At 38.3% G+C, this 144,179-nt stretch overlaps 1 protein-coding gene across 6 annotated transcripts; it reads right to left on the reverse strand.

Annotated features, from left to right (window-relative positions):
* Positions 1-18,394: 18,394 nt before the first annotated feature.
* HFM1 (helicase for meiosis 1) lies at positions 18,395-114,507 on the reverse strand. 6 transcript variants are annotated; one of them, XM_058660890.1, is made up of 39 exons: positions 114,458-114,507; positions 109,495-109,589; positions 103,976-104,088; positions 102,468-102,774; positions 99,248-99,456; positions 98,881-98,928; positions 94,464-94,534; positions 93,503-93,635; positions 92,740-92,891; positions 92,108-92,185; positions 91,739-91,897; positions 87,033-87,233; positions 86,857-86,945; positions 79,233-79,276; positions 79,030-79,131; positions 77,504-77,649; positions 75,795-75,889; positions 75,024-75,157; positions 73,749-73,796; positions 70,216-70,296; positions 68,446-68,537; positions 64,719-64,825; positions 64,576-64,623; positions 61,038-61,135; positions 60,822-60,953; positions 56,685-56,770; positions 56,366-56,449; positions 56,099-56,256; positions 53,572-53,675; positions 52,580-52,726; positions 41,519-41,599; positions 41,172-41,281; positions 39,226-39,308; positions 33,575-33,678; positions 28,428-28,673; positions 25,491-25,581; positions 20,425-20,533; positions 20,204-20,337; positions 18,395-18,509 (listed from the first exon to the last, which is right to left on the reverse strand). In XM_058660890.1, exons 2-39 carry the CDS (start codon positions 109,560-109,562, stop codon positions 18,446-18,448), a joined length of 4,356 nt encoding a protein of 1,451 aa, XP_058516873.1. In that variant the 5' UTR covers positions 109,563-109,589; positions 114,458-114,507; the 3' UTR covers positions 18,395-18,445. The 6 variants fall into 6 exon arrangements, with proteins under 6 accessions (XP_058516873.1, XP_058516874.1, XP_058516876.1 ...); XM_058660891.1 differs by having other exon boundaries at positions 103,976-104,029; positions 114,458-114,490; XM_058660893.1 differs by lacking the exon at positions 114,458-114,507 and adding an exon at positions 113,076-113,181 and having other exon boundaries at positions 28,428-28,541.
* Between the last annotated feature and the right edge of the window lie 29,672 nt (positions 114,508-144,179).

Below are 144,179 nucleotides of genomic sequence, written 5' to 3' on the forward strand. Positions count from 1 at the left end.
GGGGGAGGGTGGGGGGGGAGAATCCCAGATTCTATGTAATTACAACACAATGTAATTAATGAATAAATTTAATAAAAAAATTTAAAAAAATGTGTATGTGTATCAAGGAATTTATTCATCCAAGAAGTGTTAATGCATAGGTTTTAATACTACACTGAGAATTAGTTACATGTCTTAGTTGATAAAGGATAATTCAATGGCCAAATTTGAAATTAGTATGAATAGAATCTATTGATGAAAAGAAATAAGATACCAGTTTTGTAAGAGAAAACCTAAAATGATTACTTTAGTACTCACTAATTATGGGAAAACTTTCCCCAGAGGAGCTGAGGACTGCCTGGGAGAGTGAAGGCAGTGGGATAGAACACTAGGCCTGCCCTAGTGTTGGAAGATGGCAGATTCTCTCTCTCTCCCCTCTGCCTTTGAAATAAATGGAAAAGTAGAAGAAGAAATGAGAGGGTTGGCCAGTTGGGTATCTCAAGCCACAGGCCGTGAAGCAAGAAAACAGTGGTGGGCATTTGGCAAACTGGTGGAAATTTCTAGGCTATCAAATTTCCCCTCTAATGCTTGAGTCAGGCTATTGAGAATTTGCTAGAATGAAGAAGCTTCGGCTTCCTTTGCCCTTCAAGGAGAGGCTGAGCCTGCAGTGGAGAGAGTGAAGTCAGAGAAAGCAAGGTAGCTGCTCCCTGGGGGCACCTGCACACAGCTCTCTGTGTATAGCTGGAAAGGAAACCAAACTGGTAGCTTCACCTGTCACAGAGCCCATGCATTTGTAGAGCATTTAGCTTGTTGACCTAAATGTTCTCATCTTTAGAAAAAAAAGTAGTCTAATTAATTCATGATAAAAAAAATCCTCCATTTCTTGGAGGATGAGACTAATACAACCCTAACAGAACCGAATGTGTGATACAATGCAGTCATCAGCATGCAGCAGCCTTAAAAATTACAATATCTGACCTTAATATGTGTGAATCTATCAGGATTCCATTGTCGACATGTATATTTTTCAATATTCTTCTCTGAGCTGAAATCATGTCATTTATATGCAAATGACCACATCTTCAGCAGCAGCTGCTTCTCCGTTGAAGCCCAGGGACTTATTTGCACTTAATAAAGCCTCATAAATAGGTTCTGCCTCTAAATAGGTGGGGGTGCAGAAAACCCAGTGTAGCCTTTTACAGTTACAAGCTGCTTTTTGTTTTGAAAGCAAGAGTGGACACCTCTAACAGGATGGTTGTCAGTTGTTAAAGAAACAGGGGTCCTCATCCAGCCACTCTCCTTCTAGATAAAAGAACAGCTCTTTTTCTTGCCAGAGCCTCCCTGGCCATTGCAGCTCCAGGTGTACTGCGATTGCCGGTGTGCGTTATGATTTAATCCAGGCTTGAACACAAAGGCTCATCTTGGCGTAGTCTCCTGCTGGGTGGTCAGGGCAAGTGTCCAGCTGGGAAGGGCCCCTCCAGCTTCCCTCAGGCTGTCCTAACTGAAGGGGAGAGTGGAGTGGAATACTCGTGGGCAAGTGGAGAAGGAATTACTTTTCCTTTTGTAAGTAACACATTCCCCTTTTTAAAGAATCCCATAAAGAGGAGAACCAGTGGATTGGGACTGTTTGTTCACCCTGGTTGCCTGATCCAACCGCAGTAAGAGCATTACAAACTTGCCTCAGTTCTTGCGATGATCACATACTCCTTCCCCTTCGCCCCCACTCCCAACCCATCTCCACTTTCCAGCTGGTCATTCTTGCTCAACAGAAATGCATAGAAAACAAAAGCATTAAATGCCCTTGGCATATGTCTAACCTGAATCCCACCCATTTCCTATTGATGGTCCTTTACGACCACCCATGTGTCTACTTCAGTGTCAGTAGACATATCCCATTTACCATTTAAAGTCATTTAAGATATATTTGGAAAATGTAGGAAAGGATGATAGGGTAATTGTCTCCTGCTGTTAGATGCAAGACAAACTGGAGGCACTTATGAAAAATAAATAACGCTGGGAAGCCAGCTCATTTCCTTCTGGAGTACTGGATGCCGATTTGCTAATAATGACCCATTAGCCTTGTCAGACGAACAAGCTGTGTCTGAAAGTCCCTTTCTGGTGCATGAACAACTGGCACAGTGGAGAGGATTGTAGTCTCTGATACGCGTGTATAATCACTGGCTGACATTAAATTGTCATCAGCCTGGCCGAGAGACAAACATCCTTACCATGATAACTGATCAGAAGTATTTATAACCGCACAACATCCAGGCACAACATTAATCCTGAAACCTGAAAACTCACACACCCCTCTGTGGGCAGACACTAAGAAGAACATGCTGCTAGGGACCATTTGGGAAGGAAGGGCAGCTGGTGGTCCCACAGGTCAGGTTGTAGGGTCTGGTCTCCCCTTTCCAGGCCTAAAAAGAGATCATGTCTGGCCTGTCCATGTCACACTACCATGACTATTAAAAAAATTTATACGATCTTCAAAATGTTTAGCACTAACAGATTCTCACATAAAACTACACTTGTTACATGTATGATTTTACGTAGGCTTCTTTTGTAAATTTTGAAATATACATAATAGAAAATGCACTTGCTATACCACCATTATCACCTTCATTCAGCAAAATTCCTTTTGGGTCTTGTAAAACTAAAACTTTATATCAACCAGTAACTCTTCTTGCCCCTTCCTCCCCACCCACTATCTACTTCATGCCTCTGTGTGTTTGACTTCTTCAAGAATCTCAGAAAGTAGAACCACATCCTTGGTGGTACTTTGAAAGGTTCATGGAAATTGTGCATTATGTTTTAATCCCATTTTCCATGAATGTTCTGAAGGAATGGAGTTGGACTTGCATTTTTGTGATTGGTATATTTCACTTGGTATAATGTCCTCAAGTTTCTCTCATGTTGCAATGTGTTACAGTTTTCCTTCTTTGTAAAAGCCAAATGATATTAGGGCCCATATTCATACACATTTTGTGTACCTGCTTACCTGCCGCCAGGACCTTGTGTTACACCCTCATTCTATCTAGTATGAGCATTGCTGCTGTGGACACAGGTGCACAAATATCTCTTCAGGATTCTACCTTCCATTCCTTTATTTTTGCTTTCATTGGAAAGGCAGTTTACACACAGAGAGAGAGATAGAAAGATGCTCCATCCACTGATTTACTCACTCCCCAAACGGCCACAACAGCTGCAGCAGAGCCGATCTGAAGCCAGGAGCCAGGACCCTTCTCCAGGTCTCCTGTGTGGGTGCAGGGTCCCAAGCCTTTGGGTCATCCTCCTCTTTTTCCCAGACCACAAACAGAGAATTGGTTTGGATGTGGAGCAGCTAGGACACGAAATGGTGCCAATATGGGATGCTAGCACTTGGAGGTACAAGATTAGCCAGTTGAGCCAACACACCAGCTGTCTGCCTTCCATTCTTCTGAGGAAGTGCCCCAAAGCAAAATCATCAGATCATGTGAAAATTCTATTGTTCCACGGTACTGTACCATTCCACATTCTTATCTTTATTTAATTCTGTCTTGTTGTTTTTCTTTTTAATATTTAGTTGTTATTATTTTCCCTGATACAGTTTTGTAGATACAGGGATTGCCCCCTTGCCTTCCTTTTTCTCCCTCCCCATTTTTTCCTTCCATTATTTCTCCTCCACATTACAGTAGTGTAGTCCTTCAGTAACGGCTACTAGCTTAACATTCTGCTATTTAAATGCATCATGGCATTGTAGATTTAAACAAATGTTTAAAATCTAGTATCACATTGTCAAGGTATATTTAGCTGCTTCATTGGGAGTCCTCCTTTTACTCAGTAGTAGCAATGTACATTGCAACATGTCTTCACTTCCAGATATGCTAGTCTCCCTTATACAGTTCATCTATGACAATATAGGCATATACGTGTTCAACCATACATCATGTCGTATGCCATTATACAACAATCCTGCAAGAAACAAGGCTGAAGGGCAGGAACTGAACGGCAGAAATAGAAGATTTAATTAAAATTAATAGCAGGGAACTGGGTGACTCAACATACTCTCAGGCAAGCAAGTGAGTGAGTCACTCTCAACACGGATTTTATTAAGCTTCTTTCCAAATGTCATTACAAAGACTTGAGGGTCTTGTTTAAAAAAATAAAAGGAAAAGGAAAGATTGTAGAGATACCATAATATAACTAACAGTCTTGTTGTTTATCCTAGTGATTGCACGGATTACAGGTGCTTCACCTTCCCCTATCCTCAGATTAGCCATCAATCTACCGCAATGGCTGCTCTGACAAGCCGGCACAGGCACAATTCTTCCATACATTCATCACCACCTTCCCCAGGGGGGTGGCCAGTTCAGAGCTTGGGAGTTCCCATGCATTTGGTAAGGCTCCAGGGGCAGCCCTGTGAGAAAAGGGTGCCCAGACTCAGGAAGAAGCCTCACAGCTGCTCTCTGCTTGCTGCGGCTTGTTTAATTCCTAGGCCTAAGCATACCAAACTACAAAGAATTCGCAAGAATTTCTGTTTGTTTTATATTTTGCATGATACTATGGTAGTCATCCTGATGGTTTTGAGGTGGTATATATTTCTTTTCCATACACTGATATAAAGAAACTCTAACACTATGAAAGTTTCCACATTTGAGATAACTTTTGTTTTTCTAACTATAGCTAATATCTTAATCTTCCAAGTTAATTTCTAACTACAGTAAAGAATGATTTCGGAGCCTTTCCATCTGTCCTCTACAATGTCTCCATATAGTTTATCTTAATAATGACAAGAGCTATCACTTAGTATTTTCTAGGTTCTAGGCTTAATATTCTTCATTCCTAAATGGCTGCCAAAAATTAACTCGTTAACAAGTATTTGTTGAAATATATACTCCAGGGATTAGAGATGCAGCCAAGTGCATATCCTCATTCCCATATAGTAGTTGTGCCAAATGAGACTTAGGGGATTGAAGGAACAATCTAAGATCCTATAATACATGAGTATGAGCAAACCCAGGGTCTAATGGCTCAACAGCTTGACTCAGAGCCTCCTTTCAGGCTGCTCCAGCAATAGCGCTGGAACTGTTCTCTGATTTGGTTACTGTGTTTGAAAATCCATTCATCTATTTTGGACAAACAAGGTGCCAATGAAATCTGAAACTCTAAGAAAAATTAAAAGACACTTTAGTAATGAAGTTGAAAAATAGAAAATTCACACTCAGGTTTCACCATTAACAACTAAGGAATTGAAACTTTTTTCAGGCTTGAAGATTTGTTTTTAATTTTAAATAGACTTAGCGATTGGTTTGAAAGGCAGAGTGATATATGCCAAAATACATTAGCTGTGATTATCATCAAGTATTGAGATTAAGGTGGATTTCAAGGTTTTTATACAATTCTTTAATATCTGAAATGTACTCTTTTATTCTCTCTTATATCCATTTCTCAGCAATATCTTCCAATTATGCACCTGAAACACCCATTAACTGATAACTATTCTAACACATTCTATGTAAATCTTATAGTTTGTATGTATTCTTACTGTGATAGTTAATTATAAATGCCATTTTAATAGACTCTGTCCCTCTGGAAAATGCTAATGTAATTATAAAGTGTATTTTTGTTTCTTACATAGATATTTTAAATTTACTTAGGTAGCAATGTATCTGGCTTCTTATATTTTTCACCTAGTACTGTTTTTGTATTTATGCATATATACATTGTATATATATACATATATATAATTTGAGAGTATTTTTAAAGGCATAAGTATTATAAATAACCATGTACTACTTTCATAAGAAAAAATACAGTTGTATTTATTATTAAAAAAGAATCTTGTCACTTAAAAGCATACATGAAGTCATAACTTACACAATTTTGTCAATAGAACTATACAAGTTCCATCAAGTGGGAAAGTATTTTATTACACTACTAGGGAAAGTATTTTATTACACTACTATGTTTAAAAGATATATGGAATATGAAACTTTTTTGTACAAATGCAGAAAATTCAAAGAGGAAAGAGAATATTTCTGTGTAGATTCTAAAGTGCTTGACTTACTTTAGAAGGTAAAAATTTCAAAGGATAAAGTTATTTTGAGAATGAAAAGTAGTGAAATGAACTTATTACACTGTGTTCTCACTATATATTAAAAATGAAATTAAAATCACTTAAAATAAAAGAAATATGACACTGTAATACAAACAGAAATTAAGGAAAATCCCAGAACGATAGGAAACTGTTGGTTGATGGACAGCACAGGAAAATGAAAAGACAGAGGAAGCAATAAAGCCTGTTGGGGAAAACTTGAAATTTATATATTGAAAGTTCATAATTTTTAACATAAAAATTTAATAATAACTGCTAATCCCTTTCATTTCTTTAAACTTTAATTTAAGGATAAAAATAGGACTTCAAGAGTATCTTCATTGTGTCCTATTTTTATAAGATGGTTATCAAATTCTTTTAGTAAAGATTTGTGTTTAACATTGAACCTTTTCTTCAAAACAATATCATACTCCCAGGTGAGTTGTGTAAAAAAGTCAGACAGGACTGTATGTTATGGAGTTGGGGGAAATGATAAATCTCTTTTGTGTGTGCATGAATTTAGCAATCTTAATTTACGAATACTCTGCAAGTTAATTAAAACAAGCTCTTTCTAACTTTTGCCACACAGACATATAATATGTACACACATAACACAACATACATTACAGGACAACAAAAGGGTTTTAGTACTAACTTCTTAAAATTTTTAAATGTTTTGAAAATTACCAGTCATCTAGAAATACATCTTGCTCTGAGTAACCTGAATTAGCCATGCTTTCTCCATTGGAGAATGTATTGAACAAAAAAAGAACTTGGAAGAAGAAAAAGTCATACTTAGAATTACAAAGCTAATTGAACAACAGGAGGCATCTGATTACTCTCTACAGTTTTTTAGAAACCACCTATAGGATTTTATAAACACTTGTACTCTTTAGGCCTTAGAGCATTTTCTATTAAGAAAACAACAAGATCATTAGATTTTGTAATTCTTGGACATTTGTATCAGCAGCATTTATAATACTGTAACTTAAAACTTAGCACCACTTTGCATCTTGACAATATCTGTACTAGAATCTAAATAGCCCGATTAGTTGCTGCCTCTACAGATAGGAAACATATCCTTTGATATCTCCTGGGGACCCCAGATGGGAAATAGCACAGTATTCGGAACTTTTGAGTTTCTGAATGCCTGACAAGGATGCCAACATCAGGTAAACAAAACATGGATCAGATTTTTTCATTGATACAAAGTTACTTATAAAACAAATGCAAATTTAAACAGTCTTATCTGTTTTTAAACAATGAGAACTTACTGAGACGGAAAACAAAGATTACCTCAATAGGATACAAAAACCATGTCTCTGGTTTGTCACCAAAATGAAAATAAAAGCCTTGAATAAGAGCACACAGAATTATCCCAAAGTTGGAACAATTTTACAGAGTCAGAACACCTCCTGACTAGCAAACAAAGGCACTAATTTATGTTAGCAACTTTGAAAATATGTCAAAGACCCATGTAACTACGTGAATTGACAGACATTTGGATTAACATAATTTTCTGAAACAATTTGTATTCATTCACTTTGGTAGAATAACATAAAAGCATGTATATACAAAACCTCCTCCTGTGTATATAACAGCTCCAGGTAAAAAACAATGACAGTAGTATACATATATTTGGCATAATTTTGTAAGCTCACAATGTACTTTGCATGATATAACTCAAAAGACTGTTATCTCATTCAAGTTAAGTCTCATTGTTTAAGAATTCCAGAGATCCAACTGGAAATTCAAAAATCAGGAGACTTGATTTAGAACTTTGAAGAATTATCAGAGGTCCAAATCACTTGGTCAAAATCAAATACATTTAACCGTGCATTTTAACAAACACTATGGGCCAGATCTCATTCACAGTAACAGTAAAACGCACAAAAATTCTCAAGACACATGAAAACACTGACTCTTTAAATCAGTTACAATAGCACAGAAGAACCTTGATGCTGCACGTGAGCCCATTCTTTCTGACAGCTACATCCTGAGACAAAGAAGTAGAGAATCCTATACTCCTACAGTCAAGAGCCAAAGGCAAGTGCAAGCATCAGCTGCAGAGAGGGAAAAGGTTCACGAGGAGGATTAGCTCCCATCTCCTGCTAGACATACCTGACAGTCCTGCATGGGTGAGGCAGAGACTTGGGCTGAAAGCAAGACAGAACAGGGAAAGGCCAAAGTTTATCACAGAATGGCTATGTGCAGTCCTCACAGAGGTAGGGCTGGCTCAGCAGCTAAGTCCATACAATCATTAGCTATGCAAAGAAAGTCCATTTAGGCTGACTCTCTCCAACCTCTGGCTTGTAAGCAGCCCATGCTGTGGTGCAGAAAGAGAGCGGGAATCTTTTCTTTAAACTCTGGAGGGTCAGAGGAATCTCCCATGTCTAAGGTTGCATCCCCCAAAAATGTCTAATGTAGACAGACTGTCTCTCATCTAGATGAGGGAATAAAAACAGAAGCGTCTCTCCTGAGTCTGAGGGTCTCTGAAAACTCTCTAACTGCCCATGGAGTGCAGACAAGCACTGCAGCCCACAGGGAAGGAAAGAAGGTGAGGGTGGAGTTACCAGAAAATCTCAGTGGTTCTTTCCTCAGCTTAGTACAGAAATAAAAAGCTGGGAATCGGTTGCAGAAGACAAACTTTACTTGTGAAGTGATCAGGTAAATGCAGAAAGAAGAGGAAAGGGGAAAGCACCTCCAGGGAGAGAATTGGGAGGTGGGGTGCCTCATGAAAGGAGAGAGGGAGAGAAATGAAAGGTTTGAGGAAGGGTCTTGGGTTTTTAAGCATTCTCTGATCCCTCCTTGTTGGATGGGAGCCTGCAGGTAAAACGTTTCCCATTGGTGGTCCCTCAACCACTTAGGAAAGCGCTGGGCAATTCTTGTGCCACCTACTTGAAGGTGTGACCAAGATTTTAGCGGGCCTGGATAGCCTTAGGATATATATTTGTCAAAACAGTATGTGCAGGGAGTGATCAGTTCTATTTACCAGTGGCATGCTAGAACTGGGCCTCTTCCTGGTCAAATACATATGATCACTCTGTACCTGAAGGGAAATGCTTGTTCTAACCTTGAGTTGACAACGAGCCTGATTCCAACAATAAGCCTTCCCAGCAAGTCTTAGCAAAGGTGTTGGGAGCTAGAGTTTGGAGAGAAGATGCCATCCTGACTACTGCTTAGGTAGTGACTAGGCAGGTGTAGGGATAAAGAAGTTTGGTGAGAATAAAAATTCTCCCCAGTATGCTTCCTTTGAGACATAGGTGCATGGAAAAGACCTGACAAAGGAGACCCAGAAACACATTTAAGAAAGAAGGAAAATGGATACTAGAGATCTTGCTGGAGTACCTGTCTCCAAAGATGAGGCAGTGTGAGGATCTTACCTAATGAGGAGCCTAGATGCAAAGCCCGCCTGTCTGCAAAAAGCTCCAACACAGAACGCACGAGAAAGCTAGCAAATGCTGCTTAGTGGGGCCAGGAATCGGAATTTGTAAAAACTGAGTTTTTGGCAGTGTAAAGAGAGAATTTAGAGGAGTAACAAGTAGAGAAAGAAATGCAGGACTTGTCGGGGTCTGGGGACAAATCAAGGATTCACTGAGGCAGCATCACAGAACTCATGGCTTTGCCCTGAACTGTGCCCTGTCTCATCGACAAATTGATCTCTATGGAAGGGAGAGGAGAATGCAGATTTCAGCTTGACACCCTCCTGGGACGTCGGAGCCCTCTGAAAGATGCAAGACTGTATCCCTGGCCTGAATTTCAGAATTGCTCCAAGACCTTGCCCAGTCTCATGTAACAGGCCTACTCCACGAAAGGAAATGCTGTTCGACAAAACCAACATTCCCAGAGCTGAGAGGAAAAGTAATCTCCGCTCTAGGGGATGATTCTAGCCTTGTCAGCAAGCCTGGCAACCACCTTTAAATGACTGACAGGAAGCTGGGGTTTCTGAGAGCAAGTGACTAATGGAAGAGAACCAGGGTCTCTGAAAAGCAGAAGTTACAGGGCCCAGCACGGTAGGCTAGTGGCTGAAGTCCTCTCCTTAAATGCATGGGGATCCCACACGGGCACCAATTCTAATCCCGGTGGCCCTGCTTCCCATCCAGCTCCCTGCTTGCGGCATGAGAAAGCAGTCGAGGATGGCCCAAGGCCTTGAGACCCTGCACCCGCGTGGGAGACCCAGAAGATGCTCCTGGCTCCTGGCTTCAGATTGGCTCAGCTCCATCCATTGTAGCCATTTGGGGAGTGAATTATCAGATGGAAGATCTTCCTCTCTGTCTCTCCTCTTCTCTGTATATCTGACTTTGCAATAAAATAATTTTTTTTTTTAAAAAAAGCAGAATTTAGACCAGTCCAGTCTGCTTGCTCACCATCCGATGAGATGATCCAATCTGATGCTGACTGGAGTCGAATTTGAGCTGGATCCGAGTAGTGCTGGAGTTCAACCTGAGTCACAGCACCAAGACTGGGTGCATGGTCCCAAGACGTTGGGCCATTCTCTGCTGTTTTCTCAGGTCGTAAGCAGGCAGCTGGATCTGAAGTGGAGCATTCAGGACACAAGCTGGTACTTATTTGGGATATCTGTACCACAGACAGAAGCTTAGCCTACTATGCCACGAGGCCGCCCCTCCCCAAATCTTACAATTTATTTTTAAAAAGTAATTTCATAATGTTACCTGACTTTTAAGGTATTTAGACTTCAGGGATTTTGATTTTGGGGGAATGCCAACATTTGGAATTGCAGCACTCAGATGATTGTGTCTTTTGGGATTATATTTGGGTCTCCTTACGTTGGACACTAGCTTCTGTGACTTCAGGGAAAGTGAGGAAATGAACACGGGCACTTAAGGCCCTACCCCATCCCTCTACTCTCCCCAGGCTAATGGCAAAATCATCCTGCTCCTGCCCATGTTCTGCCGAGGCACAGAGGGACTCTCACGGGTATTTCAGCACCCCCGGTGAAGCCTAACATACTACCTTGCCCTCTCTGTGTCTTCAGCACAGGATGAACTCTGGGACTGTCCCCACCTTCTCACACCAAATAGGGAAAGTGACATTCTTTTTGCTCTTGAGTCACCAAGAGGAGAGTGTTGTAGTATTCCTCAAACCTATCTCCTACCTTAACTTCAGAATAAAAACAGAAGAAACCTGGGCATAGACTTAGGCATAAAAACTTAAGCTATTTTTTCTGACATTTTTCCTTTTCCCCCAATATAGAGAATCTTTAGTGTCAAAGACAGAAAAATGTGACTTTGACATATCAGCAATTTTTTTCAATTCTTTTGTCTCAAGTTTAGCCCATATTTTTAAATAAATTAAAAACGAAAAACAAGGATATGACAATTCTTTCTTGATGAATATTTCCTAGTTCCCAGGAAAATGAAAACAAAAAACAATAAACAATATTAGTTAATATATCAAAGTATATTCCAGTATAAATGGGCTGTCTATTTTTGTTTGTTTTCCATATAAAACTACATTTTAAATACATGTAAGAAATAGTTTAATTTTCCATAATGGATGATCTTCTAACTAAAATATTTCTTCTGGTTAAAAACATGAATTACTTCCTATGCCATTGATAAGTGCTTGGTTTTAAATAACCTTTCAGCACAATTTGTATGTAAATATCAACTATGTAATTAACTTCTTATTCCTTTCTACATTTACTCCATTCTCCAACCTCATTGCTTTCATAACCCAATATTCAAAAGAATCGCGCAGCTTTTCTTTTGGTAAAGTTTGACAACATCTATATGTTGTCCATTAAGAAGTCCAGAAACTAGGGCCCGGCGGCGTGGCCTAGTGGCTAAAGTCCTCGCCTTGAAAGCCCCGGGATCCCATATGGGCGCCGGTTCTAATCCCGGCAGCTCCACTTCCCATCCAGCTCTCTGCTTGTGGCCTGGGAAAGCAGTCGAGGACGGCCCAAAGCTTTGGGGCCCTGCACTCACGTGGGAGACCTGGAAGAGGTTCCAGGTTCCCGGCTTCGGATCGGCGCTTACCGGCCCGTTGCGGCTCACTTGGGGAGTCAGTCATCGGACGGAAGATCTTCCTCTCTGTCTCTCCTCCTCTCTGTATATCTGGCTGTAATAAAATGAATAAATCTTTAAAAAAAAAAAAAAAGAAGTCCAGAAACTAAATCTTACGTAGATTAGGTCCTACTCAGTGAGAATGGCTTACATCCAGAAATCAACAATTTCCGGTGACAAAAAAGGTGTCCTACTCCATTGCTGATGGAATTATAAATAAAACAGACATTGGCTATATAATTTGATGGCTATAATATTAATTTTTGAAGCATTTGGTAATCCTAAAGGCCCATGCAGTTTTAGTGTATTTTTATCACTGTTAACATGGATTATCTATGAGCCCCTTAAAATATGACCTAATCCTATTCATCTTTCATGTTCATGATACAATGGGTACATTTAGCAGCTATTCAATCACTATTGAATGAAGGAACAGTAAGGTAGTTGGCTGTTTTAAGACAGTAATGCATAGTTATTCTGATCTATACAATCCCATATATGCCCCATATGGCAATATATGTCTGCAGCATTTCAAAAGCAGAAAGTAACAGCAACTAGGAGACAAACTGTTTTTAGAGCTGAGGTATTATTATTCATAGCTAGGAAAGATTATTAATACACTGGAGAAAGGAAAAAAGTATTAAATACACTTTCCATTTCTTAATAAAAGATAAAAATTTAATAAAAGTGAATGCTGAGGTATAAAACTAGAGGAACTGGAATAGAAAAAGTAGGGAACCAACCTGGATTCCAGTCATGGCTCTACCAAGTATTTGCTGAGAAATTATGGGCAAGTAATAAAATATTTCAGGGTGAGGAGCTCAGTTTTAAGATGAAGTTCTGAATTAGAATCTGTAAGGTTCTTTCACTGCATAATTAGATTTCCCTCCCATCTTAAAAATATATATCAAGCTAATCCTCTGCCTGCAAGTGTCAGCATCCCTTATGGGTACTGGCTCAAGTCGGGGGTACTCCAGTTCCAAACCAGCTCCCTGCTTGTGGCCTGGGAAAGCAGCAAAGGATGGTTCAAGTGTTTAGGTTCTGTGCCCATAGGGTAGACCTGAAAAAAACTCCTGGCTTCAGTTGAGCCCAGCTTCGGCTGTTGTGGCCATCTGAAGAATGAGCCAGTGGGCAGAAGGTTCTCTCTCTCTGCCTCTCCTCCTTTCTCTTTAAATGTGCTTTCCAATGACAAGAAATAATACATCTTTAATATAGAGAGATAGATAGACAGATAGATAGCAACAATATACTTCTGTGGTGTCATGGCTTAAGCTGCACTCGGGACACGTGTAACCTTATGAAGTGCCTGGACTTGAGTCCTACCTCAGATTCCAGTACACCTTCTTGCAAATGTGTGCCCTGAGCTGCAGCAGATGCATCCTGGTCTCCACCCACATGGAGACCAGGATGGAGTCCTCAGCTCCTGGCTTCTGACCCAGTCCCAGTTGTTGCTGGCATCTGGGGAATGAAACAGTAGATATCACTCTGCCTTCTTTACAGATAAAAAAGAAAGAAAAAAACTTTAGGAGTAAATGATGCTTGTAATTTCCAATGGTAAAAGTTTTAAGTTTCAAGGCCTGAGCTGTGGTAGAGGGTTAAACCACTGCCTGTGATACTAGCATCCCATATCAGCACCTCTTCTGATTCAGCTCCCTGCCAGTGCACCTGGGAAAGCAGTGGAAGATGAGCCAAGTACTTGGATCCCTACCACCTATGAGACCTGGGTGGAATTCTAGGCTCTTGCCTTCAGTCTGGCACCTGTAGCCATTTCAGGAGCAAATGAGCAGATGGAAGCTCTCTTTCTTTATCCCTCTCTAACTCTGCTTTTCAAATGATTTTTTTTTTAAATCTTTGTTTAAAGTCCTAAGTTTCTGAACTGATCAATACAGAAATTTCTTTAAAGATGGCTTTATTATGTGGATTACATGTACAGCTCCCAAAGGAGTGAATCCATCTATTGCCATAAAGAAGTACTTCAGGAAAAATGCTAATGTCAGCTTAACCTTAATTACTTTTTAAAAAAATTATAGATACAACATGTAAATATGTAAGTGCAGGCTGATGTACTTTTTTTCTAAATCTTTCAGAATAGAATACTATGAAGGGTTTTTGTTACTGTTTATTTGGTTTTGTTTATAAGACTTTTTAAGGCATGCTAGTTTATGGAAAGGTTTCCAAATTGGAAAAAAAGATTGCTCTTTTTGAATTATCTGCTTTTATTATGTTAATTAAAACAAAACTCTACAGAGTCTAAGTGCCTCTCAAGCTACATAAACAAGATCCAGTTGATACATGAGACTTATAAAGATAATTTACACAGTTGGTGAAGAAAACAACCTATACTGAAAGGCAATTAAACAAGAGCTATATCACCATACTGTATTTTAAATAGGAAATACATGTGCAGAAAACCAAGTAATCATCATTACTCTTACAAACTTGTCTTCTGGAATGGATTCCCTTAAAATTCTGATATAGTCTCCTTTCTTTGCCACTTGAAAGAAATGTGTTTCATACTTGATGTGTGTGTCAGCATCTGGGGGTCTTGTTGAAATGCAGATTCTGCTTCAGAGGGCCCAGGTGAGGCCTCAGACACTGAGCTTCTAACCAGCTCCCAGGAGTTTCCTATATTATGTCTTACAATCAAACTTTGAGTAGCCAGGAATTAAAATGACAAATAATAAGAAATGCTAAGTTTAGCTGAGCCTCAACTTTCTTCTCACCGATACCTTATCAATTCCTATAAAAGTTCTTACATACAGACACCTGTTATTATCTAGGATAAACGTTATCCACATGACTCTCAGGCAAGAGGTTTTCAAAGAGCACTTCAAAGGTCCCTCTGCTGAGCTTGATGAGGATGTTTTCTAGAAACTGGCTTATGCTAAGAGACTCTGCATGATTCTAACAAGAATAAGACGGTGCATTTATAAATGGATTTAGAAGATAAAACCCACAAAAGATTTATTTTCTAATTACGTTTTACTTAAAGTCATAATATTATGCATATACTTCTCTGATCATACACCAACAAATAGTTTATTTGTTGATAGATAAGATTGTTAATAGAGGTGATAGAGTAGGAAGATCTGCTGAAAGCATGAGAAAGCATTACAGGAGGGAGATCTTGCATAAACCTTTGTGGTTGATGATGATGTATGTAGAAGGTTAGCAGTTTGTCAAGTGCTTTTGCAACTCAGATAATACAAATGAACACTGTATTACTTCTCCCCTTTTCAATGGGTCATTTAAAATGCACATAAGCATTTCTTTCTGGTACAAATGGCTACCACCTATTGAAACATGTTATGCATCCATCCTTAACTAAAATCTTTCTATACATCAGCTCATTAAATTTCACTATCTACAAGTGAGATGTTATAAAGCCAAGAAAACAAGAAGCCTACTAAGGAACTTTTTAAGAAAATTTTTAAACTAAGTTAACTCAACACAGATTTCTGTGAAAAGTTCTGTTGTATGACTTCGTCTATATGAACCAATAAATCCAATATATTTAAAAACTTAAAAACAGGAAAACTCAGTTATTCACACTTTGAAAGGAATAACCAGCAATTGGACTCTTTTAAGCGGCTATTATATAAAACATCAGGCTTTTGGTTATACTTATTGAATGTACATAGCATTTTCCAGGTAGACATTTGGTCAAAATGAGGCATGTTTATGACAACTCTATCAGTTGCCATTTATTTTGATTACTCAGGAAGTGAATCTATTATCTACTCAAGTGTTTCGCCAATTGACATGATCAAAAGAACTACCAGAATATTTGCTGTAACTACCAAATTTCTAAGGCTCCTCCATTAGTGGTACTCAATCAAAAGATGTCAGATGAACTCCACGTATTCATATATTTAATGTAATTATCCATATTTTTCTTATAACCAAGCAAGTTTGGGAAATACTAGTTTAGAAAATACTCCTTATGTTTCTAAGCTTAGCGCCAGAAGCTTCCCAAGGTTTGGCCTTGAGAAACATTTCAAACAGCTATAATATTAACCTGTTTAAAGGAATTTTGATTATTCCACAAGTAGATGCCCTTGGGCCTTTGTTCAGACTGTTCTTTCCGTTTTTTTTCCCACATCTCTGTCTCCATAATCACATTCATCTTTCAAGATTCAGCTCATATTTTAACTTCTCATAAAGGCTTCACTGATCTTCCTGGCTAAAATTATATTTTCCCCCTTTAAACCTCTGTTGCAGTGACAGTCGAAGTGTGGTCTCTCAGCCAGCATTATCTGAGAACCTGTTAGAAATGCAAATTCTTTAGGTCCACTCCAGACCTACCAAGCAGAACCTCTAGGTATAGCATCAAACAACTTGCTTTTAAACAAATCCTTCATGTGACTCCAGTGTATCCTGAGACTTGAGGTACACTGCTCCAATGTACTCTATTATAACTGGAATAACTTCATGTTTTTTGTGCTTTGCAGGTACAAGGGTACTTGACAAATTCCATGGAAAATGTAGATTGTGAAAAACTGTGCTTGGTTGTAGAGAAATTTTTGCATTGAAGTAAATCTAACTTTTAATTCCATTTTCTCATAAACTTTCTGAAGTACCCACTTGTTGCAGCTTTACAAATTGAAGGTTTGTGACAATGCTGCATGGAGTACATGTACTGGCTCCATGTTTCCAACAGCTCACATGACTGTTAATGCCATTTGCAGCTTTTAATTAGAATTTACTCTTTAAAAAAACAGATATAATGCTATTGCATATATAATACCAGTATAGGGTAAATGTAATATTTATATACATTGATCAACAAAAAAGTCTTGACTTCATGCAATATTTGCTATATTATAATTGCCTGAAACCTGCACTTTCTTCAAGGCATGGCTGCACTTCATTATACATGTTAAGGAGCTCCACAAGAACAGAAACAGTGTTTACAACCTTTGCCGTACCATACTTGGTGCTTTTCACTTGGCAGATCTCAGTAAGTCATCTTGAACTAAATTGCTATTTCTTCAGTGTCAAAGACGGTGTACGCAAGATGAGTACATTGTAATGCATCAAATCTGCATTTTAATGATATTTAAGAACATTTAAAGGTTGTAGTATGATTGATTCCAACGCGGCGACATAGTAATGGTAAAGAGGATTAAATTAAGGAACTGGTTGTAGGGCCCGGCACAATAGCGTAGTGGTTAAAGTCCTCGCATTGCATGTGCCCGGGATCCCATATGGGCACCAGTTCTAATCCCGGCAGCTCCACTTCCCATCCAGCTTCCTGCCTGTGGCCTGGGAAAGCAGTTGAGGACGGCCCAAAAACTTGGGACCCTGCACCCACGTGGGAGACCCGGAAGAAGCTCCTGGCTCCTGACTTTGTTTGGCTCAGCTCCAGCTGTTGCAGCCACTTGGGGAGTGAACTATTGGATGGAAGATCTTCCTTTCTCTCTCTCCTCTCTGTATATCTGCCTTTCCAGTAAAAATACATAAATTTTTTAAAAAAGGAACTGGTTGTAACTGATTTTCCTTACTTTTCACCACAGAGACAAAACCTCTTATCTATACTCTAAGCTTTTTATATAAGTTTAACAAATGTGATACCTCAAAAATGTTTACTATGATCTATTTTTGAAGTTTCTCTTCTCATACTCTAAGGCCTTTATGCTTAAAGAAAACAATATTTTCTGAAATTTCTCGAACAGGCATCAAGTTCATATGGAACCCATACAGCAAAATAAATTAGAAATCAACACTGCTTAGGGTGCCTATATACTACCTGTCAAGAAGTCAATATGAGACGTAATTCATCAGAAAATAAGATAAAACAGCTCCAATAAAAGCTAACAATTTTAGTATCCATAACATTGAAAGACAAGCTAAATGAAAGTAATCCACATTGATTAATGTTCCATTTATTGTTGCTCCAAATTGGATAACGGTGGGTTCAAATAGTCATTGGATTCTTTAAATATCAAATACGGTAAATAATATAACAAAATCCTCAATGATAATACTGGTGAACAATTCATATAATACATTCACTGACTCAACATTACTTTACCTTCAGAGAATACCAAATACAAAATACAAAAATAAAAATTTAAATTAATCACTGCCAAAATCCAATGAAAATCAAATTAATTAACTAAGCAATTATTACTAAGTGAAACTTCATTATCATGTTATTGAAACAAAGCTACTATAGAAGCTACTTTCAAGAAGTCATAAGGGGAAAATAAATCCATCTGTATATTTTATTGCTAAAGCCAACAAACATTAAATTCAAAAAAAATCTGAAAAATTATAAGCTACTTTTTAAAAATAGAAAGTATGTTTTGTGATTATTTGTATTTATACTCTGTCTTATCAAGAAGTATTTTTTTAATTTGTTCTAGAAAATACCATCAAATATTCCCAGGAAACACTTCATTTCATCAGCTTCATCATTGGAATAACTAGTGAAAGAAAAAGCAGATGGAAAAATCACTATTTTTGTAACAATTTATTTTAAATACACAATTCTTTTGATATAATCATCATCATCATGGCAGTCGGTTAAGCAGACAGAAGATGGGTTGAGACAGCCACATCCCTTAACAGAGTGCCATGGTTAGAGCCCTGACTCTGCTTCTGATACAGCTTCCTGTTGATGCGCATCCACGGGACAAATAGTGATGGCTGAAGAGCTTGGATCCTTGTCACCCAAATGGGACACCCAGATTGAGTTCCAGGCTCCTAGTTTCAGCCTGGCTCAGCTGTTGAGGGTGCATTTCTCAAATGCTTTGAGGCCAGCTTGGTGGTATATCAGACTAAACCTCTGCCTCAAGCAACAGCATCCCATATGGGTGGTGATTTGTGTTCCATCTGCTCCACTTCCAATAGAACTCTCTGTTTATAGCCTGGGAAAGTAGTGAAAGATCATCCAAGGCCCTGGGACTCTACACCCATGTGGGAGACCCAGAAGCAGCCCCTGATTCCCAGCTTCAGATCAGTTCTGCTCTGGGCATTCTGACCATTTGGGAAGTGAACCAGTGGATGGAAGACCTCTCTGTCTCTCCTAAGTCTATAAAATACACCTTTCAAATAAACTTATCTTTAAAAAAACCCCAAATTTTGGATAACAAAAATTCTTTAACATTTTTTTAAATTAAAAAAAATGTTTTTCGAAAGGAATGTTGCTTATGATTAAAACACACCACTTATGTAACATAAAATACATTTGAAGATCATTGTGAGATTAATGTACCAAATAAACTTTAATCTGCATAACCTTAGGAAGTCTGTGTGGGGAAAAATGAACCCAAAGGTAGGATCAAGTCTCTTTTATGTATTTCTTTAAGCATACTGGAAGGTAATATTTTAAAAAACTGTGAAGAGGTATCTAATCTTCAAGGACAGAGAAAGTACTATAGTTTTCCTTCTAAAAGTGTGAAATAATCCAGTGGTTGAAATACAACTTGAAATTTTTGTAAAACTGCTGATATAATTTGTAGTTTTCAAGTGACTTTATATTTTGCATAATCAATATATTATTCTAAAATCAGTAAAAATAAATATATCTTCTCAATATAATATTTTATAATAAATTAGTAGCACTGATGTATAAGTTTTCAAAAAATCGAACTAGCTAATGCTGTGAAAACTTTAAGGAGCTTAGCTCATGAGTGGTTTAATATTTCAATGGTTGGAAAGTTAGGCTGCGTTCTTTAAAACGAACCAAAGAAAAAAGAATGCTGAATTTCTTTGTACCAAGTTTTTTGTTGTTGTTGTTGTTTTGTCTTTCTAGATTTTTAAAACCTATTTATTTATTTTTTATTGGAAAGTCAGAATTACAGAAAGAAGGATATCCCATCCACTAGTTCACTAAGTGGCCACAATGGCCGGAGATGAGTCGATTAGAAGCCAGGAACCAGAAGCTTCTTTCAGGTCTTCCACATGGGCGCAGGGTCCCAAGGTTTTGGGCCATCTTCTACTGCTTCCCAGTCCACAAACAGGGAACTGGAAGGGAAGTGGAGCAGCTGAGACACGAATTGGCACCCATATAGGATCCTGGCACATGCAAGACAAGGACTTTCAGCCACTAGGCTAATGTGCCGAGCCCAGTTAACAATTTTTTGTTGGTGTAATTGTATCTTTAAGGAACTCTTACCTGAAATCAGTTCCCTTTTTATATTCATTTTCTCTAAAGAAAATTTCCACATTCTTAGAAATTGATTTTTGGTGGGAGTTAATGATCTTGATCTCTGGTGACAGTGCTTGTTGTTTTCCTTCTTGTAAATGAACCTATATTTTGATGCAAATAGGAACACTCATTGAAAGCTTAGTAGTCAGGCAAAATGTGAAAGAAAACAATGAAAGACTTCCGCTTACCATGTTTCCATTTCCAGCTTTTTGAGGTGATTGCATCAAGCAGGACGCACCAAACTTGGACATAGAATTTGATAAATAAATATCTGCCTTCTCGTGTGATGAAACAACACTGAAAATGAAAATTATGTGTTATATGTAACAAACCAGAAAAGCAAGCCATTCTAAGTTGTATCAACAGTGATTTTGGAGGGAATATAATCAAAGTGAACTATACTTAGCTCAAAAAATTAATGTAGCTTTTTTATATACATGAAGAACTTGGTATACTTCCTTTTTAGCTCAAATTGCAAGTTATGTATTCTAAATTAGATTAAGAGTACATTTTTTTAAATTCATTAATTACATTGTATTACATGACACAATTTCATAGGTACTGGGATTCCCCCCCTTCACCCCAAACCCTTCCCCCATGGTGAATTCCTTCACTATGATGCATAACCACAGCTCAGGTTCCGTTGGGATTCCCTAATTACAGGCTCACACCATACAGAGTCCAGCATCCCACTGTCCGGTCAAGTTCAAAGGCCTCTTAGGGAGGCCCTCTCAGGTTTGAAGGCAGAGCCAGCAGAGCATCACCTCTATCAATTAGAAGCTCCAACATATCATCAGCAACAGTCCAGGTACGATGAGGCTGGTGCAGAGTCCACTGATTGACATAGTCTATCTTAGAGTTTCCCCTTGTCCAGTTTTCCGCTGGAAGCATATAGCTGAGGTGGTTGATTGATCTACCCCATCTTCCATACAAAACACAAAATGCCAAGGCGAAATGGCCTGTGCCAGTAGGGAATGCAGCACCCAACCAGCACACCTCCCACTGGTTTAGGTGAGGGACTAGTGTGTGATGGGCAGAGCCGGGGAGAGCTGCAATACTCATTGGTTCCAATGGAGGTCGGGGCTCAGAATAGATCCAACCCAGGGGTTACAACCACCAGCTGATCGGAGTGATGGACTGTGGCGGGCACTGTGCTTACTAGTAGTACATGTAGGAGCCTGGACTGGGAATGCCTCAAAGTTTCTTTGGGGATTCCCCTGAACAAAATGGAGGAATCAAAACATTAACTAAGAGTACATTTTTAAAGAGATCACATAATCATGTAATAATTTTTAATTAAAATTGAGGTTTAAGCTTAATTGTCTGTTAACTAGAATTTTATAAATCCTTTTTAAAGAGATTCATTTGTCTGAAAGAAAGAGTTAGAGAAAAAGAGAGAATCTTCCATTTGCTGGTTCATTGTCCAAATGGCCTTAACTAAGGCTAGACAAGGAGGAAGCCAGGAACCAGAAACTTCATGGGTCTCCGATGTGGGTGCAGATCCCTAGGGGTTTAGACCACCTTCTGTTTTCCCAGGTGAATTAGCAAGGAGCTGGATTGTAACTGGAACAGCCAGGACCTGAACCAGCACCCACATAGCATGCTGGTATCACAGGCAGCAGGCTGACTCATAGACCACAATGTTGGCCCAAAAGGCGTTTTCAAACTTCAACTCACTTAACTTTTAATTTCCTTTCCCAATTTTATAATCACCAAACACATCTAATTATCTCGTAACTAACTGTATACAAGAATTTGTCCTTAACCCTTTGTATTAAATGCATTCAATAAGACTTAATTATAATCTCACTACCATATGCCAGCTGCCATGCTAGGAACTGGGTATAAAGTGACAAAAAATCCTCATCCACTAGAGGAATATACAATGAATAACAATAAATATAAACATAATTATAGATCCTGAAGTTATATGAAGAGAGTAAGCTACATAGCATCATAGAAACAATAGCACGGAGGCATGCAGGCCTTTTGAATTCCTTCCTGAAGGGGTGACAGTTAGAAGGCTAAAACGGAGGAGCCATATAATGAGCAATGAGCAGTGAGATGTGTGTAGAGGAGAATCACATCAAGTGATGGAATTGGGTCTTTCTTTCTTTGATTAATATGCATACATGGAAGGGATTAAAATAGTAAAAAGATACAAGTAGAAAAGCAAATCTTCTTTCCACCCCAGATCTTTGGATCTCTTAGACCTTCTTTAAGAGGCCTCTAGTTAGAATCTTTTAAAATACATTTATCTTTTTTTAAAAAGATTTATTTTATTTTTATTCCAAAGTCAGATATACAGAGAGAAGGAGAGACAGAGAGAAATGTCTTCCGTCCGATGATTGACTCCCCAAGTGACTGCAACGGCCGATACTGCGCCGATCCAAAGGTAGGAGCCAGGATCTCTTCTGGGTCTCCCATGCTGGTGCAGGATCCCAAGGCTTTGGGTTGTCCTCGACTGTTTTCCCAGGCCACAGCAAGGAGCTGGATGGGAAGCGGGGCTGCCAGGATTAGAACTAGTGACCATATGGGATCCCGGCGCGTTCAAGGCGAGGACTTTAGCTGCTAGTCCACCACGCGGGGCCCCAAAATACATTTATCTTTATTAAGCACTTTGAAATTTTTCCAAAATCATTTGTGGCTTTTAAAGTATGTCGTGCACAAGGCTGTCTGTGTGCTTTACTGTCTTCCTCCTTGTAACTTATCTGCTGTTTGCTTCTTTGTATCCGCAGGTTTATTCCAACTGATGCTAATCTGTTTATTCTGTGTGACTCAGAATTAGAATCAATGGAGGGAAGTGATTTTAAAAAAATGACAAATTTTAGGCCAGTGCCCCGGGGTAACAGCTTAGTGGCTAAATCCTCGCCTTGTATAGGCCAGGATCCCATGTGGGTGCCAGTTCGTATTCCAGCTGCTCCACTTCCCATCCAACTGCCTGCTGTGGACTGGGAAAGCAGTAGACAACAGCCCAAAGTTTTGGGATCCTGAACCCATGCAAGAGACCCAGAAGAAGCTCCTGGCTCCTGGCTTCGGCCTGGCTCAGTCCTGGCCATTGTGACCATTTGAGGAGTGAACCAGCAGATGGAAGATCTTTCTCTCTGCATCTTCTTCTCTCTGTTTATCTGCCAATATTAAAAAACAAACAAACAAACAAAAAAACAACATTGTGTTATCTGAGAGATCCAAAGAGGGAGCAGGTGGTTTGGAAGTGAATGGGCGTCTGTCACTGGAGCTGTTTTGGTGGAGATGGCATGACTACTGTAAGCGATACTGAAGGAAAAGTCAAGAATCCTGTGCCAGGGTGATGAAAGACACTTAAATCCTCTTATCTCTGAAATCTATGACTCTCTGAAGCTGATGCTAAGGATCAATAAAGTAACTGATGCAAAAATTTCAAAATATAGCTCAGATTTAGAACTTTTTTTTTTTTTAGCAGAGAAACACAATTAATCTTTAGTAGAAAATTGAACCTTGAATAACAAGTTGTTAGTATTTATTCTGACTGGGAAAGTTTTGACTTTGGCCATAATTTCGTTCCCTTAATTTCTAACAAAATCCAGTATTTCCAAATGTGTCTTCCTTTTCTGCAAAGATACTTCACATTGAACATTTCTTTTTTTATTAGATTTTTATTTTTTTACTATTGTTTCATTAACTTTTGACAATCTTTACATAGTTAATTAGAACACATACATTGAGCATTTCTACAGCAGTATTTCTCTTTCCAAATCTCTTATACTTCCTATATTCTCAGATAACATCTCTGTCTACCAAGTTGACATTTATTCTTTCTTCTATCTCCATTGTTATATACTATCAATTGACAAACAATGTGTTTTATCTGTAAGAGTCCAACCCTTTTGTTTCTAGCACCTCTGTTAGTCCTACCCTCTACAATTCATTCCACATGATGCTGCTAAATTTTTTTTAAATTAAATTGTTTTTTGGTGCTGAAATACTATGGATAGTTCTTCATTACCTACCAGAGAAAAAAAATTTTTTTAAATTATGTGTTGAAAGTTGAAAATCATGTGACATCACACAAAAACTTATATAGAATCAGAACATCTGACCAACACTATACTCACATTTCCTGATTGCTTCCTTCAGGTGAGCACTCCATAGTTGGTCTTGGCCCATCATTTTATTAACGCATTTGAGTTTGTGACCCTGTCCTACTGAATAAGGTAAGATATCTAATCATGGCATTCAGATCCCTTAAAATCAGTTCTTGATAATGTCAGCATTATGCCAGGCCTACATACCACACTTTGCTAATCCTTGACCATAGGAAATCTTTTCAAGCCTTTTTTTCTTTGTATACAGTTCTTTATACTTGGAATGCCTATCTACTGTTTTTTTAACATGTTATACTCCTATTCAGGAAGGGGTCTTGTGCTAAAGTAGACTGAGAAGTAAACTTGGGAGTCCTGGCTACTCTGCTTCCAATCCGACTTCCTGTTGATGTGCATCCTAGCAGGCAGCAGATGATGGCTGGAGTACTTGACCAGCCATGTTGGGGACCAAGATTGAATTCCAGGCACTTTGCTTTGGCCTGGACCAATTCCAGCAGATGGAAGCTTGCCCGTGATCACTCTTTCACTGAAGAAAAATGAATAAAAATAATAAACAATAAAAAAATTTAAAACTCCTTCAGTTTTCATGGCTTATGAAAAACAAAGATTCAAGGGTTCCAGTCCCAGAGACCATGATTCTTTAATGTGGAATTCAGAAAGTACAATCCATTTATTTATTTATTTTGAAAATTAGAATCACAGAGACAGAGAAGGAAACAGATCTTGCATCTGCTAGTTCATTTCCCCAGGTGGCTGCAACAGTCAGTACTGGCTGTGCCAAATCTGGAAGCCCAGAGCTGCTTCTGGGTCTCCCATGTGGGTAAAATACACCCAAGTACTTGGGACAGCTTCCACTGCTTTTCTCAGGCCATTCCTGGGAACTGGATTGAAAGTGGAGCAGCTGGGACGCAAACTGGTGCCCAAAAGGGATGTCAGCATTGTAGGCAGCAGCTTTACCTGCTATGCCACAATGACAACCCACAAAATGTAAATTTTTAATATGCAACCATGGGTCATGTTGGTGCAGGAGTTTGACAATAGCCTCTAAGAAATATCTCTGAGATTAAGAAGGGTTCAATTAACTAATATCTTATAGTTACTGATACCTCATGACTTCATTCCCATTTCCAATTATGTGTCTAGATGATATAAACCAAAGTTCCCAAACTTGCCTGTTTGATGCTTCTCTTTGGAATTTTCTCTTTGAGTCTTGGAGAGGTAGCTTATATCCCCCAGTACTTGAACTCAGAATGTTTCCAAATCCTATGTAAAGAAACAATATTTTGAAATAAAATGCCAGGAAACAGCTAAATGAAGCATTCACAAGTTTTATAAGGAAGAGAGGAATCATTCTCAATATTCAAATTTATATAAACAAACAAGGGTAAAAAGCTTGAGGAGTAAAACAGTAAAACATGTAAATTAGAATAACAGTAACTATGTTCAAAGATTCTCAAACCACAGTTTATGTATATTGATTTTAATTCATGTAAAGGATCAAGTTAAAACTGATTCAATATTTTCAATGTTATGCAGGTAATTAAATGCTTTATACTTGAGGCAAAGAAATATTTGTTGAGACTAATTTTCCTAGTGACAAATTAATGACTATCTCCTCATAAGTTTAGGCCACCCTAAAAGAACAGTACATAGTAAAACACAATACAACACATAGTGATACTTAATTCTGAAGTAGTGATCAACAGTTGCTTGATGATATAGAATTTGCGCCTATTGTCTGTGTCTTGGAGATTTTCCCAGCCTATTTTTTGAGGTGTCAAATCCTTATCTTCTTGAGAAAAGCACTAGCTCTTGTGGCAGACATCTGATACAGAAGTTAACAAACCACTTAAAATCTCCCCATTGCATACCAATGTAGCTAGGTGCAAGCCCCAGCTCCATTCCCAATTCCTGGCTCTTGCTAGTGCACACCCTGGGAGTCAGCAGGTAATAGCTCAAGCACTTGGGTCTTGTTATCCATGTGAGAGACCCATATTGAGTTACAGGACCCTGCCTTCAGATCAGCCCAACCCAGCTTTGACTGTTTTAGGTCTCTGAGGAGTGAATCAGTTGATGGGATATCTCTTTCCTTATTTCTCCTTCAAATACACACACATTTTATTTTTAATCACTACACTGTTCTCAGGCCCCTAATACAATATTGTTTCAACTTTTGCTTCCCATGGAAAGACTTTTAAAGGATTTATTTATTTATTTGAAAGCAGAGTTAGAGAGAGAGAGAGAGAGAGAGAGATATTTCCCAATAAGTGGTTTACTCCCTAAATGGTCGCAATGGTAAAGAATGTACCAGGCCAAAGCCAGGAGTCAAAAATCTTAAGTTGTGTCTCCCTCATGGGTGGCAGGAGCCCAAACACTTTACTTTTCCTTGGTCATTAGTAGGGAACTGGATCAAAAGTAGAGAAGCTTAACATGACCCAGCATTGATATAGAATGCTGGCATTGAGAGCAGTGGCTTTACCCATCCTGACAAAACACCGGCCCCAGCAAGATTTTTTCAATGTTTACTTATTGATTTAATTATTTGAAAGGCAAAGTTGCAGACAGAGGAGGAGAGACACAAAGGGAAATCTTCCACCCACTAGTTTATTTCTCAAATGGCTGCAAAGGCCGGGGCTGACACAGGCTGAAGCCAAGGGCCTGGAGCTTCTTCTGGGGCTCCCATGTGAATGTGCAGGTCCATGCACTCAGGCAGTTTTCCATTGCTTTCCCAATTGCATTAGCAGAAGCTGATTCAGAAGTAGAGGAGACACTTCCAATGTCACCCATATGGGATGACAGCATCACAGACAAAGGCTTAAACAAGTATGCTACAATGCTGGCCCCAATAAGAGTATTTTTTTTAAAGAGCATGTAGTGGGGTATGTTAAGAGGCAGCTATATTTTGGGGGCCAAGAGCCTATACTGAGAATACCTAGGGACTAATTTCCTTTTATTAGCTTTCATGGAGCTATCTTATTACCCACTTCTGAAGATTTTCATATCTCTGTTTTAAGGAAATGGAACAAACCTGTCTTTAACTCACAGAGCCAATTCACATTATTTTTAGGCTTTACATGACTTAAATATGATTTCTAATATAGGAGAAATGAATTCTTTCTTTTACATTATTTGTACCTGGAAAGACAATATTTTGACCAGAACTAGTTGCAAGCAGATGAATATTTTTTGTGAAATGGAATACTATTGTGTGGTCTTAGAAATGAAAAGCTAGAGGCAGAGGGCCCACACTGCGGCTTGGCACAGTGGGTTAAGCCATTGCTTATGACTCTCACATCCCATATTAAACTGCTGGTTTCACTCATTCTGCTTGCCATCCAGCTTACTGCTAATACATCTAGGTAAGGTAGCAGGAAATGGTCCCAAAATCTGGGTCCCTAACACTCAAGTGGGACACTACAATGGAGTTCCTGGATCCTGGTTCTTGGCTTTCACCTGGCCCAGCCTTGACTATTTTGTCCATTTGAAGTAAAATCAGCAGATGGTAGATATCTCTTTTTCTGTTACTCTGCCTTTTGAATAAATATTTTTTAAAACAAAAAAAGAACAAGATGGTCTGTTTTGTGAAGAAAAATTCAGGAAGCAATCTGAATTTGAATAGAATCCTTGATAAGAACACACTAGGAAAACCTTCCTTGTTATATCATCATGCAACGTTCTGTTCTTAGGGCGAGAAATGCACTTTGTGAAAGGGTCATATTTTCAGTTTTGCTAAACATTATGATTTTTAAAAAAGATTTATTTATTTGAAAGAGAGTGAGAGATTTTGCACCTGCTGTTTCACTCCTCAAGTGATCACAACAGCCAGGACTGAGCCAGGTTGAAGCCAGGAGCTTCACCTGAGTCTCCTGCATGGGTGGCAGGAGCCCAGGCACTTGGACCATTCTCTGCTCTTTTTTCCAGGGAGCAGAATCTGAAGTGGAGCAGCAGATAACAAACCGGTACCCATCTGCTACGCCAGAATACTGATCCTTTAACATTATAATCTTAACAAATAGACTTTAATTAAACAAGCACACACAGAACATGAACCCAAAACGAAAAATATTCAAAGAATTTCTAAGTTATTTCATGCTGAGATAAATATTTACCTGATACTTCAGTCTTCTCTTCACCAGCTGGAAAGCTAGTAACTTCTATTAAGTTTTCATCATCAAAATCATCCCAAGCATCATTTCCCAATTCAAAGTTCACATTCAAAACTTCTGAAAATGTAGAATTGCTTTTATCTGCATCTGTCACATTTTGGTTACCAGACTTACTAAGATTTCTATTGAACAGCACTGTTTGAGGAACTTTTTCATTTGAAGTTGTCAAATACTTCTGTCTTGAAAAATCTGTTATATGTTTATATAGAAGAGTATAAGCACTTCTTAAACTATAAGAGTAATTTTATATTGATACATCAAACACATCTTTCAACTACTAAACAGTTTTCAGCAGTAATTTTCAAAAGCACTGTGTCAAGAATTGTTGAATATTGTGTTCAGCCAATTCTATTTTCTGTGTAACATATACTGATAGTCACACTAAATTTAATTTTCAATCGATTCTTTCAGAGAGAATTGAATTGTCTCTTAATCTCTATTTGAGGATAATTCCGCTCAAAGATTGGGTTACAAGAGTTTGTAAAATGGTATTCATACTCCAGCTCATCTTCAACAATTTTGAATAATGCTTAAACTTTTTGTCCAAAACATACTTGTATTTTCTCCTTCTAAAAGATCCTCAGTGTAACTGATTGTCTATAACTTAAATTTAGAACCGGCTACCTGAGTGAAAGCACTTCAAACATCCTGATTCTAATTTTTTCCTCTGAAAAATGGGATACTAATAATACTTATTTCAAAACACTGCTATGGGGACAAAAAGACTCAGTTTGTACAGCAGTATACTAACAAATGTCTAATAACTGCCTTGCTAAATTAAATGCATATGAATACATGCATACATTTTAAATTACAATGTACTGACAAGGAATATCAGCAGCACACAATTTTCAAATAATGTATACAACATGCTCAACTGTAAATTCCATTTAGTTAACTGCTTCTCACTGAGTGTTTTCATTGAGTTTATCATTCTATATAGTCAACCTCTGGTTGCAATTAATAAATGAATTTAGTTTTTCCATGAATATTAGTTGACATTTTGTTGACATTAACATGTAAGAAGAAAGTCTTCTCAAGGAACTTTCTTAAGCTATAATTAACAGGTTTTAAACACTAGAAGAATATTCCCCTCAACTTTCTCTGTTAGCTCACTCCCCAAAAAGGTTGTAATGATCAGGGCTGGGCCACACTAAAGCCAGAAGCTTAGGAGCTTATTTTGGTTTCCCATGTGAATTCAAGGAGGGATTGGAAGTGGCTAGCAGGAATGTCAGAACTACAGGTGGAGGGCTTAACTGATTATTCCACTATTCTACTATTTCTACACTGTTTAATTAGAAGTGTATATTCAGGGTCTGGCATGATGGTTCAGGGGCTAAAATCCTTGCCTTGTATGCACTGGGATCCCATATGGGTGCTAGTTTGTAACCTAGCTGCTCCACTTCCCATCTAGCTCCTTGCTTGTGGCCGGGGAAAGCAGCAGAGAGAGGATGGTCCAAAGTCTTGGAACCCTGCACCCATGTAGGAGACTGGGAAGAAGCTCCTGAAGGTCACATTGGCTCACCTCTGGCTCATTTAGGGAGTGAACCAGTAGACAGATCTTTGTCTCCCCTTCTCTCTGTAAGTCTGGTTTTCCAATAAAATAAACTAAATCTTTTTAAAAAATAAGTATATATTCAAAAATGTCATAGCTAGCTAGATAGGGACATGGAACTAAGGAAATAAGACCTGAATATATGTACAGGCTAACAAGAAAGAATGATTGGGCCTGGCATGATAGCCTAGTGACTAAAGTCCTCTCCTTGCAAGTGCCAGAATCCCATTTGAGCACCGGTTCATGTCCTGGTGGCCCTATTTCCTATCCAGCTTCTGTCTTGTGGCCTGGGAAAGCAGTGGAGGACGATCCAAGACCTTGGGATTCTGCACCTGCGTGCGAGACCCGGAAGAAGTTTCTGGCTTCAGATCAGCTCAGCTCCGGCTGCTGAGGCCACTTGGGGAGTGAATCAGTGGATGGAAGATCTTCCTCTCTGTCTCTCTTCCTCTCCGTATATCTCACTTTCCAATAAGTCAATAACTAACTAACTAACTAAATAACCAACTAAATATATCTTTTTTAAAAAAGAAAACAAAATGAAAATATAGGAAGAGGAGAGGACTAACTGGTTACTTAAAATTCAAGAGAAGGAAGAATTGGAAAGGGTTAAGATTATAGTTGGGGAGATAAACCTTAAATAGAATAAAAGGTATTCTTTCAAGACAAATAGAGGGTTATGGGTGAGTCTGAAGACATTGAACTATATGGTGTGTAAAGGAAGTGTGAAGAGTTGAAAGAGTTCATATACTAACAGCTTGACTTTCAATTCTCCACTGATAATTAAAAATCAGTTTTGTCTTAAAAGAGATGGCACTGGACTAGAAATCATGACATATACTGTTCCTGTTATTGATTTTGGTTTATGGCTTTTCATTTAAGGGGAAATATAGTAACTATGTAATAGAAACTATCATAACCAGCTGTTAAGATGCAATGCAGTATACATCTCTACTTCCAAACCAAAGATGAACTCCCAAAGAAACTGTTAAATATGTCTTGGCAATAGGACGTTGGACTCTGCCATTGTCCACACGTACACTGTAAAGTTACACTTCAAATAGCAGAATAATGGACATGTGACTGTTTATGAAGGACTACACTACTGCAGTAATATGGGGGAAATCAGTGAGGGGAAGAGACTTAGGGAGAGGGAAGGGGAAACCGCACAGTCTATGGAATTGCATTGCAAAAAAAAAAAAAAAAAAAAAAAAAAAAAAGGAAAGAAAAGAAACAACACTGGACTAGGAATCAAAAGATATACAATCTATTCCAGGTCCCATTATTAGTTATATATGTGATTTTGGGCAAGCAATTTAATCTCTGTCTTGAGTTCTTTCACTATAAAATCAGAAATTGCACAAAAGTCCCTTTCAATTTAAATTTTATGATTCAATATGCTTTCACATATTATTTTGACACATTTCCTTCTTTTTTGAAATTGGAATGCAGATGATAAAAAATGAACATTTCTTAAAATACTCAAAAGTGGTATTTGAAGTATTTTTTGCCAACAAAGACTAACGCATGAAAAATGTATTAAACATACTCAGCTACTACCGATAACACCAGATAACATGCTATGAGCTTTATATGAACTATCTAGTTTAATACTAAGATCTGTAAAATACAGCCATAGAGGGAACTGAGAAAAAAGTGGTTAAACATACTATGAAGGGTTCTACTAAATGGCAGAGTGAGGACATGGACCCAGACTATTCAAAGATCCTGTGAGCTTAACTATTATACTATATGGCTACTCCTAAAAAAACCAAACTGGCTCATTCAGTAAAACAATAATACCATTATTATTGAAGGGCTGAATTATCTATTCCTCATACTATCTTTAAAATAAAATCACTGGGCCCGGCGGCGTGGCCTAGCAGCTAAAGTCCTCGCTTTGAATGCGCCAGGATCTCATATGGGCGCAGGTTCTAATCCCAGCAGCTCCACTTCCCATCCAACTCCCTGCTTGTGGCCTGGGAAAGCAGTCAAGCATCGCCGCCCTGCAGCGACACTAAAATGATGAGGAATCTCGAGGGCCTGGAAAAAACACGAACCGCCACCGCAACCGGCACACACACACCGAACGAACACACACACACACACACACACACACACACACACGAACGAACGAAAAGCCGAACCAAAAAGAAGGCAAACGAAAAAGAGAGAGACGAATGAAAAGATTTATTGCCGAAAGCCGGCTGCTTATATACTCCACCAATCACTTCTCCCCGTGGTCCACTGGGCGCTATTTGATAGGCCAGCAATCGCAGTAGTGGAACATTAGCCTATCCTTGTGACTTCCTGTTTGCCTACTGGCCCTCGGTCAGCCGCCATCTTGTGACCACCTAACATGTACGTGGGGTCAGCTGCTCCCCAAAGTCGAGGACGGCCCAAAGCTTTGGGACCCTGCACCCGCGTGGGAGACCCAGAAGAGGTTCCTGGTTCCCTGCTTCGGATCGGCATAGCACCGGTCTTTGTGGTCACTTGGGGAGTGAATCATCAGATGGAAGATCTTCCTCTCTGTCTCTCCTCCTCTCTGTATATCTGACTTTGTAGTAAAAATAAATAAATCTTAGAAAAAAAAAGAAAGAAAAAAGAAAAAAATAAAATCACTAACCCTATGTAGAGAAGTTTTTATTGTAAATGTATCAGACAATACCATGATAGAAAAATCCAAATTCTGAGATTGGCTCAATAACCCTAGTGAAAAGTGTTGCTGTTAATAATCTTAACAATTTCACAGCTTGGATTCACATATATCTTACTAGGTAGACATAAAGATTAGTTACTCCTCACCAAGGTATTGAAGATTTCTCTGCACGCCCCTCCTAAAACTATCCTGCGCCTCAACTGTTGACATATGCCTTGTTAGAGTTATAAGTCAGTTTGGACTACCCTAAAATTCGCCAAGTTCAGTAAAAATTATGCTTCAACACTATAAACTGCTAAATATAAAAATGAAAATAGACATGAGACAGCCATTTTAGGCATATAGCAGCCGGTCGTGTATAAACTAAAATTGAAGTGTCAATGAAGTAGTCACAGGATGTAGCTAAGAACTTTCATTTTCTAACATTGGTCACTCAATACCATGTCAATTAACTCCATAATGTTGTAAGTTACTGTTGATGTTTTGCTGTGGATTTTCATTGGACAGATGATATTCTGCCAGCTCTGCTTTCAGACCAGAGATGGTCTCCCCAAGAAACTGCTGAATTTATCTGGACAATAAGATGCTGGATGCTATGCATGGTACATGCTTACAATGTAAGAAGCATGACTGGATTTGAACTGTAATACTGCAACAAGGTACAGGAATCTACCATGGGGGGAGGGTATGGGGAGGGGTTTGGGGAATCCCAGAGCCTATGAAACTCTGTCATAAAATGAAATGAAATTTTAAAAAATACAAATAAAAATAATTATAAAAAAATCTTAACAATTTCAGATACTGTTTTTCAAAAACCTTGCCTGTCAATCTGAAGTATAAGACATATTTCCTCTCAAGTCAATAGTAAAAGTAATTTACCTTTTTCTTGATACTCCGATGGTCCTTGTTGAATTCTTCTGCAAGTCTTAGGCTGATCCCATTGTTCCATTTTAGTGAATTCAGGTACATTTAATATTTCTGATCTTTGTAAAGATAATAAAATAAAAATAAAAAATGTTAAAATATAACAAATCTGGCTTACTCATATATTTTTATATATATATATATATATTTTAAATGTGGCTTATCTACTCAAAACCTCTATGATAAACTATACCCAACCTGGGAAGTGACTGGTATCTGGTACCTTTATATGCCCTGAGTAGGTAATTGCTATCTGTATATCTTATTGCTATCTGTATATCTTTTAAAATCTATTTCTAATGTTTTTAGTAAAATAAAAAAATCTCACATTTTGAGAATTCATACTGGTATCCCATATTCTGATGGCTTAGTCTTTATTCTGTAATGGTTGTCAGAAAAATATTGAATGTTCTGTATATCAATGGAATTCCCTCACTAGAATGGGAAATCATTCATACACTGGACTAGGGATCATGATACAGCAAAGGAATGCTGAGTTATAATCGAATCCTCTGCTGCCTAACAAGGAAGATGAGTTTCTGCTTTCTTATCTATAAAGTGAGATAAAAATACTTTTTTAATGAACTAGTTTATAAACAAAGGTGTACTTTAAAAATTATAAAGTATTAAAAAATCTTAAGTATTAATACAGAGTGATCATCTTAATGAAAAAGTTAGACTTTATACACTAACATGATTTACATTTAAAAAAAACTATTATTTAAATGTGCATTCTTTTATCGCTTTTTCTTTTTTTTAAAGACTCATTTATTTTTATTGGAAAGTCAGATTTACAGACAGAAGGAGAGAGAGAAAGATCTTCTGTCCACTGATTAAATCCCCAAATGGCCGCAATGGAGAGAGCTGAGCAAATCCAAAGCCAGGAGCCAGGAGCTTCTTCGGGTGTCCCATGTGGGTGTGGGGTCCCAAGGCCTACCATCATCCTCTACTGCTTTCTTAGGCCACAAGCAGGAAGTGGATGGGAAGTGGAGCTGCCGGGACATTAACCAATGCCCATATGAGATCCTGACACATGCAAGGTGAGGAGTTAAGCCACTAAGCCATTGCGCCAGGCTGATGATCCCCCCCCTTTTTTTTGTCTTTTTAAAACATTTTTGGGCCCGGCGGCGTGGTCTAGTGGCTAAAGTCCTCGCCTTGAAAGCCCCGGGATCCCATATGGGCACCAGTTCTAATCCCGGCAGCTCCACTTCCCATCCAGCTCCCTGCTTGTGGCCTGGGAAAGCAGTTGAGGACGGCCCAATGCATTGGGACACTGCACCCGCGTGGGAGACCCGGAAGAGGTTCCTGGTCCCGGCATCGGATCGGCGCGTACTGGCCCGTTGCGGCTCACTTGGGGAGTGAATCATCGGACGGAAGATCTTCCTCTCTGTCTCTCCTCCTCTGTGTATATCTGGCTGTAATAAAATGAATAAATCTTTAAAAAAAATTTTTTTTATTTTTTATTTTTTTACATAGTTTATTAGGGTGCAAAGTGTTAAGGGCTAGAGCAAAGTGGGTGATACCATTGTTTCCACATTCTCTTTATTTCCTTCCTGTATGTGGAAGGAGGGGGGATAAGGAGAGAAGCCACACCCAGCCTCAAACTAACTCTGTACCCTGGAATGGGTGACAGCAACCTGATGCCATCCTAGGGTCTCTGATGTGTGGCATGCTCCAAGGGTCCTGCTCAAGTGGTTTTGATAGTTCAACAGTTCTGAATTAAGGTCCATCTTGCCACTCCAAGCATGATGAAATCTCTCCAAAATCCACTGGCTGACCTAGTCTACCTTAGAGTCTTCGTTTGCCGATATTTGCTGCCAAGCTTGGCTGGGGCAGTTGATCAATTTATTCTGTCCTCCATCTTCTGTTATGGCACCAGGTGTCTTCTGCAGTCTCCAAAGTACTGCCATACCCTCTAATGTGCATCTGGATATGCTGTCCACTGCTCCATCTAAGCCACTGAGAAGGCTCAGCACTGACATATGCACTCCAGAAACAAACACAGAACCTGCAATTCTCTCCATGTTTGGGGTTCTGAGTCCAGTGGTTTAGTTGGCGGGGGGGCCCCAAAGAAACCACATCTGAGGTGGTCCCATACCTTTCTCCTGTGTGTTTGCCAATACAGGGTTTCAGAACACTCTATCACCCAAATCAGCCTATGTACATGCTGGTGGTTGCAATTGCAAGGTCATTTCTATCTCAAGCCCTGTTTTCTACACAAACCAATAGGTGTTGGAGCCCAGACCATTCCTGCCCACCACACACTCGGCCTTCACATGAACCAGTGAGAACCGCAGCCTAGTCAGAATGACCCAAAACCCCCACCAGGCCTGCCCCCGGCACTGGTTCCTATACTTGCCAGTATGTACAGTAGACTGGTCCAGTATGTCCCACACCCCATTCAGCTCTCATACATGTCCATGGGCACTGAAGCCTAGTTCAACCCAACCAGCCTCACTATCCAGTCCACACTGGTGCCAGCAGGTGACACTCTCTAGCCATGCCTGCTCCTAGCCCTATTTCTCATGCTCACCAGTGGGAGTGGCAACTCAGAGGGAGGTGCCCACTAGTTCCCTTCTGGGCCCATTCCCACTCCTGGATTTTGCAGTCTCCAGGTAGTTCTGCAGTTTAAGTTGACAGAACTTGCCCCCAGTACCAGCCTTTGCCAGCTGATGCTGTGGCAAAGAACAACCAACCCACACCCACTGTGACTTACACACGCACCAGTAGGAACAGTCAGCCCAGCCTGGCTTTCCCCCAATCCAGCTCACATGCAGGCAAACAAGTGTTATACCCCTGCCCGGCCTGGTCTGCCCCCATCCAGCTCTCACGCACACCAATAGGAGTAGTGATCCAGCAAGGGATCCCCTTACAGCCCCCCTACCGGGTTCGTCCCCTCCCCTCTGCATCTCATGTGTGTTAGTTGGGTGATGCTACCAAGTCTGGCATGTCCTGCCTCACCATGGCATTTTCCAGTGGGTGCTGTAGCCTGGCCGAGACTGGCCCATCCCGAGTTCCAGCTCATGCTGGTAGGGGCTACAACTTAGCTCAGCCCAACTGGCCCCCAGCTCTGACCCTAATGTGAACTAGCTGATACTGTGTCCAACCCAACCGGACCCACACTCCATTCTGGTTCTCAGATCTACAAGCAGGTGGTATGAACTGGCTCACTCTGGCATGTCACAGACCTGAACCAAAGGCAAGCCCACAGGTAGTGTAACCTGGCCTGCTCTGGGCTGCTCCCCATCTTGATCTTGTGCTCACCTGCAGGGACTATGTCCCAACAGAGGAGTTCCCAAGCTCCTCCATCATAACCTCTCCCAATGCCAGATCTCGCGCACACTGGTGGGTCTATGGCCCAGCCCTACTTAGTCCACCTCTGTCCTAGCTGAAACACTGTCCTTTCCTGACTAGCCCTCACCCATTCTGGTTATTACTGTTGGGTGCTATAGCTCAGCCACACCTGGCCCACACCCACAGCTCTTGCATGGCTCAGCATAGGCAGACACCTAGCCCAGCCTGTCCTATACCCATCCTGTTTCTCACAAGCACCAGTGGGTATTGGAGTTTAGCCCAGTCTGACACTCCCCAGACCCAGTCCACACACATGCCAAGGGATACTGCAGATCAGATCGTAGTCCCTACTCTGGCCCTTGCTCTCACCAGTGGCAACCACAACCCAGCCACGGTGTCCCCTTACCTCCCCAACCAGGTCTGTTCCCAGCTATAGATCTTGCACATGGCAGTTGTTGCTCTGACCTAGCTTAGCATAGTCTCTCATCTGTCTTGGCCTTTGCCTTTGGATGCTGTAGCATGGCCTGACCTGGCCTTCCCCCAGTCCCAACTCTTGCTGGCGGGTGCTGGAACCTGGCCCTGCTACATCTTCTCCCAACCCTGGCTCATGCAAACTGGCAGATATGACAGCCTAGCCTGGCACGACCTGTGCTCCAGCCTGTTTTCTGCACTTGCCAGTGAGCTAAGGCTTGCTCGGCCCTGCCTAGTTCAGCCTCTTCTAAAACCAACCCACACATTTGACAAGAGTTGTAGCTACCTTTCCTAGCTTGTCTGAACCCCAGGCCTGGCTCATGTGCCTACCAGCAGGATCTATGACCCACTAGGGTAGTTTCCCAAGTTCCCCCACTCGATCCACTCCCAGACCCAGATCTCATGCATGACAGTGGGTGCTAGACTCTTACCCAGCATAGCCTACTCCCTCTATCCCAGCCTTTATATGAACTGCTGGATGCTGCAGCTGGCCAGCCCCACACCTTGTTTTAGGATGAACATGCGGGTGCTGCAGCCTGAACCTGCCCAACCTGTTCCCAGCCCCAGTACCCATGAGTGTTGGCGGGTTCCATGGTCAGGCTTAGCTCAGCCCATCACCATCTCAACTCTTATGCTAACCAGTGGGACTTGTAATTCCACAGGGTTAGGCCCACACATCCCCCACGTTCTCTTGCATGCTGGTTAGTGTCATGGCCCAGCCTAATGTGACCTGTCCCCTTGTTCTGATATACACTGTCAGACACTGGGATCTAGCCCTGCCAGAAAGGACCCCAGCCCTAGCTTCATGTGGGCTGGTGTGTGGTAGTCAGCAGTGTTCCGTGCTAACATGCCTACCTTAGGTCTCCCATGTGTTCTGGTCCATTGGTCTGACCCAAAAAGGTCTTCTAGCCTCTCCTCTCAAAACCATCAGGTTCTGTCACTTACCTGCAAGTACAGTGGCCTTGTCATTGGGAGTTCCACAGGAGTCATTCCTCACCTGCAACATACTCTTATGGTGCCCCTCTCTACCCCGTATCCCCTTTCTCCTTTTCCTAATCAATTCACAATCCCTGTGCCAGAAGCGCTGGGGTTCTCCAGCCAAGCCTTTGAAAGCCCAGTGGGTAGTGTGCTCGTTGGGAGATTTTTCTACCCACCAGAGTCCCAAGCTCCTGGTACATGAGCTGGCCTGGTGCTTTGCCCCTCCACACGCCTAAGAACCAGACCCACTGAAGTTCACCAGAGCAGCGTGCTGACCCGGGGCTCTCCCCTCTGCTTGCCTCACCTCACACAGCATCAAGTACATGGGGAAATTCCCAGGTTCACTCCACCTGCCTAGAGGTGAGCTCCCAGTTCCCCACATGCCCCACCAGTTATGCTCCTAGCCCTCCCTCGATCCAAACCCGTCGTGCCCATGGGTTGGCACAGGAATGGTGGCAGTCACTGTTCCTCTGGCCAGCTTGGATGATTTCCCTTTTTGTTTATTTATTTATTTTTATTTTCCTTTTTAAAATACAGTAAATACACTCTCGTCACTTAGTTTAGAAGGAAGAGAGATCCTGAGGTGGTGGTATAAAGCATAAGTTCCCCAGGAAGGAGATGATTTAATGATTGCTAACTGTAGATGATTCAATGAATGCTTATGTATTTCATAACTCTACAGTTCTAAACAAATACAGGTAAGAAAGATTAGGAAATCCTGATTTCACTGCTTCATTGTGAAACTAAATGGTTATAGTGACAAGCTGTGCATGGACAATGACTGCCTTTCCCTGAAAAAGTGGTTATCACACAGAACAGACTTCAAAATGAGTATTTTACCTTAGACATTAATATATTTTTACCTTGATATACTGGATAGACAAGGTTTTGGAGTAAATCCAAATTCTGTAAGGTCCACACTTTGTGATTTATTATTCATCTGCATCTATTAATGAAAAATATATAAGTTCAACTATCGATTTCATTTGAATCCAACATACCATGAGCATATTCCTGCTAGTACATAAAGTTCAGAAGCCAATAAATTAGGAGAAACTAAGAATTGTTCTGCAATTTGTCTCTTTCTCAGGCCCTTTATAACAACTGGCATTCTTCATTAGGCCACCTTCTTTGCATACTCTATACTCTCAAATCTATGTACACCTAAGACTTCTGCAAGTGAATGATTCTCAGATCTGTATTTCTAGATTAGTTCTCTCTGCTGATTTTCAGTTATATCCCTCTGTCTGTAGGACATCTTTACATAGACATTTGCAGGCCTCTAAACTCAGAATTTACAGAACTGTATTTATCCTGAATCTACTTCTCTAAATTTGCATTCCTTTCAGCATTTTTAACCATAGAAAAGCTCAGCTTTTCTCCTAGTTCCTCAAGTGAAAAAGCTGGGCATCAGTTTGACTACATGTCAACTTTACCGCTCAAGTACTAAGGTGGTTGATTCCAGCTCTGAAAGATATTTTAAGTCCAGCTGTATCTCCCCTTTGCTACTGACTTCCTACTCCACTTTGCTTAGATTATTGCAAAATATCCCCTAATGAGTCCCTCCGTTCTTATTTTATCATCCTCTAATCCCTTCTCTACACTGCAACCAGAGTGAACTTTACAAAATGCAATTCTAATTCATGTCACTGATTAAAGCCCTTCAGTGGCTTCCCAATACTTTCAGGATCAAGGATAAATGCCTGAAATAGCAAAAAGGTTTGCATGATCTAGCTCTTCCTTCCCTCTTCAGCTTCATCTCTGTATATTCTTCTGTTTATAACCGAACTGAAAACACAACTTATTACTTGTTCCTTTAAAAATCTCTTATCTTTCCTCCAAGCCCTGGGATTTTACATATTCATTACGCTGGAATATCTGTCCCTCCACATCACCATTCTAGCACCTGACCCTTTCATACTTAGCCTGAATTCTCAATTCTCAGGAATCCTTTTTGACCTCTCAAATTTGAACTGAAGGCACTTTCGATCAAAACTCAGGCATCTTATATTTCTGCCACAAACTCACATCAAACTATACTGCAAAGACCTGTTATTTGTATCCTTCACCCAACTATAAATTCTATGAGGATTGGAAATAAAACGATTTAATCACCATATTTTAACACCCTGACATATTCTTGGTGCTCACTGAATATAAAAGGAAAGAAGGAAGAATATGGGGTGGAGGGAAAGAGGGAGGAAGCAAGAAAGGAAACAGTGAAGGAAGAGAAGAAAATAATGAAGCAAAGTAAAATATAGGTTATTTTCAAAGAAGGTGATGTCCATTTCAAGCCTCATATAGCTCCCTTATATTTTCCTACATTCCCCTTGTTTTAGCTTTATACTTAAGAATCTTCACCCTCATAAAAGTCTTAGAAAAGGACTTTTCTGGGATACAATGACTTAGGCTTAAGTTAAGTCTGTTAGCAATAAACCGCCAAGCAATAAAATTCATTCCATCACTATAAAGGCTCCTGTTCAGTCTGCATTTAGGTGCAAGAATCACAATCAACTTCATTTTCCAGCCAGGAAAGTACAGCAGTGCCCAGTTTTAGCTGCCAACTATCTTCTCATTTTCTCCATTCTTGGATTAAAATAAATAAATAAAATGTTTATAAGGAAGTAGCTAAATAAATATATTGCAAATGTAGATCTAAGACTGATTATAAATAATGGTCGCTTTCCTAATCAATCCACGAGTAATTAATTCTAAATTACACTGCAGGTATTTACCTACTTGTTACCCTGAACAAAGAACTTATATACTTTTATATAGAGAACACAGGAATAAATGTACTAAATGTAACCTTGAGCCTTTTAACTGGAGGAAGAGATGAAGTCCTGTTTCTTAAATCAGATAAATATGAAGAAATTGTTGACTCTTTAATTTCTGATTTCTGTGCAACTCCAGTTTTACCTATGAAAATAAATTTCAGATTCTTCAGATTAAAATTCAGGTATTGTTCATATAAAGCCAAATTTCTTAAAATTTTCAAATCTAATGCTTACTTTTAAAAATGATGCCCACAAAAAAAAAGTTTTTGACAGTTGAAGCTGCATAAGTATCATATATAGATAATTAGAATGTCACTACTATTCATCAAACATCCTTCAGTTTCTCTTGATTGAAATAAACTTATTTAATGGAACTCACAGCAGTCGTGTCCACACATTTGTTTATTTTTGCAGGGATGATTGCATTCTCGGTTCCCAGGCTTTTTGCAAGTAGTCATTCCTAAATTAAGAAAAACAACTTATTTATTATTATGAGTTTAATAGAGTTTTATCTAGTCTGTTTTCTTTAAACAGTACAAAAAGATTGATTTTATTTACTCAAATGTTAACCCATAAAGTTTAAAAAATATATTTCTGATAATATTTAGTACCTATACCACTGTTAACCATCATCCCCAGTTAACAACAAAGATCTAGCTTCCTATTTTCTCCTCTCAACCTCTCTTCTTTAAATAGAGCTAAATACAGCAGAACATTAGGAGCTTTTGCCATGAATGGGGCAAGAAGGAGAGTGGAGTTCTAAAATTTTTAATTTATATTTAAGCCCCAGAATCCTTAAAGAAGCAAGTTACATGACACCTCAATGGCACAACTAATAACAGTCATTAGCTACAATATCATATATATTATTAAATTAAGAAAATTCCAAGATACACTTTCATAGTCTCAGAGATTTCCCTTTCAATCCCCCAACTCCCCTCAACCCACACTGATTTCCTTTATATTGTTACAATAGTATAGTCCTTCAACAACAGGTCTATCATTCGGGTATTTAAGTGTATCATCACATTGTAGGTATAGTCAATGGTAGAAAGTACAGCAAACTATTGTCAAAATACATTTAACAATTTCATTAGGATTCCTCCTTTCATTCCGGAGTAGACATGTATACTACAATGTATCTTTACTTCCTGGTTTGCTAGTCTCTGTTATACAATTCTTCTAGGTGGAACTGTATAATGTTTGTATTCACCTATGAATATGTAAATATGTATATACATGTTTATCTATACATCTATTGATCTTGTATTTTGCATCAGGATTGCCTTCTATCAGAAAGAGTACATGATATTTATTCCTCTGGGATTGGCCTGTTTCAGTAAGCATAATGATCTCCAGTTGGAATCATTTTGTTGCCAACAGTGGAATTTCATTCTTTTTAATGTCTGAGTAGGATGCACCACAGTAGTATTTACCATGAAATAGATGTACCACAGTTTCTTTTTCCATTCCTCTTTTGACGGGCATCTGGATTTCTTCCATGTCTTCACTAAAGTAGATTGTGCTGCTGTTAATACAAGATTACAGGTCACCTTCTCATATGCAGCTATCATTTCCTTTGGATATATTCCCAGGAGTGGGATAGCTGGGTCATACAGTAGATCAATTTTCAGTTGTCTTAACACTCTCCACATTGACTTCTATAGTCGCTCTACATCCCAATAATAGTGAAACTTTTTCTCCCTACATTCATGCTATTAGGTATTGTTAAGTAGAGTTCTAAATGTAAGCCAATTCCATTGGAGTTAGGCAGAACCTCAATGTGGTTTTTATTTGTATTTCCCTAATAGCTAGAAAGACTGAGCATTTTTCATGTCTATTAGCCATCTGAATTTGTTCTTATGAAAAATATCTGCTCATTTCCTTTGCCCATTTCTTTACAGGGTTGTTTGTTTTGCTGTTGCTGAGTTTCTGAAGCTCTGTGTAAATCTTGGAAATTAGTCCCCTATCATTAATATGCAAAGGTTTTCTCCCATTCTGTTGGTTGTTTCTTCATTTTGTTGATCATTTCATTTGCTGTACAGAAGTTTCCTAGTTTGGTGTCGTCCTATTTGCTTATTTTGGCTTATTTTGGCTTTGACTGCCTGTGTTTTTGGTGACTTTTATAAGTCTTTACCAATGCCTATATCTTGGAGAGTGCTTCCTATGCTTTCCTCTAATAGTTCGGTGGATTCTAGCTACAGTTTAAGTCCTTGATCCATTTAGAGTTTATTTTAATATAAGGTGAACGTGGGGGGTTCTTGCTTCTTACTTCTGCAAGCTGCTATCCAATTGTCCCAATAGTACTTGTCGGTAAGACCAACATTTTTCCCTTGGTTACTTCCATTTCTCTTGTTGAATATTACTTGGCTGTACATGTGAGGGCTATTGACCTCCTTCTTTATTTGTACCAGTACCAGACCACTGTTTTGCAGTATGTCTTAAGGTCTGGAATTGTGATTCCTCCAGCTTGATTTCTGTTCTTCAAAACAGTGGGGTTTTTTTTGTTCTTCAAAAGAGACCATAACTATTTATGGTCTCTTGTGTTTCCAGATGAATTTATGTGTCTTTTCCATTTCTGAGAAGAATGTTGAGGTTTTGATTGGGGTTGTATTTGAATCTATATATTACGTTCGGTAATATGGATCTATAATCAAGACAGAGATAGAATCAGTAATTAAATCTCTCCCCACAAAGAAAGGCCTTGGACTGGTGGGCTTCACTAATGAATTCTATTAAGGTTTCAAGAAGAATTTACCCCAGTTTTCACAAACTATTAAAAAACAATAAAAAGAGAAGCAATTCTTCCAAACTCTTTCTATGAAGCAAACATCACCTTAATACCAAAGCCAGATAGAGATACAATGAGAAAGAGTACAGACTAATATACCTGATGAACATGGGTGCATACATATTTAATAGATGTTAGAAGTCAATGCCTGGGTCTGGCCTAGTACCCTGGTGGCTAAATCCTTACCTTGCATCTACCAGAATCCCCAGTGGATGCCGGACTGAGTCCCAGCTGCCCCACTTTCAATCCAGTTCCCTGTTTGTGGCCTGGGAAAGCAGCCAAGTACTGCCCAAGGTCTTGGGACTCTGCATCCGCAAGGGAGACCCAGAAGAAGCTCCTGGCTCTTGGCTTTGGATTGGCTCAGCTCAGGCTGTTGTGGACACTTGGGGAATGAACCAGCAGATAGAAGGTCCTTCTCTGTCTCCCCTTCTCTTTGTAAATCTGACTTTCAAATAAAAATAAATAAATCCTTAAAAAAACATATTATAGAAGTCAATGCCTTAGGAATACAGAAATTTGGTAATGAAATCAAAGAAAGATCTCTTCCAACTTGATTATCTCCATCTAAAATTAATACATCCAAATATATATATTTTTCTATTATATTTTAACTAGTTTTTTCTCTAGTTCTTGTTAGAAACAATGGAAAAAGGAGAGATTTGAACTGGTCCCTGAAGGACAGACGGGTTCTAGATTCAAAAGGGGATCAGAAAAAGATGAGGACATAATACTAAAAGAAAGTGAACCACAGACTATAGTAACCAAACTGGCTTATTTTTGCTGGTGCGTAGATTCGATGTAAACTAGAAGTGCTGGAAGTAGTGGAGAGCTTTGAAAATCCAGACAGCCTGTCTTGGTCCTTCACTCATTTCCAGTTCCAGTCTTTAGTCAACCTTTCCAAGTCATGACACATCTAGGCAATGGATAACTGCAGCCTGAGGCAAATGTACAAGGTGATGAATTTATTAGGCAACAGCCAGGTCACTTCGAAGGCTGAGAAGATGAACGTATCAGATATCAATAGAGTATAAAAAAGTCTCTGGCAGATGGAGTTATCCAAACCACAGTGCTACAGTGCTTCCAGTTGAATATCTTCTTTTTTAAAGACTATAAAAATTGCTCAAACAAGGCCACTCTGTGTTAACAGTAGCAGAGGTAAGAAGACTATGTAGTTATTTTTCAAACTATAGATAATACCCCAAATAGATGACACCACAAAAAATAATGAAACATCCCCCTCTTCTGGCTAACACAGATGAGTACTAGTTTTTAAACCTTCCTGCCACAAAACAAAATCTAGCAAAATATTCCATACCTTGTTTTATGATAGCACTCAATCTAACACTGAACTCTACATCTCATAAGCCCTAGAGAATCACCCAGAAAAAGCTGAAATTCTATAATATGCTCCTCCCAACTCGCTGAGGTGATCTATTATTTTGTTTGCTTTCATTTGCTTCATCAAACAAGTCCATCTTTCCTCAAATAAAGGTGTCTTCCTAATGGTCTCTAGCTGAAAGGCTTTAACTCTCATCAGATTATTTGCCAACTAAGAAAGGTTAAGTAATTCCTAAAATTGCCATAGGGCAGTTGCTCATTGTCTCCCTGATCCCAAAGGCATGAAGCACTGTCCGTTTCAAGTATAGCTGCAGGCTATCAAATTGTCTAGCGGTAGGCTAGTTTACTCTTCAAAAGCAAAGCAACCCACTACTCATACTGTTATCTGGCCCCTCTAGTTCAGTGCTACTCTGTGGGATTAGAGATGTGAACAGTTGATATCAACTTGATCTTGCTTTTCTGTCTAGGTAAGTATTAAACTGTCTAAATCCATTTTGGTGTCTTGTGTGATTTACAAAAATAAAGCAAGACCACATAGTAGCTGCCATCATCAACACTCATAAGTCCATCATTCTGCTGTCTAAGTGTATCCTGACATTGTGGGCTTGGACAATGGCAGAGTCCAGCAACCTATTGTCAAGATACAGTAAACAGTTTCATTGGGAGTCCATCTTTGTCTGGAAGTAGAGATGCATAGTGCATGGTATCCTCACATCTGGATATGATAGTCTCCATCACACAGTCACTATACATCCCCTTAAATGAAAAGCCACAAAACAAAATCAACAACAGGAAGAAAAACAAATTTACAATGCCATGAAGTTAAATAGCATGTTACTGAATGACTAATTTGTTGCTGATGAAATGAAAATCAAGAACTGTCTTGAAAAAAATGCTGCTACTGTATGACTTTAGAGTCAGTGAAAGATTTACTATCACAAAAAACTGTTTTGAAGACCTGAAAATAAAAACAAGAACATCAAAATCCATGAGATGCAGTTTTCGCTGCTCTTTGTTGGTAAAACGTGTCTCCAGAATGCAACAAATAGATGGGTTTCAGTTTTTGATCCAGTCCACTAATCTATAACATTTGATTGATGAGTTTAAGCCACTTACATTCAGCGTTAATATGGATATGTGGTAAATTGGTCCTGTCATTTTAGCAATGGGTTGTTCATTGTTTGATTTAGTCCTCTGCTGTCATTTTACTTGGATGTTCTTCACATTTGCCTTTGGTACTATTCCTTTTCTCTATCAAGAGTGTATGCCATACCAGCACCCTGGATCGATACTGGGTTTTCCATTCCCCATCTGGGGCAGGTAGGAAGCTGAGTGTGGCTTCTCCTCTTGACTCCTCCCTTCCCCCAGATACAGAAAAATGAAATAGAAACCTGGAAACAATGATCACACCCACTTTTCTCTTACCTTTGATCCTTCCCACCCTGATCAACTATGTAAGAATCATTTAAAATAAATAAATTAATTAGTTAAAAAACAAAAAGAAGTGGAAAAGCCAGGACATGAATTGGTACCCACACAGAATGTTATTCTCACAGGCAGCGGCTTTATGCACTCTGCCAGAACAATGGCCCTGCCAAATCAGTTTTTACTTCCCTATGCTTCTTCTTCTTTCTTATGGCATCCTATTCCGTTTTACGGTTGCAATTTAATTTTTAATTAAGGTTTTATGTTGCTTCACATTTCTAAATTATTCTGTTACTTTACATGTACTTTCTGTTTGTTTATTTTGGACTTTCACATAATCCACACTGATCTCAAATATCTGGTCACTCTTGGTCATTTGTCTATTATAAAGTATGACTACTGTGTCTCCATTTTACATGTGAGAAACTAAATTGTCCCAGAAGTTAAATAACAGGCTCAAAACTGTACTGTTAATAACTAGCAAATTGATTCGAGCTCACCAGGAATGACTCCAGAGCCTTATCTCTCAACCATTCTGACTTCCTAGTTACACCCACTGCTTTAGTTTTCCAAAGGTTTTATTTATTTAAAAAAGGAACTAATTGTTTAGTGGAATGAGACTACTAGCAGGAAATGCCTTTCAAGTTGTTTTGCAATAAGGGATATGGAGCTCTTTAATCTCTCTTAATCCAAGGATTTCTATAAAAGGATGTATTTCTAAACATTGCCACAAGATGGTGCATAATGATTATCTGAATATATTTGCTCCTGGTACTGAAAATTAACCAGGATCTGGAAGTTTAATAAGACTCTGAGAGCTCTTTGAAATTTTAAAATATAATTGGCACATTTTGCCAGGAAAAAGAACTGTATATAAGTTTGTATAGAATCTAACATATGAATATTACAAAAGCACCAAAAACTTTTTGATGTATTTCTATAATTAGAAGTGCTCCCCTAATCCCACCCTTTGCATCCTGAGAATTGTTTGATTTTTGTCTTATTAACAAATGTATGCTTACAAAGATTGAAACTTAAAAAAATAAGATTCTCAAGGAAAATTAGCCCAAGATAGATTCTTAGGTATATCTAAAGTTAGCAGTTTTCATATTCTACCTCTATCATAATTTAAGATGTAAATAAATTTCATAATTTTGTCATGTTATATGTTTTTAAAGCCCCCAGTTACAGATATTTAAAGTAAACTTATTAACGAATCAGAGAGTATGAAAAAAGAATTCAGGATAGCAACTAAAGTTGTCATACTTAGACTCACAATGCAATTATAAAGGCAAATAATTTGGTGTGTGAAAACTAGAAATGAATATTTCTAAAAGAAATTGCTATGACTTCTGTAGCTCTTGATTTATGCTAATCATGGCTTTACCCTTTTTAAATGATATTCTTTTCATTCGGTTTATTAATCATACTGGTGGAGTCCTTGATTTTGCAACTTAATGTACAAGTACAACAAAGAATATAAAGAAGACTAAATTTTGAGTAGTATTTAAATATGCCACTTTCCAAAGTGCCCAACAATAGTTTTATCCTTGCATTCAATTTAGTGCATATTTTTCATATTCAGAATGTCACAGCAAACACAAATTAATGTATTAGTGACAAATCAATTTTCTTCAAATTAAAGAAAACCCATGCTTCTCATAATGTGTTTAAAGGATAAGAAGTCTCAATGACTAGGTTTCATATTCTAAGAATTAGCCTGAAAAAAACATTCTAATTTTTGTTTCTACAACTAAAATTTTCTCACTGTTAAAGATAACACAAAATATTTCTTCTCAAATTCTATGAAAATGTATCTCTTTAAACCTTAACCCTACATGAATATTCAAGAGACCACCTACCACTAAATAATGTTTTCAAAACTCTGTAGGAAAGGGCAGGCATTTCTTTGCTTTAGGTCCAGCCTCCTGTTAATGCATTCTGGGAAAGCAACAGATGATAATCCAAGCCTTTGGTCTCAGCCACTCAGGTGGGAGACCTAGACGGAGTTCTGGGCTCCTAACTTTGGCCTGGCCCAGATTGGCTGTTGTAAGCATTTAGGGAGCAAACATGGGGATGGAAGATCGAGTTCTCTCTTTTCTTTTCTCTCTCTTTCAAGTAAATGAAAAAAAAGACATGTTTTTAAAAGTTGTAGTAAGTATGAAAAAATTTCTAATTATGCTATGCTCACTAATATGCATATGTCTATTCTTACATAGAGTCCTATCATTCAATAGTATACAATATTAAAACTTCTGTTGTACTTGCAAACACATTTAGAAGCAACCTGGACTTAAGATACTCCAACTCGATGGATTTTTGTTTTCACTTTATTGTGTTCAGAAAGCATTATACATTCAATAGAAACTAAATGAAAGCTTTGATTTCCCAGGCTAGTGATATGTGGTGCCATCACTTTCTTGTGATGCTAGGAAATGGCAGCATGTACTGCTTCTAGTCAACCACATGATTAGGAATGCAAGCAGTGGATACCCTACAGTGTGCCGTGCAGCTAATCCCTAATGCTCAGAAGGAGAGGTGTAACTAAAAGTGCGTTTTAGACTAACACAGGTTTCAAGGTACATCTGTATCAGCTTGTATCATTTAGTAACATGGTCTAACAAGAGATACAAATACCTGAAATTTGGAGTTTTTTGTAAAGACCAAATTTGTTACAACTCTAACAGGGCAAATCTATGGTCTCTTCTTTGTTTCAGTTACTGAGAAAGAAAATGAACACAGGTACCACTTTTTTCATAATATGCAATTGCATCAACTTTCTGAAAACTCTTCATATGCATAGGTTTTGAAATTTTTGCACCAAAAATACACTTATTTTTAAACTCTATTTCTATACATTTTTGAAGCACCTTTTTTGTTACAACTGATAAAACTATCTGTTTTTGCATATAAAAATCAGATTACTAAATCCAAATGTGCATAAATTCCTATGACACGGGATAGGTGTTTACACAGATTAAAAATATGTGTTTGATAAACATTATATTTGTCCGATACAAAATATATTTCACCTGCTTTTCACAGGGCTGTGCAAAATGTCAGGGGAATTTTTGCCCTTACACAACGTTCATGCTAGTAGGAAGAATAGGAAGGATTACTGAGATCAGGACAGAAACCCTTTTTTCTATTTCACAGAAATACATACACCATGAGTTTTTTTTCCACTAAGAAAAAAGGGAAACACTTCTGTCAAAAGAGAAAGATAATACAGAATCAATACTGTCAACATTTAGAAAGTACTTTATTTGATTATTAACAAGCATTTAAATAGGTATTTCTCTAAATTCATTTAACAGACAACACTTACTGAAGGCCTCTAATGTAATACATTCAATATATAATTTGGACCCAGAATGAAGCGAAATGCTGATCTATTAGACATGGAGTTAAGGGAAAGGGAATAATCAAGAATTACTGCTAGTTTGGGGATGAGCAACTTCATGTGTAAAGAACCAGTACTACTCATTGAAATGAAAGTCAGAAGAGAAATTAATGTGGTGGATGAAGAACAGAGACAGAAAGGGAGAGAACCTGAAAGTTCAGATGTTGAAATGTTCAGTTTTGTAGCCTAAGAAACAAGTAAAGGGCTCTAGTAGATCTTTTAATATAGAAGTTGAGCTCAAAGACGACTGAGCAGAAGCTGTAAATCTGGATGTGATTAGCATTAAAAGTGACATTTATATATATGTATATATATTTTTTATATTTATAAAAATGAACAAGACCATCTAGGAAAACAATGTACAAGATAAAATAGGAGGTCTGGATAACACCAACATTTAGAAGATAGAAAGAAAGGCAAGGAAAAGATTATGAAAATTAGTTGCCTTTGAGAAAGAAGGTAACAGAGGAAAAAGTGTATAGAAATGTTTTCTCACAATCATTTAAGCAAGCATTATTCTCAAGCACAAGCTTTTGCTTGAAGAAGTGAAAAGCAATGTTGAACACTAGTAAGAATTTTTCAGATTTGGAAATTAAAACCCAGAAAAACAAATTTGCAAAAATCACCAACAGGTAGCGTGCATGAGAGGGAAGGTCAAAATCCACATTTCTTTAACTCAAATCCTGTGTTTCTTTTTGTCTTTATAAATAACATAAAATTATTATGTATATTATATTATATAGCATATAGTATAATCTCCTTACTATGCATGTCGGTGATCCAGGCTCCTAACTTGAGCTTGGCCCAGCTCTGATTATTACAGCCATGTAAAGAGGAACAAGAAAATGCAAGTGTTTCTCTCTCTCACACATACATACACATCACCTCTTTCAAATAAATAAAAGCAAACACTTAAAAAAAGAAAAAAATCTTTCCCAACCCCAGTAGAATTCCATTGGGTCAACATAACACAATTTACTTATCTACCAAACCACTGAGGCACTATGGCTGGTTTTCAGTTTAGGACTGATATGACAGTAGTACTACAGAATATGATTTTGGTGAGCAAATATGCAGCCTTCCATCTGGCATGCACCCACAAGGGGAGCTGCTTTTTTTTCCTTTTAAAAAATATGTATTTATTTGAGAAAGAGAGAGACAGAGAATCTTTCATCTGCTGGTTCACTCCCCAAATGGCAGAAGCCAGGTGCTACATTCAAGCTTCCCACAGGGATGTCAGAGGCTCAAACACTAAGCCTTCTGCTGCTTTTCCTAGGTCAATAATCAGGAAGCTGATCGCAAATACAACAGTAAGTATTTGACTGGTGCCCATATGGGATACCAGCCTGACAGGCATTGCAGGTAGCAGTCCTAACTGCTAGGCCTCAACATCAGCCCCAGAGAACTGCTTTATGGGCCTGGAACTTTGGGCCAGTGGCTAAATCCTCACCTTGCATCCACTGGGATCCCATATTGGCATCAGTTCATGTCTAGGCTGCTCTGCTTTCCATCCAGCTCCCTGCTTGTGGCCTAGGAAAGGAGTAGAGGATGGCCCAAAGCCTTGGGACCTTTCACCTGCCCAGGAAGCCTAGAAGCTCCTGGCTCCTGGCTTCAGATCGGCTCAGTTCCGCCATTATAGCCACTTGGGGAGTGAAACAGCAGATGGAAGATCTTCCTGTCTCTCCTTCACCCTGTAAATATTACTTTCCAATGAAAATAAAATAAATCTTAAAAAAAAGGTGTGGAAGGGGAAATTCAAAAGTGCAGATAAAACAATGTCAACCACATACTGATCACTGAGAAAGGTGGATAATGAATACCTGAGGATTCAGTATACATGCCTTTTGGTGTATGTTTAAAAATTCCTATAATAAAAAAAGTCCTTTTAATCTTGGTTTGCTTCATCAAATCTGTATATTTTTGTATTTCATTTTGTCTCCGCCACTGACAACGGCTGTGAGAATAGAGTGTTAATGAAAAAGGGAAAATGAGGTGTGGGAAAAGCATCAAAAGATGGCTCAAGTACCTGGATCCCTGCCTCCCATGTGGGAGACGTGATAGTAGCTCCAGGCTCAGGCCTCAGTCTGACCAGCCCTGGCCACTGCTGCCATCCGGAGAGTGAACCAGTGGATCGAAAATCTCTTTCTGTCTCTCCCTCTCTCTGTATAATTCTGACTTTCAAACAAATGTCTTTTTTTAAGGGAAAATACATATGATAATACATATCAAAAGAGTAATGTCTAGTGAAAATAAATATAATATGTATCAAGAGTAAAGAAATCATTTATGTTCCAAGTATCACTGCAATTGAATAAATACTATGACAGAAGTCTTACTGTACATTATTAATGTAATTAGTATAAAGCCTAACTATCTAATTCCATAGTATCCACAATCTGAGTGAAACAGTATTATAGCACTAGTTATCCTTGCTAGCTACACTGGTGCTTTAATACAAAACCGGAATTAACAGCACTATTTACCTTTATTGGGTCCTGCTACAATAGATTTCGCAGAATGTTTAGAATAGGAAATATCTGTTTCTGATGTTCTCTCCATAATTATTTGATTTTCAAAGCTCTTGGATTTTAAGTAAAGGACTGAGAATTTCTGCTGAATATCAAGTCCAACTAGGAAAATAAAAAGCATACAAATGTTTACATGAAACCATTTATTTATCTCTTTAATTATTATAGCTTCTACAGTTAAATCATTCAGAAAATTAAAATGGCTTTATAAGGGCTAAGAAATGTGACAAATGAAAATCTATAAATCATTATCATAAAACCAAAAATGGGACCAGTGTTGTGATGCAGCAGGTTAAGCCATTATCTGTACTGTCAGCACCCCATATGGTGCTGGTTCTAGTTCTGGCTCCTCTACCCCTGATGCAGCTCCCTGCCAATGCACCTGGGAGTGCAGCAGAGGAAGCATTAAGTTCTGGCCCTGCCAGCCCACGGGAAACTCAAATGACACTTCTGGGTTCAGGTTTTGGCCTGATCTTATCTGCTGCAGCCATCTGGGGAAGGAACCAACAGATGGAAGCTTCCATCTCTCTCCCTCGCTTTTTCTGTGTGTGTGTGTGTGTCTAATTTTGGTTTTCAAATAAATAATTAAAAATTTTTAAAATAGTGATGAATAAACAACTGAAAATACTCAAATTTAATGTTTATATTAATCAATTATTTAATATGATTAATTATATTAATTAATACATATTAATAAATAATAAATGTAAATAACTGAAATGTAACTATTTCAGAAAACTAAAATATGTATAAATGAACTGATGAAATTACTATTATAGTGTCCTGTTACAGTCCATCAATTATATATTCAAATATACATCTAAAGTTTAATATAATCACATATATTATTTTATATAAGTTTCATTATTTTCCTGCATCAGCATAAAGAAATTTTAAGTGCTATTACACACTTCACATTCATGTCCTCATTATTTTCATTAACTTACCAAAATCAGTACTAATTAAATTTACGCTAAGATCTCCAGATCTAAGAGCTCTCTTCACATCAATCTTTTTAGTCCAATTTCCAGATTTTAGCAAAACAGAATCCCTGAAAAATATGTAATATGTAGTTTAGTGAACCAAGGATTAAAATAATATATTTCTAATTATTCCCAAGATAGGTCTTTTCTCATAATGAAATGAGATCTACTCTTGAAAACTATTTCATCAAACTTTGAGGAGGGAAATGTCCTGATTACAGTTTTCATTACTAGAGGGAACTTCAAAAGTATGTGGTGATGTGGGCAGTGTGGTGCAGTGCGTTAAGCAGCTGTCTGGGATGCCCATCTAACATGTCAGAGTGCTGATTCAGGTCTTTGTTACTCTGCGTACAATCCAGCTTCCTGCTAGTGCACCTTAGGAGGTAAGAGACGAAAGTTCAAGTGCTTGGGACCTTGCCATCTAGATGGGTTAGGGTTGGGGTTCTTGGCTTCAGACTGGCCCAGTTCTTACTGTTTATGTATTTGAGGGAGTGAATCAGAGTTCTATCTCTTTGTTCTATTTTTCAAATGTAGGAAAACAGATAATTTTTCTTTAAAAGCTCATGGAAGTATAGAATTAAAAGACAAATTTATTTTAGTAAAAATTTTAATACATGAAGAGTCTTTTCATAATAGCATTTCCTACATTCTGAAGATCATTCATGCAGTTGATTCAAGGTTGCACTGACTCCAGTCCACCTTGTATATGTATTTGCCATTAAAAAACCACATGAGCATGCTCAAAAGTTCACTACCACTGCAAGCTAGCGACACACAAGTTACAATGACTGGGGAGAACTATTTCAGTAGTATCTTCTACATTGATTTGAAATTATTTTTATTAAAAAAATCACAAACTAGCAACAAATTTTATGACTGAATTTGTTTAGCCACATTGGCAGTCACAGAGACCAAACATCCAAACACTGCAGATTCTCTATAAATGTACCTTAGCTAATTAGAAGAGTACAGTTACTAGTGAACATGATATCCCATTAATCACTGCAGTAACTTTAAGAGACTTGCATGAAGGTATCCTCTAGTACACTGACAACAATAAAACATTTCCATTTCAGAGTCACTGTTATTCCTCAATTTGTCAGCACAGGTCCCTAAAGTTGAAATGCTGATTCAACTATACACTTTGCTATTAACTAGCCACATGACTGGGGCCAAAGAACTAAAGCTCTCTTTTTCTGTTTCCTCCTCTACAATGTATAGATGATGATAGCATAAGTGTCAAGTAAATATTAAATAATTCAATATTTGTACCTACTAAGTGGTCAAAACGATAGCAATTCGTAGAATTTGCCTACGACAGCTTAGGAGAAAATCATAGAAAATTTATTAAGATTTATTTTATTTTTATTTGAAAGGAAAAGTCAGAGAGAGAGAGAAGTATCTTTTATCTGTTGGTTCACTTCCCAAATGGCCAAAATGGCCGGAGCTGAGTAGATCTGAAGCCAAGAATCAGGAACTACCTTTGGGTTCCCATATGGGTGCAGGGTCCCAAGGCTTTGGGGCATCGTCGACTGCTTTCTCAGCCCACAAGCAGAGAGCTGGATGGGAAGTGGAGCAGCTGGGACAAGAACTGGCACCCAAATGGGATGTTGGTGAAACAGGAAAAGGCTTAGTCTACTCCATCATGGTGCCTGCTCTGCAGAAAATAGTATTTGAAAAAATGTTTAAATAAAAATTACAAAAAGGCATGCTAGGAAACAAGGTATAAAGGAGAATACTTTATTTATCTATATGATCTAGCTACATGGATCCTACAATGAAGCTGTGGTAGTTTGTTGGATTTAACTTGTAAATACACATCAAACCGAATACAAGAAGAGTGCCCAAAGAGTAATAAAGTCATGAGTGACTGGAGAACATCAGCAAAAAAGTCTCTAAATCGTTATTTATTCACTCATTTCAGATTTTGGGAACACACTTTATTTTTAACTCATTCGACATTAACATAACAATCGAAACAACAGAGCCCAGCATGGTAGCTGAGTGGCTAAAGTCCTTGCCTTGAATGAGCCAGGATCCCATATGCGCACTGGTTCTAATCCTGGCAGCCTCACTTCCCATCCAGCTCCCTGCTTGTGGCCTGGGAAAGCAGTTGAGGATGGCCCAAAGCCCTGGGACTCTGCACCCGCATGGGAGACCCAGAAGAGGATACTGGCTCCTGGTTTCTGATTGGTGCAGCTCCAGCCACTGCAACTGCTTGGGAGTGATTCATCGAACGGAAGATCTTCCTCTCTGTCTCTCCTCCTATCTGTATATCTGCCTTTCCAATAAAAAAAAAAAAAATCTTAAAAAAAGACAATGAAAACAACAGACCCAATGTTAATGCTTTTGTTAATATAGAGAAATTATCCAAATATTGTTTAATTATCCCATCGTGATTTTTATTACTCTTTTCTTCAGTGGAAGCTTTCTTTTACAGTATATGCTTATAAATAAAGTAAAATAAAAGTATCATCACTTCCATACTTACATAATTTTGTGCTTAAAAACTACTTGATTATCTGCATCACCAATGATTAAGGTAATACAGTGAGAATCTGGTGCTGTTCTTTTAGTCTGTAGTTGTTCAAAATTTCTTAATGTAATGGTCACTAGTATTTCCGCCATTGTATCACCATATCTTGCAATCTTCAAAAAAGACAGGAAAAACAAGTGTTTAAAAATAACCTTAACATCTACTCAGCTCTAATGTTACTTATGAAGACACCCATAGTATTTAGGAAACAAAAATATTTACCTGTTTCACTTCAAGTTCATACTTTGGTAGATGTGTCACAGTTTCCTTTATCTGGGTTCCAAATGGAGGATGTCTACTTAAAACCTAAACACATTTACATAATTATTTTTATATTACAACACTGAGAATTATTTTAATAATACATTTTTAAAATACCTTTAATATAATACTTATTACTTAGAATTTTGGTAGGCTAAAATACTGATAATTATAAAAAAGGGAAATAATTTTAATAGAAGTAAATATAATATTGAGAGCTCAGAATTCAGAGAGAAGCCAGGTTGCTACCTGACTTCAGGAATAATTAAATATTAAATACCAGCTCAAGTTCTCTTGCATCTGTTTCTTCTATTCTTTTAAACGAGGTCAAACCTGCATTTACCATGGCATTTGACAATGTTACACCTATGGAAAGTTAAACAATAGCTTTTAAAATAATCCATGTTTAAAGAAATCACTAGTTATTCAATAACACTAATTTAAAAATAGTAAGTATCAATTAAATAACTCCTTTGGTTTGGATACAGTTTGAATGTGTTCCCCAAATGTTTGTGTACCAGAGGCCTGATACCCAGTGTACTCTTGTTGATGTGATGGAACATTTCAGAGGTAGGGCCTAGTGGAAGGTAATGAAGTCACTGGGGATCACCCTAGAAATGGATTAATACTAGTCTTGAGAAATAGGTTGGTCTGGCAATAGTAGGTTAGTTTCCAAGAGAATGGGTTAAAGAACAAACCAAATCTCTATCTAGTCTCTTGTTTCCTTTCTTGTCAAGAAAACTCTTTTATCATTGTCATGCCATTGCTGTAAGGCACAAACCAGACACAGTAGACACTGATGCTATGCTCTTAAACCTCCATAACTGTGTGTGAAATCAACTTTGCTTTATGAAGTACTCAGTATTAAGTATATTAGTTCAGCAAAACAAACAGACTTATTTGGCTTGTGACATCATTCAACTATAACCAATTTAGTTTCTTCAAATTTAAATAAAATAAACATTTTATAAGAACTCTGGTCCACTTGATGGCTCAATCCTTAGTTTTACTATCAGAAAATTTTAAAAACGTCATGGAAAATGATATTAAATATAACTGTTTTTATACTAAAAAAACCTTTTGAAATGCATGCATTTTCATAATAATACAGTTCTTATAAATTTTGAAGATTCTTTGTATGCATGGATTTGAAACCTTTTGCAGCTAAATAAACATTTTTAAATTATTATTTGAGATTCAAGTAGAGAAAGAGAGAGCAAGAAATGCTTGGATCTACTGGTTCACTATCTTAATGCCTATACCTGCCAGAATTGGACTACGGCCAAACCGGGGAGCTGGCCACCCAATGCAGTCCCCTTACACCGGGCAGGACATCACCACTGAGGCCATCACTACCACTTGGCAGGGTCTCTGTATTAGAGGAAGCTAGAATCAGGAGCTGAAGCTCAGCTATGAACCCAGATGCTGTGACAGGGGACTGTCAGGGTGTCTGACTGGGATTTTAACCACTAGGCCAAACCCCACCTGCCCGCCCCCACTGCCAAAGACTTATTTTCTAGTATCATTTTTTAAAATACACAAACGAAGTTGTTTAAATACGTTATCCAAAGGGCTAGTATCAAAAGGCATGTACTTTTATATTTATGTTTGAGAGAAAGGCAACATAATTCAGAGATGAAAATATTATTTCATGAAGCTATGATTGTGTCTTTGTAGTTTCATTTCTGGACCTAAATTAATTTTATTTCTGTTTCCTAAAAGTTTCAATACTTTTCCATTGCATTTAGAGGAAGGTGGCACTTTCAATACTACAGATAAACTTCCTTGTCTATATGACTTTTCTACAGCCTACCTCTTCCAACTAATTTCCTACTACCTTTGTCTGTTGATTACTTCAGCCTCATTGACTTTTATACTGTTCTTTAAAGTTCATTTTCATCTTTGGACCTCTTCTGTTTTCTTTATGCTTTCAGAAGGTGGAACAGTAAATTTCTATACTCTAAAAAATGAATTTATCCAAATCCTGCAATAGAACATATCTGTCAAGATTACACCTAGGGCAAATGTATTAAAGGAGAAAATGTGGCATTCCTATTTCCATATTTGTATCTACCACTAGACTTGTAAATTTCTTTTACTCATCTTCTTGAGACATTGTTCATTTCAATTTTGTCTCAAAATTTTTTCTCAGTTTTTTTTTTAACATTGTAGTTTATAGCTACTGTTCAAAATCAATTTGTAGTCTTTTTTTATTTTACTAAGGTTAATAAAACTTTCTCTGTGTTGATTCTCTTTTTCTATAGTGTTTTTTCTGGACAATATTTGTGTCTTTCTACTTACCTGTACTGAGTATGTGTAAAAATAGATTAATATTTGGTAATCTGGAAGAGATGAAATGCAATGGTTGCCTAAACTGACATATTCTAGAAAGAATGGCTGACTTTAACAAATATAGTGAAATTTATTTTTAATGATCTAACGTAATTTCAAGATTTTCCATAAATTCCTATCTTCTTAATGTTCAAATAAAAAAACTTCCCAAATTAAAAGTCTTGCTTCCTACCATGTAGTTAATGGGTTCTGCCACCCCACTGATTTTAAATTTCATGTGAATAAAAAGTACTTAAATCCTCACAAAACTGTTGAGATATTTGTGCAAAAGAATAATCAGATGACTCCTAAAAAATCCATTATATAAATTTTAATGTCCTCAACATGTATACAAATAATAAAATTACCAAGTTTGTCAGTCATGGTATAACAGGTCTCTAGAATACTAAGAAGCAATAAGGTCATAAAGTCAGGGCTACCAAATTGGAAACTTTAAGAGTCCTCACCAATCCCAGTTGCTGTAAATGACATCCTTTTAGAGTTTTTCAGTGCATACCTAATAGATAGGAAATCATCAAGCAGTCTTATCTACAGAATTTTTATAAAGATTAGTTCTAAAATCCTATTGTATTTGAAAAAAAAGCAAGGGTAAAATTATAAATAATTTGTTATTAATTAGGATCAGCCAAGATTGCTAATTCTGGACCTTGCCATTGAAAATACAAGATAGTCAAAAAGTAAAGAGTGGGAATTTGATATGTTGTTTTAGATGCCAGTTAGGATATTTGCATACATAAGTATGCACACATACTGAAGTGCCTGGGTTGGTTATAGCTTACTCCAGCTCCTAATTCCAACTTGCTGCTAATGCAGACCCTGGCAGGAAGAGCTAATGCTGCAAGCAGTTGGGTCCCAGTCACCTCATGGGAGACCTGTATTGTGTTTATGACTCCCAGGATCAGTCCCATTGCAGTTATTATAGGCACTGTGGAACTGAATCAGCAAATATAGAGGTGTACTTTCACTACCTCCTCATTTCTGTGCTCTCTCTTTTTCTGTCAAATAAAATAAAAGTGAAAGAAAGTATTACATAGTTAACTAATTACTATTGAGCTGGCACAATGGCTCAACTGGAAGATCTTCCCCCTTCAAGTACCAGGATTCCCATAAAGGCACTGGTTCATATCTCAGCTGCTTCACTTTCCATCCAGCTCCCTGCTTGTTGCCTGGCAAAGCAGCACAGTCCCGAAAGTCTTGGGACTCTGCACCATTGTGGGAGACCCAGAAGAGGCTCCTGGTTCCTGGCTTCAGATCAGCTCAGCTCTAGCTGTTGTGGCCATTTGATGGGTGAACCAACAGATCAACTAGGGCCCAACACTGTTTGGGATCTGTCCCCCACATGATAGACCAAGAAGAAGCTGTTGCTGAGGTCATTTGCAAAATGGACCAGCAAATGTAAGATGTCTCTCTATGCCTGTTCCCCTAACTCTAGTTTTCATAAATAAATTTTATTTGTTTACTTATTCAATTTAATTTAAAAGGCACAGTTATTGAGTCAGAGACAGGGACAGAGATTTTCCATCTGCTGGCTCAAGTGCAAGATGGTTGCAACTTCCAGCACTGGGCCAGGCAGAAGCCAGGAGCCAGAGGTTTCATCCTCATCTCTTGAGTACGTTGCAAGGAACCAAACACTTGAGCCATCTTTAGGTGCTTTCCCCAGGCCATTATCAGGGAACAGGATTGGAAGACGGGTAGCCACAACTTAAAATAACACTCATGTGGGATCCAATGATGTAAGTGGTGGTTTTGAACCCACTATATCACAGCACCAGTCCAAAGAAAAAAATTTTTTTAAAAGTTTACCCTTGGCATGAGAACAAATTTTAAAATGAGGGTATTAATTATTATTGACTTATTCATGTACTATTCACTTGATTTCAAATAAAATTATTTAAGGAAGAATTGAAAATGAAAGATTTTCAAAAATAAAATACAAGTACTTTGTATAGGCCTACAAATGCAAGGTTCATAGAAGTTCATAATTACCACAGAATGTTCTTTACTGTGTGGAATACAAAATATATTTTAGATATTACAAAACTTCCTGCCTTTATTAAGCACCTACCAATTTTTTCCAACTGTTTGGAAACATGTAGAGAGTTTTCCCAAAGTTTACACCTAAAACATTTAGCCAAAATTAAACTATTCAATAAGGTGGTAAACTTCTGTTCTTGAGCAGCGACAAAATCTGACAACCCTAAAAAGAAAAATTTCCAAAATTAAATCCAATATAATAGTAAACTAGAAAAAAATCAAAAATTCACAATTCCTGTTAACATACATCTTGTAACTCGTGAGCCAGTTCTGAAAATCTTCGCTGTATCTTGTGTCAAAGCAAAATCTTGAATGGGAATACATCCTAGTTGAGCCTGAATAAGACTAGAAGAAAAACAAATCTCATTATTTCCCCTTAAAAGCTACTATTTGACACCACTGCTTGAACTATTCTTTCTTACGTTTATTCTTGTTCTTGATTTCTGGGACAACACATGATTTATATTTTGCCTTATTGCTGTTTTAAGTCATTATTGATTTTTTCCCCTAACCCGTAAAAATTCAGCCCATTTCTTACTCTTTATTCACTCAATTTTTCTCTACTATTGTTTCCCTCAGAACTTACTTCTTAAACTGGCACTTTAATCTCAACACATCTAAAATCACCATTTTCTTCCCCAACACATTCAGTGTTTCACCTCTACTGTCTCTTTCCAGGGCATTGTAGGGAAATAACACAATTTTTATTATTAATAAATATTTACTAATTGCCTAGGTAGCTTAATAAGTAAAAGTATGCCAGTCATAGACTTTGGTGCTGAAAATTTTATTCAATAAATGAAGGACGGTAGCATATTAGTTGCTTAGTTGCTAGACCAAGAAATTTGAAGGGATAGTTGTTAGGAACAAACATTTCCTTGTTGACTGTTCTGCTTTATCCCAGTTCTTAGCTTCCTGTCTCTACTACATATTTACCTAATCAGATATTGATATGAAAATTACTCAGTTCTAACTTACATTACTGGACATGTATTATTCTCTCAGGGAAAAGATTCTCTCTCCAGCTATTTCTCTCTCTTAGTAGATAGACAGATAGAAATAGATAGAAATATATCTTTTTAGAGCTTCCTCCCAGTTCCCCATGTGGATGCAGGAGCCCAAGCACCTTGGCTTTCCTCTGCTACCTTCCCAGGCAACCCAGCAGGGAGCTGGATCAGAAAGGCAATAGCCATGACTCAAACAGGCCTGCATATGGAATGGTGGCACCCCAGGTGGCAGCTTTACCCACTACACCTCAGCACCAGCCCAGAGAGATAGCTGGTTAAGAAAAAAACAGTCAGTCAATTGTCTAGAGAGATATGACAGGACAGTTATATTTCACAGTTTAGGTGTTTTTTTTTTAAGATTCATTTTATTTTTATCGCAAAGTCAGATATACAGAGAAGAGGAGAGACAGAGAGGAAGATCTTCTGTTCGATGATTCACAAGTGACCACAATGGCTGGTGCTGTGCCGATCTGAAGCCAGGAGCCAGGAACTTCTTCCAGGTCTCCCATGCGGGTACAGGGTCCCAAGGCTTTGGGCAACCTCTACTGCTTTCCCAGGCAACAAGCAGGGAGCTGGAGAAGTGGAGCAGCTGAGATGAACCAGCACCCATTTGGAATCCGGGTGCTTATAAAGCGAGAATTTGGTTACTGAGCCATTTTGCCAGGCCACATTTGAGTGATCCTAAAACTTTGACAAGTTTTATTTAACGAATACCTGAAAGTACCTCATCTAAATATTCCCATCATTTCTGTCTTTCTTAGTAAATAATAGTAACTTTAAACACATTTTGGTCACTTCTATTTTTATATATCCTCTGCTAAAACGAAACTGTGAGGGCCTGGCGTGGTGGCCTGGTGGCTAAAGTCCTCACCTTGAATGTTCCAGGATCCCATATGGTCGCCAGTTCTAAACCCAGCTGCCCCGCTTCCCATCCAGCTCCCTGCTTGTTGCCTGGGAAAGCAGTAAAGGACAGCCTAAAGCCTTGGGACCCTGCACGCATGTGGGAGACCAGGAAGAAACTCCTGTCTTCTGATTTTGGATCGGCTCAGCTCTGGCCATTGCGGCCACTTAGGGACTGAACTAGTGGATGGAAGATCTTTCTCGCTGTCTCTCCTTCCCTCTGTAAATCTGACTTTGCAATAAAAATAAATAAAACCTTAAAACAAACAAGCAACCAAACAAAAAGCCCTATGATCAGACCATTTGGTTTAAACACAAATGCTAGATTTTAGCTAAGAAGTCAAGGGCTTGGTATGATGGCTTAATATCACATGCTATAAATTCTTTGAAAAATACCAGTTAAAGCAAACAAAACTAGTGCTTGAAAAGGGAAGTCCTAGGGGTTTAAAGTATAAAAAATTAAAAACCCCAAAATGAAAGAGTAGAAACTTGGACAATTTAAAACTAAGATAATTAACATCTGTTTGGATAACAGATCTGAAATTCTGCAAACAACAGAGAGGGCCATGAAAGTAGCAAACCATTAACCACCATAAACACACCCAAAATACATTCTTGTTTTCTCTTTTCAGCTAAGCTCAAATAAAGTCCACAAAGATGGAAAATGATAATGGAAAATAAATTATGATATGTAGAAAGTCAATAATTTTTACATCTCATAGCTTCAATTAAAAGAATGTTATGATCCAAATTAAGGCAAGATTAATGAAAGCACTGAATTTGCAAAGAAAGTATTCCCAAAAAGATTATCTTAATTTAATGTGACTCAGTAACTGAGCAACAGAGTATACTGGGAGTATAAAATCACTGGAAGAATCAAGAACTCTAGATTCTAGTTCTTCTTCAGTTACCTATATAGAAACTCAGTCTTGGTCAAGTCATAATGTATCTGGTCATCACTCTCTTAATTTGTGAAAATAAGTTCTCTATGATCTCTGAGTTTATTCAAATTTCTGAGAAATACAGCTATGAAACAGAAAATTAACTTCTGTGACACAAGCTATAGATATACCTAACAAATTTAATAGAAAACACAAGACTGTTTCGTATGTATTATGAATATGAAATTCAATGAGATGTTAGGAAGTATCCCAAAGAAAGAATAGCCTCCTCTGGCTAAGAAAGAAAAACCTTATTTGGCTAACTAGTTTTGTTAAGCAACATAAAAATATTATTTCACCTTAAACTGCATCACTTAAGTCAAAAAGTTATCTAACACTAAGACCTAAGTACATGAGCACTTAGTAGAGTAAATGTCATTGGATTTGTAATTGCAAACTGGGTAAAAGTCACAGGTTACAGTATAATTTTATTTTAATCATCCAATTACTACTCTATACATACACTCCTCAGTCTTGCCAGAATAGACATTTGTCACATAATGCATTCACTAATGTTTTTGCTTATACTATTTGTCATTTCAATTATACTACTACCATTCAACATACATTAACTACATGTTTTCCTACTGTCCATCATTATTATATGCATGTTTTCATCCAAGCTAACTTGAAATACCCTGATGATTGAAAGTGTAAGAAGCCTGTCTTCTTTCTACTGTCCACCTTGCCTCAGCAGAATACACCTTCAACAAATGTTTGTTGAGTAAAAAAACAACCTTCACAATCTATCAATTTTAATTAAAACTTTTAAGTTTTCTTAGAAATTAACTTATACCTATATGCTGACTCTTGTTACTTAAACATACTACATACAAGAAAACGAATTTAGAATGTATTAGAGCTAAAAAGAAAAACTTCATATTATGGATCATGATCCACTATTCAGCATTTAAAGACATTTAAAAATTATCTTTACCAATTTACTTTCATTTCTCTTGTTTTAATCCTCCCTTCCATTGGAAATCTGTAAATAAAAGCATAAGATAACACTTTTAGCATTATTTACTCTAACTAAATAAAGCATTTTAAAATTATTTAAAACATACATAATTTTTGTACCTGATAGTTATCCGATTTGCATCTTTGTTCAAAGTATTCAGCGTTTTCTTCTCGTTTAATCTTAACTGTATATCCAGAAATTCCTTGCAGCTGGCTATCAGTGTGATCTACAAAATTTTAGCATTTGTTCATTTAATGAAGTACATTTTTTTACTTCTTACTTGGAATTTTGTTTGAATGTATTTATGTTTTATATCGCCTTTGGCCAATGTGCTTTTCTTAATAAACTTAGCAGAATTAAAAACTTCACACATTTTACCTGCTTAAAGATTCATTTATTCATTAACAAAGGCCAGATACCTTTGATGTGTATTGTGGCTAGACACTGGGACTATACCAAAAAAACTGTAAGAATAACAAGACAATTTAATTCAGTGTCTAGCTGATAGTAACAAGCACTCAAAATTGTTGTTCTTACTACTCCTATTACTTTTGCAAATCATTGTCCCAACTGAGATTTATTTAGTAATGGGAAGAATGCTTTAAATAATAAGAAATTTGCATTCTAGAGCCTAGTTCTGTGAGATACACATAATGTGCTATATTTTAATAGCCTACATCTGCGCCCGCGACCCTCCGGTGGCAGCCATGAGGGCGAACCGGGAGCTGGACTGAACTAGCGGCGGCAGGACCAATCAGGGCGGATTCCTTTCTTAGGGCTGGGACAGGCTGAACCACTCTGCAGGTTGGCAACTGCACGGTGCCGTCTTGGCTAAGTGGGATCCGGCTAAGGGCTCTAGCCAAAAACACCCTGCAAGGAGGTGGATGAACCCTCGGTTTTGGGTGGCCAGTGCACCATTTGGTGCCAAGCTCTGCCTGCTGGCCGCCCGGCAGCGAGCTCTGGTTCTTTTTAATTAGTAAAAGTTGCTCAGGGACACTTATGAATTAGACCAACTTTTGTATAGGTGAGACATGAATTCAAGGCGATTGTGAGTGATAGGGGCATGTAACTTTGTGCTTACACCGGCAGGTCTACTTTAGTCAGGGATGCTGGGCCACAGTGTCTTGGGCAGAGGCCAGGACAAGTGTGGGAATGAGATAAGCTGAGTCAGAGCCGCCACTGTCAGACGCAGGATCTGCAGTTAAGAACAGACCAATTTGGGGAACTAGTGGGAAACCCTAAATGGGATGAGGTTCCCACTAAGGAGCTTGTGTGCTGGAATGGGGGCTGCATTCTGGCTAGGCAACAATTGTACTCTCCTGTGGCACTAGGGTGGCTGGGATTGGTTGCGCCAGGTCGGGCCAAACACCAACACCAACTGGTGTCTTGGGGAACCAGGGTAGACATGGGACTGAATAGGCAAGGTCTCAATCCCCTACTAAGCCATCTGTGAGCTATACAAGGGTATGGACGAGCCATGGCCGGGCCGATACATCCAACAAGAACCAGAACGGGGTGAAAGCCAGCCAGAAAAACCACTGTCCCTGGTAGGACAGAAGGTGAACTGAGTAGGGCTGGCTCATGGACCCTCTGGTTTGTGCAAGAAAAGCACAAGAAGCAGGATAGGAAACTGCCCAGAATAGGCCATGGAAAGTTTCCCACTGGCATACATTTGGCATGGGTCAGGTTTGGACCAGGCTGAAATGGTTCATGTCATCCACTGGCAAACCCAGGCACTGGGATGGTGCGTGGGTTGGGCCGGGTTTGGTTGCAATAAAAACTAGTACACAAGACAGAAAGCCAAGGTGAGGTTACCTGTACTAGATTTGAATGCAGCACCCAACCAGCACATGTGAGAACCAGGAAGGGAGAGGGCAGAGCCAGCGGGGGGATTGAGGGACTGGTCCCTTCGCCGATCAGCTACTTCCAGTAGATAGCATGGGCAAGGATGGGACAGACCAGACTAAGGAAGTGGTGGGTTCCCCCCTCTTGGGTCACTACCCCTGCGGAAGGACATCAGAACTAGGACGAAGGTTGGGGTGGCTAGATGGAGAGGCACTCAGCAACATCTGTGAGGGCTAGATGATTGAGTTGGTTAGAAAGAACTAAGCTTTAATACCCATTCCATTGATAGGTATAGGAGCCAAATGGGAGGCGGGACAGACTGGACTAGTCGGCTATGCACATTGGCAGGCCAGGACGGGAGGCGTGGCTGGAGGGGGTTATAGTGGGTCGCACCCACTGGGCCACAGCTCCCACTGGTTGAATAAAGGGCCGAGTGCGTGCTGGGCAGAACCAGGTTTGACTGCAACACCCATTGGTTCCAGTGCAAGTCAGGACTGAGAGCAGAACCAACCCAGCAACTGCAACCACCAGCTGATCGTGGAGATGGACTGTGCCGGGCCCTGTGCTTACTAGAACATACGGGAATCTGATCTGGGAATACCTCAACGTTTCTTTGGGGATCTCCCCAATCAAAATGCTGGACTCAGAACCCTAACCAAGAAAAGACAGAGGACAGAACAAGTCAATCAACCACTTCAACTGTATGTTGGCAGCGAAATACTGGGCGGATAAAGACTCTATGATGGTCTATGACAATCAATGGATTCTTCAATGACCTCATCGAGCTGGAAGTGGCGAGATTGGCAGCGATTCACAACTGGAGAACTAGTACAACCACTTGAGCAGATGAATAAATGAAGATACAGAAAGGCAACTACAACCTTGTTAATAAGTGGTTGATTCTTAACAATCAGGCATTCAACAGATGATCTTATCTGGACAATATGATGCTGGACTTTATGCCTGGTAGTTGCTTCCAATGAGAGAACCTCAGCTGAATTTGAACTGTGGTGACGCAGCGGGGTGGAGGAGTCCACCATGGGGGGGGTTGGGGGATTTGGGGGGGTGGGGTGAATCCTACTGCCTATTAAACTATGTCACATAATGCAATGTAACCAATAAAAAAAATAGCCTACATCTGCAAAACAGAACTAACAATTGCTGCAATTGTCACACACTTGCTGAAGTCCAGATGTGATATGTTAAGGTTAATATTGGTTATCTGCTACTCTTAATCCATTCTTAAAAATAATATTTGCCTGAAAATAGAAACTCTGCCTTTTATCATTATTTACTCGCATGACTCCTTAACTGAAATTCTGTTTTATAGGTTTAAGTATAATTATCTTTTTCTCAATATTTTACACAATAATAAATCAAAATCTGAGCATAAATATTTTAAAAAATATTTTGTTTCATCTTCATGTCTCCAGGAAAGGACAGAGGAGCCACACTGACTCCCAGCACTAACAACATGCATGTGATCTGTTTACTACCAAAGCCACAAAGTTCCCCCAACTGTTGACATCTTAGTATGACCTGCTATTCTCTATTTCTTTACAATCAGCTCATTTTTTTCCTGGGACATTAGCAACACTATTCAATTTCCACTGACACTGATATTTGGGTACAACAAATGATTTAGGAAATGGCTGCCAATATAAGTCACATATGTTGCATTGGCTTATTTCCTAATATATCAAACCACATTGTCTGGGATCTTTTTCACATATCACATACTATACCGTCAAAGCAAACAGCATTATTGTATATGTTGTAAGGTAGCTTCCATGTCTGCTTTGCAATTTATGTCAATTTTCATAGCTGTGATAAGAGATAGAATTGAAAACATAATCCAAGATGATCAGAGACATACTAGGAAGATATAAATACTGTAATATTATCTTTTCTGTTCCAGTTATGTGAAATAATATTTTAGCTGTTTCTACAATACTATTTTATATTATATGACTATTCAATTTCTAGTGAAAATTAATTTACCAGATCTGATAAAGTTTCTGTTCCATTGATTTTGCGAAATTTCTTCACTGTGTCAAATGTTATATAATACCAAGCCATCAATCTTCCTGCCTCTGTGAGAATAAGAATAGAATATTCCTTTCATCAGCTAAAAGAAGCTGTTTTTTCATTAATTTAAGAAGCACTTTCTAACTATCCTCTGTGCCTTTAATGATACCAAACACAAAAGACACAACAAAAAATCATAGAAGATACAATCTTTAGAATCTGTAAGTTGTCTAGGGAGATAAGCCTGTGGGGAGGTATGTTGGTGGACTGCCCAACTAGATGCTTGGACTCAAACCCCGGTGACAGGGAAAATCATATGTGATTTGGCTTTGGAATACATGTATCATGACTGAGCCTCCTCAGCTGCTAATGCCTGTGTAGTAGACAGCATGCCCAGATGCATACAGAGGACATGACAGTCAGCTTAAGTAGGTCAGCAGAGGACGCTGAGTGCCTCATGAAAGAATGGAAAGCACAGCAGATTAGAAACTCTCCTAGCCAAGCTTTCCAAACATGTTCCTGGGCCTGAGGATGCACTAAGGTGGACTTGATCAGCCAACAGAATTGGAAAGGTTTCCTCAATTCTCATGCAATGAAGTTGATGGACATATCAAAACCACTTACATAACACCTTCAGAACACTCTTCCCCATATCAGGGTCTATAAAGGTGTCATCAAGTGACTATCCCTGTCCCCAGGTACTGAAGTGGTTTGACGGCACCACATTGTGAGTGCCCCTACTCTCCCACTGTGGATATAGTAGGAAAAAAATGTTGAAACATTTGTCCTATCCGCTGTCCTCCATGACTGGACTCTCCCCAACCTAACTGGAGATCCACATGGGTGTGCACCCTTCAACTATGTAAACAATATTAAAAACAAAAAAAATTAAAGAGAATGAATAGAAAAGAACTGCAAAGTTCGGAAAACTTTATCCAAAAATAAGGTATTTTGATATTAAACATCTTGAGCTAAAAGAATTTGAGAAATGTACTGTATGAGAAAGATGATCTGATCATCTATTGGGAACAGGTCATAAAATGCTTTCTACCTGGAATAAAACTGTATTACTTTCTCCAAGATCAAGGAAACAGACAAGAATCTGAATAAACTGATTGTTGTTTTTTTTGTTTTGTTTTGTTTTTACAGCTAGCTCACTTTGTCCCATTTTCTTCCAAGTTGCCACTTTTAAACCCAACATTAAAACAATCACATTTAGTAACTTCTTTGGGTCTTCATTTTGAAGGTTTCTGGTCACTAAATTACTATGTTTTTTTCTGGTTTGGTTTTTTGTTTGTTTGTTTGTTTTTGTTTTTTGTTTTTTGTTTTTTTGTTTTGTTTTGTTATAGGGACCCCAGCCAATGGACCTTAAATGAGTGGAAAATCATGTTTCTTCCCCTACAGGAGTCTAAGCAAACATCCAAATAGTAAATTCTTGAATGTTTAAGAACTAACAAAATGGTGTCTACAGGTCTAAAGCAATCCAAGATCCAAACATTTTAATTCACTGCTGAAAATCGTCAGGATCAAGAGGCAAATCTGTGACTGTCAAAAAAGAGGTTCTATACTTATATACATAGAACTCACATAAATGCACTGTGCTTGCAGCTTGCAATGATAACATGCTTTTTAGAATGCAAGTATAATTTACTTTTACCATCATCAAATTTTATACAATATATATTTTTTAATTTGGTCATCAGTAAACAATCATTAAATCTGTTAATAATCAGAAAAAAATACCAGTTGGTTTGAAGTTAACATCTTCATCCATCTTTATCAATTCCAGAGATGACAAAGCATTCAGATTCTTCAGACATAATTCTGTTCAATTATAGAAAACACATATTTAATTCTATTAAGAAAACAAGGAACATAATTTATTATTAAATATTCTGATGTGTTTCTGTTTAATTGTTCTAGAACTATAGTTCCTACATAAGTGGTAAGAAAAACATTTATAAAATGCCAACTAATACACTAAAAAGACTTCATATTAAAAACAATAACACCAGTAATAAAAGTAATATTCAGTAAAAGATTAAAAACCTGGAACATTTTAAATTCATTACACATATTATCTCATCTAATCCTCAAAGTAATTACACAGGGAAGAGAAGGTGTACCTTTCAATCCATAACTCTGAGCTAACTACCTGTCTGTCCCATTTCATACTCCCCACACCCCATAGAGATTTCAAACTCTTACTCTAAAGTATTGTTGAAGGATGTAGATTCAACTCATCTTCTGTAGCTATTTCCTTCTGATTTGTGATGTAGGCCTTCCACGTATGGATTCTGGACATCTCTTCTACCTCACCTAATGGGTCCATCTCAATGAGCCAGAGAAATTCCAGCCTGTGGCAATAGCTGTGTCCACCTGCTTCCCACACCACCCCCCCAGCTCAAATTATAATTGCCGAATCTGAGAAACCAGTGGCCTTTTAAAACTTTTGAAGTGGCATCTGAGGTCCCTGACTGATTAACAGGAGCAGGCTGACTATCATTTATGTGTACCTGTGCATGATCCTCTCCCCTGCACAGGAGTCAGCATACCAGGTAGCACAACATGCAGTGCCTGCTCTAATGCCAGAACACACATCCTGGGCTCTTGTCCCTAAGATCAGAGATCTTGTCATGTCTGAGACCAACTGGACTTGAGGAAAATCCAGGTTTCTTGGCAATGCCAAAGAGCATCAGTAGAGGCCCCTACTGGTTACTTGGCCTCAGACCATTGCCCATTGTGGTGGCATGTTGAGGGTACAATTGCCTAGAACCATCAGGTACCTGGCCTGCTGCTCTCAGACAAGACCTGTGCAGTGGCATGTTGCTGGTGCAATAAGCCTAGGACCCATCAGGCCCTTAGCCTGCTGCTCCCCGTCATGCACAGTGGTGCACTGGACAAGCCCCACCTAGGATGCTTTAGGACCTGGGCTGTCAAAGGCTATGAGTGCCCTACCCTGTCCAAGGACTGTGGCCTCAGACCCTGGGCCTAGCATTGTGGTGCACTGTAGGGGAGCCACCTAGAACTCTGATGAGGACCTCCTGCTGTGCTTCCTCCCAATCTGGCAATGTGCCAGTGGCATGCCATACTGCCAGGAGAGACCTGCCTTGGGACCTCTGTGTGAGAGGCCTATGACCTGCCTCAGAAACAAGTCTGAATTTTTAGTTCTCTTCCTGAAAAAAGGATCTTGAAGATTTAACGTTAAAGAACAGGCAACTGCTGGCACACTGGTATAGTTAACACAGAGTTGGCATGCACAAGGCCCAGAATACCAACCAGTTATCGGCTGCTTTTCTCCCAGCAGTGTAGCAAGGCAACTTAGGTAGCTGTCTGACTGGGATAATGAAAGATTTAAGGTGTGCCCAGTGTGATGGATCAATGGTTAAATTCTCCCCTTGTGAACTTCCCATTCAACCGTCCAAAGCCTTGTGCCTTTTGGGGAGTGAACCAGTGAATGGAAGATCTTCCTCTCTGTTACTCCTTCTCTCCAAAAATCTGATTTGCCTTTCCAATAAAAACAAGTAAATTAAAAAAAAAATTTAAGGCAGGTTTCCAAGGATGATGACAGGACTCAGAAAGGCTGACTCCAAAGTACTCTGAGGTGAAGGAAACTCAAAAGGCTTCAGATGTATGAAGGTCACTGTGATCCTGCCATGCATTTCTATGTGAAGCATGGTCATGGAGGTATTCTCTAATGGATCTGGCCTGAAAAGACAGTAAGACCCTAATTCCAAAGGAGTCCTGCCCCATACTTATGCAGGAGAAATGTTACACATAGAGATGAAGACAAGTATGAAAAAAGCTTGCCTAGTTAAGTTCCCTCACCAAATTCCCCACCCACTTGATTATTGCCATTAAATCAAACTCCTTATTTTCCAGCTCCCCCCCTCAATTACCTTTTTTTTTTTCTACAACTACTCACTTCTTTGCTCAGGCTTGTCAAAAAAAAAAAAAAAAAAAAAAGGCATAGGCTGCTCTGAGTCTTAGGGTTTTCATTTCTCAAAGCTCCCACATCACATAAAACTTTGGTTAAATAAAATTGGTACATTTTTTCCTTATTTGTCTTTTGTTATAGGGGTATCAGCTTTGGAATTCACAATACCAAAACCTTATATTTGATTATATAACAAAAAGTTAGCTGTTTTCTGTTAGAGGCAAAATTTATCTACCCCTAAAATACTGAAGACAGGGTAAATATGAAATGTGATTTTTCTAATTTAATAAAAGATACAATATTAAAATTATAAGAAGATAATAAGATATCTTTTGGGCCATGTGATTTCTTATATATTTGATCACTATTTTCATATATATTTCAAAATATATGCTTTAATTAAAAATACCTAGAGGACAATATGTTTCACGGATCCATAACTCAACAGCAGCATTGTGAATATACACAATTGTATATCACCATGCTCCAAAACAGTTTCTTTTTCAACAAGAAATTTCATTGTTTCATCCTTTTCTCTGCATTTTTGTTTTGTTACATATATGTAGAGAATAAATTTAAAGTACCTGCATAGTTTTAGTTGACTCAACTTTTTCTTTTATTGGAAGACACTCTGAACACATCAAAGAAGTAGAATTTTTAATCTAAAAACTGTTTAACAATGTTTTGTAATTTAAGAAAGTTAAGTCTAAGTGACTAACTGAATGATAAGAAGATCGGAAGTCCATAAGCTAAGCTTATTTTTTAATTAAAATTAAACTGGAAAAAATAAAGAATGTATACCAAAAGGCAACAGTTTCAAAGACCAAGATTATTTTAGAAAGAAGAAGAAGTAGGTATTTGCCCTTGCAAATAAATTCCTGCATCCATGGAAAAGCAACTGGGATCAATTCCTTACTCTGTCCCAGAAGCTCACTTCTTGCCAAAGAGCATCGAAGGTGGCAGCAGGTGACAGTTTAATTGCTGGGCCCTTGCCACACCTTAGGAGACAGAAGTAGGGGTCTGCTCCTAGCTTCTGCCTAGTTCAGCACTGGCTAGTATGGGTATTTGGGGAGTAAATCAATGAATGAGAACTTGGTCTCTTAAATAGAGAAATGAAAATTAAAAAGCATATAAATAAACACGCTATAAAAAGGAAAATATTCTGACACATTACACCAGAAAACTACATTTGACAAGCTTTATATATAAAAAAGTAATTTGTACTTTTTTTCTGCATAGAAGTTTAGATTGAAAAAACAATCTACAAAAGAATATCTTTATTTTCCTAACAACTGGCCTTTTTCATTAAAATTTAGTTTTAGAAGGAAATGCATCTAACCTTGTAATTTTTCTTCAATTCCTTCTTTATTTAATCCAGCTGCAAAACCTGTGTAAAAAAATCAAAATTTATTTAAAAAAATAGAGAAAGGATTTAATTTATATTTATGGGCTCAGTTCACACCCCAGTTAGAGAGTAACTAATTAAATCCCATATAGAAAAGAAATAGCCTAATCGATTCATACAATGTTTAAACATCTATAGAAAATGATCAGTTTTAAAATCCTTGTGATATTGACTGGTTATCTTTAGCCTGTTTTATTGTATAACAGTGAGCAGGTATACTATGTATTTAAACTAGTGAAATACATTGCCTATTCAAAATACAATTGCTAAATGACTGGACATTTATATATTCCTTTATTGACTGCTTATATTATCCTTGGAGATTTGAAAGCTGTGAACTTACATGTATTTGGATAATACTGCAATAAGTCAGATTGTAATGTCCAGAAATCCAAGTATTTTAATTGTATGTCCTGTATCACATGAAAAAAACTTTCTAGAAGCAGATGTGTGTTAACTTTAGAACCAATAACTACATACTACACACAAGGTAGTACTATATATTTAAATTTCTTCACAACTAAATGAACAGTCAGAAATTCAAACTAAGAAAATAGCTAAATATCGGTACTGACAGAAGTTCAATCCTTTAAAAAACATTAGTCTATTTTAAATGATTGCATCCACTTTTTATTATTTTTGCTGCAACTGAATTTTTGCCTACCAGTCGGGTCTATTTTTTTTTCAAGATTTATTTATTTTTACTGCGAATTCAGATATACAGAGAGGAGAGACAGAGAGGAAGATCATCAGTCTGATGATTCACTCTCCAAGTGACCACAATGGCTGGTGCTGTGCCGATACGAAGCCAGGAGCCAGAAACTTCCTCCAGGTCTCCCACACAGATGCAGGGTCCCAAGGCTTTGAGCCGACCTCAACTGCTTTCCCAGGCCACAAGCAGAGAGCTGGATGGGAAGTGGAGCTGCTGGGATTAGAACCGGCGCCCATATGGGATCCTGGCATGTGCAAGGTGGGTACTTTAACCACTATGATATCGTGCAGGGCCCAGGTCTATTTATTTTTAATGGTGCTAGGGTAGACGTTAAAGGGGTGAAAATTTCTCCCTTGCCTCTAAATGAATTTGTGAGTATCCTTACCTTTTATTTCTGTTACTTATTTTTTTTTATATCCTATTCTGCAACCTACTAACATAAATTCTGGCACAGCTGGTTTGAAAATATCCTCCTTTCAAAAGTCAAAGCAACAAACCATAATGAGATGGATTTTTCAGGGCTCTGATATAAAGCAAGGTTGATCGTATCCATTCCAAAGCAACATTCACATCTGTGATAGTATGTAATACTATCTCTGCATTTAAATGTTCAATAAGATGTCTGTGCAAACTAATGGGAAAAGAAACAATCTTGAATTACTAATATGTACTTTAATACCATAATTCTTTTTTATTAGTTTTAACAATATGTATCTCTGTGAATTATAATAATTTTCAAAAAATAAAAGAAAACCTAAAAATTCAACTTTTTTTTTAAATTTGACATTTATCTGTACTTCAGTGGCCCAGAAGTCAGATTACTGCTTGAGAAAAGGGTAGAAAGTAAATTATATCCTATTCTCCCTAAGAGAAAACACATTAAAACTTCTACTAAAACTCTCTCGTACTATTAAACACATTTTAAAGATATGAAAGGATAAAAATTATATTTCTCCTCAGAACTAGTCATTTCAAATTTACCTAATTTCATGCCTAACACATCATATAATAATTAGTAAAACCTTATTACAAATTAGGCCTTTTATACAAGGATATCAACTCCCACACTCAACACTAGTAAATGAAACTACTCTGTTGTCTTTTCAAAAAGAAGTATTACATTCCCTAAAAGGACACAAACTTGCTAGTTAAACTGTTGAAAAATTTTAAGAAAATAATCTTAGGAAATCCTGACATTTCCTTCTAAGACAGACGTGAAAAAAGGTACATTATATTAGCATTATCTTTTAAGTTTTTTTCTGCATTACCTGCTTTCTACAGTGTTACTACAAGCTAACATTTCAATATACTTGTCTCTTGTACTTAATCGAGTCATAATAACTGCAGTTGCTGTAGTATCAAACTGGAAAAAAGAAAAATATAGAAAAATCCGGTAAACAAGAGCATATTTTGATATTTTGGTACTAGTCCCACTTAAAAAATATAAGACTTTCATTATAACAAATAGTCCCTTTTCCTTAAATAATAGGTAAAAAGTTCCAGGAAATGCTTCTGTATTTGATGTTAACTGAAAATTTAATTTTAAAAACTAAATATTCTTATAAAATCACCATGGGTTCAACGTACATACAATAATGCATCCCAGTAAAATAACAACAGAAGACTAAATCAAAGAATAACCCATTGCTATGATGACAGAACCAAATTATCACCTATTTGTATTAACCCTGAATGCAAATGGCTTAAACTCATCAATCAAACCTCATGAATTAGCAGATTGGATCAAAAAACAAAACCCATCTATTTGTTGCCTACAGGGACACATTTTACCAACAAAGATCAGTGGAAACTATATCTCATGTTTTTTTATGTTTGTTATTAGTTTGATCTCTTCAAATCACTTTCTTCTGATTAAATTCTTCAATGACTCATAGGTCATACAGCAACATCATTTTCTTCAAGAAGATTCTTAATTTTCTTTTTCATTTCATCAGCGACACATTAGTCATTCAGTAGAATGGTATTTAACTTCATGGCATTGTAAATTTGTTTTTTCTTCCTCTTATTGATTATGTTTTGTGGCTTTTCATTTAAGGAGATGTATAGTGACTGTGTGATGGAGACTATCATATCCAGATGTGAGGATACCATGCACTATGCATCTCTACTTCCAGACAAAGATGGACTCCCAATGAAACTGTTTACTGTATCTTGACAATAGGTTGCTGGACTCTCTGCCATTGTCCAAGCTCGCAATAATGGACATATGACTACATATTAAGAACTATACTGTAGTAATGATATTGAGGAACTCAGAGAGGGGGGAGGGAACTGAGGAGGGGATAAGGGAAATCCCAGGGCCTATGGAACTCTATCATATAATGATAATAATAAAAAGCAAAATAAAAAACAAATGCAATCCAAAAACGAAACAAACCTTGTTAAACTGGATGAAATTTGCAAGATTTGGTGTAGTTCACACATCAGCTTTATTCCTAAAACTATAGATTCATATAACAACATTCTGACACACTTTAAAAACACATTCCTTGCGAATGTTTCCTTAATATCTTTATGAAAGACCTGATCATTCAATAATTTGTCAGAGGAGCATGTTTTGAAATTCAAAATGAATATGCTGACTTTTGATTGTCACAATTCCCCAGGGACAGCTATGGTCATTTAGTGCTAGTATTCAAAGAAGCTACATTTCCTGTGATGCGCATAATACGTCTACACAATGGAAGATTGTCCATTCAAAATGCCAAGAAATTTTATTGAGAATTTTTTTTAAAAAGTAAAACAACAAACAAACAACATCAAAAAGACTTTTAATAATATACCCATTCACAAACCTAATCCTTACCAACCAAGAATTCAGGGGAAGAGGAGTAAGACAGCAAGACAGACTTTTCGTTTACTTCACTTTTAACCTCATCTAACTATGAAATACAAATTTTAAAAATACGTTTTTTATGTTTTTACTACAACTTTAAATTAAGCCTTAGTGACTTACTTGAGGTCGACCAGCTCTACCAATCATCTGCAGAATATCTGTTTCACTGTATTCCTCAAACATTCCTCCAGCATAATGCATTGTTGATTTTATAACAACTAGGTGAGCAGGCAAATTTACTCCCATAGCTAAAGTACTGGTAGTAACTGCATTAAGGAATATTAATATCAGATCATATAACTTAATTGTTTCAGAAAGACATTTTTACACAAAAGACACATTCCTATAAATGCAACAGAAATTCATAAATATTAAGAAAGTTAGAGAAGAAAAATAGAACATTATGACCTAAAACAATAACATGTCTGAAAACCACAAAAAAACTTGTTAATTTTTTTTTAAAGATTTATTTATTTATTACAAAGTCAGATATACAGAGAGGAGAAGAGACAGAGAGGAAGATCTTCCATCCGATGATTCGCTCCCCAGGTGAGCCGCAACGGGCCAATGAGCGCTGATCCGAAGCCGGGAACCAGGAACTTCTTCCGGGTCTCCCACATGGGTGCAGGGTCCCAAGGCTTTGGGCCGTCCTCGACTGCTTTCCCAGGCCACAAGCAGGGAGCTGGATGGGAAGTGGAGCTGCCGGGATTAGAACTGGCGCCCATATGGGATCCCGGGGCGTTCAAGGCGAGGACTTTAGCCGCTAGGCCACGCCGCCAGGCCCAAAACTTGTTAATTTTTACTTTTCAAATTGTATTATCATAAAAGAGCATGATATAGAGCTAAACACTGACAGTATTTAATATAGCATACACATGAATGGGAAATTAAGCCATTTTAGATTTCTGGGAGAAAAGCAAAAACAAGTTAATCATTGAGCTTTTTCTGTTTTCTGTTAATAATTTTTCAAAATATTTTATACTATCCAAGAGCTGGAGTGGTGCTGTTATGGTACTGGTTCATTTCCCAGCTGCTCCACTTCCAATTCGTCTCCATGTTAATGGACTGGGAGAGTAGTAGATAATGGCTCAAATCCTTGGGCCCCTGCATAAAAAAGGGAAAACTGGAAGAAGCTCCAGACTCCTGGCTTCATATTGGCTCAGCTCTGGCCTTTGCCATTGTTTGGGCAGTGAGCAGGGGATAGCTCTGTCTCTCTTTCTCTCTGTAAAATTCATCCTGCAAATAAAAATAAGTAAAGCTTAAAATTATTTTATAATATCGGGTCCAGCATGGTAGCATACTGGCTAATGTTCTTGCATTGCACACCCAGGATCCCATATGGGTGCTGGTTCATGTGCCGGTTGCCCCACTTTCCATCAAGCTCCCTGCGTGTGGCCTGGGAATGCAATACAGGACACCTCAAAGCCTTGGGATTATGCCCTCATGTGGGAGACCCAGAACAAGCTACTGATTGCTGGCTTCAGATCAGCTCAGCTCTGGACGTTGTGGCTACTTGAGGTGTCAAGCAGCAGATGGAAGATCTTTCTCTGTCTCACATTCTCTCTGAAAATCTGATTTTCCAATAAAAATAAATAAATCTTTTCAAAAACATTTTATAATATCCACAATAAATATATTTTTCTTACAAAGAACTGGTAGATCTCCAGTAGTAAAAACTTCTTCAACTACTTTTCTATCTGACAGCTCCATACCAGCATGATGATAAGCAACACCATGCATTAACATATCTATAAAAGAAACATCACTTGTTAATATCATTCTTTGATCAGTAATGGACTCATTTTTCTATATCTGAAAAAGCTGTTCAATAGTTTGTCACTAAACTTACCTTTCAGTTTCAAATCTCTTACGGAATATGCATACTTCTGTAACCTATGTAAAAATACCAGAAATTTACTAACAATTCTTATCAATAATATCAGAAAACTCTAAAATAGTTTATTAATTGAATCTTATAGGTATCAAAATTTTTCACAATACCTGAAAACTGACACTTATATTCTGATGTCTCTAATTAGTATAATATTAACATTCACTTTTTTGATTGCTTTTTTATATGTATAAATACATTTTTATTTTGAATTTTTAATTGTGTGGTACAATTTTGTGTAGGCTGGGATTCCCCCCAAACTCCCACCTCCATCAGATTTTTCCCATTTTGTTACAATAGGGTAGTCCTTCATAAGGAATCATAATTCTATCAGTCTCTTATTTAAGTGTACCCCGACATTGTTGGTACAGACAATATGACAGTCCAGCATCCCATTGTCTACACATGTGCAACAGCTTCATTGGGATTCCATCTTTCATCTGCATGCAGGGATGCATGTTCCATTGCACCCCCATGTCTGTATATGGCAGACCCCAGTACTCCATCACTATACATTACCATAAGTGAGAAGCCATGAAACAAGGTCAACAAGTGGTATGAGTTAGAACAGTCACAACAACAACAACAACATCAACAACAAATTACAGTACCATGAAAAAAAAGTGCCACTGAGTAATCAACACGAGTGACAAAAAGGAAACACAGAAGTCTCTTGGGAAAAATGATACCCTCGTGTAATTCATGAGCATGTGATGAATTTGACTAGAGAAAAGAGATTATTTGGAATGAATCAAACTGAAATAAAAAACACCAAAACACATGGATACAGCCAAAAAAGCAAACAAACAATCAAAAAACAGTATGGATTGGACTACTGGAGTTACATTTTCCATGTTGGTTTCCTTGTAAAAGAGAGCATATATGGTATTTGTTCTTTTGTGATTGACTCATTTCACTGAGCATAATGGTCTCTAGTTGGGACCACCTGGTTGTAAATAGAATAATTTCATTCTTCTTAATAGCTGAATAATATTCCACGGAGCAGAAGCTTTAAAGTAAAGATTTAGGAAACTCATTCTCCCACAGTGAGGTGGAGGAATTATAAATGATGATTTTGTTCATGGGCTAGAAAATGAAAATTTACTCACATAAAAATATTGTAAGAAGAAAATTTAATCCTATTGTATTACTAACTAATTAACCCAAGTAAACAGATATAAACAGCTGCTCACAGTGCTCTGAGACACAGCATGTCAAGAAAATGATTAAATTAAAAGAGGCAGTTAAGAAAGCTTCTTAATGATCTGAAAAAATATTCTGAGTACTTTCAAAGATTTTGGAGATTAGTAGAATATGTGTTTTTCCTTTTTCATGCTTCATGAAGATATATTAGGAGGAATAAAGGCAAAAGGAAAGTATATGTTACAGTTAAGCATAAACAGTGATATACGCAATTAGTCATCTAAGAAATGTTGCCTTACTTAATTATCACAATAACACTCATATATCCATCCCTATTTAAGAAATTGAAAGTAAGACAATGTACTTAATGACAAATCACTAATAAAATCACAGCACTGAAATTCATATCTTGGTGTGTAATTTCATGCTGTTTCTAATACTAGCATTTTATTCCTAAACAAACAGGAATAAAAAGGGGGGATAAAGACATAAAAACAGGAGGAACAGGGTGAAGAAAGAAGTAATTAAAGAAGAGAGAAATTGAGTTACTAGCTACAAGTAGGAAATGTGAATAGGAATTAAGATACAGATGATTCTACACAAGAAAATAATTATTCTGAAATAAAATTACCTAATTTGTGTGCAGCAGAGAACAGGAAAAAGGGGGAGAGGATGAAATATAAATTAGCTGGTTTTTTTCTTAAAGATTTATTTTATTTTGGGCCTGGCACAGCAGCCTAGAGGCTGAAGTCCTCACCTTCCATGCATCAGTATCACATATGGGCGCAGTTCATATCCCAGCTGCTCTGCTACCCTTCCAGCTTCCTGTTTGCGGCCCATGAAAGCAGTAGAGGATGGCCCAAGGCCATGCGACTCTGCACCCATGTGGGAGACCTGGAAGCAGGTCCTGGCTCCTGGCTTCAGACTGGCTGGGGTCCAGCCATTGCAGCCACATGGAGAATGAACCAGTGGATGGAAGATCTTCCTCTCTGTGTCTCTTTCTCTGTGTAGGTCTACTTCGCCAATAAAAGTAAATAAATCAAAATAAATAAATAAAAAAAATATTTTTATTGGCAAGGCAGACCTACAGAGAGGAGACAGAGAGAGAAACATCTCTGTCCATTAGCTCACTCTCCAAATGTCTGCAATGGCCATAACTGAGCCAATGCAAAGCCAGGAGCCTCCTCCAGGTCACCCCAAATGCAAGTCATTCCTTTCCAAATATGTTTTTTTCTCAGAATGAAGCAAAACAGAACATACAAGATAGATGAAAAAGATTCCATTCAATTAGTAATTGATGCTAAAAAAAAAAACCCTGTTATATATTATTTCATTGAGCATCTCCATTTGGGAGCATTGCGTTGCAAATATCAGAATTTCATTTTTTAAAAATTTATTTTTGTTGGAAAAGCAGATTTGCAGAAAAGAGAGACAGGGAGAAATATCTTCCGTATGCTAGTTCACTTCCCAAGTAGTTCAATGACCGCAACGGAAGCAGCTAAGCTGATCTGAAGCCAGGAGCCTGGAGCTTCTTCCAGGTTGCCCACAAGTGTGCAGGGTCCCAAGGCTTTGAGCCTTCCTCTACAGCTTTCCAGGGCCACAAGCAGTAGCTGGATAAGAAGTGAAGTAGCCGAGATAAGAACCATTGCCTGTATGGGATCCTGGTGCAAATAAGGCAATTAATTGGCTGCTGAGCCATTGTGTCATGCCCAGAATTTCATTATTTTTAATGGCTTTGTGGTATTCTTTTTCCATTCTTCTTTTAACAGGCATTTGGGTGTTGCCACGTCTCCGATACCATGGATTGTACTGCAACAAATGTAAGGATGCAGGTCGTTTTCTTGTATGCAGATTTCATTCATCTGGATATATTCGGAGAAGTAGAAAAACTGGATCATGTGATAGATCTATTATTAGTTGTCTCAGTACTCTCCATATTGACTTAGTGACTGCACTGGTCTACACTCCCACCAACAACAGAGTACTTTGTCCCCACATCTTCTCCGGTAAGGACTGTTAATAACCCACCCTCATCCCGGAGTTGTTGTTATTTAAGACTATCACAAGTTTACCAAAAGATGGGTATGGGCCAGGGTAGGCAAAAGGAGGAGGTGAGCAAGATACTGGAAAGTAACCAAATTACCAGAAGAGGCTGATGGGAAGAGAAATACACAGAGTGTGTAGGGGCTCTTGCAAACTGCGTGGGTCAGCAGGGGTCTCAAGGTGCTGTTGAAATAGGAGAAGGGTCTCAAGCTTTCGCCAAAACCAAAGGAGGTGATCTCGAGTCTCCAGACATGCACCGAAACCTTGTTCCCTCTGCCCCTTTCATAGACTAAGTAAGCTGAGACACATCCTGACACTCGCTTGCCTACAAGTCCGTGCTCATATCCACAGGTTATTATTCAAAACAAGTTTAATTTGAAGTCTACACTAAATATACTCACAGATTCCCAAAAGTTGTCATAAATAATGAGTTAATATTCATTAAGTGCTAAACAGAGGTAACACTCTACTGTAATTGCTAATATTGAGTGGTAAATAAGATGAACACAAGATTCCCCTTTCTTAAAAAAATGTATAATCTAATGATTAAAATGCATATCAAAATTGATTATGATTCAGCTATATAAAAAGTGAAATTTTATTAGTTGCATCAAAATGGTTGGAATCGGAAGATAACATATTGAAGAAAACAGGACAGACATTGAAAGGCAAATACTGTATTTTTCTGTTTAATAAAAGATAAAATCTGCAAAAACAAACAAACAAACAAACAAAAACAAGAAGTAAATGCAAGAGAAACAAATGCCTGGATGTCTCAGTTTTGCTTCAAATACAACATTTTGTCAATCATTGTTTCAAATCATTCTCAGATTACTAAGAATTACATACTATTATAGTTTTAATGAGTTTATGACTTTAAAATATTTCTATAAAGTTGAGCATATTTTCATTTTAAAAAACCAAATAGGATGTTTACTGTAACTATAATAAATTCAATACCAGTAAATAAGAGGAAAATCAGAATTATGAAAAAATGATATGGAAAGTAAGGCTTGAAAGATGAATAGGAATTAGATAAAAATCATCCCAGGAAAACAAAACATGAGTAGGACAGCTCCATACAAGGTACTTATTCAACAGAGTCACAAAACAATAGTGAGTAAAAGGGGGCATGGTTGTGGGTGTCTGGTAAATTAGGTAGGCAACCCAATATGCAGGGCCATGCTGATGACTTAGGATTTTAGCCTAAAACAATAAGAAACTATTAAAACTAGGTAGAAAACTGACATTTTGATTTGCAATTTCAACCAATCACACTCTGCTGTGTGGAGAACAAATTAGGAACACATTGTGTAAGTGGTCAACAGATAAAAAGATACGCTACGTGCAAGATATTAACTGTGACTTGAATTAGGGATGCAGAAGTGATGATGGACAGAAAAGGACATACCTGAGATAAATTAAGAAGTAAAAATAGCAAAATACTGGTGAATCCGAGCACCAGAATGGAGTGTGGGTCCGGTTGGGTTGGGCCACAGTATCAGCTAGCTCACATTAGGGCTGGAACTGGGGGCCAGCTGGGCTGAGTTAAGCTGTAGCACCTACCAGCATGAGCTGTAAGTGGGAATGGGCAGGGCTAGACCAGGCTACAGCACTCACTGGAAAATGCCAAGGTGAGGCAGGACAAGCCAGACTAGATAGCAGCACCCAACTAGCACACATGAGATGCAAAGGGGATGGGGTGAACCTGGTAGTGGGTCTGTGAGGGGATCCCTTGCTGGATCACTACTCCTATTGGTGAGCATGAGAGCTGGATGGGGGCAGACCAGGCCGGGCAGGTATAACACTTGTTTGCCTGCATGTGAGCTGGACTGGGGGAAAGCCAGGCTGGGCTGACTGTTCCTACTAGTGCGTGTGTAAGCCAGAGTGGGTGTGTGTTGGTTGTTCTTTGCCACAGCATCAGCTGGCAGAGGCTGGCACTGGGGGCAAATTCTGTCAACTTAAACTGCAGAACTACCTGGAGACTGCAAAGCCAGGAATGGCAGTGAGCCTAGAAGGGAAACAGTGGGCACCTCCCTCTGGGTTGCCACTCCCACTGGTGAGCATGAGAACCAGGACTCAAGCAGGTATGACTAGACAGAGTGTCACCTGCTGGCACCAGTGTGGACTGATAGTGGGGTTGGTGGGGTTGAACTAGGCTTCAATGCCCATGGACATGTATGAGAGCTGAATGGGATATGGGACATACTGGACCAGTCTACTGTACATACTGGCAAGCATAGGAATCAGGACCAGGGGAGGGCCTGGTATGGTTATTGTGGGTTGCTCCTACTAGGCTGCAGCTCCCACTAGTTTGCGTCATGGCTGAGTGTTCAGTGGGCAGAAGTGGTCTGGGCTCCAACACCTATTGGTTTGTGTAGAAAACAGGGCTTGAGACAGAAATGACCTAGCAATTGCAACAACCAGCATGTGCATAAGCTAACTGGGGCGATGGACTGTGCCGGACCCTGTATTGGCAAATACACACAATGGTCTTACCCATTTTTCTGCAGCCCTTGACCCTTTGTGCCCTAATCAACTATGTAAAGATTATCAAAATAAAATAATAATAATAAAAGAATCAGGTATGGGATCACCTCAGATAATGTTTCTTTGGGGATCCCCCAACTGAATCACTTGACTCAGAACTCCAACCATGGAGAGAATTGCAGGTTCTATGGTCTGACCATGGAGTGCAAGTGTCAAAGCTGAGCCTTCTCAGTGGCTTAGATGGAGTAGTGGACAGCATATCCAGCTGCACAAGAAGACTATGGTAGTACTTTGGAGCCTGCATAGGATACCTGGTACCATAACAGAGGACAGAACAAATGGATCAACTACCTCAGCCAAGTGTTGGCAGTGAATATCTGGGCAAACGAAGACTCTAAGGTGGATTATGTCAGTCAGTAGATTCTGGAGATTTCACCATGCTTTGAGTGGCAAGATGGGCACTAATTCAGAACTGTTGAACTATCAAAATCTCTTGTGTAGGACCCTCAAAGCATGCCCCATATCGGGGTCCCTGGGATGGCACTGAGTGGCTTTCCTCTATTCCAAGACACAGAGTTGGTTTGAGGCTGGGTGTGCCTTCTCCCCTTTCCTCAGATACAGGAAGGAAATAAAGAAAATGTGGAAATAATGATCTCATCCACCTTCCTATAACCTTTGACCTTTTACACCCTAATAAACTGTGCAAAAATCATCAAAAACAAAAATTATTATTTTATAAAATAGCAAAATAAATGTTAATATATGGTAAACATATATATATATATATATATATATATATATATATATATACACACATACATTCTCATAGATGAACAATGAAATGGAGACTATCGTACCAAGAAGTGAGGATCATTGCAGTATACATCTCTACTCCTGAATAAAAGGACTCCCAATAAAACTGGTAAATATATCTTGAAATAGGGTACTGGATTTTCTACCTTTGTCTATACCTACAATGCCATAATACACTTAGGTAGCAGAATGTTGGACTTGTGAGTGTTGCAGAAGAACTACACTACTGTAATAATAATGGAGAAAACAGTTGGGGGGGTAGTAGGGAGGGTGGAAGGGGAAATCCCTGGGCCTATGGAAATGTATCATGAGAAATAAAACATATAATGCACACACAGAAAGATATAAATTAAAGAAATAAATAGGACTTGGTAATCAATTACCTAGTGGTGAGGAAGGTGAGGGACATATCAACCATAGATTTCTACCAAGAGAAAATAAGAGGATGCTATAAATAAAATATGGAACACTGGAGAAGGACATGATTTGAAAGACAGTATGCCTATTTTGGACCTAATAAGCTTAATACACACACAGTAAGATACGCAACTGGATGCCAGTTAGACAGAGGGACTACAAGTCTAGAGCTCAGAGGGGAAATCTGGGCTGGAGACATAAAGCTGGAAAATCATGCAGGCAGGTAGAAAATGTAAGAGTGGGACTTTAAATGAATGATGTGGAAAAGAAGAAGAAAATCGGTAGACTGTCGAGGCACGGAGTCTGAAGAGTTTAAATAAGGGAGATATGGTCAAATGTGTTAGAGGCTCAAGAAAGATGTATGAATGATCAGTTTTAGTGAAAGATTACAGCAGATGGTAGCTAGATTCAAAGTGGGTAAAAAATGAAAGCAACATGGATAATCTGTATTTTTCAAAAAATTTGATTGTGAAATAAAAATCACATTATCTGCAACAAGATTCATTATTTCACTTAATCCTCAAAAGTACTATTATACTTACGTTAAAGATGTAAACAAAGGCCTTATCAATCTTGAGTCATTTGCTCAAAGTTAAAGGACTACCCCAGTATTCTCATCTCATTCAGTTAAGTCCTAAAAGTCATTCTATTTTCAGAAGAAAACTGAACAATGTACCTCTGTTTCTGTTCCGCAGTCAAAACAAATTTAGCATCTTTCACAAGAACAGAAGCAGCCTGTTGCACACCTTTCCTTGTTGCACAAAACTGAAAAGGAATCGGCAATTTCTGAATTAATCATATTTAAAATATAATAAACATTATACTTAAGAATAAACAACCAATAATTCATACCACAAGTGAGGGTTTCTGATCAGAATATGTTTGTATGACACTGGCAATTTTGTAGTTGAGGTATAAGTCAAACTTAAATTCAGTTTGGTTACTATTGTAAGGAAATCCAAGGACCACTTTCTGAAGTTTCACAGGTCTATGGCTCTCATCCATTTTCAGACAAACAGCAGGTCTTTCATCATCTGAAAGCCATTCTGCAATCTTTAAAAAATAGAAATAAGCGCATTGTTTTTCCTAGTAAGGTTCTATGATTGAAGATGACATAATTATAGAGCACCTTAAAGTCAAGTTAAATAAAGTAGTCTTGGTCAACATTGCATATTCCATTGCTACTCCCCTAACTGATACTCTGTTAAATCTTACTAATAGCAGATTTCAAAATTATATCCATTTCTAATTAACTAGAGTTATTTTATTTTATTTTCTTTCATAAAAAGTCCAAAGTAAAACTAAAACTGAATTTGTTATAATAATGTAATTTCTCACTAGCATTTTAACTTCTTTGGTATTTTCCACACTATTATCTGGTAACAGCAGTACTTTTTTGCTGTTATAATAGCTTAACAAGTAGCAAAATAAATGGGTACATTAGTTTGACAAAGGTTGACCATTTTCAACCAAAGAGCAAATAAACACCTGAGTGATGACAGAGTCAAAAGCACATTCCAGACTCAGTGCTGGAGCCATTTGCTAGTTATTGAAGTTGTGGTACACAATCCTTATCTTCAACAAGTCTGGTTAGTAGTTAGGCTTGCTCTCCTGCTATGGAAACTGACCACTGATTTCACAGGGAGAGATAAATCTATGAGATTTTCTTGTGCATAAAGGAAATCTAAGATGCTCTCAAGATAATCCTGGGTAGGGATAAAAGTCATACAAGGATTTACAGCTTGAGGGGCTGGTGTTGTGGAACAGTGAATTAAGCCACTGCTTGCAATGTCAGCATGCCATAACCCTGGAAGTTCTGCTTGCTCCGCTTCTGATCCAATTCCCTATTAATGCGCCTGGGAAAGCAGAAAATGGTCCAACTGCATGGGCCTCTGCCACCCACAGGAAAGACCTGTGGAACTCCAACCCCTGGACTTCAACCTGCTATAGCTATAGCTATTACCACCATTTGGAGAGTGAACCAGCACATGAACACTCGATCCAGGTCTCTTGTCACTTTCTCTCTCCTCTTGCTGCCTCTTAATTACATAAATAAATCTTTAAAAAAAATAGTGGAAGGACCATCGTGTAATAGTAGGCTGAGAACTAAACAGGAGTAATAAAGCAAAAATAGAAAAATTCACTATTTTTCAAAAAGTTGGCCTAAAAATTGATGCAAATGGCCTTGTGCATGGCCTGGTGGCATACTTGTAGGGATTTGCGGGTGCGGGTTTGTGGAGGGTCTAGGGGATGGTGCCGGTAGGGGTGTGCGGAGACCTGGGGGCTCACATCCAGGCAGGTGGAGCGAGCCTGGGAATTTCCCCATGTGTTTGGTCCTTGGAATGACCAGGGAAGGGGTAAGAAGATGTGTGGGAGGGAAGACCACTGGGGGAATAAGTTGTAGGTGAGCAATGACTTCTGGGGGACTTACGTCAACAAGGCCACTATATTTGCAGGTAAGCAGGGGTGCTGACACTGAGCAGTTTGGAGAAGGGATGTTGAAGGACCTTTATGGATCAGATCTATGCACCAATCCACGTGGGAGACCTCAGCTGAGCTAGTTAGCATGGATCACCACCACCACCACTTACCAGTGCACATTAAAGCTAGAGCTGGGGACCTCCTTGGTGGGGGTAGACCACAGTACCCGCCAGTGAAAGTTAGAACAGAGGACAGGTAATGTTGGGCGGGGGGCGCATAACATTAACCAGTACAGGAGACGACTAGGTCTGGGGGCAGATTCTGTGGGGGATATGTGGGCCCATCCCTATGGGACTGTAATTTCTGCTGGCTTGCTTAAAAGTTAAGGGTAGTGATGGGCTGAGCTAGGCATGACCATGGCTGGGGAGTGCAGGTCACCCTGGACTGGGCTATCACACCTATTGGTCTGCATGAGCCAGGACTGCAAGCAGACTGGTCAGAGCTAGTTTGCAGCACCCATCAACAAAAGCTGGGACAGGGGGTGGGCTGGGCCAGGCCAGCCTGCAGCAACTGATGGCTAAAGCCAAGATGGCCAAGGGATGAGCTATGCAGAGCTAGGTCAGAGCAACCACTGGCATGTGCACAATCTGTGGCTGGGAACAGGTCTGGTTGGGGAGCTAAGGGGACACCTTGGCTGGGTTATGGTTCCCTCTGGTGAGCGCGAGAGCTGGAATGGGGATGGCGAACTGGGCTGGACATGACTGTAGTGTCCCTTGGCATATGTGTGTACTAGGTTTATTGAGTGCCAGACTGGACTAGACTCCAGCACCCGCCGGTGCTCATGAGAGCCACGGTGGGTGTAGGACAGGCTGGGCTAGGTCTCGGTACCCATTGATTCACAGAAGAGCTATGTCTTGGCGTGGACCAGGTATGGCTGGGCTGTAGCACCCAACAGTAAGAACCAGAATGGATGTGGGCTGGAAGGGCAGGGTCATTGTTCCTGCCAGAACAGGAAGTAGACTGGGTCATTCTGGGTCAAGGACCCACTGGTGTGCTTGGGATTTGCCACTGGGAGCTCCTTCATCAGGACGCAGTGAATGCAGGACTGCAGGTGAATGCAAGAACCAAGGCTGAAAGCAGCCTAGACCAGACCAGATTACAGTACCCACCAGCTTACGTGTGGGTCAGGTCTAGGGATATGCCAAGCTGGGCAGTTCATAACCGCAACTGGCAAATCTGAGAACCACGACAGGTGCAAGACAGGCAGGAACAGGCCACAACACCAGCCAGTCTGCATTAGGGTTGGGACTGGGACTGGCTGGGCTGGGCTGGGTGGCGGCACTAACCAGCATGAGGTGGGGGCAGACCAAACTGGGCCATGCAACAGCACCCACCAGCAAATGCCAAGGTAGGTGGTCCATGCCACACTGGGCAGCAGCACCTAACACTGCACATGAGACCAGAGGAGGAGTGGCAGTGAGCTTGGTAGGGGAGCTGTGGGTGCTCTCCTGATGGTCACTGCTCCTACTGGTGAGCATGAGTACTGGAACTGGGGGCAAACCAGGCCAGGCAGGGCTATAGCACCTGTTGGCTGGCATGTGAACTGGGTTAGGGGGAGAGCCAGGTTGGGCTAACTGATTGCATCCTCTGGTGCTGCATAGTGGGGTCAGTTGGTTTAGCTAGGCTTCAATGCCCAGCTGATGTGTACAAGAGCTGAACATGATGCGGGACAGATTGGGCCAGTCTGCTGCACCTACTGGCAAGCATAGGAACCAGATCTGGGGGCAGGCCTAGTTGGGGTTATTAGGAGGTGCTCCAACTAGGCTGCAGTTCCCACTTATGTGTATGAGGGTATAGAGTGTTTGGTGATCAGGGTTGGGCTGAACCATATCATTTACTGGCTTATGTTAGAGATGGGGCTGGAGACAGAACTGACCCAACAATTGCAACTACCAGTGTGTGTGTATGTGCGTAGGCTGAAGTGAGTGACAACCTGAGCTGGACCCCATGCCGGCAAGTACGTGCAAGACAGGTCTGGGATCACCTCAGACAAGGTTTCTTTGGAGATCCCCCAACTGAATCACTGGACTCAGAACTCCAACCATGGCAAGAACTACATGATCTGTGAGCTGCCTGTGGAGTGCATGTGTCACAATGGGCCTCCTCAGTAGCTTAGAGCAGGAACAGCATGCCCAGAAGCAAATGGGGGATATTGTAGTCCATTGGGGCCAGCAAAGGACACCTGGTACCATGACAGAGGACGGAGAGCAGAACAAATTGATCAACTACTCCAGCCAAGTGTTGACTGCAAATATCTGGCTGAATGGAGACTCTGGGTGAACTGTGTCAGCAAATGGACCTTGGAAGGATTTCCTCTTCCTTGGATTGGCAAGATCACTAGCATTTCAAAACTATTAAAACTACATCAGGCACACTGAGATGACAGTGGGTGGCCATTCCTCATCCCTGGGTACTGAGGCTGTTGGGAGTATGGGTGCAGCTTGTCCCCTAATTGCTCCCCTTTCTCCAGATACAGAAGGAAGAAAGGGATTTGTAAACAATGGTCTCACCCACTCTTCCCTGGTCCTCGACCCTTCTCACCCAGGTCAACTGTGTAAACATCATCAAAAATTAAAATTGAATTTAAAAATTGAATAAAATTAAATTATTGATTCATTATGGCAAGTGTAATAATGCATATAAATATTTTTTCAATGATCATATACCCATTAATCATATCCTACTCAATGGCTTTTAAACTTTTGCATTAATCACTAGTGCCTTTTACAATGTCAGGCGTAGAGAACTGTTACTCAACTCAGCAGTTATTTTTGTTATTTTGTCAAATAACTAGAGTCATGATTATAATTACCAAAACATACTATTAGACAAGTTAATATGGGGCATCTTAAACTTTAAGATGCTAATAAATATTACAATTCTAACAAAAATATTTTATCAAACCTGTGATTAGCAAAATTTTATGTTCTCCATACAGTCATACTTAAGAGACCTGACAAACTTTCTACAACATTCTTTCCTGTGAATTTTATTAGCCCTTCATTTTTCTCTAAGAACAGAATGACTAATTATTTCATAAATCATAAGACACTTGATAGACTAAAATTTTAACTTACATCCTCAGCATTTGGAATTGTGGCAGACACAGCTATGAATCTCATTGGAATAATGGTGCTTCTGTTTTCTGATGTCTGAGATAAAGACCTTACAGTTTTCATTCTGCTGACTACAACTTCAAGGGTTGGACCACGATTTTCATCTTTTATAATATGTACCTAAGCAAGGAATCATGAAAGAATCATTAACCACCACAAAATTAAAAATCTAAAAATCTGTTTAACCAACTAAATGCACAATATTAATATTCTTCCTTGAGAAAATGAGCATGTTCAATTTGAACCAATAAAACAAACATGCAGTTGACTATAAAATGTCTTGCTTCTTTCTATCAGTTTGTCTCTGAAAGTGATATGTGAGTTCTCTACCTCATCAATGAGAACTAGTCGAACCAACTGGACCAAACAGTTATCTCTCCATTTCCTAGTCATGCTATCCCATTTTTCCTAGACGAAAAACAAACAAACAAAACACACACAAGTATGTTAATGTGGTAAGGAGTTAGAGTAAATATCATTTTAGACATCAATAAAATTTTTCATATTGCAAATGATAGAAATGGTCTGGTTAATGCCTTAAAAAGTATCCTGAAAATACTAAAAAATATTTAAAGTTTTACAGATGTCTTAAAAAATGGGGTCCTCAACTTTTTTTAGCTTAACCACAAAAATATTTAAAGTACATTTTTATAACATATTTCTAAGCTCAACCAAAGTCTCCTTCAATAATATATAATAAATGAGTAAAGGAATATAAGCAACATATATAATTAAAAATTATCCACAATAACAAATAACCTGTTCTTTGTCTATTTGTCCTATTTGGTCAATCATCTTTTACTTATTAACTTGAAGTTTTTTTTTCTATCCTGAATACAAGTATTTTTTATGTGTTTTACATTGCCAACATGTAATTTTCCTTTCTTCTAATTTTTCTTTAACCTTTTTTCTTGATGAAGAGAAACATAAGCCAAAAATAACAAAGTATAAATAACACTTACTGGAGTTGTCATAATAATATGAACATGCTGAATCTCAAACAAGTCATCCATTACTGTATCTCCAGTGAGTTCCTTACAACTCAATCCTATTGGTCCAAATTTTTCCTTCCAGTCATTAAAACGCTGACTACACAGAGCTTTAATTGGTGCCACTAAAACAACATAATTATTTTGCAATGTCAATGAAATTTTAAGATGATTTTCACAAATTTTGTTTAGTAGAGTGGGATTAAATACACATCTAGATATCATCTAATACTGATAAATTCAAAAGTGTCAGTATAGGCATATTATTTAGAAAGCTAATCACCCAAACTAACTAGAAACAGAAAAACCTGCTCAGGAAAGCGAAACTAAGTGTGGACAGACGTAGAACAGGAGATTATTATTTTTTCATTGTAAGACTGTCTTTTAATATATTTTAACTGTATATATTCTTAAATGAAAATTTAAAAGAAAAACACACATCTAACAAAGAAATTCTTACGAAAATTTCTGTAATTACAAAATTTTCAATATGTACATACTGCCTTCCTTTTGAAAATAAATATGAAAGGTCAACTGTTTCATTTGTATATTACTTCTTATTTATAACTGGGAAAAAGTGTTTTGAATTGAATGTACAAAAGAAAATCAACTGTGACTTGTCATCATTAAAAACATAAAGGGAACAAAATAACAATCCCTATAGCCATTTATGTCTTAATTCTGTTTCAGTAGTTTTTTATTATAAGTAATCATTATTCTTAAAATATATACTTACTATAAACAATTTTAATATTTGACCAGGGCAATGGCACTTCCATTAGCAATCTTGTGATGGCAAGTTCAAATACTACAGTTTTCCCAGAACCAGTTGGAGCACAGATCACAAAGTTCCTATCTGTATAAAGGAGCTACAAAATACAATTTTTTCAATTACATAAATTACAGAATTTGTGACACCCATCCTCAAGTTTACTAGATAACACGCTTAGGAAAGTTCACACAGAATAAAAACTTAAATTTTTCTGTCTATACACAGCTAAAATGGTAACCTTCCTATAAATCCTCCACTCTTAAATAACAGCACTATTAATATTTTTATCATGCTGGTTTTTTTTAAATTAAATTTATTCATTGATTACATTGTGTTGTAATTACATAGAATCTGGGATTCTCCCCCCACCCTCTCCCCATGGTGGGTTCCTCCACCTTGTTGCATAACCACAGTTCAAGTTCAGTTGAAATTCCCTCTTTGCAAGTATATGCCAAGCATAGAGCCCAACATCTTATAGTCCAGTCAAGTCCAACTACTTATTGGGTAGACTCTCTCTGGTCCGAGGGCAGAGACAGCAGAGTATCATCCCGGTCAAACAAAAGCACTAATATACCATCTGCAGCACTTAACATCGTTATGGAATTAATTGACATGGTATTGAGCAGTCAACATATCATGCTGTTTTATTTGTCAGAGTGGCATGCTAGAATCAGAAGAAAACCATCCCTTTGGCTTCCAAGTTCTTATAAACCTAATAAAATACAAACCAATCCACCTATGAAAATCGCATGTATCCAATCAACATTTTTTTTGAACCATTACAATGTACTAGTCACTGAGTGTAACATTGTGAATATAAAGATGTAATCTAGTCTCTCTCCTCTGAGAGGAAACAATCAGGTGAGACAAGGATGCTAAATTAAAAAAAAGGATGTTAAATAAATAGTTTCGATAAAATACTTACATCATCAAAGGCTTTTGACTGTATATAGTTGAAATATGGAAATTCTTTGAAAATGCTTCTATATTTTGTCGCTTAGAATAATATTAAGGAATAAAATATACCAACAGTTAAAAATGGCTAATTTTTAACTTCAGTTAAATTGATTCTAATAACATAATGATGAATCATAAGCATGCTGTTTTGGCATCCTGAAAAAGAATTATTGGAAATTAATCCAATCTGTACTCACATTTCATGTTCTGAGAATTTGTAACATCTCTATGACTATGTAAGTATTATAATGTGGACACAGGAAGTTAAGTCATCACTTGTGATACCCACATTTCCTGTCAGTGACTGAGTGAGACCCTCACCTGCACCTTGCTTTCTGACCCAGCTTCCTGTGAATGTGCCTGAGAGGTTACAGATGAAATCTCAGATACTGTGTCCCTAGCTCAGTCTCAGCTGTTGTGGGCACTGTAGAATAAAACAGAGGAAGACAGGAGCTCTCTGTGCTTTTCAAGTAATTTTTTAAAATACATAGATATTTACAAATACAATGGCAAAGATGCAAGTATATGTACATAAGCACATCATAACCAGCCTCTACTTTTTCTCTTATTCATCTTCATTAGACCACTTGACCGTAATCTCTCCTTAGTAGTTAGCTTTGCTTTATTAATTGACAAGTATTTCTGGTAATAAATATTTGAATTCCTCTGTTTCTGATAATTTATCTGCATTAAGTAGAAGATGTAATAGCAATTATCAGTAAACTGTTTCAACAGAAAGAATTTAAATCATCTTTCCACTGTAAAAAGAAAAGCTCAAAAATACTAAGAGCTATGAGAATAAACTGTATCCTTTCTAAGGCAAAGGGTACTGTCATCTTAGGAAAATTTTTTGCTTCTTCTGAGGCATAATCTGCTAAGGTACTCTATATACAGAATGCACAGAAACCTAGAGAAAGCTGCAAATAAGACAATGAGTCCTATAATTGAGGGTTTTTTTTTGTAATCTAGTAGAAGATATAAAATACCTAATACATCTGAAAATACAAAAACACAGTTAAGACATACAACTACCGATGAACTGCTATTCTCAGCTCAAATTTCCCTTCTTTCTCAAAGTATACAGTTTCAAGGACTGACCTGATCTCATCTCCACACTACTGTCCATTCACCCACCCCATCCCTGCACTTACCTTCCTGACTTCATGTACTACTACTCTTCCTGCTGACTTTTCTGGTTACACTGGACTGTGCTATTCTGGAAAAATATCAACCACATTTCCACTGTGAAGCTTTCTCAGTGCCTGGTTGTTCTTCTCTCCATATTTCTTTTTCTTTTTTTTTTTTTTTTCCTCCTTTTAACAAAGGCTTAAATCTCACCTTCTCAAGAAGGCCTGTCCTAACTATCCTATTTAATTCCACATACTGATCCCTCAATCCCAGCAGTCCAATTTAATTTTCTTTTACCCTGCTCTACATTTTTCTCATAGTATTCATCACCTTCTAAAAATACTATGACTTATTTATAAACTGTTAACAATTGTCCAGATTCAGCCTCTTCTCCACTCTCATCACAGGAATGTTAACTCTTTAAGGTCAAGGATTCACTGTCCATTTTCTTAACTGACATATTTCAAATGTTTAGAACAGTTCCTGAAACACAGTAAACACTCAGTTAATATATGCCCTTATTTATTAAATCAATAGTTAATTTATATATATTTCTTTTACTTTCCCTTGTGCAGTTTGTTAGAATATGTGCCAAAACAAAAATATAATTTTGAGCTTGTCAATTCATCAGCTTTTGAAAGAATCTCATTTTTCCTTCAAGATAGGTCTCTTCTTATAAAATATTTATTTGTAACAAGCCCACAAGTGGGTTATCATGCTGGTTTTTCTCTCATTAGATAGTTCTACATCAATTTATATTCAAAAAGATGAATCTTTGATTCAGAACAGATATAGAACTGGGTTTGCAGCTCATGAGAAAACTCAACCACCAACATCATTTATCACCACTATCAACACTTGAAATCAAATTTTTCTTTTTGTTCAAAAAACTCTGAGCAATGTCATGGTAATTACTGAAATGGGTAAAGGGACTGCAGAGCTGAAAATAAGTGCTCTGTGGCAATATCTAGCTGACAAAACTCTATTGTCCTGAGAATTCAAATACACTGAAATATTGGAAAGATTCTGAAAATAAATTGTGCCTAAGTAATTCACAAACTCACAACTTACAATGACTAGTAGCTGATATTCCACTTGGAAACAAAGTATGCAAGCTCAAGTGAGTTTGACAGTAAATCAAAATTTGGGGCAATAAACCAATGGACACAGCAAAGCAACAGACACTTAAAGACACTTAACTAACAGACACTTAAACAACAGAACTACTTCAATTGTGCTAATAAAACGGGAAAATTTTAAGACTCATCAAAATCTAATGCAAACAAACAAACAAAAAAAACTAATGTCATAGGGCCGGGCCCAGTAGCCTAGTGGCTAGAGTCCACACCTTTCATATGTCAGGATCCCATATGGGCGCTGGTTCTAATCCTGGCAGCTTCGTTTCCCATCTAGCTCTCTGCCTGTGGCCTGGGAAAGCAGTCAAGGATGGCTCAAAGCCTTGGGACCCTGCACCTGTGTGGGAGAACCGGAAGAGCTCCTGGTTCCTGGTTTTGAATCGGCGCAGTTCCAGCCATTGTGGCCACTTGGGGAGTGAATCATCAGACTGAAGATCTTCCTCTCTGTATCCTCCTGTATCCTCTCTGTGTCCTCCTCTCTGTATATTTGACTTTGTAATAAAAAGAAAATATATCCTTTTTTTAAAAAAAGGTAATGTCATATTATGGAAAAGCTTTAAGCAAGGGAAAAGTGGAATGTCCTATTGTACAGATAATTAAACAACCTGCTCATATTACTTGCTGCTAATCTATTTCTTACATTGTCACTCTATTTAGGCTCACCACAAAGAGGGAAATGTAGTAGAACTGACACACCATGCTTAGCAAAAAGGTGAAAGACTGGCAATGTCTAAAGTTATAACTTCAACTTGTATAACTCTGGTAGTATACCCTTCTCCTGCTCCCATTTTAACTCATCAGTTACCTGCACTGGAGGCGAGTTTTCATAAATGGTCAAGCAATTATTTTACAGTCATACTTTGGAATTCTCTTTGTCAATTCCCAAAGTACTCGGGGTTAAAACTATTATTACCTAGGTTTCTCCAGTACGACTGCTGAATATCTGGAAATCACTTTCTGCTTTGTGAACTACAGCATAACTTTGTGAAATCTAGAGTACATTCTGCTTTTCAGTCACTAATTTCATATTCATAAAGTTTTGACAAGGTAACTTGATCTACTCAATAAATTACATAGCTTCCCCTCATTGTTTACAAAACATATTAGAAATAAAAACAATACTGAGAGACTTTCAGCAGTGTCTTATGATAGAAAAAGGGTAACAGTAAGGTGATGAGTATTTTAACTAAGCTGATTGTGAAAATATTTTTCACAATGCATAAAAATAATAAAACATTACATTGTATACTTTAAATATACACACCTTTTATCTATCCATTATAACTTGGCAAATTGAGGGGAGAATAAAATTTGAAAAAAATCCCGACCTTTTTCTTCATGTCATTAAAATACTTATCCTATAATTTCCTATTATGCCTTTAATCTTATCCTTAATTTTAGTCAAACTGGATTGCTTGTTCTTTACTTATATATTTCAACGCTATTCATGCCTATTTTTCTGTCAGAACAAACTCTTACTTTACATGCCTTACTTTATTTGCATTTCAATGTATCTGAACACAGGAAGACAAATAAGGCATGGTCCTTACCTTCAAAAAATTCTACAATCTTGATGAACGATTATAAGTACCATGGTGTGGGCATGCACATTGTTTCACAGAAGCAGAAAGGAGGTCACCTCCTGAATACACATGTATATACAAAATAGTTACACTAGAAATGCCTAGGATTACACACACAAACTCTAAATTATTGCTTGCAAAATGTAACATTTGTTAAAATATTCCGAATCCACAAAATGATTCATTCCCATCCATTTCCCCTACCCACTTTATTGTTGTTCTTACCAAAACAGAAGCAATTACTTTGCAAGTAATTTATAAGTAAATATGCTCTGAGTTGTGCCAATAATACATGTATAATTTCTTCCTTTATTTATTCTAAACAAGGATTTCACAAGCTAGCACCACTCTGCATGTCACAATAGCATAGCACTTATCCTCACACACATTTGTTGCTTACATGACCCTGATATTCACAAAATTATTTTATCAACTAAAATAAACAGAAGCATACTGAAACGAAATGTTTAAAATTATTATTTCATAAAAATATTATTTCATAAACAAACCAGCTGTTGCAAAAGAATTTAAAGGATACGGATTTCTGTGACAGCCTTCAAGCAACCTAAACCACCTTCTGTTCTTCCTTAAAAAAAAAAAAAGCTAAGTAAGTATAGGGATATTTTTCCCCTTTTCCACAAAAACTGCTTCAACAAAATTCATGTAGTCCTTTGAGAGCATAATTTTTTTAAAAGTAGAACACAGATTAACAAATAATAACATATTAAAAATACAGAAATTGCATAAAGATAAATTACTCAAATTTACTACATTTTTGTATTGTTCCCTGTGCTAAGAAATGCAAATTACCTTATGCTTTCATAAAACCAACCAATAAAAGCAAAGGATTACTCTGAATGCCATGAGCTGGGATTAAACTGAAAAAGGTGATTCTCTGAACATACCTTTTCCAATTTCAGAAGCTGAAAAGCCATCATTTGCAATAAGCATGTTTGCAGAATAGTGAGGTTTTTTATTATTACTGCTACCGTTCCATGATTTCCCTTTGTTCACATCTGCCTGGATAGTTTTCACTGAGGTAATATCAGTGTTCAAGTTGGCAGTGTCATTATAATTAGCACTCCCATGTACATTGTCAGATATTTTAAATAATCTGGGGGAAAAAAACATGTTTTCATTTATAATAGCAGTGAACAAATAGCACAGAACTGCTCCTTTCAAAAATATGTATAAATTACGATTAGTCAAAGGGTAAAGTTAGTTATTCCAAAATATAACTTGTTAGGGTTACCACTAAATTATTTCTTTTCGCTTTCTTAAAACTCAGACCAATCCATTTGTGGAAATCAACCTGTAAGATGACCCCATTGTTCATCATCTTCTGGTAATTACATTTTTTGTTTTTCAGTCTTCAAGAAATTAAACTGCCAAACCAGGATCGGCCTGTTTATTTAGTATTGTGCCAAATAAGTAAAAATGTGTGACTTCTGAGCCCCTCTACATGCTCTTAGTCTGTAAGAAGCTAACCACCCAAATCATAGAAGCTCTCAAGCAATCCTACAGAAAGGCTCAAGAGAACAGATACTGAGGTGTCTTAGCACATTCTGAAAACATTCAAATAATCCTTTGAAGAGATAGTGAGATCACTTGTCAATCCGCACCAATGTAAAAGCCAAGTTGAGTAAACCTTAGCCACTGTCAAGCTTTCTGATAACCACAGCCTGGCTAATATTTTTATTGTTTTATTTTTATTGTAGACCTGTGAAAATCCTTGAGAATTTTCACACACATTTAAGAGAGCTTTTAAGCTAAAATTAACACGTGAGTTGTTACTAAGTTCCTTACCTGTAGAAATTGTGAGAGATAAAAATGCTTATTACTTAAACCCACTGTTTTGAGTTAATTTATTATATTATAGTACATAACTAATTTACACTTTAAAGTCAGTAAAATGGTAAAGAGGGAGAAAAGTCACTAAATTCAGTCACAGTTAAATAAGACTTTTATTCTCCTAACAGTAAAGAGAATGGAAATGACTCAAATTATACAAATATATTAACACTCTTATAGTAAATTAGTAGGAATGAATCAGTATTCCTGTAACATATTAAAATTCATCAGCAACTACATTTGATTTCACAAAAAGCTTCCAGATAATATAACAAATACTTCAACAAAGTTACTGAAAACAAGAAGGTGCCATCTAAATGACTGTTACTGTATGCTACTGATCAAAAGATAGTCAATCCAACTTAGTTACAATATTTGTAAAGAATAAATTAACCATCAAAGCTCATAACATAACATTCATGTAGAACAAATAATAAGGATGACGGTACCGCCCAGTCTTATTCTGTAAGGAATGATACGTTTTACAAAAAAAGATAAAATGAATACAGCTACATTAATTGCTTTGAAACTGCTATCAGTGGCCAGGATTAATAACAACAGTAGCAAGTCAGTCCAAGGTGGAACAGGAGGCAGTTGGTGGGCAGACATGGGCACAGAACTATTCATTGTGCTAAGCTGTGGTGGCCTTTGTGCAAGGTTGTGATTTTCAGGAATTTTTTTTTTTAAGATTTATTTTGGGCCCGTCGCGGTGGTCTAGTGGCTAAAGCCCTCGCCTTGAATGTGTCAGGATCTCATATGAGCACCGTTTCTAATCCTGGCAGCCATGCTTCCCATCCAGCTCCATGCTTGTGGCCTGGGAAAGCCGTCGAGGATGGCCGAAAGCCTTGGGACCCTGCACCTGCATGGGAGACCTGGTAGAGGCTCCTGGCTTCGGATCGATACAGGTCCAGCCATTGTGGCCACTTGGGTAGTGAATCAGCAGATGGAAGGTCTTCCTCTCTGTCTCTCCTCTCTATATATATTGACTTTACAATAAAAATAAAATAAATCTTTTTTTAATAAATCTTTTTTAAAAAACAAGATTTATTTTTTTTATTGGAAAGGCAGATTTATGGAGGGAAGGAGTAACAGCACCCACCAAAACCAAAGGCAAATGTGAAGAACATCCCACTAAAATAACAACAGGAGACTATCAAACAATGAACAACCCATTGTTAAAACAACAGGACCAAATCACCACCTATTCATATTAACCCTGAAGATAAATAACTTAAACTCATTAGGAAAATATAGAAAAGTAGACTGGATCAAAAAACAAAACCCATCTATCAGTTACCTACAGGAGACATATCTCACCAACAGAAATCAGTGGAAACTATATTTCATGGATGTTAGTATTTTTATTTTTATTTTCATTTCTTAAAAATGTTTTTTTCTCATTAATTTCTTCACTGACTCATACATTATACAGTTGCAGCATTTTTTTCAAGACAGTTCTTGATTTTCTTTTTTATAAATTTGCATTATAAATTTCTATTTTTTTTCTGTTATTGATTTTGTTTTGTGACTTTTCATTTAAGGGGATGTATAGTAACTGTGCAATGGAGACTGTCACATCCAGATGTGAAGATACAATGCAGTATGCATCTCTACCTCCAAACCAAAAATGGAGTCTCAATGAAACTGCTGAATGTATCTTGACAATAGGATGCTGGACTCTCTGCCACTGTCCAAACCCACAATCATGGAGTTGTGACTGTTTGTGAGGAAATATACATTTGTGATAATAAGGGGAAATCAGTAGGGGGAGGAGGAGTTTTAGAGAGGGGATAAGGGAAATCTCAGAGCTATGGAACTGTATAATAAAATAATAATAATTAAAAAATAGAAAAAGATGAAAAAACAGTGATTTAGCAAATGCTTTAATTTTGTTTTAATTTCCAATATGGATAAATAATGATAAATAAAAATCTCATAAGCAAAAATCTTTGTAAAGTCTCCAAAATTTTTAAGATTAAAGGGTGCCTAAAACCCCAATAGGAATCCCCTCTCCAACCATATACTTTATTAACATAATTGTAGTGTTGCAAAGCATTTAATCACTAATTTTTAGTTACTTATGCCTATGCTAAACTGTAAACTCTCCAAAGGCAAGAACCTATCATTTGGATCCCAAAACTAACAGAATGATTAGTATATAATAGACTACATTTGTGGTTACTGCTTTTCTCATTTAGGTTTCATCATATTTAATACTTCAGATTGCACATTTTCAACTTTATTCTTGAAATATTATTTTATTTGCATAATTACCTTTTCCGGAATGCTGATGTGCTCTCTCCTTTTTCTTCCACAGACTTAACCAAGTTTGCATCATCAGGAACATTTTTCGCAGTTGCTATTGCAGTCCTAATGTGATTTTTATATTTCTGGGAACTATAGGTCAGCTTGCTAGTACTATGCGATAAATCATTATTTCTTGTCCCTCCTAAAATTTGCTCTTGATCATATGTTTTAAGGGGGAAAGCAAACTGGAATTTCTGTGTTGGGGAAACATAATCTATATCTTCATTAATAATCTTTGAACTTGATGTTAACATTTTTGGCCTTTTCCCTTGACCTACAAAAAAAAGATATTTATTAATGCATATTCTCCATGAGAACAAATTTTCAAAATAATGATGGATAAATTCTCAAAAGAATTTACAAGGTAAATATAGCACAATAGCAAACTAATCTATACTCTTAAATATAGTTCTGAAATATAGATAATTATTTTTATTATGGCATATTATATCACTGAAGGGAGTTTAGAAATTAATTTCAAATTATTAAAATTAAATTTGAAATTTATACAAAACCTCCATTATAAAATAGGTTTCAATACTGACCCATAAAAATAACCACAGTTGTGATATTTAACTACTATAAGTTATACAATTTTACAATTATAATTTCTAAATATATATAAATAATGTATACATGGAAATACAATGATTAGCAATACACAAATTCCTGAATATGATTTAGTATTGAAGTATATGACTCAATTTTTAAGCTTTTTAAGCTTGTTTCTAAAATCAATACAAAGGAATATTTTCATAAAAGTGACAGAATTCTAAAAGTTTCTCTACAGAGACTTTCAAGAGTCTGCAGGAGCTTTAGCAGGAATTTAAGGGCTTGGATGGAGTTTAAATTTGCCTTACCATCTATGTGTATTTTTGTGTTTATAAATACTACATGTTTACTACATGTTCTTTATATAAAAATTATGAAGTCTAATAAAATATGTATTGTGAACCTACTATACAACTTAAAAAGTGAATTTCCATGAATAACATCACATTAGCTCGCATAAAGTTTGAGTGTGCTGGCTTTTGTCCTTTATATAAATGAAATCAAACTACATATATCTTCTACATCTTGCTTTTTGCACTCATTTAATTTCAGGGATCAAGTTATCACAGTATCTTACCTCTAATGAATTTAACAGTGACAGTATTTTAAGTAACAGAGAAAAAAAACTTCACAGAACAATAATCACAGCAAATATGTATGATTTGTGTTATATATATAAATACATACATATACACATGTATATATGTATATGTATACACATATTCAGACAGATATATGAAGAAGGAAGACATTTTAGATGTTAAGATTAGGAGAAAAATATTCTGAAAAAAGTCTATGACTTTCATTTTGTCCTATTAAATATTTTAATATTCTAAAGTATTTAAAGGTAATAATTTAATGTGCTACTTAGTTTTTATACTAATATTCACAGGTTTGATTTCACAACAAATGTGATAATTTACCTATTAGATTATGACTTTCTATTTCTTCCTCTAATACTTGAGTATCTGGAATTTCTGAAAGCAATGGAACAGGAGGGAGAAACCAACCCAAAGATTTTTCATTGTCTGAATATCTATATGAAATACAGAAATGTAAATGCATGTTAATAAGGATATAGTTACAGAAACTATGCATCTATTAAATGTTACTCCATTACACACTCATAGATAAACATTTTGTAAGTTAACTTTCCATCACAACTTTATTCTAAACAGCAGCATGTGCAAACTTTTTCCCTTGTGAATCATGGGATAATGGTACTGTTTACGTGAAATACACTGCCTAAACAATAGCTATAACCCTGTACTATTTTCTCTAATTTAAATGTCAGTATTAGGAATCTTAAATATGCTCCAATAATTTAAAAAAGGAATAAAACATTCTCAAATTTTAGTATCTTAACTATTTAAAGTAATAAATCATTATATATTTCATTACTAATTACAGGTCATCAATATATAAGTAATATTATTACTGACACTCTACAAATATTTCTAAAACATTACAGTTAGTGCACTAACACAAATATTCCAGATCCTGAACCATCTACAAACCACAGAAAATTCAAGAAGTCAGATGAAACTAGCAATCTTAGAAATCTACAAAACTGATTTTTGCCACCCTGTTGGCATCTTAATTCCTCCTCATCTTCTGGCTTGGATCCTGGTAACTGATACTGCTTTAACGTTTCTTTCTCAAGATAAGTTGAAATAAAGATATAGATGTTAGGTTACAGGAGATACAGTGGAGAGTACCCTTGTACTGTCTACACCCAAGTACCAAGGATTTTATTATTTTTATTTTTTTTAAACAATTTTTATTTTTATTTGAAAGGCAGTTTTACAGAAGGAGAAGGAGAAACAGAGAAGTCTTAAACCTGCTGATTCACTCCCCAGATGGCCGCAACAGCAAGAACTGAGTTGACCCTAAGTTGGGAGCCAGGAACTTCTTCCCAGCCACCCACATGGGTGCAGAGTCCCAAGGACTTGGGCCATTCTTTGATGCTTTCCCAGGCTGTTAGTAGACAGTTGGATTGGAAGTAAAGCAGTTGGGATACAAACCAGCACCCATAGGACACCCCGGCGCCACAGGGCTGAGGATCACCCTGCTGCACCACAACACTGGCCCTGGGTTTTATGATTTTTCTTTTTTTTTTCATGTAGGATAGGAAGCTCTCTGAAATGACTTACTTTTCTGTCTTTCATAACACCTGAAACATGGCTAGTATGGCCAAACTGCAGATAAAAAATCCATAGCATTATCTGACAATGGTCTGACAGAATGAAAACAGTTCAGGGCATTTACAATTTAGATCTATATCAGAGTGTCTCCATGATCATATCCAGTTCAATGATTCCCTAAGATGACATGTGGCATTTGTCACACAGTCCTATTTGGAAGTATGAGGCAAAGTGTAGGAGAAAACCAGCAAAAACTTCCAAGTGTCCTCTCCCATTGCTGTCACAGAAAATACGCTGAATTCTTTCATAATGAGTGTGGCAACATACGTGAAATGTTGCCAATGAGGGAAGCTCATTAGGGACTCAATATTTAGGATTTTTATTGGGGGTTAATCACATAAACAACTCCTGTCTGGAACATACCTAAATTCCAGAACTCCAGAAGAAAAAGAAATGGGCAATATATAACGTATTATTTCATTTCACTGGCCAGTGAGTGATGTCTGATCAGCAGGCCCTAAGGCTTTTTTTCTTTTCCTTTCTTTTTTCTTTCCTTTTCTCCTTCTTTCCTTTCTTTCATTTTTTCTTCTTTTCTTTGTTTTTATTAAACTTTTTAATTGCTATTATTATCTTCCATGATACGGTTTTGTAGGTATAGGGATTCCTCTCTCTACCTTCCCTTCCTCCCTTCCCATTTAACTGCTTTGTGTTATACCAATACTTGCAAGGGTGTTAATGTTATGTATCATCAGTTTTGAAAATGCATATTAAAACATCTTGCTTTATGAAAAAAGAAATTTGCTTTCTTTGAATTATCTGCAAAATTAAATGAGTATTCGTAATTTATCACATTAGCATGTTAACATTTTATTATGTGTTTAACAAAGATTTTCATTTATGTCTGTTTTAAGCAATAAATACTAATCTTTTTTCTGGTTAAAAATTAAATCATTTTATTTGTATAAGCAGTCCCTATACTGCTCTAGAATCTGAGTTCTCGGATTCCAGTCAAGGCCAGCCTTCCACTGAGGCCTTTCATGGACATAAGTTTGCTCCTGAGATGTAAAGAGACTACTCCAGAAAATCCAATTAACGGAATAATGAGCTATAACTAACACATATTTAGCTATCATAAAATTAAATCTTCCTTATGATTCTCTTATTTTTGGCTAGAAGTTTCATCCTTCTCTTACCCATCTTGAATCCAAACAATAGTAAAATCTCTTTTACTGAAACCCAACTCACATCAGCCCTTACTAGTTCTCCCTTAATTTGCTTTCCCAATTCATAATTTTCTTGGTATTGCCACTGTCATATTTAAGGTTCTAATGACCCTATTCAGATTGGAAAAAAAAAGGCATCCTATCTACTCTGTCTCCAAGCCTTCTCTCTATTATTATTTATACACTGCTGCCACATTAATCTGGTATTGTTTTCACTATATTATTCTACTCAAAATCCTTCAGTTGGGGAGGGTTGTGGCACAGTGGGTCAAGCCACTGCTTGGAAAATCTTCATTTGGTTTTCGAGTGCAGGTTCCAGTACTAGCTATACCACTTCTGTTCCAGTTTCATGTTAATGTATCCTAGGAAGCAGTAGATGATGGCCTGATTGCCTGAGACCCTGTCATCCACGTGGGAGACTGGAAGCAAGTTTCAAACCCCTCTCTTTGGTGTGGCCCAGCCCTGGCTATTGGGGACATTCAGGAAATGGACTAAAGAACGCAAGACACACACACACACACACACACACACTCTTTCCTTCTCTCTGCCTTTCAAGTAGATACAAATAAATCAAACATTTAGAAAATTCCTTCAGTGGTTGCAAATAATGTCACACTTCTTCAAGGCCTTAGATCATCTTTATATATATATATATATATATATATATATATATATATATATATATATATGTAAAATAAAATAAGTAAGTGAGTCTTTATATATATATATATAAAGACTCACTTACTTATTTTATTAGAAAGATTATCAGAGAGAAGGAGAGACAGAGAAAAAGATCTTTCATCTGCTGGCTCACTCCCCAAATGGTCAAAATGGCTGGAGCTGAGCTGATCAGAAGCCAGGAGCCAAGAGTTTCTTCCAGGTCTGCCACACGAGTGCAGGATCCCAAGGACTTGGGCTGTCCTCAGCTGTTTTCCAGGCCATATGCAGAGAGCTGGATCAGAAGTGGAGCAGCCAAGCTATCAACCAGTACCCAACGGGATGTCATGCTTGCAGGCGGAGAATTAGCCAGTTGAGCCATTATGCTAGCCTCCACACTTAGATTCTATTTTAAAAATTATTACAAAGTCATATATAGAGAGAGGAGGAGAGATAGAGAGGAAGATCTTCCATTCGATGATTCACTCCCCAAGTGAGCACAATAGCTGGTGCTGTGCTGATCCAGAGCCAGGCACCAGGAACTTCCTCCAGGTCTCCCACATGGGTGTAGGATCCCAAAGCACTGGGCCGTCCTCGACTGCTTTCCCAGGCCACAAGCAAGGAGCTGGATGGGAAGTGGAGCTGCTGGGATTAGAACCGGTGCCCATATGGTATCCCGGCACATTCAAAGCGAGGACTTTAGCCACTAGGCCATGCCACTGGGTCCTGCACTTAGATTCTAAACATCTACGAGCTTTGTTTTTATTTCCATTTACATCATCTTAATTTACATCACTTAATACAATGATTTATAAAACTAACTTTACTATGCAATGTTTAACACATACAGAATTATATCCAAGATCCTTATTCTACTATTTAACATTTCATCACAAGATACCTTTAACTTATTTTCCTATTTTAATGTTCCACTGTTTCTCCCTTATGAATCATCTACTCAAGAAAAGCTTTGACACATCATCGCCTAACAGTACCATGACCCGTCTTCTCGTCATTCTTTCTCCTACATTGTAACACATTGCCTTCAAATACCTATGACATCTCTGGCTACAAGAATTACTAAATCCTTTAAAACCTCCTGATTCTTCTGCCCACCATCACATCCAATTTGACCATTGAGTTCAACACAACCTTCTTTTCAAATCTGAAGCTGCATTGAATAATAACTTACACATTTATCATTTACTTTGCAAATATTTTTATTTCATATTATTAAGATGATTGTATTGTGCCAAAATTTGGCTGTGTCACTCCTGATCAATACCTGTTAACCCAGATACACACTCTTTTACTCTCAAAAGAGGTTCCAGCAGGGTGACAAATTCAGGCACTCTATTTCTTAGTGCATAAAAAATTAAGGCACTTTATTTCTATATGCATATATAATAATCTCAACTAGATTTTAAAGATTTTTAAAATTTGGTTTTCGTAAATATCCCTTCAGCATTCCATCAATACTTGTATGAATGAATGAATGAGAAATGAAATGAAGCAACTCACACTTCATTTACATATGTCACTCTCTATTCTTGTGGGCCTTCACCTCACGTCTTTATTTGCATCTTTACTACCTGCCTACACTGAATCTGCCTATCCATTTGGTCTTTGATACACTGCTCATTTTGTTTCCAAAATGTTCCATTACTTCTTATATGAAACAATTATTTGAACATCTCTTCTAGCCTTTACCTTGGTGAAAAATAATTTGAATAAAACAAAATCAACAACAGGAAGAAAAGTAAAAAAATTTGCAACATAAACTTAAATAACATGCTACTGAATACTGAATGGCCAATGTTGTTTTATGGCTTTTCATTTAAGGTAATGTATAGTAAGTGTAACAGAAACTATCATATTCAGATACAAATATACAATGCAGACTGCATCTCTACTTTGAAATAAAAGATGGACTCCCAACGAAACTTAAATAAATCTTGACAACAGGATGCCATTGTCCATATCTACAATGTCAGGATACACTTAAACAGCACAATGATAGACCTATGACTGTTTATGAAGGACCATACTATTGTATAATACAGGGGAAATCAATGGCGGAAGGGGATTTGAAGAGGGGTTAGGGAAATCCCAGAGGCTGTGGAACCGTATTTTAAAATCCTAAGTAAATAAAATTTAAACAAACAACCTGAATAAATCAGAAATGCAAATAAATCAAATAAGTAGAAGCCTATTGCTTTCTAAATTATAATCTATATTTGAGGAGTTAAACTTCAGTTACTACTTCACATCTAAACTCCTTATTTATAAAATATACAACTGAAGCATCATTGTGCTGAGTCCTCATTTTTGCATGCATGTTTACCACAGAGAAAATTAAAATTTTCTAAAATTCTACAAACCCTAAGATGATCCACTATATTATTTTTTTAGACTTACTTTTTAACTTCATCTTGCTTTTTGAAAAACAAATTATCAACAGGAAACAAATCATTTGATTTCAGCATTGTTGAAAACTGTACTTTGTCATAAATCTGTAAAACATAAAAAGAATGGTTGATATTTGCAAAGAAGTGAGATAACATTTCTGAACATAGACTATATTAATTTTCTAGAATGTTATGTAAAATATAACCACAGACTAATTTCCCAGCTTCATCTTCTATAATTTCCTCCAAAGTGCCTTAATATCAAAATATATTATTCTGTTTTCCACTTACTCATTTTTTATACCTGTGTTCCTCTCTTCAAACTGTACCAAAACTTAGACTATGTTTTCTTCTGTTTTCCATCTAGTAAATTCCTACCCATTACTCAAGATATAGCCCAAATGTCATTCTTCTCTGAAGGCTTTTCTGAATTCCTCCATTTCCCCAAGTCAGAATTAATTACTCTTTTTGGGCTTTTTTTCTTTCCTTGTTTTTGAAAGGCAGATTTACAGAGAGAAGGAAAAACAGAAGGAAAGATCTTCTGTCCACTACTTCACTCCCCAAATAACAGTGATGGCCAGAGCTGGAGCGAGGAGCTTCTTCCTGGTCTTCCAGGGTAGAGCAGGGTCCCAAGGCTTTGGGCCACCCTCTATTGCTTTCCCAGGCCACAAGCAGGAAGCTGGATGGGAAGTAGAACAGCCAGGACATGAACTAGTTGCCCATATGAGATGCTAGCACTTATAAGGGGAGGATTAGCCAGTTGAGCCTTTGTGCCAGGTCCTCCTTTCCAGTCTTAATAGTTTGTTCATACCACTAGTTTTGAGTTAGTTTAGTACAATTTATCTTAAATATGTGTGCCTTTAACAACAAAATTAGGTGATTCAATGGAAATCTGCTTCAAAATAAAAGAAGTAGAGATAAAGGAGTATCAATGAAACAATATTGGCAATGAGATGAAAATTACTAAAGCAATATAAACCATATATGGAAGGTCATTATAGTAGTGCTTATTTTTTGCATGTTTAAACTTCTCAAAATTATAAATTATAAATTACAAGTTTAATACATATATTTTATAATCTTAAGATACAAAATGAGTATATACATATAAATATTTATATTTCTTTATAGAAACATGATTTTATCTTCAGAAATATTATCTAGGCCAGGTGTTTGGTACATTGTTTGAGATACTGCTTGGGACGCCCAAATCCCATATTTGAGGTCCTGGTTTCAAGTCCCAGATTCTATTTCTGATTCCAGCTGCCTGCTAATGCATCTCTTGGGAAGCAGCAGATGATGGCTCAAGTACTTGGGTCCCTGCCACACACATGGGAGTGGTGGCAGGAGGAGTTCCCAGCTCCTGCCTTCAAAATGGCTCAGCACCAGCTGTGAGATTTGGGGGAGAGAACCAGCAAATGAAAGATCCATTCTCCATCCCTGTCTTTGAAACCAAACATAATAAATAAAACAGAGAAAATTATTTTTAAAAATAAGAATCATCTAAATATAAAGAATATAAATGTCCCGCATTGGCCACCTGGAAATACACAAAAACCTAGGACCTATGAGCCCAGGGAATCATTCCTGCAGGTACATATTGCTCCCTTCAAATTCAAATTACTTTTCTCTGCACATCAGCACTATATCTCAACTTCTTCTAAGTTATGAGACATAATAGAACATTCTGCATGTCAAAATATGAAATCAGATGCACAAATCAAAAAGCATAAATCACATTTCTACATCTGTGAATGTATAATACACTCCAACTGGGAAATTAAAATCAAAGAAACTATATGAGCGCCATCTCGTGGAGAAATCCTCAATGACCAAGTCAGAGTTTGCTTCCCTTTCAGTATTCTTACTGATCCAGAATATTGTTGAGTTTTGTTTTTTATTATTTTAGTAATTGGATTTTCCCCTCTCCTGCTGTTTAGTTATCTTCATTTTCCCCAATTTTTAAATTATTCATCACCAACAAAAAAGTAAAAAATGAGAGAATTAGTAAGATTCTACAAATGTCTAAAAGCATTTCAGTCTACAAAAAAATCAGAAACCTCATAACAGCGTGGGGACAGAAGCAAGTCATTCAGAAATATGCTATCAGAATCTTTCACATCTTTAGTCAATTTAAACAATTTCAGAAGCTGAAAGCAATGATATGAAAGTGCTAATTTATGTTTTACATTGCAAAAAAAAGTAACACAATGCTACCTACTACCTTTAGAACTGTTTACTTATTATTTTTATTATTCTTATTTATTATTATTATATGATGATGATGATCATGATGACGATGATACAGTGTTGTAGGTAGAGGGATTCTTCCCTCTCCTGCCACTTCCTCCCCTCCTACCATTGTCCCTCATATCACCACAGTAGTGTATCCCTTTGTAAAGGTCACAAGTTTAACTTGTTATGTAAGTGTATCATGGTATTAAACAACACAACAACCAAAAGTTTCTAATTTAAAACAAACAACTTTCATATGCTTTACTAGCTCAGAATCTAAGTAGAAAATCTAAGGTCAACATTTACACGCTTGAATTGTGTATTCTAAAAGAAACTGAAAAATAAGTCAATAAAACTAGAAATTAGAAATACTTGTTTTGAAAAAAGTTTCATAAACCATTCAAAAACTTCCCATATAAATAAATATTACATAAGTTACTTTTAATTCTACCTGTGGTATCAAAGAGAATATGTTTTGGGCCAAAATAAAAACACTACATAGTTTAGCTCTGATACACCTACATGTAATTTAAAGGCCTTCAACAAAAATTCTCCAGCTAATGCTGTATTACTTTTCCTCATAACACTGCAATTATTGGTGCAATTGTTTATTCTCTTTGTCCTCAAAAAGAAGGTGTTTGGCTAATACGTTCTGATAACCCAGATCAGAGCCTGACACCTAAAAGTTGGACTACAGAAACCCACTGTGGAATAAATGATCAATTTATACAGTAAGTTTAAATAAAAACAATTTTCTACTCACTCTGAAGCCCCAAAACTGTACTCCCTCTTCCACCGCTAGCATTTAATGTCCCCCAGCATTTAATGCCCAGTTTTTAAAGCCTGAATTGTTTTTCTACTTCAGAATTCACATAATATCACAGAGGTTTTAAATTACGATGCGTTTGGTATTTTCATTATGTAAATGTTTCTAAAAAACCACAGGCTTTATAAAGGACCTTGCTACATTTCACTATGAGGTTGTGATGTAAGGAGATACTATGTAACTAAACTTCTGCCTTTTGATTCAGCTTTCCTAAATCTCCATGCTAGGTTGTTTATTACAAAGTTTTCATTTCAGCAAGTGGCACAAAATTATGTTGCAAAACACATTATAACCTCCAAGTATTTTATTTGTTGATATCTGCTCCATCATAACTCAAAATGGCTAAAATATCTGAATTTTTTAAACCAAATTAAGTTGTTGCCTGTGGAACCTTTCCCGATTACACTAAGAACACAGCATTTTCTTGTCTTCTGTATCCTTACTTACTGCATAAATGATCAGATCTACATGGGTTCCCTACGACCTTCACTCTTAGAAAGACCCGTTTCAGGAAACTCGAGTATAAACACCTAATGGACCAGACTTCGGCAGCGAAAATACCAACTTTAGCTGGAATAATCACCAGAAACGACTGTAGGGAATTTGACAAAATAAGGGAATACGGGACCAAGAGGGACCCCCAGCCCTCCAGCAGCCATGGGGTCCCCAGACCTCGACGCCCTTCCCGCCGGGCCCCGACGATGCCCGGAGATGGCTGGGAGCACAAACCAGTCGGGCCGATTTCCTAGACTATCCCAAATCCCAACGAAGCTCCCCAAGCCTCCCAAGTGCACGGCAGGAGGAGTGGGGCCTGGGAGCCGCCCTTCCCGGAGCACTGGGAAGCCAGTGCCTCCACCCGGGACGTCCCTTCCCACCTCCAGCACGCAAAGCTGAACAAACTGGCTCTCGGCCACCCAGTCACCACAGCCCGCGAACCGACCCCCGAAGGGCTCCCTCGGCCACAACAGCCCGCGAACTGACCCCCGAAAGGCTCCCTCGGCCACCCAGCCACCACAGCCCGCGAACTGACCCCCGAAGGGCTCCCTCGGTCACCACAGCCCGCGAACCGACCCCCGAAGGGCTCCCTCGGCCACCCAGTCACCGCAGCCCGCGAACTGACCCCCGAAAGGCTCCCTCGGCCACCCAGTCACCGCAGCCCGCGAACTGACCCCCGAAGGGCTCCCTCGGTCACCACAGCCCGCGAACCGACCCCCGAAGGGCTCCCTCGGCCACCCAGTCACCGCAGCCCGCGAACTGACCCCCGAAAGGCTCCCTCGGCCACCGCAGGCAACGCCAAGGCCCGCGAACTGACCCCCGAAGGGCTCCCTCAGTCACCACAGCCCGCGAACTGACCCCCGAAGGGCTCCCTCGGCCACCCAGTCACCGCAGCCCGCGAACCGACCCCCGAAGGGCTCCCTCGGTCACCACAGCCCGCGAACTGACCCCCGAAGGGCTCCCTCGGCCACCCAGTCACCGCAGCCCGCGAACTGACCCCCGAAGGGCTCCCTCGGTCACCACAGCCCGCGAACCGACCCCCGAAGGGCTCCCTCGGCCACCCAGTCACCACAGCCCGCGAACTGACCCCCGAAGGGCTCCCTCGGTCACCACAGCCCGCGAACTGACCCCCGAAGGGCTCCCTCGGTCACCGCAGCCCGCGAACTGACCCCCGAAGGGCTCCCTCGGCCACCGCAGGCAACGCCAAGGCCCGCCCCGTAGGTCCCACCCGTGCGGGAGTCGGGCCTGCCCCACGCGGCAGTGCGCCCCAGGCCTCACTGCCTTCTGACTGGAACGCAGCTGAGGAGCCGCGCGGCCGCCAGGGCCTGGGGCCCTCCAGCCACCAGTACTTGGTGGCAGTGGCCAACCCCAGCCAGGGCGCCCCACCCGGTCCCCGTCTTCCCGCCCCGCGCCCCACCTTCTCCGGAGGACCTCCTGGCCGACAAGCCTCAACACCCCGTGGGCAGCGCCAAGCCGAGCGCCGATTCACCAGTCCCACCGAGGACCCCAGCCTGGCTAAGCCAAACTCCAAGCGATGGATCTGGAGGCGCCCACCCGCTCCCTGCGTGCCTCGCACCTTTCCTCCAGGACTTTGTTGTTCACTATGAGCATGTGTCTGACAGGATACTCTATGCTAATAAAATCCTCGTAATCCTGAGTGTTAAGGACCTGCCAAGTATTCTTGCCTAACCTAGTCTATCTAACCCTCAAAATGCATACCCTGGCGCAGCCTTTTTTATGGAAATTACCCAGGACTAAACCCTACTACTTCTGTTTTATTGTCTGAGATGTGTTTTGCGTCTTAAAATATTCACATCTTAAAATGTTAATGGTCGTCCATGAGCTATTTCCCGTTATAAACTTATTTCAGCCATTAAATTTCAGAAACTTGGGCCTGGCACAGCAGCCTAATGGCTAAAGTCCACACCTTGCACACCCTAGGGTGTGGTTCTAATCCCGGCAGCTCCACTTCCCATCCAGCTCCCTGGCTTGTGGCCTGGGAAAGCAGTCGAGACGGCCCAAAGCCTTGAGAACCTGCACCCACGTGGGAGACCTGGAAGAGGCTCCTGGCTCCTGGCTTCAGATCAGCTCAGCTCCAACCATTGTGGCCGCTTGGGGAGTGGATCATCGGATGGAAGATCTGTCTCTCTGTCTCTCCTCCTCTCTGTATACCTGACTTTCCAATAAAAATAAAATGAACCTTACAAAAATTCTTCAGAAACTTTTTTAAAAGTGACATTTAAATTTCCCTTAACAAAAGCATGAATTTGCGAAAACAGCAATAATGTTTTTCTTATCTGTACATGGAAACAACCGTCCAATTGAGTTCTGTTTTCAAGTGTCATTAACAAAATTGTCCTCTGAAGCTTGGCAAGAATTGTTTCTCACAGGAAAACGTTTATGAATGATGGACAGCAGCTACTGAGGCCTTCCTGGAAAAGATACTTAGCTTATCTTTTGGAAACCCCCACCTCCAACTTTAAGGGCACACTGTGTCTGACTGCCCAATTCCTATTAGGTTTTTTTTTTTTTTCTTAGCAGCTCCACTGTTTGTTAGCTCCAGGATTTTGAAAAACAACCCAATATATTTTCTTCATGTTTCACCCTCTGTGATACTAATTAACTGACAGATTCTGTTGCAAGGGTTAAAGAATATCTATGACAGCCCTTGCTCACAGTAATATTATTTCCTTTCATTTTCCCTAGGATATAAACTTAGGATAAACCAATCATTATTATTAATTTAATGTGGAGGCAAACATTGTGACATGTGGGTGGGGGCACCATCCAGGATGCCTGCATCTCATACTGAAATATAAGTTTAAGTTCCAGCTACTCTGCTTCGCACATGGGAGACAGGAACCCAGTTACTGAGCCGCCACCACTGTCTCCCATAGCTTGCATTAGCAAGAAGCCGCAGTCAAGCCGGAGCCCCAAGCCAAACTCAAATAATAAATTCATTGAGTCTTCTGGGAAAAATAATAATTGACCACATAGATATGCAGATTGGGCTGGATTACCATTCCTCTGAAAAGTACTGACTCCGTTTACTTACTAGCAAGAAATATTAAAACAATGTGTTTTCATGAACTGTGTGTTTCAGTGTGTTGAAATGCCTATTTTAAAATGTAATCTACAATAATGTAGTGAGTGAAGATGACACTTTTTGGAGACAATTAGTTCACGAAAATGGATTTGCACATGGGCTCATAAAGACCAGAGGATTCGCTCAGGTTTGTACATGAGCCATCTGCAAGCCAGGTGCAGACAGGTGTGCCTGCACCATGATTGTGGACTTCTCAGCCTCTGGAACTAACAGGACTAAATGCTTGTTGTTAAGTCATCCTATCTGTGGTAATCTGTCATAGCAGCTTTAACTAAGACACTTACATGATAAACTATGGAAGTCAGCAACAGGCTGATGGACAGATTTTCTCTGCCAACACACAGTGGTAAATGGCTATCATGCTCATAAATAAAATTTTTAATTTATTCATTTATTCAAGGATGAAGGAGCAAGTCTTTTAAAAAAAAGACATTTTTATCGGAAAGGCGGATTACAGAGAGAAAGAGAAAGATTTCTGTCTGCTGGTTCATTCCCCAAGTGGCCACAACATCCAGACCTGAAACCAGGAACCAGGAGCTTCCTCCAGGTCTCCCACATGGGTGGAGGGTCCCAAGGCCGTGGGCCATCCTCTACTGCTTTCCCAAGGCACAGGCAGGGAGCTGGATGGGAAGTGGAGCAGCCAGACATGAACTGTTGCCCTTTTGGATCCTAGTGCTTGCAAGGGTAGGATGTAGCCACTAATACATCACGCTGGGCCTGAAAGGGCAATTCTATTGAACCTTGCTTTTCTCCTAAAATAGGACAAATATGAAAGTTTCAACTTTCAAAAAGAAATATCAGGATAGTTATGGAATACCAAAAACTCACAGGAAAAGGTGTCTTGGATTTTAGTAAGCTGCCACCTCTCTCAAGAAAATACATTTTTCTATAGATTTTTTTTTTTATTGGAAAGGCAGATTTACAGAGAGAAGGAGAGACAAAGATCTTTCATCCTCTGTTTCATTCCCTAGATGGCCTCAATGGCCAAAGCTGAGCTGAGCTGATCTAAAGCCCAGAGCCAGGAGCCCACAAGAGGGTCCCAAAGCTTTGGTTCATTACCCACTGCTTTCCCAGGCCCTAAGCAGGGAGCTGGATGGGAAGCAGAGCAACCAGACACGAACCTGCACCCATCTTGGATGCCGGCTCTTGCAGGTAGATGATCAGCCAATTGAGACACTGTGCCAAGCTCCAAGAATATATTTTAATCCTGGAGCTGGCCTTGTGGCATAGCTGGGTAAGGTCTTCTGTGCTGCTGGAATCCCATGTGGTTGAAAATGTGTGTCCTAGTTACTCCACTACCAATCTAGCTCTCTGCTAATGACCTGAAAAGCAGTGGAAGAAGGCCTATGTGTTTGGGCCCATGCTACCCAAGTGGAAGACCAAGTGAAGGTCTTGGCTCCTGGCAAATGTAGTCATCTGGGAAGTGAATTATCAGATAGAAGATCCTTCTCCGTTTCTCTGCAACTGACTTTCAAGTAAATAATCTTTCTTAAAAAGGAAACATTTTTTAAAAAGAAAACATTTCAATCTGAAAAACTTATTTCACAACCAATGCCCCAATGTTATCACCATCCTGCAAATTAATAATGTGACTGATGTTTGAAATTTAAAAAATTGTCCAGATCACCTTCTTTTTTTTTTTTTTTTAAGATTTATTTTATTTTTATACAAAGTCAGATATACTGAGAGGAGGAGAGACAGAGAGGAAGTGGAGCTGCCAGGATTAGAACCAGCGGCCATATGGGATCAAGGCGAGGACCTTAGCCACTAGGCCACACCGCCAAGCCCCCAGATCACCTTCTAAACAAGCAGTCCTGTTAATGCACTCCTATGGAAACTGGAAGATTAAGTAAAACAGTTGTTTATACCCTCTGGAAATGATTCTAAATTGCACACAGCTAGGGGAGAAAGCATCTCTTTGAGAGAAGCCTACGAAAATTCTCCAAGAGTCTGTGAAGACTGCTTTCTCCCTGCTCCAACCCAGCTCAGTAAGATGGAGAGTCCATTCCAGAATACAGTGTCCAGGAACACAGGGCTCCCACCCAGAGCCCTGGCTGCTGGCTTCTGGATGTAATGAAATATACATAACATAATCTTTATAACTAAGTCTAGAATTCAGTGGCATTAAGCGCATTCACAATATGTAAAACTGTCATTATCATTCATATTCAAAACATAATCATCCCCCAACACAAACTTTGTAGCTATTAAGCAAATCTCATCCTATTCTCTTCCTGTATCTCCTGATAATCTACTCTACATTCTGTCTATGAATTGCCTATTTTAAGTATGTCATATAAATGGAATCATATGTATATATATCTCTGGTTTATTTTTCTTAGCATAATGTTTTCAGGGTTCATCCTTACTACAGTGTGTATCAGAAATTCATTCATTTTTTTTAAAGGTTTTATTATTATTGGAAAGCTGGATATACAGAGAGGAGGAGAGACAGAGAGGAAGATCTTCCATCCGATGTTTCACTCCCCAAGTGAGCCGCAACGGGCCGGTGCGCACCAATCTGAAGCCGGGAACCAGGAACGTCTTCCGGGTCTCCCACGTGGGTGCAGGGCCCCAAAGCTTTGGGCCGTCCTCGACTGCTTTCCCAGGCCACAAGCAGGGAGCTGGATGGGAAGTGGAGCTGCCGGGATTAGAACCGGCGCCCATATGGGATCCCGGGGCGTTCAAGGTGAGGACTTCAGCCGCTAGGCCACGCCGCCAGACCCAATTTCATTCATTTTTAAGGTTGAATAATTTTCCATTGTATATGTGTGCTATATTATGCTTATACATTTGTTATTCTGATCCTTGGGCATTTGAGTTATTTCTATTTTTTTTGGCTGTTACGAGCACTAGTCTAAAACCACCAAACTTGCTTTTTAAATTTTGAAAATTAGAAATGAGATTGCTGGTCACATAGAATTTCTGTTTAATGTTTTGAAAAATCACCAAACTGATTTCCATATCAGCTGCGCTATTTTAATTTCCAATGACAAAGCATAGGAGGTCCAATTTCCCCACATTATGTCAATATTATTATTTTTAAGATTATAGCCAACTTAGTTGGTGTGAATGGTATTTCATTGTGGTTTCAGTTTGCATTTTCCTAATGACTAATGATATTTATCATTTTTTCATGTGCATAATGGTAATTTGAAAATCTTCTTTGGAGAAATGGTTACATAACCCTTTTGCCAGTTTGAGCAGGCTGTAGGAATTCTGTATAATCTTTGGATATTAATCTCCTATCAGATAGATAATCTGCAAGTATTTCTCTCCTTCAATAGGTTTTTTGCTTTCTTGATATATTACAATGCACCAAAGTTCTAAATTATGATAAAGTCTGATTCATCTATTTCTGTTTTCTTACCTATTTGTGTATGTGTCATACACATGAAGTCACTGCCAAACACCTTATCATGAAGTTTTTTTTTTTCTGACAGCTTTAGAGTTTCAGTTCTTATGTTTAGATCTATCAGCTGCTTGGGGCTTATCCTAGACCAGTATGTTAATCAGTGTAGAATAGTGTTAAACACAGGCTCCATTTCAAACTAAAAGGAAAGAAGATGTAGTTTCCAAGAAGATTGGGAGAGCTTCAAAGACAAATAAATGATTGTTTCATGAAAAACAGTTCTGTCAATAAAACGGACCACGAGTTCTGGCTCATATGCTCAATTTAAACTTTCCCCTACTTTAAAATTTTCACTCCTTTAAATGTTGATTAGTTGATACGATGCAATTTTTTAGTTAATGAAATGATCTTGCAATATTATAAAAAACAGCTACAGTCTTGGACAGACTAGAACACGGACAGAATGACAGAAACAAAAAAGTCATCACAAAGCTGAAATAGTGCATTTACTTAGATTGCTTCCTTGGAAAAGGGAGGTGGTGGTGAAAGATGCTGTTGCAACCGGCAGCTAATTATTCATTTGCGATATATGTTGAGCTAAGGTGCATGTAGACATGGGTTGCCTTATTGTTTTCATATGTCAAAGCCTTGAGGAAGTACAGTGCAGACAGCAGAATATACAAGTATTTTAGCATTCAGGACAATCATTGGAACACAGTCGGGAGCACTGTATCCATGTCTTCCCACAGTGTAGAACAGACATAAGGAGAAACAGACATTTTCACACAATGCCTGCCACCACTACACAAAAGAAGAGGCTTTGTATAAAGAAGTTCCCTAGAAACTCTGGCCTTTCTCGGCTCCACCAGTTCTAAGAACCTGAGAGAACTTTCTGGAAGGAGAGTGGGCAAACTGAAAAGCAGGAAAAATAAAAGCAGTTCAGTGCTGAGGTTAGCGCTGCCTCAGCGGCAGTGCCAGGCAACCCAAGGAAAATGCAGCAAGACAGCACAAAATTGCAGAGCTGCCAGAGCTGCTGGAGGAGAGGCACTGAATCAATGCTCACAGACTTTTCCCTGTGTCTAGCCCTGCTGAGCTTTCCAGAACCAGGGGTCCTACTTGGGAGCGATTTGCTAGCTCAGAACAGCACAGCACGTTGCTGAGCATCACAGGCAGTGATGCAGGCAGTAGAAGTGTCATGGCGGCCGCAACAGCAGCTCCAGGAGTAAGAGCTGTGAAATCCACCAGGAAATTGAGTCTGGCTTATGAAACATACCTGCTTTTAAAATTGGTGATAGGACTGAGGGCTGAAGCCAGCCACTTGCCTTAATTATCAACTGAGGAAAAGGAGGACCTGCTGAGTGGAGGCTGTCAGAGAAACCAGGTTTCCAAAATTGTTGTATTCGTTCGCTTTCTGACCTTTGGTGGGGAAAGAGTTATCAGCGTTGTTGCAAATCTAAGTGAAAGTATTATGGGCAGGACACCCCCTAAAAGGTAAAGGCTAAGAGATTTAGGAAAACCGCCTGAAGACTGGGTGTGAAATAAAAGTCCTGTAAGCCCAGGAAACAAGGTAAGAGATTTATGTAAAACTGCAATAATGTAAAGTGTCCTATTAGAAAATTTTCAGGCACCCGTAGAGTAAAAGATCAAGTTGCAAACTGTCATTTAACATTAGGAACTTTATTCACCTACTTTATAAAGTTCCTTAATGCACAGAACACTTGCGACATGGTATCCTAGAACACCTGAACTCTAAAAACATGCCCTGATTCACACTGCCCGTCCTGGCAACATGTTGGAAGGAGCCAGAACCTAGCAGGCAACTTCTGTTTCAAGTGGAGTATTCTGTATCACTAAGTCAATAAGAAAATTTTGGCTAAATCATTTGTTCTATAGTTACAAGCTAAATTAGTGGGATCTAAACATTTTTCCACTGATTAAAAATAATATTTACACAATTTAGCTGAACTTTTCACAAATCAGGAAGTAAATCCTAAACAAAACAATTGATAATAGTGACTTTTTCTTGTCCCCAGCTCTTTCTGCAACAAACTAATTTTCCTTGAACAACAGTTGACATGGATTTTTGTTGTTTTAATGTCACAATTAGAAAAAGCATTTTTAATATCTTACCTTTGAACAAATTCCCATTTTATTTGTAACATCTGTTGTTACCTGGAGTGGACTTCAAGTACAGAGATTTTTTTTTTCTTTCAAATTCTCTCCCAGATGGCATCTTCCCAACATACTCATATACACAAACCACATAAAAAATACATACAGCAAAGCATCTCCTAAACCACTCTGAAAATTTTTAATATTTTATTCTCCCCAACCTAACATCTGAGCTGCCATATGTTTTGAATTTTTTCAACTCACAAAAATTGCACAGCAAGTCACAAGTCTGCATGGTCTAAAACATATGACTTCTTGAGAAGTCTCTAACATCCACATGAAAATGGAAAACCTACTTTCCAAATACAAATCTTCCAAATTAAAAACTAAACAATTCTTCTCAAATTGCACACAGACACACAAGTTTTAAGGTTCAGTCACCTACAAACGTCATGTCTCAGTTGATTTATGTTTCCCAATTGAGAAAGTGTCTCAGAAGTTTCTTTTCTATACTTTCATTTCTGTATGCTAAAAATTAATAAAATTCTTAGACCAAAAAAAAAAAAAAAGAAAGAAAGAAAGAAAAAGAAAGACAGTCACAACTCCTCATTATACTGAGAAATCTGCACTGATGAAGCTATTTGATAAAAAAAAAAAAGTCACTAAGTCACTAGCACAGCCAGAGAACTACACTTCCCTCATCTGGTCTCCTGCTCTTTCTACAAACCATGCGATCTCCCTTGAATAAGACTAAGCAGTTAACAGCAAGGGTGTTGCAGTCAGCTTAGAATGATTCATTTTATAAGAAAAACTAAAGAATGTTCAAAGGTATGGGAAAACTAAGGTTAAATAACCTTTAAGACTTAAAAAAATACAGCTGACTAGGGATTGGGGAGGGCTGATGTATAACATGGAGAAAAAAAGACTAAGAGGAAATAACTGGATCTTTTCAAATATTTAAGGGACAATTGTAGTAGGAATAAACAATTTTTGTTCATAATTTTCTAGGCATAATTTCAAAAGGTAGAACCAGGACCATTGAATTAATTTGTTACTGTGTGAGAAATAGATTGTAGCTATAAATAATGATACATGTGAAAAAAGGCCTTCCTATTTTTCTTACATATTTTATTGATAAATAATTTATGAAAAGTGAACTGCATCCATTTAACACATGCAATTCAATGAATTATGAGAGTTTTATATATATATATGTGTGTGTGTGTTAAGTCATCACTTTAATAAAAAAAATTACAGATAATTTCCAGGATCCCCAAGATTTCTCCTTTACTTTATAATCTGTTCTTGGCCCCAGGCCATTGCTGATCTGCTCTTTATCACAGTGTAGTTTGCATTTTTATATAAATGGAATCATATATTATGTTTTCTTTTAAGTCTGGTTTCTTTCACTCCAACTAATGATTCTCTGATTCATCTCTATTGTTTTGTATGTTATTAGTTCATCCCATTTGCTGAAAATTGTGAAAAGAGTTCAGTACCATTACTGAATATAACTTCTTTTATAGGTGCAATTTTTCCTTATCCATTTTCTAGTTATTGATCACTTGCATTATTTCCAGTTGGGGATAACTGTGAAAAAAAGCTACCATGTAATGCTTTTAGATAGCTACATATTTTTTTTTTTTTTTTTTGTTATGTAGCTAGGAGTAGGTAGAATGGATTTTATGGTAGTGTATTTTTTACTTTTTCAGAAAAAAATCTTTAAAAAATTTTTTTTCAACAAAGTTGCCAAGGAAATGGTAAAATCACTTTGAAAAGCAACTTTGTTGAACATTTTTTTAAGATTTATTTTATTTTTATTGCAAAATCAGATATAACAGAGGAAGAGAGACAGTGAGAAAGATCTTCTGTCCGATGATTCACTCCCCAAGAACCACAACGGTTGGTTGCTGCGCCAATCTGAAGCCAGGAGCCAGGAGCTTCCTCCAGGTCTCCCAAGCGGGTGCAGGGTGCCAAGGCTTTGAGCCATCCTCAACTGCTTTCCCAGGCCACAAGCAGAGAGCTGGATGGGAAGTGGGATTGCCTGGATTAGAACCGGTGCCCATATGGGATCCTGAGGTGTGTTCAAGGCGAGGACTTTAGCTGCTAGGCCACAGCACGGCCTTGTTGAAAATTAATTGAGCACTTTGTATTTCAATTTCTGGACTTGAATTCCATTAAATGTTCATGTCTATATTTTTATCTTATCTGTATATTTATATTTAAAGTGTATGTTCATATTGAATGTAGTTAGGAGAGGATCAGATCATCTTTTTCACCTATTCTATTTGTTTACTTATCGGACTGTTTGTTCTAGTTACACAATGTGACTATTGATATGATTAGATTCAGGTCTATTTTAGTTCACTTCTGTTGCCTTCGTTTTTTGATTTTCTCTCTTTCCTTCCTCCTTTTAGATCAATTTTTTTAAAGTTTGGTTTTAATTATCTCTTAGCCTTGTTAGATGCTTCCTCACAGTTTTAGTGTGGTTGCTTATGGTGTTGCAATCTAGATGCTTAAGTTTCTCTTAGTCTGCTTGGAGTTAACATGGTTGGTTGCAACTCTTCAAATCCTTTTCCACCGTTCCTACCATTCTTTATGGTGCAGGCCTTCTTGGCATTACTTTCACGTTTCCAACCCTATAGGACAATGTTTTCAGTTTTGCTTTTGAAACTCAAATGCATGTTACAGAAGTTTATAAGGAAAAGGTTCTTCACATTTATCTATATACTTAATATTTCATATGCTCTTTGTTTGTCCTAATTGTCAAATTTTTCTCTGGTATCATTTCCTTTTAACATGAAGCACTTCTTTTACCATTTCTTGAGTTAATGCTTATTTATCAGAAAACAACTTTGCTCTACCTTACTCTTGAATAATATTTCCATTGGATATGAAATTCTGGACTAACATGGTTTTCTTTTACCACTCTGAAGATAGGAGTCCATTATATTATAGACACCATAGTTTCTGATAAGAAATTTGTCATCATCTGAATCACTGTTACCTTATATTTAACATGTTGTGTTTCTCTGGCATAAGAATTTCTCATATTTTGTGTTGTCAACATTTGAGTTTTTAAAATTTATTTATTTGAAAGGCAGTAATAGAGACAGATAGAGAAGGAGAGAGCTCTTCCATCAGCTGTTTCACTCCCCAAAGAGCTATAACAACTTGTTGAAGCCAGAAACCAGGAACTCATCTGGGTCTCCCACATGGATGTCATGGACCTAAACACTTGTGCCATCACCAGCTTCCTTCCTTCTCAGGCCCATTAGCAGGAAGCTGGATAGGAAGTGAAGCAACTGAGTCTCCAACTGTCACTTCAGCATAGGATGTCAGTGTTCCAAGTGATGACTCAACTCATTCATTGTGCTACAACCCAGGTTAGTTTTCAACTTAGATTTCTTTAAATTTATGCTATTTATTCACTAAATTTTTGAATATATAAGTTTGTTTTTTATAACTTGACTTTTCAGTCCCTATTTTTTCAAACATGTTTTTGGCCTTATTTTTCTCTCCTCCTTATGGAACCCAATTAATGAAAGTTAGATCTTTTGTTTCAACACACAGGTCCCTTAGAGTTTGTTAATTGTTTTGGTTTTTTTCAGCTTTTTAAAAAAATTCTATTTACTTCAAAGGCAAAATGAGAGAGAAAAAAAGAGAGAGAGAGAGTTCTGTCTGCGGGCTCACTTCCCAGATGGCTGCAGTGACCAGGGCTGAGCCACACCCAAGTCAGGAGCCAGCAGGTTTTTCCAGATCTCCCATAAGAGTACAGAGGTCCAAATACTTAGGCATCCTTTGCTGCTTTTTCAGGCACATTAGCAGGAGCTGATCTGAAGTGGAGCAGCCAGACCTCAAACTAGCACCCATATTGCATGCTAGCACTTGACCTGCTACACCATATAACTGACCCTGTGCTAATTGTTTTTCAATCTTCCTTTACCTTTACTCTTCTAAGATTTAATAATTTACATGGACCTACTGTCTAACTTACAGATTCCTCTGTAGCCTTCATTGTAATATATTCAATTAAAATTTGTTTCAGAGGTTTTATTTTTACTTATGAAATTTCCATTTTGGAGCTGATGTTTACTTGTAGGAAGATACAATACAAATACTGTTCACTATTTCTGTCACTGAGGACAGCTAATATCTTTTCTATTAAGGCTAAAATAATGATAAGTAGATTCTGTAAGGTGGAGAGAAGGAGGCAGATCAGTTCAGAAACTTAGGATTCAAGAAATAGCACAGCAGTGAATTTTTGGGTTTGTTTTTGTTCATAGATCCCAGAAACATTTCTGAAGAAGCCAGCAAGGCAGAAGCACCATTGGCACACACCAAAAATTAATTAGTTAATTAATAAACCCATTAAAAGCCTGTTTTTCCCAGCGTTAGATAAGATCAGGTTATCAAAACAGAAACTTTTAGACAATTAACCACCTTGCCCTAGCCAAATATCATAGAAATAATTTCAGCCTTACTTCCACGCACACCAGTAAAGGCTGAGGGAGGAGTCTATAGCTTCATTTTTATCAGGCTAGAACTTAGAGCTTCTTCCTGAAGCCGGGATCCAAGACTTTTCATATTCTCTAGGTGATAATCAGTCCTCCCAAGTCCCTCTATTTTATGTTTCAATGAAAATCAAATTTAGCCCCCACTGGCAGTAAGGATGAATTCAGCCTCTCCCTCTTGTAATGGTGCCATGAAGACAGAAGACACCTAATACCCAACAGAACTTCCCTTACCACCTAATCTCGAGACCACCTCCCTCCCATGTTAACAGTGGAAGCCACATGGGGAACAGTAACAAGACATTTGCAGCCCTCCAGTAAAGAAAGTGCCGAGGGAAGCCTATTGGGCAGCCAAAATTTCTATCCCTACCCAATAGTCATGACACGCTTCTACCTGTGATGTCAACAAGGAGTAAGTGGGGACCTAGACTTCTGCTTTAGTGCAGCAGCAACACTCCCTCCTCCAGCAGAATATTGTAAGAGAAAGCTAACTGAAATACAAGGTCAACAATAAGATTCAGAATCTCGTCATAACCCCAAATGTCCAGCTTTACATAGAAAATCATTTTGTATCAAGAGTCAGAAGATGGCAAATAAATAGAAAAATTTTAGTTAATATCAATACTGAGATGATAGAGTTGTTACAATCATCTTACAGAGACTTTTTTTTAAAACCAACCCAAAAAAATGCATCAGCAAGATTGCAATTGAAATAAATGAAAAATGGAAAGTTTCAGCAAAGAAATGAAAACTATAAATGGAAATTGTAGGACTGCATTAACAAGAAGTTGGAGTCAAGAATAGGACTAGGAATCAAACCTAGCACTCAGATACGGGCTGCTGGAATCCCAACTAACATCTTAAGCACCAGATTAAATTTTATACTTATTTCTATACCCCTTGGCATCTGGCCTGATAGCCTATATGGGGTAGGCATCAGATACTATAAAATTATTCTCTAAAAGAAGCTTAGACTCCCTCTGTTGTTTCATAAAACTAAAAAGGTTTTGTTTTTAAATTTTAGTTCCCACATATGAGAGAGAATATGCGGCATTAATCTTTTTTGTCTCACTGTGTTTGGCTCATTTCACTAAATGTATATTCTCCAGTTCCATCCATTTTGCCACTAATGACAGAATTTCACTACTTTTCTGGTTAGATAATATTCTATATATATTTAAACAATATTTTTCTTTATCCTTTCCTCTGAAGATGCATACCTTGGTCAATTCCATATTTTAGCTATTGAGAAGAGTGCTGTTGTAAACATTGTTGGGTGGGTATCTCACTGACAGAACAATGTCATGTTTTTGGATGTATTCCAGTGCAGGGATTGCTGAATTACATGGCAGTTGAGGCATAACCTCAAAATCTGTTTAAATGTTTTCTGTTGCTCTTATCCTCTGGATTATTTAATGGACATTCACTATCAGATTTTCTGAGTTCCCTGCTGTCCCCAACACATATGGGTTGAATCAGAAGACTCAATTCTAACTTTAAGTTCCTAAATTGAGAATGATAAAAATGGGGTTACTGACAAGCCCTGAAAGTGTTGCCCAGGCAAACTTGGAACTCCCCTTTGGATTACGTTCATAATGTTGCTGCTTTATCTCTGCACTCTGTAATGTTTGCAGCACTGCTTTGAGTCCAGTTTCTCTTCTCATCCCTGCCCAAAGTGCTGTTCTGCTTTTGCTGTCAAAGCTACATTTTTCTTTTTGGCCACTTGCCCTCCAAGGACAGCTGGAAGGCCACCCTGGAGGCCTGAGACCTCATCAATTTCATCTTTATCTTCTTGGTCATGCTGACCACTCCAGCTATAGGGACCACACATGGCCACAGATCTTTGATCCAACTTCACAGACAGTGAAAAGGAAACAGTCCAAGATTTGAAATCAAGAGGCCAAACTGCACATCTATACATAGTTGTCTGCTATGTGTATGACTTGGAAAATTTCACTTAACTTCTCTTCACCCCAGATACGATAATATCTGCCAAACCTTCGAGATGTTAAAGGATCAAGTGACATAATGTATCATGCCAGAGCTTTGTAAATAATAAGTGAGTGAATTATGTTAATTACAATTAATAACTTCAATCATGGGCCCCAGTGGCGTGGCCTAGTGGCTAAAGTCCTCGCCTTGAACGCGCTGGGATTCCCTATGGACACTAATCCCGGCAGCTCCACTTCCCATCCAGCTCCCTGCTTGTGGCCTGGGTAAGCAGTTGAGGATGGCTCAAAGCTTTGGGACCCTGCACCCGCATGGGAGACCTGGAAGAGGTTCCTGGTTCCTGGCTTCGGATTGGCACAGCACAGGCCATTGCGCTCACTTGGGGAGTGAATCATCGGACGGAAGATCTTCCTCTCTGACTCTCCTCTCTGTGTATCTGACTTTGTAATAAAAATAAGTAAATCTTAAAAAAAAAACTTCAATCATCTAAACTTTTGCGTCATAGGAGGGCTGTTTAAACACTGTAGTTTTTAATAAGAAAGAACATTTATCCTGTAATTATCCTGTTTCTTTTAGGAAATAAATCATTGAGCTAAATATTGTCTATCTGACTCCAAAGTGCTGCACACACACTACAGTTGTGGTGGCACACTTAGCACTTTTTCCATCTTCAGATTTTTTTTTTTTTCTGGAAATGCCTGTGTATGTCACATAAATTTGCCTAGATAGAAAGTGACGTCTTTAAAGCAATGAAAATACAAAAGTCTTAAGATATTCTTTTGAAAAGCCTGACTATAGGACACATCTAATTCCTAGCTCTTTCATAAACTTTCATTATCCTCCCATGTAGCCAATCACCCAATCCTGTTGTTTCTATTATTTAGCTTCACTCTTTTGTCTGCCACCATTGTCTGATTCAAGCTTGTCTCAATCTTACTGGTGACTATTATTCCCTCCTAACTTGCTTAACTGCCTTTGATTGCTTCCTTACAATTTTTCCTCCTAGTTGTCATCAGGAGTCAGCACACTATGACTCATAGGGTAAAGCAAACCCATCAAGTTTGACTGTAACACAGCCACATTAATTCGTATGTGTTGTTGTATGGCTGCTTTGATACTACAGCTGAGGACTGAGCAGTTTCAAATGAGACCATATTGCCTGTGTTGATTGAGAACCCCCAAGAGAGATGTCTACCTGCAAGTTTTGGGGACCTCAGAATGTTACCTTATTTGGAAAAGAGATATTTGTAGATGTAATAGGATTAATAATATAAAATGAGATCACTCTAGATATCCAGGTGGGTCCTAAATTCAATGACAAGTAACTTTTTTTTTTTTTGCTTTAAAATATTTTTTTATTTTTCGTGATACAATTTTATAGGCACATGGATTTCCCCTTCCACCCTCCTCATTTCCCTACCCTCTGTTTTCCCCTATATTATTACAATACTCTAGCTCTTCAGCAACAGTCACAAGTCCATCATTCTGCTATTTAAGTGTATCATGATGCTGTGGATACAGACAATGATATAAAGTCCAGTATCCTAATGACAAAATATTTTTAACAGTTTTTTGGGAGTCCATCTTTTATTCAGAAGTAGAAATGCATACTAAAATGTATCTTCCCTTCCTGGTATGCTAATCTCCATTATACAGTCGATCTATGAGCATGTACCTATACATGTTTACCTACATATCTATTTGTTTTGTATTTTGCATGAAGGTTTCCTTATATCAGAGAGAACATACAGTATTTGTCCTTTTGGGATTGACTTATTTCACTGATCATTAAGATGTATCTAGAGTCTAACCATAATTAACCATTTCCATGCCTAAAAACATGTCTAATCCAAACTACCATGGACTCTCATAAAGTTGAAAGGTTGTTGTGAAAAGCAGATGTCTGTATGCAAAAAATATTATACTCTTACCTAATGGAATTAATGGTGATAGATAAACTATAAATTTTCCAGAAAAAAAAGGCAGAGGAAAAGTGTTATGGCACTGAATTTGGCAGATATTTCTTGAATACAACACTGAAAATACAGAAAATGGATGTAAATTATTTTAAGGAATTGGCTTATTTCACTGAGCATAATGAACTTTAGTCAGGACCACTTTGTTGCAAATGGTCGAATTTCACTCTTATTAATGGCAGCATGTTATTCCATGGAGTAGAGGTACCACTTTTTTTTAATTAATATACAAATTGTATTAATTACATTTATTATGTGACAGTTTCATAGGCTCTGGGGATGGAGGTACCACTTTTTCTTTATCCATTCCATTCTAGTTAGGCATCTGGGTTGTTTTCACGTCTTTCCTACTGTGGGATTGTGCTGCTATAAATACAGGGTTGCAGGTCAGTTCCTCATTTGCAGATTTCATTTCCTTTGGATATATTCCCAAAAAAGTGGGGTAGTTGGGTCATACAACAGATCAGTTTTCAGTTGTCTTAGTATTCTCCATATTGACTTTCACAGTGGAAGTCTACACTCCTACCAACAGTGAAGTAGGATACCTTTCTCCCCATATCCACAGCAGCACGTGTTCTGAATGTAGGCCAATCTCACTGGAGGAAGGACAGCCGAGAGCCTTGGGACCCTGCAACCAAGTGGGAGACCCTGGCTCCTGGCTTTGGATAAGCTCAGCTCCAACGGTTGCGGCCACTTGGGGAGTGAATCAGCAGATGGAAGAGCTTTCTCTCTGTCTCTCCGTCTCTCTGTATGTCTGACTTTTCAGTAAGAATAAATAAATATTTTTAAAAATACTATTACTTATAATTCGCATGTAAAAAAACCATCATTGGAACGGTCATTAGTAAATCTGAAATATAACTGTCATCCACAGTGTACAAATAACTTCTAATCTTTTGCAAGCACATTCTTTTTAAAATTTATAATGTAAATAAATCTTTTGTTCTTAAATACGTTTTATACAGCCCTCTACTGAGAGACACCTGAAGTAGAGTAACATAACTTGTTAAAATTTCAGTCTTCATTTTTCAAATTCTATTACTCTTTTGTTTTCTACTCAGAAAAACCAGAGTGATTCACGTTCCCATTCCTAAAACCAGACTGATTCACGTAACTAAAGAACCAAACCTCAAAGGTCAGGAGTTGAAAGTTTATGTGGATACTAGTAAACTTACATGTGGAAGCATGTGTGTGTTCTAATTAAAAAAAAATCCTTTTGCTTTATTTCAACAAAACTAGACTATCATGTAGCTTAAACAACTTGATGAAGTTTTATACATTTAACTAATATTATTATAAGGGTTCTCTTCTTCTTAAAAATAGAAATAATTGCCTTGTATTTTTATATTAGCCACAATCTTTGCCATATTTTCATAAATAATTGACACTATCTCCTAAAATCAAAGGCAACTTCAAACAAAATGTCTTCTTTAACTTTTTTTCCAAGGTTATCTCAGAAAGAAAAAAAATGCTTTACTTAAGTGGAATTCTTGGAAAACCTTACCTAGGGTTATACAAATATAGCTATCTTTTAAAGCTTTTAGAATAACTCAGTCTTAAAAATGCTAGCTGATGACATGTGGAGGGGTGGAGTGGGGAGTGGATGGGGAACTCTAGAATTAGAGTAATAGAAATATAACTTATTTCCAGACCACAAAAATTGCAAGCTGATCAATGAACTTAGGCAAAGGACAAAAATTATTTATTCTAAACATGCTTATATTTACTTGTTAGCTTAAACCAATAACACTTTTGATATTTAAATTGTTAGAAGGTAAAATTTATTTTATTTCACATATTCTATTTCACATTTGCATAATGATGAAAAATATGTGTGAACAGTTTGCAAATAACATAATGGTATTTCTCAAAAGTTTATTTTTCTTCCATTAATACCATCAAACACAGATAAGACAGTTTGATGGTTGGTAGCCTAGTGGCTTAAGCCCTGCCTTGCAAGTGTAGGATCACATATAGGCACCGGTTCATGTCTCTGCTGATCCACTTCCCTTCCAGATCCCTGCTTGTGGCCAGGAAATAGTTGGGAACAGCTCCAAGTCTTGGAACTCTGCACCTGTGTGGGAGACCCAGAAGAACCTCCTAGCTTCAGATTGGGGCTCAGCTCTGGTCATTGCAGCCACTTGGGGAGTGAATCAGTGGATGCAAGATGTTTGTCTCTCCATCTCTCTGTAAATCTGACTTTCCAATAAACATAAATAAATCTTTTTTAAAAAGATAATTAGATGGAATATATTCTATTGAAAGTTCTCTTTAGAATATGTTAGGTTGGGCAGAACAAAGTGACTCCGCCACCCTGCCAAAGGAAGCTGGCACTCCCTTGTCTCTGCACAGAAGTTTAACACCAGCCATGATGAGTACCCATACTATACATCACAAGCATATGCAAACCAAGGAGATGCTGCCTTCTTCTCCCATTCCGCACCCGCCACTCCCCATCTGCTACCCTGATGCCTAAGATGTAAAAGCTTGGTGCTGTATACCCTAGGCAGTCATTTCCTTCATGCAGTGACCCTGACATGTGGAAGTGCTATGGAGTAGTCTCCTGCCAGGAAGTGGTCCATCAGACTCTCTCCCCTGATTAATAAAACTCCTTGCCTGAACTAAAAGCCTCTCTCTCCTAATTGCCCTTGATCCTAACAGAACAGTCTTTCACTATTGAATTCTGACTTTGACCCTGCTTTATATTTTAATTTTTATTTAAAATTTTTAATTTTATTGTACAATTCTGTAGAGTCTGGGATTTTCCCTGCCCCTAATTTGCACAACCCTGCTTTATATTTAAGGAGAAGTTTTAGGTCTTCTTTTCAAGTGAGTGTTATCTTTCTGGAGACGATATCTCAACATTTGAATAGTTAGCTATAAAATGGACTCAGAGATTAGATGAGAAATCTTTTATTCATATTCCACAATGGCCCTGATCATACTTCACATAAACCAAGCATGTCTAGAACATGTCTAAAAGCAATCAAATGCTGTTGAGTTTCTATTTCTGTTTATAGATCTTTGGAACAGGATAATTCACAAAATCTCTAGTGACAGCCATTAATTTGAGAAGGAGGAGGAGCAGTGAGAAAAAAAAAAATACAAGGAGCATAAAAAAGACAAGGAAAAAGTAAGACAAGAAGAGAAGGAGTATGGAAGGAGAAAATTTGGGGGCATGGGGAAATGAAGTTATTTTCTATCTTATCCATGTCTGAGTAGCTGGGACCAGCAGAACAGTGAATAAGCTTCCACCTGAATTTCCTTAATGCTACCACCATGCCCAGATGTCATGTTCCTTAGAAATTTAACTCTCACTAAAACAGAGTCAACAGTGAAATCCTTTTTTCATTTTCCTGAAGCACAAGTGGAAGTGTCTGCCTCAAAACTGATGTAAATTCACCAGAAGTAGAAAGTTGCTGTAGAAAGTGCCCAAAGTGACTTTATCAGCATGAAATGGCAATATCTTGGTGCTGATTTCCAGAAGCATAAAATTAGAGCTACGTGGTTGAGACGATTCATTTTAACAAATTTTACTTAAAGATTATAAAGTTAAAGTTATTCAACAGGCAAAGTGACAGAGAAAGAGGGAGGGAGGGAATGAGGGAGAGAGGTAAGTGGGAAGAAGGAAGAAAGGAAGGAATAAAGGAAAAGAAAGAAAGGAAGGAAGGAAGGAAGGAAGGAAGGAAGGAGGAAGAGATCTTTCATCTGCTGATTCACTCTCTAAATGGCCACAACAGCCAGATCTGGACCAGTTTTAAGCCAGGAGCCAGTAGCTCCATCCTTGTCTTCCACATGGCTGACAGGAGTCGAAGTACTAGAGCTATCATATGCTACCTCCCAAGAGCATTAGCAGGAAGCTGGATTGGAAGTGGAGGTGGAACAAAATGCCAGGCACTATCATATGCGATGTAGGCATTCCAAGTGGCACCTTAAACTACTATGCTACACCAGCTCAGAAGCTGCTAGCTTTTTGTCAATGCTAGTTTTTCCATATTTTCTTGAGTAATGAAACCTCTGAGTTTTAGCTACTCTGGATTTTAGCTGCATGCCTCATTCTGCCTTGCAGTTGGGTATAGCTGTTAGCAACATCTGTCCTGTGGAATTTGAGCCAAAGTGATGTATGCAACTTTTTGCCTTACACTTGAATGGTAAGGCTATCCCCTATCCCTGCAACTGTTTATTTACCCCTTTGCATGCTAATTGGAATGAATGAATGATCTCAAATAATTTGGAGCAACACGTATCTGAAAATAATTGATGCCAATACGATGAAAGAAACCTGAGTGCTGGACCACCTCATGCAGTGGATTTACTCTTCCACTCCTGGACTACCACCAACCTAGGTCATCTAAAATGTGGCAGGAAGTCAATCACTTAAGCCATCACATTTGCCTCCTAGGGTCTGCATGAGCAGGATCTTGGTATCAGAAGCTAGAAGCAGGTATCAAACTCTCCAATACGGACAGCAAGCATCTTAAGTGTATCTTAATCACTAGACCAGCATATGTCTTCATTAAAGATTTCATAACTCAAAGTTAACATGAACTCTTATCATCATTAGGAAATCATAAATGTCACTTTAACGACAAAACAAAAAATTACCATCATTGCTCAGTAACATTAAGAACTCTATGATACTGTGCACCTGTATGAGTCAATTCGGAAGTAAAAGTCACAAAAATGTACCTTTAGTACTGGAAAAGTTTATTTTCTTCCTTGAAAAAAAAATTTCTGGCCTAGCTAGCGTATATTGTTCACTAGAAATAAAACTTCAGGGGTGAAGAGGGATAAAGAAGGTCCAAGATTTCTATGAGTCTCTAGCCCTTTAATCATAGTGTTCCTAGAACAGACACGTGAGATAGACTAACACAGCTTCAGGGAACACTTTGGTGCACTAAATAACAGTCACCAAGCAAATTCTATTTTAACAATAGCCACAGAGTCCTTTCTAAAACATTGTCTCATCTTTAATATTTTAAGCCCGACGCCTTAAGTGATCTACTGGCAGTTTTCCACTCTCTAGATGATTCTGACTTTGATGGGCTGCGTTACATCCCAGGGTTCAGTATGTGGTCTGCTGGGCATAGCAAAATCGTTTCATATTTTCTTGTTGAGATTTTTGGACACTTCTGACGAGCTGTTGGATTGAGGAGAGGCAAGGTTTTCTCTCAGAGCGCTCCTTTGTTCTATCAGGGCTTTAAATCATTTTCTTATAAATCCTCAACCTTTTTCTTGTTCTCAGAAGTGAATGAAAAGAAACGGAAACCTTGCTACAGTTCATTTTTTAACTAAGCTGTATAGCAGATGATCTTTTGAAATCATAAACTTTGCAACTAAAAAGTTTGTATATTTTAACCTTTTCAATTTAAAATTAAGCTGACCAAGTTACATTGTGAAAGAAAGATACATTTTGAAATTGTATTTCCCAAGATTTGCATACAGTGTTTAACAAATTCATGTTAATTCCTTTATTATCAGGTCACCAAGAGGTTCTTCTTTCTTCTACCCATAACATTATTTATCCATGAAACTTTTATAAACCTGAAATTATGCATTATAAGCATATGGGTTTTTTTTTACCCATATCCAGCAATTGGTCTTTCCAAGTCTTTGTTATGTTTAGTTGTGGGAGATGGGGTATGGAGAGAAGCATAAGATAGATTTAGGAACATGAGTTTTCTCATTACCCTAGACTAGAGCCAAACACACTTCTCTGAATTTTTCTGTACACTAGCTTCCTCACTATTAAATGAGGAATAGTACCCACCCCAAAAAGTGTCTATGAGGAAATGAGATTATGCACACAGAGCCTGGCATAGTAACTTATGTTGTGAGACTCCATTAAGCTATTATTAAGTTATTATTTTTATTATTATCAAATATTTGAAGTATCATAAGAGAAAAGTAAGGGATAGCATCGTGGTATAGTGGGGAAAGACACTGCCTGCAATGATAGTATCCCATCTAGCACCAGTTCATGTCCCAGCTGCTTCACTTTTGATCCTACCTCCTGATAATGGCCTGGAAAAGGCAGTGGAAAATGAACCAAATACTTAGTTAGGTCCTTGATGCCCACATGAGAGTCCTGGATGAAATTACGGGCTCCTGGGGTAGCCTGCCTCAGCACTGGTTGTTGTGGTCGTCTGTGGAATAAAATGAGTAGGTTGAAGATCTCTGTGAGTGTATGTCTCTCTCTATACATAACTGCACCTATCTAAACTAAATCAGTGTTTTCTGTGTGTGAAATAAAGAAAATGAAAAATCTGTTATCTGGAGAAAATCCAAAGCAACAACCTATATCAATATTAAATTATCAAGAATTATTTGTTAATTACATGCAAATTGGGCAATGACAGAGAGTAGGGAGGAATTAAAAACCAAACTCCTACGTCTTCTTTATTCTTTTATCAGTTCTTCTAAGGGTTCTAGATTAAGTAACACTAGCTTATTTGTTTTGCTGACCTTTCATACATTCTCATTGTCGTCAGAAGAGCCAGCGGATAGCTGGAAAGAGCCACACTTTACTACATATTATTTAATTACATTTGATAAATATGATCATTAAATACTATGAATCAGTTTAATGGGATTTTTAAAAGTGAGCAAAGCAAAAAAAGTTTTAAAATATTGTACTACGACATAGTTTAATGGTAAGCACTTTTCCAATTTCTCTCCTCTCCTCAGGGACTCCAATTGCATGTATATGAGACTGCTTGGTTATTCTTCTGCTTTTTATAAAATTCTCTTTTATCATTTTCTCATTTTAGGTTATTTCTATTAATATCTCAAACTCACTAATTTTTCTCTTCTGCAAACTCTAACAGGCTTTCAATTCTGTGTGGAATATTTTGTCATCATGTTTCATATCTAAAAACTAAGTTTTTATGTATTTTTTTGTGACTTCAGTGTCTGCATTTGCTTTGTGACATGTAATACAGCTATAAAAACTATTTTGGGGTCTGGTGCAGTAGCCTAGTGGCTAAAGTACTTACTTTGCGTATGCCAGGATCCAATATGGTGCCTAATCCCGCTTCCAATCCCGGCCACTCCACTTCCCATTCAGCTCCCTGTTTGTGGCCTGGAAATGCAGCTGTGGATGGCCCAAAGACTTGGGATCTTACACCCATGTGGGAGACGCAGAGGAGTCTCCTGGCTCCTGGTTTTGGATCTGCTCAGCTTTGGCTGTTGCGGCCATTTGTGGAGTGACCCGGCAGATAGAATATCTTTCTCTCTGTCTCTCTTTCTCTCTGCAAATCTGACTTTCCAAATGAAAACAACAATTATTTTAATGGCCTTGGCTGCTAAATCCATGTTATTTCTGGGCCAATGTCAATTAATTAACTTTCTTTCCATGTTAGGAGTCCTATTTCCCAACTTTTCTATGTAGCTAGCTGTGGTTTCATTGATTGCCAGTCATCATGAACTTTAAAGTTGTGTGCCAGTCTTATTTTGCATTTCTACAAACATTGTTAGGCTTTGTTCCGGGAAGTAGCGTTTAGTCTAGAGATTGGTATTCTCCATTACTGGGGCAAGAATTTTGTATATACTCTACACACTAGTCCGTAAACTTGAAATTTTGTTTGACTGGTAAGGAATACCCATTATTTCTGATTCTATTATTTCTTCTTCTTCTTTTTAAGATTTATTAATTATTTTTATTGAAAGGCAGAGTTACAAACAGAGAAGAAACAGAAAGATCTTCCATCCACTGGTTTACTCCACAAATGACCACAATGGCCAAAGCCAGACTAATTCAAAGCCAGGAACCAGGAGCTCCCTCTGGGTCCCCATGTAGGTGTGTACCACCCCCAGCGTCTACTCCTTTTCTAGGCCATAAGAAGGGAGCTGGATTGGAAGCAGAGCAATTGGAACACGAACTGGTGCCCATATGGGATGCCAATGCCACAGTCGGAGGCCTAGTTTACGAAACCACCCTGCTGATCTCATGGTTTTGTTCATTCTTTTTTTTTTAAATTTTATTTTTAAATAATAATTAAATGGTTGATCCGGGTGGGAAGGATTGAGGTTTAGAGAAAACTGGATGAATTCATTGCTTTCCAATTTGCTATTTCTTCTTGTTGTTCCTGGCAGAAGGGGAGAAACAAAGGGGGAAACCACTCATGATTTTCCACACGTCCCAGTACCCAGGGAACAGGAACTGCCACCTTGTATCAACCCAGAGTCTCAATGTGTACATATTCTGAGGGTTCTGTCCAAGTGGTTTGGATAGTTCTGAAATGCTGCCATTTTCACCAATCCAAGTGTGATATCAACCTTGGATTGGTTCCGTTATTTCTAATCGATGTTGCTGATTTTTATGCTATGAGAGAGGAGAGTGTCGCCTCACTTCTAATGCGATGATACACTTAAACAGCAGAATGTTGAACGTGTGTTACTAAAGGACTATGCTACTGTGATAACATGCTGGGAAATTGTGTGAAGGGGAATTAGGGAGGGAGGAAATGGAGGAGGAGGAATCCTTATAGCTATAAAACTATCAAGGAAAATATTAATATAAAAATTTTAAAACAAAAACAAAGAATAGGGTCTGAGGGCAAACTGGGTTGGGCCACCATATCCATTGGTGCATGCAAAGGCTGAAACTGGAGGTAGGCTGGGTCAGACCACTGCACCTGCAGGTGCTCACAGGAACTGGGGTTAGGGATCAGTTGGTAGGAGTTCTGAATGAGCTGCCTGTCCAGGCTGACACACCTACAGATATGTACAGGAGATGGGGCAGGCAGTGGTCTTGACTAGGTTGCAGCACCTGCTAAGAAGCATGAGAACTAAGGCTGGGAGCAAGCCAGGTAGAGTGAACTGGTCAGAAGTGGGCTCCTGAACTGCACAGGTATCTTAAGCCAACAGAATCCCTGATCTCATGGACATGAGCTCCAACCACAGGGCACAGGTCACAGGACATGGCCACTAATGTTACTGACTCCAGAGAGGGGATGAAGAACATACCCAGAAGCACATGAAAGACATGACAACTAACTCTTCCAATCCAACCAAAGATCTCAAGTACCTTTTGAAAGGGTGGAAAGAAGGGCCCAGCCACAGTAGCCTAGTGACTAAAGTCCATACCTTGCACACACTGGGATCCCACATGGGTGCCAGTTCTTGTCCTGGCTGTTCCACTTCCCTTCCAGCTCCCTGCTTGTGACCTGGGAAAGCAGTCGAGGATGGCCCAAAGCCTTGGGACCCTGCACATGTGTGGGAGAACAGGAAAAATTTCCTGACTTCTGGCTTTGGATCAGCTCAGCTCCAGCCATTTTGCAACCACTTGAGGAGAGAACCAGCGGATAGATCTTTCTCTCCTTCTTTCTGTAAACCTGGCTTTCCAATAAAAAAAAATCATTTAAAAAAAAAGGTGGAAAGAAAAGCAAGTGGCAGAATACTTCAGGCCAAGGTCTATGGAAAGCACCTAGGGCTGTAGACACTTTGAGGCAGACATGGTCTTAGAACTTGAGGACAGATAAAATGTGTCACTTCTTACAAAATGGCCACTCCAGTAATACTCCCAGCACATTCTTCTCACACCCTCTACACCTCTTTCCCCCTTCTCTTGGCATTAATGTAAGCTGACAACGACGAATGAGGTACCCTTCCTGCCCCTGCCCCTGCCCCTGCCCCTGCCCCTGCCCCTGCCCCTGCCCCTGCCCCTGCCCCTGCTTCAGACTCACCTCTCTCAATCCACCTCCATCCCAACCCCACCTTCAACCCTTTCCATGCTTACTAGTGGCCAACATGGGTCTATAATCCCCATTCCCTCATCTCTGTAATGAGAAAAAAATAAAAATTAAAAACAAATTAAACAAAAAAAATCTGTCATGACTAAAACTTAACCATTAAGAAGCACCAGGATGCTCCAACATTTAGTTTGCTCAAAGATACCCAACCATGGAAAACAGACTTTTGAATGTATAAATGTTTATTTTAAAGTATGTTTTTTCTACCATCATGGCACATATTTTCTTAGTCACATTTTAGTGTTTGTGGTAAATCTCCCCTTTTCTCAACATTAAGAAACCATGTTTTTACAAAATACTGTCTGGGGCATAAGGTGGTACTGCATGTAATAATTCTCTGTTGTAATAAGGTAAATGACTCTATCAAAATGGCCTCACCCTCATTCCGCATGATATTTATTCCACAAGCAATTTGCACTGCCCATTATAATAAATAGTGGTCTCTTTACCACTAAATGGCCTACTCCTCTAAAACATCAAATAAAAGCAATTCAACATTAGTGATCCTGTTGTTAATTACCCTAAAAGTCAAAAGAGTTAGTACAAGTGTATGGAGCTGAAGTATTTTCATTACAGCAAATAAATTTCAATTGACCTCTGAGTTTTAAAGAATTTATTTTAAAAGGCAGACTTAAAGCAGGGGCTAGAGACAGAGAACAATCTTTCCTCCATTAGTTTACTCCCCAAATGGCTGCAACAGCTAAAGCAGGGCCAGTCTGAATCCAGCAACCAGGAGCTAGGAGCTTCTTCAGCATCTTCCTCATGCAGGCAGGGCCCCAAACACTTGAGCCATATTCTGCTGTTTTCCCAGGCCCATTTGCAGGGAGCCGGATTGGAAGTGAGGCTGTCAGGATTCAAACTAGCATCCCTGGGGGATGCCAGTGCCTCAGGCAGCAGCTTTATCTGCCTTCTGACATAATTTTGAGAGACAATTTCTACTTCTACAAAAATATCTTAATTAACACCTATCTGTTTTAGTTGTTTTTTCACCTGGTCTGTGCCATTTGTTACTATTGGCTTTTACATTTCTAGACTATTTTCCTACAGGAAGGATTAGGAATAAGCTATCTCATTTCCATTATCAAAAAAAATTTTTTCCCAGAACACCACAGCTGTAGTTTCATCATCAGAAGCACTCTGTTTCCAGTTTCATTACGGGCCTGGTGTGATAGCATAGTGGTTTAAGTCCTCGCCTTGCACACACCAGGATCCCATATGGGCGCCAGTTCTAATCCCGGCAGCTCCACTTCCCATCCAGCTCCCTGCTTGTGGCCTGGGAAAGCAGTCGAGGACGGCCCAATGCATTGGGACCCTGCACCTGCGTGGGAGATCCGGAAGAAGCTCCTGGTTCCTGGCTTTGGATTGGCTCAGCTCCAGCCGTTGCGGCCACTTGGTGAGTGCACCATTGCACAGAAGATCCTCCTGTCTCTCTTCCTCTCTGTATATCTGGCTTTCCAATAAAAATAAATAATAAATCTTCAAACAAACAAACAAACAAACAAACAAAAGTTTCATTAGGGGGCCAGTACTGGGGGTGCAGTGAACTAAGCCTCACTATGGTGCTAGTATCTTGTATGGCTGCCAGTTTGAGTTCTGGCTGCTCCAATTACAGTCCAGCTCCCTAGTTACAGCTTGGGAAAGCAAAGGAGAATGGTCTAAGGCCCTGGGAACCCCATACCCATGTGGGAGACACTCAAGCAACTCGTGGCCTCTGGCTGCGGATTGGCGCAGCTTTGCCAGATGAGGCCATTTGGGGAGTGAACCAGCAAATAGAAGATCTCTCTTTCTCTCCTTCCCTCTGTAACTCTTCCTTTCAAATAAAGATAAAATAAAGTGAGGATGATTTTTAATAGAAAGAGAAAAGATGATTTTAATTTTCATAAAAATCTTTTGATGCTCATAACATATTACAATTCTTTAATAAATACCTCAAATTCAATTTTCTTTCCCTTTATGTTCATAGAGCTTGAAACAATTTGGAGCCTGAGCATTAATTCTGTGTCTCATTCTAAACCATCACCATTCCCCCTTCCCAAGTCTTGGTTATCTCCACCAAGTACAGAACAGCCCCCAGTGCTTGGGTCCCTGCACCCACATGGGAGACCTGGAGGACACACCTGGCTCTTGCAGCCCTTTGAGGAGTAAACCAACAGATGGATCTCTCTGTTAACACTATCTTTCAAAGAAGTTAAAAAAATTTTTTAAATTGTAAAACCAATAATTTTTTTATAAGAAAAAAATAGAACTTGAAGCAGAAAGAAACCTTTACTTGAGTTTTGTGGGTTTTGTTTGTTGAAAGGCACAGTAACAGAGGAAGGTGAGGAAGAACTTTCCTCCTGAGGTTGCGGCAGCCAAGGGTGGGCCAGGATGCAGCCAGGGAAAGTCCTTCTTTTGAAACATATTCTTGCTATATAATCGCCTGGTGGTTCGTAACTCATGTCTTTGATTTAGGGAGGAAGTAGATAGAAAAGAATTCATATTAGGCACAGATTTCTGTGCCAGGATCCAAAAGCATATCAAGTCCTGTTTCAGAAAAGCAGTTGCAATCATATAGGTTCTCTTGTCCACCTTCTTGGAACTTCCCTCTGTTTATATATGTGCATATAATTAGAACTCCCTGGCCTTTGGGGCTTCTATGACCACTCCCTTCTGTAAACCCAGAAATAGCACAATCTGTATTTAAACAAGGTACAATTTTCTAAAAAAGTTAAATTTTACTATTCATGTGCCGGCATTAATTCATAAAAAAGATAGGAAGTAAAGGCTACCCTGGCTATAATCCACAACATACAGATTTATTGAAGCATTCCCAATTCATCAAGTAACCAAATTACATAAAGTGGATAGAGCAGCAATTATTTTGTAGATTATTTGGTGGGATTTGTATGTTTTATGTTAATTTTGCATAATTTGTATGTAATAGAATGCCTGGTGTATAATAGATTCTTAATAAATTCTTATTATCATCACCAGATTGATAATACATTCAACATTAGCAATAATCCTTATTTATAAGCATAGTATTTACTAATAAATTTATATTTCTGTTAGATAATTCATAAATTACCACTGAAACTGGCAGCATATTTATATTAAGGTTCTTACCCCCATATCCAATCATACATTATTATCCACTACAGCTGTGAGTACACCCAGCAATCCTGTGTAAGCTGATACAAATATGAAACAAACCTCTAGCCTTTAAATTTTTACTCAACTAATTCTTCCCAGTTTCTCATTTTGTATCTTTTTATTTCCCTTATCAGTTTTTCACCTTCCATTATCGAAAGATTAGTAAACATTTTAGTTATTTCTCCAAGCTCTAATCTCATCACCCTCAGCACATAACTTGTAGCATCCCAACAAAGACAAGAAATACCCAGCTGCCTGAATCTTGACTGATGGGGAAGGACGTTAAGACAATTTAACCTTAAAGATGCTAATACAAGTAAGAGATACATTTTGAAATAGTTTCAGCAACAGGAACTTATCGCAAGCTGTGATGTTTTCCAGACTTAAGAGACAAGCGTTTCCAGTGATGCTTGGCGCACCTGGCCCAGGAACTTGGACTTACTTGCAAAAACATGCCTTACTTAGTGAAAAAGGTGGAGCAGTGGACACAGGTCCTGTTGTAAAATGAGAATATGGGCAACATATTTGGTGCTGTAGCAGAAGAACAGAACTAACTGGACAACTACCCCAAACAATGACCACAAAACATCTCAGTGAATTGAGCCAATTGACATTGGGAGAGTGACATCATCCTCAGATCAGTGAATTCAGCAGCATTTCAGAACTATCCAAACCACTTGGGCAGAACCCTCAGAATATGTACACATTGAGACTCTGGGTTGACATGAGGTGGCGGTTCCTCATCCCTGGGTCTTGGGATGCATGGAAAGTCATGAGTGGTTTCCCCCTTTGTTTCTCCCCTTCCACCAGGAACAAGAAGATAATTGGGAAGCAAAGAATTCATCCAGTTCTCCCTAAACCTCAATCCTTCCCACCTGGATCAACCATTTAATCATTATTTAAAAAAATAAAATTTAGGGCCTGGTGCGGTAACCTAACAGCTAAAGTCCTCGTCTTGCATGCACTGGGATCCTACATGGGTGCTGGTTCTAATCCCGGCAGCCCCACTTCTCATCCAGCTCTCTGCTTGTGGCCTGGGAGGGTGGTTGAGGATGGCCTAAAGCCTTGGGACCCTGTATCCATGTGGGAGATCCAGAAGGAGACTCTGGACTCCTGACTTCGGATTGGCTCGGTTCCAGCCATTGCAGCCACTTGGGGAGTGAATCATCGGATGGAAGATCTTCCTCTCTGTCTCTCCTCCTCTCCGTATATTAGACTTTCTAATAAAAGCACATAAATCAAAAT

The sequence above is a fragment of the Ochotona princeps genome, chromosome 2 (genome assembly GCF_030435755.1).
Source record: "Ochotona princeps isolate mOchPri1 chromosome 2, mOchPri1.hap1, whole genome shotgun sequence".
Taxonomy (NCBI): Eukaryota; Metazoa; Chordata; class Mammalia; order Lagomorpha; family Ochotonidae; genus Ochotona; species Ochotona princeps.

What these genes read in the sequence shown, in the direction of transcription:
- HFM1 (XM_058660890.1), bottom strand. Translation starts at nt 109,562, where the DNA reads ATGCTGAAATCAAATGATTTGTTTCCTGTTGATAATTTGTTTTTCAAA. An exon ending in AGTCAAAAGCCTTTGATGAT is followed by an intron (nt 93,636 to 94,463) that starts GTAAGTATTTTA and finishes TGTATTTTGTAG; the next exon opens with CTCCTTTATACAGATAGGAA. An exon ending in AATGTGTGGACACGACTGCT is followed by an intron (nt 41,282 to 41,518) that starts GTGAGTTCCATT and finishes TTATTTTCATAG; the next exon opens with GTAAAACTGGAGTTGCACAG.